This window comes from Neomonachus schauinslandi, chromosome 13, assembly GCF_002201575.2.
Source record: "Neomonachus schauinslandi chromosome 13, ASM220157v2, whole genome shotgun sequence".
Classification (NCBI taxonomy): Eukaryota; Metazoa; Chordata; class Mammalia; order Carnivora; family Phocidae; genus Neomonachus; species Neomonachus schauinslandi.
Window position 1 is genome coordinate 63,575,631 of NC_058415.1, and position 119,140 is coordinate 63,694,770.

General features: G+C 40.7%; 1 protein-coding gene across 1 annotated transcript; it reads left to right on the forward strand.

Moving 5' to 3' along the window:
• The first annotated feature begins 1,300 nt into the window (after window positions 1-1,300).
• On the forward strand, window positions 1,301-115,573 carry PLPPR1 (phospholipid phosphatase related 1). Its single transcript, XM_021691543.1, has 7 exons — window positions 1,301-1,363; window positions 72,785-72,973; window positions 85,721-85,853; window positions 102,470-102,720; window positions 106,021-106,197; window positions 110,124-110,255; window positions 115,359-115,573. The coding sequence occupies exons 1-7, from the start codon at window positions 1,301-1,303 to the stop codon at window positions 115,389-115,391; spliced, it is 978 nt and encodes a 325-aa protein (XP_021547218.1). The 3' UTR covers window positions 115,392-115,573.
• Window positions 115,574-119,140: the final 3,567 nt, after the last annotated feature.

A 119,140-nucleotide genomic window follows, 5' to 3' on the forward strand; every position in this document is an offset into this window, starting at 1 on the left:
ATGTATTGTATGGTGACTAACATAGCACAATAAAATTAAATTAAAAAGAAAAAATTAAGTTGCCTAAAACTTAAATAATTCAAATACTGTGATTGGTGTGGACTTAATACCATGCATAAATGTTAGGTTTCATCAGAAAATGTTTTAATCAAGTGAGAAATTGATATCTGAAAAAGAGAAGGAAATGTATTGTAAAGTTTCATTCTAGAAAAGGTAAAGAGGACTTAAAGCTAGAATTAAGTTAAAAACATTAATTCATGACCTTTAAGAAAGTGCAGTTGGCCATTTACATGGACTGGCAGTCTCTGTGTTTCTCTTAATACCACAGCCCGTAACAACTACGAGGAAGGATGACACGGAAACAGAACAGACAAAAAACAGTAACTATCAAGAGCAGATACTGGACACACATTAAGTATTGCTTTGGATAGAGAATAAAAGGTGTATTGGAAATTCTTTTCCTCTGGCCTTGGAAGTTTTATAAAAGTCTAAAACCTCTACTTGGTTGTTTGGTTGATTTTGATTCTTCTTAAAATCTAATGCAGGAATATTTTTGGTTCAAAGTCAGACAGCTCTTCTAACAAATACTTAAAATAATCTGCTGTTGCCTAGCTACTCCATTATTGTAAAATAAGAGATTTTATTATGGTGTCAATGTTTTGTGTTTGGGACACACACACACAGACACACACACACACACCTGAGGGAACTCAGTGAGAGGGATCAGTGATGTATTAATCCAAAATAGTTAATAGCCATGTAGTCAAGGGAGCAAGGGCGAAGAGTAGGCAGGGAAAGAAGTCAGGGATTAGTGCCTCAATACTAAATGTCAGCTCCAAAGGCAGAGGCAAGGGCAGAAACAAACAAAACAAACAAAAGAATCAGGCGCAGACCTAGGAGATCCATGCAGGATGGACAACAAATGTGTTGTAGCAGAAACTGCCTTTTGTGGCATGAGGGCAGTCTCCTGGGATAAAGCACCATGCAGTTCCATGCGATTAGAATTCTGTCGCCTGTAGCTTTGTGCACGGGGGCTCCCTACCTGTCCTTTAGACTCTAAGACTGTTCATGCTAGTATTTATATTTCTTTTCCCTAGAATGATGACTACTCTGACTTGACTGTACTCCAGATCACTATTTACATTGTTTGTCCTCAGCTTGTTTATCTGGAGGGCAGCTGATATTTTTACATAAAGACCCAAGGGACTGCTTAACATGTGGTTCTTACACCATGTTACCTATCTCTATTTCAGCCTGGAGACAGTTGGAGACGGTGCAGCCTCACTACATGGTGTAAGAAATGGCTGTAGGAAACAACACTCAACGAAGTTATTCCATCATCCCATGTTTTATATTTGTTGAGGTATGTGTATTTTTTGCCTTTATGGACAAATTGGAATAATAGTAGTTTTGATGCTGAGAACTTGGATTATGTTGTAAAGTTATTTGACAAATTTTGATAGCACAGATACTGGTAAAGAATAAATTATGCAAAGTGTTCCTTGAATGGGAAGCCATAGAATGAGAAGGTTCATCTATGGGGTACAAAATAATTGTGTTTTATTATATTCTTTTTATCTTCAGTGGTGACTTGAATGTATAAACTATGAATGCAGCATTTTAATTAGATCTTTTTTTAAATAAATATCATTTTTCAGGAATCAACAAATTAGTTGGTTTACAGATGATGTTAGTTGATGGACTTTTGCCTTGCAGCCCAAATAAAGAAAAAGAAATCTTAAAATTGACTATTTCCACTGGGCATTTTTCTTTAGTGGGGTATTGAGAGCTTGTGTAACATGCAATTTCTTTTGGTCATGAATGATTTTGTTGAGTTGCTCCAAGTTTGTACCAACAAACACTTCTCCAGCATCTTCTTGGTTAAACTCCTTACACCCCTTCCCCACTGTACCTCACTCTCTATAATGTTTGCTATAGCGGAGACAAGAGCATGGAGATTTTAGGAAGTCTAGAATGATCTGATGCAAAAAAAGAAAAAGCTAGCTACTCCAGGTTGTCTCAAAATAAGATGTCCAAGGACCAGCTGTAGCATATTCTTATGGGATCTTTTTGGCTGAGTGTGGAAGGAACGTGCATGTTGATCCACTTAATTACCTATGTGAAAACAGTCAACACTTGAGATAAACCACTAATTATATTAGTAAAAATGTGCTTTCAGTACCGGTGTGTTTAAACACCTCCTATGAATCAGTACAATATTTTATCTTCTACCTCTTGAAGTAAGCTTAGCTATTGATATAGTCTGTTGGGTAATTTTGACTGTTCTGATTTTTGGCCAAATATGTTTGGCTGATCCTTGAGTTTCACTTTACAGAAATCCCTTGGTACTTTAGATGTACAAATATTACTTGATTTATTTTCTGGTGATATTTGTGAACCTGTTTGTATTGCAGAATTAGGTAGAAATAGGACATTAACTTGGGACAGAGATGTTAATATAAGTCAAGATACTTACAGACCCAAACTATATTGAATCTCTGAAAGGGTAAACAAAGAACTCATCTCTCAACAGAAACACATATTTCTTAATACTCTTCCTTAACTTGTTGTACCTAATACTCTTCCTTTAACTTCCTTTATTCTTGCTTCCAAGGCCAAGAATAACTCCATTCAGACAATGACTATACCTTATGTATATCATGGGTTCTAGTTACAATTGTTCATATTGAAAGTATAATGAGGGGGAAAGAGTCCTTTCTCATGTTGCTCTTGGGGAAGAGGGGAGAAGGCTGTGGCACCATGTCTGTCTTTCAATGTTAAAATCCTTTTTCTTTTGTTGTAAGAAAAATAATTTGTAAAGTAAGCTGGGCGAAATTAGAGAATAAGTCATCTGTCATTATCTTTATCTTCCTGGTAGCAATTTTATTTTAAATTTTCCTAAAAATCAAACAGGAACCAAACCTCAAAGTAAGAGGTTTAATTTATTGCTGGAAGGTATATCTCTGATGATTTTCAATCCTCTAATGTATGAACGATGAGCTGACTGGTAGAGCAAGCAGAAAGAGACATAAATCAGTCTTTCTCTGCCTTAACCTGGCACAAACATAAATATAAATCTAAAAATCTGGGAGAGGAAAGATAGTTTATTCTTTTTCTTGTTGTATTGTCATTCTTATTTTGCATGGAAGCTTAAGGTACATCAGGTGTACAATTTAATGATTCAACACTTACAACACCTGGTGCTCATCACAAGTGCACTCCCTAATATTGCACTGGTCTGTTAACTAACTGGAATTTAAATTAAAACATTAAAGAAAAAAAGGTACATCAGTGACTTCTCTCAGAAACAGGCAAGAGAAGGAAAAAGAGGAAGTACAGTAAAATAAACTAGAAATTGAGAGGGGAGGAGGTATATTTCAAGGTGGCTTTCATGATTCTGCTGTATTTCATCTGTCAAACACTGTCAAACACTGCAGTATTCATTGCAGCATTGTTTACAACAGCCAGGATATGGTAACAACTCAAGTGTCCATTCATGGATGAATGGATAGAGAAATTGTGGAGTGGACACACAATGGAATATTATTCAGTCATAAGGAATGAAATCTTGCAATATATGACCATATGGACGGAATTTAAGGGCATTATGCTAAGTGAAATAAGTCAGAGAAGACAAATACTGTACAATCTCTCTTATATGTGGAATTAAAGAAAAAAAAAAAACACCTAAGTTCATAGATACAGAGAACAGATTATTGGTTGGTGGGGGTGGGAATAATAGGTGAAGGGGGTCAAACGGTAAAAAAAAAAAAGAGAGAGAAAAAAATGGGGGGGGAAGGGCAGAGGGAAAGGGAGAAAGAGAATCCAAAGCAGGCTCCACACCCAGTGGGGAGCCTGAGGCTGGGCTTGATCTCACCATGCTGAGATAATGACCTGAGCCGAAATCAAGAGTCGGACACCTAACTGACTGAGCCACCCAGGCACCCCCAAACTTTTTTAATTAAGAAAGAAATTTTTAAATATTTCTTCTAAGATTGGGCAACAAAACTTTGAGTAAGATCCAGTTGGGGATGGAGGAACAAAACAAAACAAAAACACTTACTGTTTACCTATATTATGCCAGGTATTATAACAGGGATATCCAAAAACTTGGTCAAAAATAACTTGGTTAAAATATCAATTTGATCAATGAATATCTTTTTACTATTGCTTCTTAATTATGAAATAATTCAAACAGAGAAAATATAACAGACACCTCTGCACCCACCATCAAAACCAAATCTTAAATTTTGCCATAGGTGCTTCAAATATTTTTTCAAGGAAAATAAAATATTACAAATATGGTGGAAGCCCTCCTGTCCTGGACCTGGAAGGATCTGTGTCTGTGAAGTTGGAGGCTTTATTCCCCTGCATGATTCTCATTCATATTTTCATATTTTTCCTACATGTCCACATATTCATAATTAATATCTTAGATTTTACATAAATGATACCATATTGAACTTTCCTTTTGCAATTTGCCTTTTCATTCAGCATTATGTTTCTGAAATTTACCCAGATTGGCAATCCATTCCTTTTAAATTGTTGCATTTTATCTCATTGTGTGAATACACCAGTGAGGGACAGTTTGCCTGATTTTTTGTTTTCTTAACACTTATTTTACTCTTGCAACTTTCTTTTGCAGAAAATGTCCTTTTTTCAGTCTCCATGTCCACGTGTGCAAGAGCTTCCCTTGGATTGACACCTAGCAGTGGAATTGCTGGGGCATGATTACATTTTCCAGTTGTTGGCTTCAGTATAAGAACAATTTTGGCACTTTCATATCTGTTTCCTTGATGAAACTTTGTTAAACTCTTTGTTTTAGGAGTGTATCTGTATATTTCTTAGATTTTTTTTCAGATAGTTCTATCATCTGTAATTAATAGATTTGTTTCTTCTTTTCTGATTATTATGACTTATAAGTAAAATCATATGGTATTTGTCTTTCTCTGACTCCTATTCTTTTAAAGCTTACTCTTCTTTTAAATATATAAACATAACAAACAATAAGATTAACCAATAGCTCTTTGCTTCTCTTAAACTATGATGTTCTTAAGTCACTTTGAGATCTTGGGTGTCATTCTTGATTTTTATATCTTCCTTAATTTTTTTTCACTAATGTTTCAGTCCTGGCTCCTTTGAATTTACCCACATATTCATTTTCTTTGCTCACCACTCCTCCTTTTATTCCTCTCCTTCCTTCTGGGTTTAATTTCCTCATGGAACTTTCAGCATGGGTCTAGTGAATTGTAAACATCTGTAATATTTATCTGAAATTGTCTTTATATTATAATTAATCTGGAAAGGTGAATTCTGGATTGAATAGTTTGTTCTCCACCCTCAGAACTTCCGTAGTGTTAATCCATTTCCCTCTGTGAAGACTCTTCTCTTATTACTGTTCTTGATACGTCATCCACATTTCTCTCCAGTGACTTTGACATTTTTCTCTTTCCTTTGGTGGTCTGTAATTTTGGATATGTCTAGGTGTGAACTTTATACTGCCTAGGACTTATTTTATGTCTTGTGTATGAAAAGTCGTGTTTGTACCAATTCTGTAAAAATCTCAGGCATCACATCTGCAAATATCCTCGCTCCTCCATCCTCTCTGTTCTCTTTCTCTATTCAATATGTTGGATCTTCTTTCTGTATTCCATGTCTCTCAACCCATCTTGTTTTGTAACTTCTAGAAGTTCTGTGTGCAGAAATCTGCCTATTTTTATAGTGTCCCCCTGCTTACCATTTTTATATTCTTTCAGATTTTTCTGTTTTCTGAAATTACTGGTATTCTAATCCTCCTGTATGTTGTATCTGCCATCTCTAGTTTGTGGTGGATTGTTTCCCTATTTATTTTTGTGATTTTTTTTTTTAGCTCATTGTTTAGCAGAACCTGCTTCTTCTGTAGGATTCATGTGGGCCTTAGATTTTAAGAGTATCTCTTGGGAGGGATTTTGCATGTCTGTTTCTCTTGGGTTTAGGTTTCTCTATTCAGAACCCAAACCTAACAATACCAAAGTATAATTAGCCAAAGTTCACCTTCCTTGTAGTCTTCCTATGCCAGTAGGTGGATTTATAAAGAACATTCTTTCCCTGAGTGGAAAGCAAGGTTCAGGAACGCCAGCTTTTACACTCCAGTCCTCACACCCAGTCCCCATGGACATGAAAGCCCAGACCTTGTTACTGAGCCGGACATGTACCCCTTTCTCTATTCCCATCCAGGTCCACTGTATCATCAGTTTTTTGGGTTAGTTGTTTTCAGGACCCTTTTTTATTCAGCTCATTTATGAATGAAAATGAGAAAAATACAGGCAAGCTATTGCTTGTAGATGTTCTCAGTGGAATGTTTTCTTGTTCTTTGTTCCATGAATGTGTACATTCATTAAACACCTATTTTTTTCAGTACCTATTCCCCCTCAAAGGCATTGTGTGTTTTGCCCTTTTTGCCTACTCTGCATGCTAACCTGTCTTCTGTAACTTGAATCTCATCAAGTATTTCCTAAAGCCAGGATTGCTGGGCCAACACTTAACATGTGTGTGAGGGATGGAGGGTGGAAATGAGAGCCACTTAGTATCCTCAGTGGAGCACCAATGTACATTTTCTTGGCGATATTTTAAGTATGTGAACATACATTTTAACTGGGGGATGTTTTACTTGTGGCAGTTGGTGAGGTGAGTAGATACCAGGCAGCCCCTAAAAATTTGAAAGTGATGACCAAGGAGGAGGCTGCCTGGGACCCACCCAGAAGGCTGAACCGAAGTAGAGAAGTGCTCTGACCAAGCAGCATATGGCACAAAAGGTCTCATGGTGGTAACAAGACAGGAGAGCATTGCTCTGAGTAATCCCTGGATGTTACCAAAAGAGGAACTAAGATGTCACTGGAGAGAGAACAGAGCTTGTAGATGAAGAGAGTATATGTAGAAGGTAATGGGCTGAAAGGGAGGGGATCAGCAGTGGGACGGTGACAGAGTGCATTGAGAAGCATGATCTATAATGGGCAACACAGGTGCTTCCAGAAACCAAGCGCTCGAGTGTTAGATATTCAGAAAAACATCTCTTTTGGACATCTCCCCGTGTCTGCTCACCCCTAAAGTGTACTTGCCATGCTGACCAGAGCCTCTTAAATGGAGAGCCTCTGACAAGTGAATAGTGATTTTTAAGGGCAAGAATATTAACTTTTCTATCACTAATGAGAGTGAAATCCAGAATCCCTAAAATTCCAAGATGGTCCACGACAATATTTCTAACCCACAGCTTTCAGCTCTTGTCAGATCTGGTTCTACTGGAGCAAGTGAGAAACAGCAAATGCTGAACTAGACTAAAGCTGAAGAAAGAGGCAGCAGGAAATTAATAACTTTTAAGTGAACATGGGGACATCTACTTTCACATTGTCATTTTTACCCCTTGAAACCAATAATATGAATTTGTGGTGAGGATAAAGGTACTTACCACAAACTTGCTCAGCGGGAGGCCTGCTTCTCCCTCTCCCACTGACCCTGCTTGTGTTCCCTCTCTTGCTGTCTCTCTCTGTCAAATAAATAAATAAAAATATTAGCTAAGAAAGTAAAAATAGTGATCAAAATAATCAAATATTCTCTCTGTGCATTTTTCATCCTTAGTCCTTTTTTTTTCTTTCCCACCTTCCTCATTCCTTCCCTCCTCCTCTCCCTTGGTCTCTCAATATATTTCAGATCCCCTCTCCTGTCTTCCTGCTTTCCTTCGCTTCCCTTTTCTCTCTCTCATTTCAGCAACACCTCTCCCGCTTGAGGATCAACAAAAGAGAATTTCCCTGAAGGGAAAACACACTCAAATTGGTGACAGAAGTATGATTTTTTTCCCTAAAAATAAAGACCTGCGCTAATATCTCTCATGCCCCGCCCCCAATCAATACTAGCGTATTTTTTCAAAATATGGAGATATTTTGGGACTGAGATATCCCTCTTGACAAATCTTTCCAGATACCAGTGGATCTTCTCAAGACAGTTTCATTGCATTCTCTGTAAAATCATGAATAACTCAAACAGTCAAGTGTCTTTCAAATATATTCATGCTAACAGCAAAACTCTAAATGGAGCTTAGCTTCCTTGGCAGATAATATTAAGTACCAGGAGTTTGGACATAATAAATGCAATTGTTGCTTGATATGTATAGATGTGACAGTTTTATCATTTTGACGGTTGCTTGTACTTGCTGTTTTTATTGCCTGTTTTTGACAACTCATTTTTCTCAGCTGGAACCTACCAGGTGATTGTTACAAATGCCAGCCTGAAGATAAATAATCTCAAGAAGTTCTGCAAGAACTTGATGGTTCTGAGTGTCTTTCTTCTCTGGGGCCAGAAGTGAAGGCATTGCTTATTATCATTTCGGGACAATGAGTGCTGTTTCTAGGCCTCTTTTATTTTGTGTGCCTCGAACGTAACAGTGCGTCTTGGCCTTGCCTTCTGCTCTTTACTTGCAGGTGCTAAGGTTTAGCAGATCTGACCCCCTTGCTCCCAAGACTCAGATTGCAACAAAGATTTTTGTATTTAAGTCACATCTAGAACTTGCCAAAGAGAAAGTATCAAAATCTTATCCTTAGGCACAGGTAGGGTACAAAGAGAAAGTAAGTTGATATGAAAGGCAGTGAGTTTGTATCTCAGCTTTGCCATTTACTGCTGCTATAGCCTTGGATAGCTTCTTTGGACCTCAGTTGCTTCATCTGTGAAATGAAAACAAAAAACAAAACAAAACAAAAAACGAAAAAGCTTCCTCTTGGGAATTTATTTGAGAAATAAATGAGGTAATGCACCTGAAAGTACTTGCCGAGTAGTAAGTGGTTAAGAAAGAGTAGCATAAAAATAATTAAAAGTAAAAGCTCCTATCTAATATAAAGCACATACAAAACCAACAGAGATGAAAAATAGAACTAACCATACACACACACACACAGACACCAAAACCCTGACCCTTAGAGAGTTTAATGTGGCAGTTTAATCTCCAGATACGCAGCATTGCTGGCCTTAAGGGGGTAATGTTTTTAGAACAAATATTAAGATATTATTGGATATGGTTTCAAACAAAGCAATGAAAAATCTGTTGGTCTTTTAAATTACAATGACAGTAAGTTATAAAGTACTTTCCTGTGCCTTTTCTTATGTAATCCCCACTTTGACTAGTGTTCGCCATATGGAGCAAAAGGACAATGACAACATTTAGGTATCTATTATTTTTCACAGTATCAAAATACCAGTGTTGATTTTAAAAAGAAGATATGGTTGCCATCACCCTTCATATTTGTCCTCAGGTGCTCTTCCAACTGAGTGTGAGGGTTCCTTGGTTCTTCAGCATTGAGTCTCTTCAAGTTGGGTGTTTGGGGATCAAGGGCCCCATTAAAATAAATTACCATCGGGGAAGAGAAGTTAGGACTAAGAAACTAGATCTGGTCCTGGAGGACAAAAGATCAAGACAGGAGGAAATATGGTTCTGGGGGAATCAGATGGTTGGACTCCAAGGGAAGGATTAAGAACTGAGCCTGGGACCTTTCCAGTCCCCTCTTTCTTAAATCACTCCCACCATACTCTCCACCTGTTTTCCTTCTCCTTCACTCACCTGCTCTTTCAAGATAATAAAATACCCAACCCGACCCTGGGGGAAAATACAAATCTCTAATAAGTGTAAGAAAAGATGTGCAGTCTCGTTGGTAATCTAAAAATGGTAATGCTAGTAACTGTAAAATACCATGAAAGAATTTTGAATAGGGCAGGGATACAGTCAGAATGAGAGCCACTTTGCTCTTGTCAGCATTCTAACTCTCTGCATATATCTCAGGATCTAAGTTATACAGATTTCAGGTTTTTTTAAGTCTGAAAATACTGGTATGACACCATTAAATATACCATATTTGACATTTGCATGGTATTTTATTATAGAACTGGAGTACTGAAAAATATCAATAGGATAATATTGACCCTATGCAATAGGAATATGTCTTCACATTTTAAATTTCAAATGAAGAAACTGAGGTACAGAGAACTTAATTGGCTTGCTCAAGGCCACACTGCCAATAGGTGTTAAAGTTGGGATTTTAATTTAACATAAATTTACCTTATGTTCCTTCCACTGCATCTGTGTAGACATAATGATTGGTCTCATAGTCACACAGAAGAAGTGAACTTTCTACAGTGCAGAACTAACATAGTACTATCTGATAAGTTCAAAGGCCAGGACTCAAAAATGCAATAATGTTGGAATGTGAATGTCCATTCCTACAATCTGCCATTCTTTCAGAGCTTGAAGAGTATTACAGACGGTCCCTGACTTACAGTGGTTTGACTTAGATCAGAATGTGAGGTGATCCTATCTCACAGCATATAAAAATATAATTTATAGGAATGTTCACTTACAGGAGCAGGAAGTATAAATTAGCAGTCTGTAGGGAGAGCAGCGTGGCACCATGCACCAAATCGTTAAGACTTTGTATTCCCCTTATGACCCCCAAAAGCACACTATTAATCTATGCTACAGAAATAATCATGGATGTGACAGATTTTGCTGCAAGATGATTTACCATTAAAATTGTGAATGGTGAAAAAGGAAAGCTTCTACTCTTGCACTTACAGGGGGATTTAAAAATTCTTGTCCATTCAAAAAGTAGAACACTGCATCCATAAAAATGATATTATAGAAAAATATTTAATGCTATGAAGAACTATTGATTAGCTAAGGAGATGGGGCTAGAGGGGGATGGATTCAAAACAGTATATAATCAGAGTCTACCTGGGCTTCACCAGACTGTGAGTGTAGACAACAGTGACATTATCAGTAAGAACCAAAATCTCTCTGTCTGGTGCTCACAGCTGGTCACAACGGATTCCAGCAGCCCCAGTCTTCCCTGGGTAAGCCTGGGATTACCAGCCGTGCTCATGAAGCAGCCTTTTGGCTCTTGTTACCCAGAGAACTAGAGCATTTACATCCACTCCAGCCAGTGCGTATCCATTTCCTCAGGCAAAGGAGCCTCATAAAGGTGCCTCACCCTGCCCTTGTTAACACTGTTCACACTGGGGATGCTGGTATGTGAGCCACTGTTATGTTCTCTACAAAGAGGCTAGGAAGGAGCCCTGCTCTCAAGCTCACCATCTCACTTCATCACTGAGCATTAGTGGGGTGCTGCTGCATCTTATGTTTCGGGCTACAGCCCTTCTGTTCACAGGACTCAGACATGAATCCGTGTACTTGTGGAAGGACCAATACCTATGGCAGGCACACGTGTCTCCTCGACCCTAATTTGCCTTCCATTTTCTCCATGCAGATTAATTCATGGAGAATGTTTTTTGGGGACCATCAGCCTCAGCAACTTCTCAGACATGCCAGGTGTGGTAGGGTCATGGCACTAAACAGAGCAGCTTCCAGCCACATAATCTCTCCATTCAAATTCTGCGGTCCATGTAAAATACAGTGCCTTTTTGGGAAACATGCGTGGGTGCCTATATAACTGTATGCCCAGAAGAAAAGAGGTATGCATAAAAACCAGTGTTCATTTCTGGGCATTGGGATTAAAGGTATATTTTTTGCATGGAACCTCCTTACTTTTTCCATCAGAAAAAAATTAAATAACTGCTTTTGGAGATTGCACTAAGTTATTGATGTGTGCAGTATAAAGTACAGAATTCTCTATACAAAGACAGAAACTGGTTACTACTTCTGTAATTTGAGAACTCCAAAAGTCCAAAGTCTCACATCATTTCTCAGAGTGGAATTAATTGAAACAATAGTGAGAGTTGCTCTTTCTAACAGATTATTTTTTACGACATACACTATGCGGGTAACACCAAGCCTTAGGGGGCATTACTATAAATAATTATAATCATGCTTTAATTATTGGTCTTGTTTAGGAAAATATATTTGAGTGCTCTGAATTTCTTCTCTCTGGTTATAGGTTGGTATACGAAATTATTCATTATATAAAATAATTATCTTATTTTCAGTTTTAAAACTGTCTTTTCTACACATATTTATGGAACTGTCTTTTTCTACTCACTGTCAGCTCTGGCCAGAGTGTTTTTTTTTTTTTTAAAGATTTTTTATTTATTTATTTGAGAGAGAGAGAATGAGAGAGAGAGCACATGAGAGGGGGGAGGGTCAGAGGGAGAAGCAGACTCCCTGCCGAGCAGGGAGCCTAATGCGGGACTCGATCCTGGGACTCCAGGATCATGACCTGAGCCGAAGGCAGTCGCTTAACCAACTGAGCCACCCAGGCGCCCTGGCCAGAGTGTTTATCCACGGTTCTCAGGTTCTTTTGGTGCATGTTTTATCAGTGGAGTAAATATATGCCCATTCCCACCCCCATGCACCACCACCTAAAACATCTCTCCCCACAGTTAATGATAAAGCTATAAACTCTTAGTGCTAAACAGGGATTTAGATCATTTATGCAAATGTCTCTTGCTTCAGATAAGATAACGGAGATTCAGAGAGGTTAAGTGACTTGTTTGAGATCACACAGCTGGCTATTGACTGAGTAACCAAACCTGTAACTCTTGACTCTGTCATAATCAATAGCAAATTAAATTAGTTATTCACAGCCAAATGATTTCAAAAGCAGAAGCTATAAACATTTGGAAATAATTTTTTACAAGAACAATCTATAATGTATGGCATAATGTAGGGTCTATCTTAATATACTGGGAGGAGGAGCCTTCAAGAGTAGTAAAACCCAGAGCCTACAAAGATTCTGTAACTGCCCTGACTCACCTTTGGAAGGGGTAGAGAAAACATCCCAAAGGAAGATCCATTTAGACAATACCTAAAGCCTAGTGAGACACTACTCAAGTGAAGGAATAGGCTCATGGGAGGAGTGCTCTGGGACGGAGGGGCAGCTTGGCATGGGCCAAGACCTAAGAAGGTACCAAAAATGTGAAGAGCAGTAAGAGGTTTTGTTTTGTTTTGTTTTTAAGATTTTATTTATTTATTTGACAGAGAGCGAGAGAGGGAGAGCGGGAACACAAACGGGGTGTGGGAGAGGGAGAAGCGGGCTTCCCGCGGAGTAGGGAGACTGACGCGGGGCTCGATCCCAGGACGCTGGGATCATGACCCAAGCCGAAGGCAGACGTCCAACGACTGAGCCACCCAGGCACCCCAAGCAGCAAGAGTTTTATTAAGGCTAGAGCTTAGAAGATAAGACAGGAAGTAGTGACAGGAGACTGGTGAGGCAGGCAGAGGCCAGATCGAGATGTACCTTGCAGGCCACAGGAATCAGTTTATCCTCAGGGTTTTGGGAAACCAGAGCACTCCTGGATATTTTAAGTTTTTGCCTCCCCTGGTGGTATGAAATGGCAGGGAAGTTGACGAGATCCTGCTGCCACAAAGAGGAGCCCTGAGCTCAGGGTTTCACTCTTTACAATAGATACCCTCTCTCCCCAGCCTCGCCTTCTTAGTGATGAACAGATGTCATGGCCCTAGGGCCCTCAGTGCCCACTCTCCCTAGATTAGATTAGAAAAATGTGACAGGGACTGCGGTGGTGCGAAACTTCTGAGCATAGAAACTGTCCTTTAGAATTACTGTGTCACCCTTTATTGTAACCCAGGAAACTTTGAAAAGGACAGTCTCAACCATTGGTCTATCTTTGAAGCTTCCCCAAGCTGTACTGGTTTAGATGCTGGTTTCCTGTAGCAGAGGTTTGAAGATCGTTTTTCCCTAAGATTCCTGACTGGCATATGTAAATACAGTGACTTCATTTTCCGTCCCTATGTCAACTCTTCCATCCTGTTTTCCTCATAAGTTCACTCCTGCTCATCACGCCATGTGTTGGGAAAGTATGGTCACTCTAGGGTAAGGGTATCTGATCGTTTTGCTCCTGACCCAAGGTCACTTGGATGTATCCATCTTTAAAACGACTTTTCCAGGGGCACCTGGGTGGCTCAGTCAGTTAAGCATCTGCCTTCGGCTCAGGTCATGATCCCAGGGTCCTGGGATCGAGCCCTGCATCAGGCTCCCTGCTCCGCGGGAGGCCTGCTTCTCCCTCTCCCACTCCCCCTGCTTGTGTTCCCTCTCTCGCTGTGTCTCTGTCAAATAAATAAATAAAATCTTTAAAAATAAATAAATAAAATAAAAAGAATTTTCCAGAATTAGACCTGCAAAGCGCTAACCCATCCATACACACTTATTATATTCTCTTTATGAACAACAGCTTATATTTGAAAAAAATGGGACATAGGAAAGTAAAGTCCATATGAAGCCAAGTTAGAGATTTTTCTCTCTGAGACACCTGTTGGCTGACATGGGGATGACTTTGCTAGCACAGTATTTTCACAGTGTGGTCTGAGGAACCCCTGCTTTGAAACGATTAGAGTATTAGTTAAAATTCAGATTCCTGAACCCCAACCACTGATCTTAATTAGAATGGGGGAGGGAGGTGAAAGATACGCATTTTTTCTGTTTTTCAGGTCATTCTTTTTTTTTTTAATTTTTTTATTCTTATATTATCCCCATACATTACATCATTAGTTTTAGATGTAGTGTTCCATGATTCATTGTTTGTGCATAACACCCAGTGCTCCATGCAGAATGTGCCCTCCTCAATACCCATCACCAGGCTAACCCATCCTCCCACCCCCCTCCCCTCTAGAACCCTCAGTCTGTTTTTCAGAGTTTTCAGGTCATTCTTATATAAAGTGTGAGAACTAAAGAAAGCAGCTTGTACCCACACAGCAATAGACCCAGTTTAGCCCGATGCTGGCAGTGCCCGGCCCATTTGCCCTTGATCCATCCCAAGGGCGCTAGCATACAGTCCTTACCAAACATACAGTTTCTCCATTGTTTGTCCTCTAGACGGGGCCATTCTCTACCTGTAGAAGAATGCTAGACCTAACAAGTTGAGTAGGCCACTATTGCCGAGTTACTCCCAGTTACCCTTGACCAATGAAGAAGGAGTGATGTGGATAAACTGTCTTTGGTGGGACCATTTTGAAAGGAGTTTAATACAGTCTCTGAGAGGTCCTCAACCAGGTGAAATGCTAGTTGCCTGTAGCAATAACCTATTCATTAATGTACCTTTACTAGCTTTCCCCCTTCCCCAGCTCCCTCCCCTGCCTCCTTCCTTATTCCCTTCTGCACTCCCTCACCTGCTCCCTTCTGCACTCCCTTACCTGCTTCCTGGGATCATTTCACAAATACTCTGCTTGCACCCACATCATTGTCTCAAGATCCACTTTGGGGTGGGGGAGGGATACAAACTAAGACAGAGAATATGTATGAAGTAGAAAAACTTTATTCCAAATTAGAGGATAAGACTTGAAGAAGGGAGGGCTAAAAAATTTTGAGAATAGATTTGATGAAGGAAATTTTATTAAAGCTGCCCAATTAAAATTGAGTCAATTTAGGCAATTTTTTCCTACATTGTCTGCTGTCATTTCTGTGTGGGTGTTCATCCTTCTATGAAATCTAATGTGTTCAACATCCTTCCCAAAGGATGCCAATCACTTGATTTTAAATCCTGCAGCTTTTCCTTGAGGAAAAAAATCTTCAGATTTTCTGGAAATGAATATTAATTTTGTATATATACATGGAATTTTGATAACTTAGGAATTAATTTTCTTTTGATAATAGACAAAAGACTGGTTAAAAAAGGGTGGGGGCATTTTAAACACTCATTTTCCCAGGAACTACATGTTATTTCACTAAGAACTTCAACAGTATGTTACTAAAATATAAGTTCCTCTTGACTGACACTTGTTCAAATGCATCTTTAGCATCTCCTAAAACAAACACTTTAAAGCTGAAATTTGGTGTCTTTTCAGCTCTAAAGGAAGACAGCATGGTATTTTGGGGAAAGGTTTGGATTTGAGGGTTTGACAAAACAGCTGTGTCACCTTCAGCAAATTACTGAACATCCCCAAGGTTCAGTTTTCTCATCTATTAAAGGATAATAATAATAATAATAATAATAATAATGCCTGCTTCACTAGGTTGTTTTGAGGATTAAGTAGAGTTTTTTTTTTTTTAAGATTTTATTTATTTATTTGAGCCAGAGAGAATGAGAGAGAGAGAGCACATGAGAGGGGGGAGGGTCAGAGGGAGAAGCAGGCTCCCTGCCGAGCAGGGAGCCCGATGCGGGACTCGATCCAGGGACTCCAGGATCATGACCTGAGCCGAAGGCAGTCGCTTAACCAACCGAGCCACCCAGGCACCCTTAAGTAGAGTTTTTAAGGTGCCTAGCACAAGGCAGGTAGATACTCACCACTCATTAGCTCACATGACAACCCAGCTAGAAGCATGCACCATGACAAAGCCAGCATTTTATCAGCTCCGGAATGCCCTCAAGGTTTTTTTCCACATATTTTTATTTAACTTGCTCTGTTCTGTCATTTTTGTTCAGTAACTGTCTTGGGCTGAAGGAACGTTATTTATAGAATTCTGCATAGCTGTTGTCCGTGACCCGTGAACATTCGGCTGGCTTTGGCACGGCCACTAGCTCAAGTGAAAACTCAAATGACTGACTTGTCAACCTAATGACATACACAAAATTCAACTGTTTAGTTTATTTGCTTTCTACAGAAATTAGTCTGTTTTGACAGAACTGAATAAAAAGAAAAATCGTTTTGACATTCTTTAAACCCAAGATGTAAAATAGCCAATGGAATCTTGTCCAACCAGTTTGGGGGTTTCTGTGCCTCCCCTGGCCACTAAAACACAGGCTGGGTTATATGAACGTTTTCCTTTTGGACTAATCCTTCAAGCTTGCACTGTGAGCAATGGCAAGTTCTCTGACACATATTTCCAGGTGAACTCAGGACTTCGGTTGTTTATTCGATGTGTGTAATGTCACCACTTAGGCTGTTGCCTCCTTCCTGCTACAGAGAATTTCATGCCGAGTTCTCAATGGCAAATTCCACTTTTCATTGTGCGGATATTTTATTAGTGAATGTATTTTTATTGTATATATGTCTAGTTTCCTCCCAATGTAATGTCTTCTCTTGTCTTTCTTGTGGGATTATGTATGCAGAAGTCTTCCCGCTTACTGGCCTCAACCTTTTGAGGGCGAGGATATCTTTTTTACCTTCATATTCCTTGGTATCTACTATAGAAAAATGATTTGTACAGAATGTACGCTTGTCTTAGGTTGGATTCCCCCAGAAACAGACTCAAAAACAAAGATTTGAGTGCAAGTAATTTGAAAGTACTTGTAGAGAGCAGGGAAATGGCAAAGGAGTGAAGCTAACAGAGGGTGCACTGAAGAGCAGGAGCCATTGTGGAGAGCCGGGGCTCAGTGCAGTTGGAAACTTCTGAAAGGTTGCCTGGAATATGCCTCAGGGTTCCCCATGAGGAGTGAGGCAGTTGCAGTATTCATCGTATGGTAGCTGCATTGTTGTTTGAGGTTTACTGCAAGGAGTATTGATTCCTGGGCACTTTGGCCAGTTCTCTCTTGTGCCTCAGAAAATCCTCAGGCAGGGAGTGACTTTGTGAGAAAACAGTGAGGGCTAAAGGAGTGTGGGCAGGGCTCTGGCCACCTCTGCTATAATGCTTAATAAACTCTTATTGTACAGGATTGAATGGAATTTGCCAAGAGCTCTCGGAAATGTCAAATGACCCTAAAACCTGAAATCATTGATTTTTGTTCATCTCCTGCAGATACAGATTTTCAACAGCATCAGCTTTGTCAGGACTGAATGATACGGGAGCAGTGCCATTTCCAAAAGCAGCAGCAGGGCAGTTTTTCTTCTAACTTTGTCACACTGTTGGTATGTCTTCTATACCCAGGCTGTGTTACAGATGGAACAATAAAAGTACTCTTTGTACTTCTTAAACTGAGCTATATGGGATCTCAGTGGAGACTTGGAGCATAAAGACTTCATGGTCCTTTGGAAACAGTGCTGGGCCAGAAGTCAGGGAGTTGGGGTTTTCTTCTTCCTTCTAGTGTGACTTCGTAGCCATGTGGCCTTGCAGAAATCCCTTTGAAACTTCTAGGCCCCATTTTGCTGATCTGTAAAATGTACAGATTGAACACTAAGGTTTCTTCCAGCTTCGAGCAAGATTATCCTATGAAATAAGGCAATGGAACTTGTATTTGCTATGTGGATCAAGTAGGGGTTAAGAGAAAAAATACAGACTTACACATAAATGCAAATACACATATTTATTTCAGTAACATTCGTAGGTATCTATTTATTCTGTAGTTATTTTTACTCCAGAAATGCCAACACAAATTTTTACGGCATTCAGAATATATCTTTTCCAAATGATTGTATCCCCCTGAAAGCGCATGTTTCCTTCTTCCACTTACAAAGGAGAATATGTTTTCCATGTAGAATCAGAACAGGGAAAGGAATTTGATAAAGAGAATTATATCTTGTTTTTCTTGTGGCTGACATGACTAAGTGGTCTCTAGAGATGAAGGTCCGTTGAAACTGTGTGAAAATAACCCAAGGTTGCTTCCCCATGTGATGCAAGTTTCTCTTAATTTCCCATTTGTCTTCATAAACTCAGCAGGATTATGCTAGTATAAAAAGACTCCCTGTCTCTTAATATTAAAAAAAAATCAACCTTCCAGGAGTTTCTTTTTTGCTGATTCAGCCTGAGTATTGGTTTCATATCCTAATAAACATAAGGTTTTATCATTTGTTCCCAAGAGGTAAGAGTATTGTGTGAGGGGTAGTAGCAACTAGCTCAAACCCATTGGGGATTTGTGGGCTCACCTTCCCCAGCCCCTATCTCTTTAAGGACTTTACATCACACTACAAATAAGGAAAATCAGGTATTTCAAGATAAGGATAAAAATCATGTTGTGATAGATATGTCAAAGAGAAGAAAGATTCACATTCTAGACTAGACTACCCCTAATTCTCCCTGGCTCTGATCTTCCCACTTGGGTGGGAAATGCCTAGGCTTGGCTGATGCTCAGCTGAGGATACAGAGTGTTATTAGCTCTGGTTTTGAGTTCCAGCCAAGTTTATGGGCACTGGGCAGCAGCTGCTCCCAGGTACTGAGAAAGCAAAGCCAAGGCCAGGCCCTTCTGTTAGTGCTTTGCCATTGTGTGGACCTGTTCATCTCCCTGGAGACCAGTCCCACTCCAGACTGGGTCTGTAGGACCGTGCAAGTATTGAACAGCTTTCTGAGGCTCTCTACCTTCTCTAAAGGGCTCTACATTTTCTTCTCATGCTAATAGGAATGTCTGAGATCCCAATAGACCTTTGAGCCAAATTCAACTTTGGAACTTTTTAATGACCGGGGACATCTAGGTGTAGGAGTCTGTGCTCACCCCGGTTCACTCTAGTGTAGCAAAAATCGTAAAGTGGGTAATGTTCAGTTTTATCAGGGTCTCTGAAAGAAGTTTAGGTTCTACCTTTTGGAGAGAAGGTCTGTGTGTGTATGTGCTGGGGGTGGGAAAAAGTATGGTAACCAGCTCAAGCATTCTATGGTTTCTTGTGAATTTTATTTTAATAATTACAGTGCCAGTTTTATAATCTTTAAGGTACTTAATGTTTCCCAAACTTTTATTACTCCATTGTCTGTCTGTTTGTTTCTCTCTATAGATAGACAGATTCACATATATATCCATAGTTTTATTATTGTTTCTTTTTAGAAATTATCTTTCCTTACCCTCAAGGTCTTTGTGCTGTGGTTCTAAAACTTCTCACTAGAAGGGTTAGAAATGTAGATTCCTAGCTCCTCGAAGATTAGATTTGGAGAAGATAGTTAATTAGGAGTCTGCACTCTAAACAGTTACCCCCTGTGATTCTAAATGCAGTTGGCAGGTGGATCTTCTTTTGAGAAAAACTATTTTAGAGAAGCTCATCTGATAAATGTTTTTGAGAAATCTCTTCCAAAAGGAGGTCTTGTCAATGCCAGAAATTGTTTCTAAATAGAAGTATATCATGGATAATTCTCTGTCATCTACAGGAAAATAGCCAATAGATATGAGATGCACACCCAAAGGTCATTGTTATTTGGAGGAGGTATTCATTTAAGCATTTTGCTTTATATTTTCACCTATTTTTTGATGTTTAAGTTCACACTGACAATTCCCTTTGGACGTGACAAAGACAGCCACTTAAAAGGTCTATAATACCATGGACTAGACATTGACCTTAAAAGTGTTCAATCAGATGTTTTACTTAACTAGCATCTGTTAAGTACATATTTATTGAAATTTCCGGGCGCCTGGGTGGCTCAGTTGGTTAAGCGACTGCCTTCGGCTCAGGTCATGATCCTGGAGTCCTGGGATCAAGTCCCATATCGGGCTCCTTGCTCAGCAGGGGGTCTGCTTCTCCCTCTGACCCTCCCCCCTCTCATGTGCTCTCTCTCTCTCTCATTCTCTCTCTCAAATAAATAAATAAAATCTTTAAAAAAAAAAAAAAGAAATTTCCCTGTGTGCTGGGCCCTATGCCCACATGGAAGTGATGTCACATGTGAGCTTTCCCATAAATGTCCCAGGAGGGTCCTGTACTGCAGGGCTGGTGTGAGATACATAGGCTCAGACAAAAAGAAGTTTTACTTAAACAAAGAGGTGATGTTTACTTAGCTTTACTCAGTTCAGGAATCATAAACTTTCCTATAATTGTGAGAAAGCCCTAGAGAAATGCTCTGTCACCTTGTAGAGAATGTCAACTGATGGTTGGAAGTAGGTAAGATAGTCATCGGGGTAAGGGGAGTGTGCCCACAAATTGCACCAACATTTCCCCAGGGGTTCTGGAAAATGTGAGAATTAAGGTCACAGTGACTAAAGATGTGTAGGAGCCAGACTATTTCTTAAAAGTGACGAGATGGAAGAAGATTTAAAAACTACTGATCTTTCATTCTTTCTTTCTTTCTTTCTTTCTTTTTTTTTTTTTTTTGTGCTGAAACCTGGGAATGAATAAAAACTACTGATTTATAATGATTATCTGGAGGCCTTTTTAACTTAGTCTTCTGTCAATACAACAAAAGACTACCTGTGAATATCTGAATCCATACTCTGGGAAGGAAGAGAGTGGACCAGACTTGGCTACACTTCACACACACACACACACACACACACTAAACATGTGATTTTAAGGCCCACACCCCTTAGCCTTCTGATTAATTTCTAGAAGTTCACTTTGAGTACAGTCCTTATCCAGTGATTTTTGAGGAAGTAAATCTGAGGATGTTTAGTAAAGCACCTGCTCCTTTGATATATTAAACTGAGACTCCATTTGCTCCCTTCTGCAGCCTGAGCTTTTTCCTTGAGTCTGTGTTCTCTGCTCTCGTTTAAGGTACCTTTTTTGTTCAGTACTTTTGTGATGCAAGCAGATTGTCCAAGGTTCTCTTGCTCTACAGCAAAGGATCAAAAGTGGGGACAGGAAAATGATAGGTATAAACTTGAATTCTTTGCCAGCAGATTATCTTCTTGAAAGGGCTTGAATATGAACATTGATTCAGCTCCCAGCTATGACACCCAGGTTTTCCTACTAAACTGTCCCATGTCTGACTGTACATGGGCTAATTATATTCTCCCTGTAACTACCACTAATACCTGCAGTTATTCTTTCCTCTTAGAACTCAGAGCTGCTCCAGGAACTCACCAGGGAAGAAGAGGGCCCTAGCATCACTAGGTCAAGACCGTGGAGTTTGACATCCCCAGTAAAGGCATAAAGTGAACCACCAGAGCAGCCCCTCCATCACCTACCCAGGACTTAGAGTAAACACAGCCCCTCCCAATTGGAATATCTCCAAAAGGGACATCACCTATCACCTTGTACTTAGGTTGAGAGTATGGACACGTAACAAATGGATGTGTGCTACAAGAGTTTTTCTCTGTGATTATTTGCATTATCTCGGTTATTTTTGAGATTATACATTTTATAATCTATAATTATCTTAATTTTTGTTTGCCTTTTTTATTATGTCTCGCTCAATAGACTCTAAGCTCCATGTATAACAAATATAATAAGTATTGGTTCAGTGAATGATTAAACCCTCAAGAAAAATCTAAATATCTAACCCCCTTCCCTTCCTCTCACTTATTCCTTTTATAAGAAAAGAAGAAGAATGGAACAGAGAAGATACTAGAAGCATTGGACCACACTGACCTGCAGTATTATTACAATGGCTGCCTTTTATCCTTTATTGATACCTGGATTGGGAGAATTGTTGTCTTCATACCCTCTAATTCTTTGATTCAGGTTTTTTTTTTTTTTTTTTCCCAGTGGTGTGGTTTCTGTCCACTGTGGTGGGACAATCTTCATACTCTGAACAGTTGGGCAGCGTGCTTTCTTTCTTGGAACGTGTATACATTTTCAGAACGTTGTTCCAGGGTCCTGAGATGGAATGATGGGTGGTGAGGAGAAAGTGGGGCTAAGCATGGGTGGGTAGAACCAAGTTTCTACCCCCGATGCCAGCTTCAGCCTGTGTGACATCAGGCCACTCCCACTTACCACCAATGGCAAATTCATCACTAATGGACTGTATCTCAGTATATGAAGTAACCAAAGAATTCCTGAAGGAACTTTCCTTCAGGCTTATCCTACAGGAATTAGAAGAAGAAGAATTCTGAGCCTATGAGTTTGAAAACAGAAGGAGTGTTCTTCAAAGGGGGAGGACAGAATACATGTCCAGAAGTAAGTAATGAGAGAACTAGGAAAACAGGACCAGGAAAGGACTTCCTAGAGTCTAAGGAGAGGTCCCAAATAGAAGGCTAATGGCCCCGTTCTACCTACAAACATATTTTCTTTGGGTCACACACTATTTTAACAGTCCAGAAACTTTACATGAAAATCCCAGTTCTGATAGCTCTTGAAAAATCAAAGATCTGCTAACACTGGGATCATATCCTATAATGCAACAATGTCCTGGAGCTGGGAAACAGCTTCTCCTTTAAAACAGAGCATGGAGTTTTCGGTTAACAAGTCCTATTACTACCTATTACCTTATGTTCTCCCAATTTCACTCACTTATATTGGTCCGGGTAAGCTGCAAGATTCCAACTCTGGCCTGTGGGATAGATTTAGGATTTTTAAAGGGACAGTATGCACTGGGTATGTCATTGGCAGGATGGAAGCAAATGGGCAGCCATTGCCTAACTCCACTGGAGAGAACCAGGGGCTCAGAGAAGGGGTGGTTGGTGCTCGGGCATCCTTAGGAGACACGTGTGATCTGTGGAGAGTGCCCCTTGTGCCTGAGCATCTGCCAGTGGTTGAGCATTACTTGGCAGTGAGAGGAGTGGGCTTTCTAACCCCTTGTGATGGTTTCCTTTGTCAGCACACGTCTTAGCTTTGCATTTCGGTCGGTTTGTGCTGCTCTCTCTATCAACACTAGGACCTCTTTTGGACATTATAGCTATTCTTTAATCTTTATACGTCAACCTTCATTTGTTCCAAGTGGCTAAGTATCTCTCTACTGGAAAATTTGCTTAGTCTCAGTAAATGCTTGTCTGTTATTAGTTCAGATTAGTTTTGCCAAATCACTGAATATAACATCCTCAGGGTAGAATAAATTAATACATTTGTAAAGGTAATTCCATTAAGTATTTTTCCACAGCAGTCAGAAAACGGATATAGAAAATTTCTAATGAATCCTTTGGAGTGGTTTTCTAAAAGGCCCCCACAAAGTCTAATTAGTTGTAAACTGTAATTTGGTACCTTTCGCATTTACAATGATAGATCTTTCTGACCACCATACCTCCTATAGTAGCTCCCCCCTTTGACCAAGCTAAAAAAAAAAGGGGGGGAAGAACATCCAAGTTGGGCTTGCCATTTAGTCTCTCTGTGCCTTGGTTTCTTCATTATCAAGCACACCTGTCAGAGGCTTGGGCAAGGGAGGAGACTGCCCTCAGAGAGCTCAGAAACTAATAAGAAGTAGGTCTATGGTTCTCAAAGGTCAGTCTCCAGCCAGTAGCGACAGCATCATGTTGGAACTTGTTAGAAATGCAAATTCACAACTCCCACTCCAGATCTAATGAATCAGAAAATCGAGGGGGTGGGCCCTGTAATCTGCTTAGCAAGCCCTCAGGTGATTCTGGCACATAAACGTTTGTGAGCCCATATTCCGCATTCCATTTATAACAATTATACTGCAAGTTTCTTCACAAGGCTTCCAAGTAAGCTAAGGCTTGAAGTTCAAAGAGTCAGACTCTTTTCCTCCATGAGTTTTTCCTATCTAATAGACATGTGTGCTTTGGGTGTTGCAGCATGGGTATGTGATAGACAGGACCAACCTTTAAGGTAATTGTGGAGAGGAAGAAACATCTGCTCTTTGTCTATCTCTCTGTTTAGGATTCTTTCTCAGATTTCTTGTGCATATTCAGTCCACAGGCAAGCTCTTCCACAGCCCGATAACCTGTGCTTTTCCCTATCCACAATCGCCTTTCCATCGTCTATTGACCAGAAAAATAAGATCAACCAATTCACAATGAAGAACTTGGGTTTGTCCAAACCACAAAGACACATAAGGCAAAATCAGCAACACATTGGGAGCAGTTGGCAGTGCAGTTTTCTTGGGGCCAAAGTATTTGATTTCCACTTAATGAATGTAAAGGAATCTGACCATTTCAGGGTTGTCCATTTTCCAGCTACCAAGATAGTCCCTCTAAGGAATTTCTACAAATGTGATTATTTTACCAGTGAGAAGTTTTTAAAATAGCACATCAACTCTCTTCTGGATCATGGCCTTGCTGATCTCATCATTGTGTCTGTCTTCAAGATGAACACTGATCCCTGCAGACCGTTTGGTTGTGCAATGATTGCTAACCCAGCTATGAGCCCAGGAATAGCGGAGCCTTAGGTATGAAGAATGAGCAGTACTTCCTGGGAGAATATGGGTTCATTTCAGAACGAGTGGAGTTTCCTTCAGTTGTAGGATTATTTTTAGAATTAAAAAAGCCAAATATTACATACATTTGCTATGTCCTGATAATTGCTCTGAGTTGTGATCATTCGCCATGCTTTGCTAACACCATAAACAATGGTTAGTGCTGCAGTGAAGTATACAACGACATTCTGCAATAGGCAAAAGTACCACTGGTTTGGGGGTAGAAGATAAGAATGGTATGCCCCTCACAGAAATTCATGTCGCCCGCCCATGCTACTTCAGAGGGCTAAGGGGATTGTCTGGGGAAAGATCAAGACGTGTAGATGATGACACCAGCTTCTCAGAGGCCTCTAGATCCTTAATCCAGGGGGCACAGGAGCTCCGTGGGCTCTGTGGGGTTGGTGTGGAAAATGACCATGGTTAAGAACAGACAGGGAGGACCGGTTTCCATCCCCACCCCACTCTCTGGAGCCGCTTGCAGGGGATCACTTGACTTTGCTTCTTTCCTCCTCTTGTTCTAAATAATGGGTTTTGAGTATAAGAGGATTTATAGTCTCCCATCAATTTTTCCCCAAATTTAACCTTGTATCATAAGACTGTTATGAAATTGACACATTTCTGTTGGTCAGTGCTGTTTATAAAAAAAATAGAGAGGCATTTAAAACCTAGAATTTGGAAGAAGAATGCAATTTTCTTCTTTATCTTTACAATGGAAGTTGGGCATCCTTCCATTTTTAATCTTAATTAAATTTAATTTTATAGTCATGCTGTAATTACAATTATGACTTTATGAGCCCCTCGTTAATTTCAGAATTCCGATGTTGCTGCTGAAAGTAATAATCGAAAAGATAGGACTGGAGATTTCACAAGAGGTCACCCAGCCAGCCAGAAATGAGCTTCATTAAGAAGGAAGGAAAAAGCAGCCCTGATGCCCAGGAGCTAGCTCAGTACTGTCAGCTGGGCCTCGGTGTTCTCTTGAACGCAGACAATTTCACAGGACATCAACATCAGACAAGGCCCTTCTGTGGCCATTATGGATCAAGACCAAAACAAGATTACTCTGAAATCACATCTGAACACAGGTAAAACATGAACTTTGTCCAAACCACAGAATCCCAAATATCCCCTCTCGGCTAATAGGAGGGACTGCTGTTTCTTCACCAATTACAGCTTTAGTCTCCCTCTACTCTGCCCTTCCCTTAGATGAGATTTGTTGAGATAATCATACAACTACCTCTGCTTTCTGAAAGTACCCACTCCTGAGGGAAGCCTGCTTCCTTGGACACTCCTCAAATCACTCACTGAAAGCCCCAGTTCTACAAGTCCTTGCTCATACCCTTTTCCTGAGACACCCCACAATTACCCATGGTATGCGTTCTCCCTCTCTGCAACAGGCAACAGACCCAACTTACTCAAGGACTGGTGTGTTCCTGGTGGTCTTTGGCTAGAGAATATGCTATGAGTGGGTTGCTTATTTGGTTTATCCTTCTGGATAACAAATCTGAATTGTGCTAGTTATGCCCCCCTCCTTCACCCTGGGTGTGACTTGCTGATGCGGCAGCTCTGTCCCTCTCTGACCTCAGTTCTTCTGAGAGATGTGTTCTTAATGGATTCATATGCTGAAAGATTTTAGTCTTTTGGACAGAGTCACCTTAGAATCTAAACATGAAAAATGTGTATTAGGGTTCCCTAGAGAAACAAAACCAATAGGGAGGGAGGGTAGGTGGGTGGATGGTGGATGAATAGGTGGATAGATAGATGAGGTAGATATCATTATAAAATGTCTAATATTTATTGCATGCCAGGAACTGTGCTTAAGTGCTTTACGTAATTAACTTGTTTTAATCCTTGTGACAAGCCTATGAGGTAGATATTGTTACCCCACTTTACAGATGATAAAACCAAAACAGAGACAGAGGTGAATTAACTTAAGATTACACAGCTAGGGTCCAAATTCAAGTTGTCTAACACTACATTCTTTGCTCTTAACTCTTACATTTTACTGCCTTTCCTAGGATCTAAACAGTAGTAATTCAGAGTGCCAACTATATCCAGAGTAATATAAGTCATTCTAGGAGAGCATAATAATAGTTCTTAAAATGTTTGTATATTTTATTTTAGAATTAATGTAGTTACCAACCTCATTCTTCTCAGTTCCAGCAGTTAGTACAATGATCAAAACTCTTGAGAGAGCTGTATACTACTATCAGTATATAACGACAGGTTTCAGATTGCATACACAAATATTGTCAAAAGTATATTCCTCTGCATTATCACGGATCGTTGTAAAACACAGACATACAGGAAACTGTCTTCTCTGTAGCAGGAGGAATGAGAGATGTGTGTAACATGAGGATTGAGTGCATTATGGTCTTGTCCATTGTGATGCACGTTTCCCTAGTAGCTTTCTTCTTCATTGATAACAGCTTGTTGGGTATTTATACCTGGGAGCACTATTAGATTTCCTAGGGTGTTTCTCTTTTCTCCAATCATTATTCTCAACCCTCTGTGTTCTCTGTCCTTCTTAGTCACAGTGGGTATTTCCTTTCCTGGTCTACTTGATTACTCCTTAATGCTAACTTGCCATTTTTTCTACAGTCTGTCAGAATTTCTATAATGGTTTAGCCATGTTTACACCTCTTCCAACCTGTAAGTATATTAATAATGTTAGTTAATAAATCAGGAGCTTATTGGAATACCCAAAAATGCATAAAATATTTTGAGTAAGCACTCAGAGAAAGATACAATTCTTACAAATGCTTTTAATAAGCACTATATGAAATTTGAAATAAGGCATGTGTTTAACATTATATATACATTGTAGAACATTTTTTCATGTTATTTTAATTCCAGCATAATTAACATACAGTGTTATATTTTCAGGTATACAATATAGTGATTCAACAGTTCTATACATTACTCCATGCTCATCACAGTAAGTGTGCACTTAAGCCCCTTCACCTATTTCACCCCTCCCACCTCCCACCTCCCCTGTAGTATATGCCTTGTAGAAATGTTAAGGTTAATATTAAAAGAGTAAATGTGCAGGAACATAAAATTTATAAATAAATACTACCTTCCTGGCACTTCTCAATGTCAACTTTATACGTTAAAAGTCATGGTTTAGACATGATTACAGTATGGTTTCCTGTTCATTATCTGAAGCAACCATGGGAAAACCTATCCTCCTGAAGCTTGGGGAAATACTGCTTAGCATTTTGTATATAGAATGTTGTTTATCCATTTTATCTTATATTGTTTGGGTTGCAATTCATTTTCACAACCCTCCCATTGCTCCTTGTTCCAATCAGATTCTAGGTCTAATGCCTGGTCCTTGAGAAGGGAAACACATTGAAAAAGCAAAGGGAGTTGGTGTAGTCGTGACGTCCTCAAATGCAAATGTACCACTGTTTTAATGGCATTCACAGGAGGCTAACTACTGACAGAAAAAAATGTGTGATAATTGGACTAAATATGTATTTCATCAGTATCGTATCTCTTTTTCCAAACTTCTGTGAGTCTAAATATTCATGGAGAGAACCAGAACTGCAGGTCAGTTTGGAGAGAAGTATTTGTCTGCAGTTTTGATCTGAGAAGAGAATGTGCAACTCATTCACTCTTGATGGCCCTGTAAGGCCTCCAGAAAAATCTGTAAAGAGATGGATGAGGTGACAAAACAGATCCTGGTAAAGAGGGGTTTAGGGATTGCTATCACTGAAGGAATAAAGATTAGGTGAGAAATATTTTTGTTCAACTCCATTCAAGAATCAATCATGTTATTCTGCAGGGATGCTGGAGGAAATTACTATTTGACCTGCTGCAGAGGTACCTTTTTACCCTTGATGGCTTCTGAATAGCTCCTTGTACTTCAAGGAGCTCAAGCACATCATTGCACTGCCAACACATCCTAACCTCGCTAGCACATCGGTGCTTGGCCGTGTCACATTAATTTTTTAGAGGCCTATTATATGTATTATGTGTGCCTATGTATGTGGGTATATATGTACACATGCGTGTGCATGGATAACATATAGTTTGTAGTGAAAATAACAGATCTTCAAACAGATCTGGAACTTAAATTTTTCATATAGAGGATCATTTCAAGTTATTTTTAACTTAAAATGATAAATGATAAATACTCAAAGTCAAGGCTTTATTTGCTGTTCTTTCTCCAGCTCCTTTAGGTGTAGGGTTAGGTTGTGTATTTGAGACCAAGATTTCTTGTTTCTTGAGAAAGGCTTGCATTGCTATATACTTTCCTCTTAGGACCGCCTTTGCTGCATCCCAAAGATTTTGAACAGTTGTGTTTTCATTTTCATTGGTTTCCATGAATTTTTTAAATTCTTCTTTAATTTCCTGGTTGACCCATTCATTCTTTAACAGGATGCTCTTTAGCCTCCATGTATTTGAGTTCTTTCCGACTCTCCTCTTGTGATTGAGTTCTAGTTTCAAAGCATTGTGGTCTGAAAATAGGCAGGGAATGATCCCAATCTTTTGGTACCAGTTGAGACCTGATTTATGACCTAGAATGTGATCGATTCTGGAGAATGTTCCATGGGCACTAGAGAAGAATGTGTATTCTGTTGCTTTGGGATGGAGTGTTCTGAATATGTCTGTGAAGTCCATCTGGTCCAGTGTGTCATTTAAAGCCTTTATTATCTTGTTGATCTTTTGCTTATATGATCTGTCCATTGCAGTGAGGGGGGTGTTAAAGTCCCCTACTATTATTGTATTATTGTTGATGTGTTTCTTTGATTTTGTTATTAATTGGCTTATATAATTGGCTGCTCCCATGTTAGGGTCATAGATATTTAGAATTGTTAGATCTTCTTGCTGGATAGACCCTTTAAGTAGGATATAGTGTCCTTCTGCATCTCTTATTATGGTCTTTGGTTTAAAATCTAATTTGTCTGATATAAGGATTGAAGAACATTTTACTTAATTGAGAAATATTTTACATTTTAATTCTATCAACATTATTTATTAAAATTAGTGTGGAAGTCCAAGCCTATGTGGTAAGACCTAAGCAAGATAAACATTGGGTGAAATGGATGGAGGGGATTGGGAGTATGGGTATTGTGATGAGCACAGAGTGATGTGTGAAGTTGTTGGGTCACTATATTGCACATTGGAGAGTAAAAAAACACCATATGTTGATTACACTCGAATTAAAAAATAAGTGAAAACATTTTTTAAAAAGATAACCATTGGAAAAAATCTACATATTATATTACTTTATGGCTTGATGAGCTAAAGAAACCAGCCAGTCGCCACTCAAATAATAGGTTTAGTAAAGTTGTTTGAAATAAAAAGTAGTATCCAGAAATAGCCATTTAATAATAAAGAGATCCTGGGCGCCTGGGTGGCTCAGTTGGTTAAGCGACTGCCTTCGGCTCAGGTCATGATCCTGGAGTCCCAGGATCGAGTCCCGCATCGGGCTCCCTGCTCGGCAGGGAGTCTGCTTCTCCCTCTGACCCTCCCCCCTCTCATGCTCTCTCTCTCTCTCTCATTCTCTCTCTCAAATAAATAAATAAAATCTTAAAAAAATAATAATAAAGAGATCCCATTCTAGAGCAAGAAACTTGTAAAATACTTAGGGGAATAAACCGGCAAGATGTTTATGACAAAGTAAAGCGAACTAGGAAATTTGGCAATTGTACTTGGTAGAGACTAACTCACAAACTGGAGCTCAAAAAATGTTTGCCTAAGTAAGGAGTTGGAGCAGAAGGCTGACTGGGAAGAGGAGTTAAGTTGTAGCATTAGTTCAGTTCTGGTCAAAATCTGAAAAGAATTTTTTTTTGACAGAAGTTATTCCAAATTCATTTGTAGGGGTGCCTGGGTGGCTCAGTCGGTTAAGCGTCTGCCTTCAGCTCAGGTCATGATCCCAGGGTCCTGGGATTGAGCCCCACATTAGGGCTCCCTGCTCAGCCGGGAGTCTGCTTCTCCCTCTTGCTCTGTGCCTCCTCCCCTGCTCATGCTCTCTCTCTCTCCCTCTCTCAAATAAATAAATAAAATGCTAAAAAAAAATAAAATTCATTTGTAAAATAAACATTCAGAAAGACGAATGTTTTGAAAAGAAGCAGGAATGGGAGAAGTGGGTGGCTTTAAATGACATTTCATCTATTAAACCTGTTATAAAGCATCAGTAAATAAAATATGAAGCTAGAGTAGGGTTTTTCAACCTCTACCCCACTGATGTTTTGGACCAGATAATTCGGGGGCTGTTCTGTATTTGTAAGAGTGTTAGTGGCCTCCCTGGCATCTCCTCCTTAAATGCCAGTAGCACATTCTTGTTTAGCTATCATAACCAAAACTGTGTCTGGACACTGGCAAATGGCCCCTGGGGGCAAACTCATCCCCAGTTGAGAACCACTGAGCTAAAGAACAAAAAAAATAGAATCATAAATTAATGAAACAGATTCAAAAGCTCAGACATTGTCCAATTATATATAAGAAGTTCACTTATGATAAGGTAGGCATCACTAGGCAATGAATAAAGAAAATCTTTACAAGTGGAATTGTGACAATCAGTTTTTAAATTAGATTAGCATATTATCAGATTTCATACTACACATTAAAATTAACATGATGAGTAGAATTAAATATAAGAAATCCTATCATTAAAAGGAACTCGTGAAAAATAGGTTTAACTATGTATCTGATCTTTGGAACCATGGTTGTTAAAGGAAACTAAAGATTCTATCATATACAAAACCAGAGTTCAGCGTTTTGACACAAATGGCACTTTTTTAGAAAAGGAAAATTAACCAGCAAGGAAAAATATTTAAACCTATTATGGCAGATTTGGGATTAATATATATACCAAGGATAACACAAAGGTGTAGATAATAGATGTTTTAGACTTTGTGGGCAGGGCCAGCTTCGTGAGCATGTAACTTTCACTTGATTTGATGTTTGGTGTTGCCATCTTGAAATTCTTATTAATTATTGAACTCTATATTTGAAACTATTGATGTACTATATGTTGGCTAATCGAATTTAAATTAAATTTTAAAAAAAAGAAATTCTTAGTAATTGTTTAACAAACGCTCCACATTTTCATTTTTTTAACGGCCTCTGCAAATTATGTAGCCAGTTCTATCTGTGGGCCGCACAATCTCTGTTGCATCTACTCCATTCTGCAGCTGTAGCATAAAAGCAACATAAACAATACATAAATGAATGAATGAATGTGGCTGTGTTTGAATAAAACTTTATACAAACAGGCAGTGGGCGACATTTGGCCCATGAGCCTTAGTTTGCCCTTGTCTTACTATATAGAAGGTTTATAGAAATTGATTTAAAAAACCACAGATAAATAAATGTCCTACCTCAACAATTTTCAGAGAAATGCCTATTAACAGAAAACAACTGTTGAATTAATGCAAACTTAAAATAATAATGAACTTCCATACTGATGAAATCATGGTAAATATGGCCTCAAAAAGCACTCACAGGGGCATAACTCAGAAAATTGTTTGAAGAATATACTTGAAGAATTATCAAACAGCATGTCACCTTTGACCCAGTATCTTCTCTCCTAGAAATTTATCCCAAGAAATAGCTCAAAATTAGAAAACACTACATGCACAAACATGTTCACTAGAGATTTATTGCTAGATGAGAAACTGAAAACTACATAAATGTGCTACACTAGAAGTATGCTCAAGTCAACTATGATCTATCGACTTTATGAAAGAATATGCCATCAGTAAAAGTAATCCCTTTCATGGATATGATTTAATAACTAGAAAAGTGTTCTTAGTATTCTGCTAAGTGAAAAGAGCAGATAAAGTCCGTCAATGCTGTTTGCAGAAATGTAAAAACTATGCATGCAGAAAGGCAAATACTGGGAGGAACCAACGAGGAAGCAACTAGATCACAATCTTTGGAGTCCAGTTCTGGTGTCGGTCTACGCCTGAACAAGAGTCCTGGCCCTGACCTGTTGGCCTGACCATGGGCAAGTTGCTTAACACTCTCTAAGACTCAGTTTCCTTGAGGCTCCTGGGTGGCTCAGTCGTCAAGCGTCTGCCTTCGGCTCAGGTCATGATCTCAGGGTCCTGGGATCGAGCCCCGCATCGGGCTCCCTGCTCCTCGGGAAGCCTGCTTCTCCCTCTCCCACTCCCCCTGCTTGTGTTCCCTCTCTCACTGTGTCTCTGTCAAATAAATAAATAAAATCTTTAAAAAAAAAAAGACTCCATTTCCTTTTCTACAAAATTGATATAAATAACATTATACTGCTTATCTCGTAAGTACTTTTAAATGTTACCTATTATTATTATTATTGTTATTATTATTATTATGAGCAAAGAATGGGAAGTTAAAAGAGTTTAGTTCATTTTTAGTTCAGTTGTTATTTGTGCAGTTCAAGAAACTTCTAACAGCCGTCTTTTAAAACGTAATGATTAAGACTGCAGCAATCTCAGCAGGTAGCAAATGAAAACTATTAAAGCAGGGATAATAAAAAGACACTTTTAAAGATTTCACCAATAGAAAAGAGACAAGAATTGCTGAAATGCCTTAATGTAAGTTGCTAAGTAAAACCACAAAGACAATTAGAAGGAGCACAGGGAAGGGTAATGAGTAGCGATAATTGAAGCCGCCACCAGATACACTTACACACACCCATTCACACACATCTATGTGTCCTTCAGGGAAGTTGATGAAGTCAGCAGCAGAACAAAGACAAGGGTGGTTATGAAACCAGTCATGTAGTGAACACTCGCCTTCACCCAGCTTCTCCCCGGTGGGAAAAGGGGAAGAGAAGCCACATCATCAGCATTACTGCCAGGAAGCTTTGCTGTTCGAGCCTGGTCCTTGTCCTTGTCCTTGTCCTCGTCCTCGTCCTCACCTCTCACTGTGGGTCAGTGGGGCTCCTGGACATCACATAGCTGGATGGTGGAGGTTCCCAGGTCTGGGAGGTTGGGTTCACAACACTGAATTTATTTTAGCCATTTGGTGCCAAGAAGCTTTGCGAGAAAAGCAGCAGTGAATGCAGAAAGCTGGGCGTATTCTACAGCCTCATGGTGATGATCACCGCCACAGAGAGCCAGATCATGATTTGTAGGATCATCCCACCTTGTTTCTCTGTGTTACACCTGGGATTATCTGACAGACTGAACGAGGCAGCGTTCTGTTGCCTAACCATACCAGATCTTGCAAACACCCTCAGCATCTGCACACAGAATGGAGTAGAATGGAATGGAATAAAATAGGGTAGGATAAAATAAATAGACGTAAGAAAAACAAAACACTAGAAATCTTAGAGGAGGTCAGTAGCTGGTAAATGACATTAAGACATCCCACTCCTCCTGACTCTAAAGTCCTCACATTTTAACTGTGCTTCACCTCCCAGTACTTACAGCTGCAGGGAGCACTCCAAGCCAGAGCTGGGCCAGGCCCCAGACCCCACCAAGACACATTTGTGCCCTTCCTGCAGCTGGGCCCCTTGCTGGGCACTCGGGTTTGCACTCTGCAGGGCTCCAGAATCTCTACAATTCCTCAGCTGGGCTCTTGCCTCTCTCTTACTCGGAAACGCACGTGTCTCAGGTTGAACACCCCCAGCCTTGGCCAAGGACAAGGAAGCCCTCTGATTTTCCTCTTGGTGCCATCTTGAATGCTCGTTCATCTGTAATTTTGCTTCCTTCGTTTCCCCAGGTGTTTTGCAGAAATCATGTAGTTCCGGGCCCAATTTGAGCACTCCACTGACATCAATAGATGGGTCCTCTTGTCTGAGTTTCTTAGCCCCGGCACCAGTGACATTTTGGGCTAGATGATTTTTTGTTGTGAGGGTTATGCTGTGAATTGTAAGATACTTAGGAGCATCCCTGGCCTCTACCCACTAAAAGCCAGTAGCAGGTTCCCTCCAGTCGTGACAACCAAAGATGTTTCCAGACATGGCCAAATGTCCACTGGGGGGCAAATTCACTCCCAGTGTAGAATTTCTCTTCTAGATGGCACTTCTGAAGGACCTCCTACGCTTTTATGTTAAAAATGCCATTTAAATGGGTACAGTGATTTAAATGTATTGTTCATCACCTCAAATTTAAAAGGGAGTTATTATTAAACTCACTTTTCAGGTGAGAAAATTGAGGTTCTGTTGGCCAAATGTTACACAGCTAATAAGCGGTAATATCTGGATTTGAATCTAGATTTCTCTGACTACAACTCATCTTTTTTCTACCACTTGACAAACTAGAGTATTATTTAACTACTATGTTTTCAGGCTGCTAGGACAATAACACCATAGATTTGGTGACTTAAGCAACAAACTTATTTCTCACAATTCTGGGGTCTGGAAAGTTCAAGATGAAGGCACTGTCCACTTCGGTGTCTTGTTGGGGGACCACTTCTTGTTCGTCAATGGCCGGTGTGGGAGAAGGAGCAAGAGAGCTCCCTGGGACTCTTTTCTTCAGGCACTAATCCTATGCATCAGGCCTCCACCCTCACGACCTATTCACCTCCCAAAGCCCTCCCTTTCTAACACCATTATACTGGGAATTAGGATTTCAACATATGAATTTGAGGAAGACAAAAAACTCTAGTTCATCACAATATCCATATTGCACATGGAACAATAAAGTAATGGTAAAGTAGCAAAGAAAAACATCAAAGAGTTACATCAGTTCAGCTGTCATTACATTATTAAAGTGCCAGTATCTTTTAGAACACAAATTTTATTACAATTCTATTTTCTAATTAAATGGAAAGTAATTTATCTTTGAGAGTAATTAGATTCACAGGATTTCTTTTCCCCAAGTATATTAGGTCTCTCCAATGAAACTCTGCAAAACAGACTTCAAACTGATTGGTTCACATAACTAAATATACTGGCTTCAGGTACAGCTTGATCCAGAAGTTAAAAGGCTTTCACCAAGGACTTTCTCTCCTCCATCTTTCAACTGCCTCTCTTAGCTAACTTCATCCCCAGATTAACACTATGAGCCAGCATTCACATTACACCATCAAAAAGAAAAGAGATTGTTTTTGTGTGGTAGCTCCACAGAAGAAAGAGTCAACTCCTTTCTCTCTTAAGCCCCAGAAAATATTTCATTTGGCTCTCCCTGCATCATATGCCCATCCCCAGATGGGTTGGATGTGTGATTCACTTTAGCTGATCAAGGCACAACTCTGGACTATGAATGGGGCCAAAATTGAGGAGAAGGGGTTTCTCGAGGGAAGTTAGGAATATGATCTCAAAAGATGGGAGAATGGGTGCTAATGGGCTGGGGAGGGGTGTGGCAAATAACACGCTCCTTGACCAATTCTGAGAAACTACTTCCTACAGTTGGTAGTTTCCATTATTTAACACTCCCACCGTGACCACCTTGTTCTATCACAGAGCTTTTACCATACACCTGTTTGCTTTACCTGGCATCGTTGGAAACTCCTTGACAAGTGCCCAGGTACAGTCAGTAGACAAGTATGGTGAGCCAAGACCCACAGAGCAAGCCCTAACCTAGAATAGGGCCAGGTGAGGGGACAGCCCACTGCTTCTTGGCCAGGCCTCCCAGCTAGCCCCTGTCATTCCATGAGAACCTCTCTCGATCATGGAGACTCTAATGCCAGACTGTCCTCACTGCAAATAGCATAGCACTTTATTCTTCAAGTGAAAAGGAAAGGGACTTCCTGTTTCTGAACACCTACTGTATACCACAGAAGTCTCATACACTCTATCATGTCTTCCTACACCCACCCTGTGAGGTAAGTATTGTTATTGAACTTTAAAGATGAGGTAATGGAAGCTCAGAGAGGTGAAGTAGCTTGCCCAAAGTCCTGTCACCTATAAGAAGCAAAACATGGATTCAAACTAGCATGTGTTTCATTCCCAAACCTGTGCTTTTTGTCTCCAAAAGTGAACCCCCTAGGAGAAGATCAGTCCAGAAGATTTTTTATTGAAAAATCTATTTATCAAGAAATACCCTCAATACTATTTATAGAAAGTGAATATAAAACCTCTCTTTTTTTTCCCCCCACGAATGAATACATGGAAGAGGGAAATAGAGAAAATGGGAAAGATGAACCCCTTGCACAATGTGAAGATCCTTAGCCATCACCGCAGTACAGATAGCGCCTGGGAAATCACCAACACGTAAAGCCGGAGAATCCATAGCCAGGGTGAAGCAGGTTCTTCAGCTGAGGTGCAGTGAGTGTACTTCAGGCAGTGACACCAGGTCCCCGGAGAAATCAGCAGCAGCCGGGGCAGCTCTGCAGTGATGTGGGGATCCAAGCAGCCCTTGAGAAAGAGGGCAAGCCAGCAGTATGTGTGACAGTCCCATTATAAAGCACTTCCACTCTGGCCCCAGGTTGCTCTGCCCTAAGGGAATTCCTGTTAGAGAAAGATGGTACACGAATACACATGAGCATCAGTTTTGCTAAAATTCAAACTCTGTGGTCCGGAATAGAACAAACAGGAAGAGTGTTTATCTTAAAAAGCCAACTTAGGCAAAAATTTGTGTTTGCTCTTCACCCGATAGGGTAGTGTGTGGATTTCTTTCAGCTCTGGCAAGAATATGGCTTTGAGCTATACCAAAATGCATCAAAACAGCCCCCCAACTCAGTCTCTATGTACCTCATACCTGCCATCCTAAAGCCATGGAAACCTTTGAAGGGTGTGAGTTAAACATAGTCCTTTGCCTGTGATTCGTAATATACAGGTAGAATGGCACAAACGTTAAGTAGCCATTTCCCCAGTATATGTCTCCGATAGCTTGGGCTATCGTATATGATGTGGCTTGTTCTGCTGATAGCCCAGAGCAGGAGCCCTTGAATTGGGTTCTGCAGAGAGCTAGGCTTCTGACAGAGAGTCATTCGCCGGCAGCCAACAAGGACCTATAACGCTAAGTTCTAAGTAAAGCACCAGGGCCTTAGGGCTTTGGATGTCCATACCAACTAATGGGGCAGTGAAAGGAGGCTGTAGACTATTTTCCACCCGACCTGCAACCTGAGAGTATTAAGAAATGCACTGTAGACTCTGGTTAGGAAAATTATGCTGTAGTTTGGGGTAACTTAAGGTCCTCTGGGAAATAATGACATGACAATTTCAGTATAAAATGAAATGCCTAGTTAGCTAAAGCCCATCGACTTAAAGAAAATGACATATGAATATGTATGTGAAACCTATACATACAATATCTAGTTATATATAACCAAACCTGTACTTCATCGTTGTAGAAAACAAATTATCAGTTTTTAGATTGTATTTTTTAAAATTTTCAGTAAGTTATGTTCAAGGCGAAACCCCTGTCCAAATTCCTCTCCTGTTTCCTATTAATGTGCTGGAATCCATGGTTGAGTCTGAGTGTCTGGGCCTGCATCTCCCCCACCTTATAAAGATGGAATAACAAAGCCTCTCACCTCCCTAGAAGAGCTGGCGTGAGGAATGCCACTGTGCTTTAGCCTCTGACAGTTGACAGCGTAAGAAGCTGAATAAAATGCAAACAGTCTGCAAAAAGAAAGTCAGGTGGTGAATGTCTTTGCTGTTGTTGATGGTTACACCCTAACGATGGTGTAAAATGTTCTGCTAGGAAAACAATGAGGATTCCAGGACCATATCCAGAAAGATACAATCCACTGTTGAATTCTGAGCATTCCTTTTAGTCCATGATGGGGAATATAATTAAAAGCTCTCGTTTGGATGCCTGAATTGTTTTTTCCCTGCTCCCTGAACCCAAAGTTACTGGTGTTCAGGCCTCTGTCATTGAGTCTTTGAGGGAGGGCATCCTGGTGGCGGCTTTGCTTGGGGTGAGAGAACGCACTGTGGGCTCTTTCCAACGGTCTGTAGATGCTCCAGGGTGGGCTTTTGTAGACACTGTGGAGAAGACTGTTGGGTATGAAAGGCCGTGTTAGCATGTTGGGCCTGAATTTGTGCATGTTCAGGAATCTGTCATTTGAGGAATGAGTTTTACCAGCGATTCCTTCTTAAGTGAAAAGAATCATTAAGTCAGTACCTTTAGAGCACATGACATCGTTAATGTGTCTTACAGGCCGTTTGTGGATATATTGTCACTGCTCACACTGCAGCCTCTGGAAACTAGAAAGCAGGCCGTTTGTGGATATATTGTCACTGCTCACACTGCAGCCTCTGGAAACTAGAAAGCACCACAGACAGAGCTAAGGAGGGCCCTGCCTCACCTTGCTGTGGAGGGCCCTTTCGTGCATTCTGGTCCCACACAGCTACACAAAAGCAGGAGCCAAAGCACTAACACACAAGGACTCACCCACACACTCCCAAGTTTCTAGAACTTCTCATCTAAATTGCAAAATGTGCCTGTGCCGCTGAACACGAAGAAGGAGCATGCGGTGCAGATAGCTGGGATCGAGCAATCAGAGAAGGGCCCACGGCAGTCAGTGGGAGCGGGAGGCTCTGACCCAACCATCTGTCACACCCTGTCTTACGTGCTGCACTCGGCGGTGGAGGGTTCAGATCCCCTCACTTAGCATTATTCTCCCGTGGTCCCCTGTACCTGCCTCGCTAAACACTATGACTTAAAAGTGTTAAATATTAGAGTCGGTGGTTTGGTGATTATTAAGATGCTTTTGTAAAAATGATAGATCCACTCCTATTATACCAAACCAGAAACAAATATTGGTGCTTGAAGGACCCTTAGAATCGACCCACTGATACACCATTTATTTTGCAGCTGGAGAAACTGAGGCCCAGAGAGATCAAGTCACTTGTCCAGGGTCACTCGGTAAGTTTAGTGAGAGAAAGAGGACCTGCCCCCTTGTCTCCTGACCCCTAGTTCAGTGCTCTTTCTCCAAGACCGAAGAGCCCATGGCTGCTTTTCATTTTTTATGACCTCTTTTCCTGAATTTACTCTCGGACCTGATGGCTCAACTGCTTGTACTCCGGGCCGGTATCATAGTAGATTTCTCTAAAGGTGAACTTCTGGCAAAATGTCGCCTCTCTGGCAGAACGATATATTGAGATATTCATTTGTTCCTGTGTGTGGCTGTTTATTCACCCCTTCCCACACATCCCCTATTCCATTTCAATGCCAAGCAAGTGACCAGGGGCTCAGTGTGCTTTTTTAATCCCAGAGATACAGGTCAGGAACAACAGCAGAAGTTATTTAAATTTACTGACTTTTCTTGTCCTTGATGAGAGTTTATACTCCTTAAAGTGATTATCATAGGAGACCTGGGGACAAGGGGAAAATGCAGGTGTCCCCGAAGACCAGGAAGGAGAGAGAAGGAGCCTTATTCCTCCAGACTAGAGAAGAGGAACAGAATGGGTGGGTCTTTCAATTAATGAGACCTCCGTCCCTGGGTGGCAGAACTTCTGTATGGTGGCAAGACCTCAAAGGGGACAACCACATGGGACACCAAAGAAGGCTGGTACTTGAGCCCTGGGGCTCTGAGCCCCAGCAAAGCTGCCTGTGCCCTGACTGTGGCTCAGGGCAGCCGAGCCACTGGAACAAGAGGGAGTACGTGAGCTGCATACCTAGGGCGTTAGGACTGCCTGATATAGACCAACCCCCAGGGGCCTCTTTGATGTGCTGTTCAGATCCTATAGGGGAGTCCCAATAATTATAGCAAAATAAACTTCTTGTGGCCCAGTGTGATGGTGGCTCAAACTCAGCTAGAAACTGACTTTTAAAAAAGGCTTTTTAAAAATACATTAGTTCATAGCAAGACTTTTACCCGCTAGGTTTGTCTGAAAATTTTTATCAAAATGTGGATATTACATTTGCCTCAACAACTGGAATCCTACCCACATTTTTTTCAGTGTATCAAAAGGCCCAACTTCAAAACTAATGATTTGTCCCTGAAAAGTTTTATAGTATGGTGGAGGTTTTGTCTGCTCTGTGAAGACTTTCCTGACCACATACCCTCCCCTGGGCTACTACTGTACCTTGTAAATGCATCTATATTGCACTTGACCCTCTGCATTGTAATTATTTGTGTACAGGACTGTCTCCCCTGCTAGACTGCGAGCTCATTAAATGTAAGGTCTGTGCCTTACTCTTCAGTGCATCCCCCCAGGAACCAGCACAAATGCAAGCATGTGGGAGACCGTCAGTAAATCTATATATTATGCTGTAGTCTGAGCTGTGGCTTTCCTGTAGCAGTTTCCCTCAAAAGAGTTTCAGAACAATATGTGGTCCAGCAGCTCAGGTTGCACATAATTTTATTTTGAGGTTAAAAAAAAAAAAAAGACACACACACAAACCCTGTGCCTTCTTCATTTGACCTTATGAAAACAGGAGAGCCCAGAGTTCTTTAAACAGGGGAGGTTTCTAGATTTTCAGTATCGTCACTGCTTTTGCTTTCAACTCCGGTCAATTCAGCAAACTCAAGGAGAACGCCTTGTGTTTTCCGGGCACTGTGCTTTATGCTGTGTCAAAGCATGCACACATACGTGCTCAGCCAAGAGTCCCCAGCCTATTGGGGAGTGTAGGCAAAACCATTACTGGAGAGAGTTAGTTGACTGGGGAGAAACAATAGGAAGTTAATAAGTTTGCAGGAGAGAAATAGAAAATACATGAGCTAGAAGAAGCAAATGAAAAATGCTTCCTCCCCCTGAATCACTGTATTATTTACCTAGGGATCGATAGAAAGTGTTTTGAGCTGCCCCCAAGGAGAGTCAGATGACCAAATTGACCACTTCCATGACCTGCCTTGTTAGAATCAGCCAGTTCTTAATTCAGAATGAAAAATGATTAGGTCTGTTTCCAGAGTTTTGTCTTTGTTATTGGATCAGAAGTTTGATATTGGATCAAAGCCACAATCATACACTAGTTCTTAAGCATAATTTTATATTGAAATGAAAATAAAGTGTACTTGCAATTATTCCGTCAAAAAAGTGCAGTGTAAGATTTAAATGTTACCTCTATTTATTATTTTCTAGGTACTATAAATGCCTTGCCATCCACTTGGGGGGCACGGATTAGTTCTTCCCTGAGAATAAGCAGAACTTTAGAAGTTAAAACTCCTTTTTTTTTTCATTCTTAAAAGCAATGCATATAAAATGCAGAAAAGAAGAAAAAAATCATCCATTGTTCATTCAAAGAAATCCACTGCTAATAATTTGATGTATGTCTTTCCAATATTTTCTATGCATGTTTTATTTGATAGTTTGGGATCATACTCTATTTCATATATGGCTTCTCCTACTTATCCTTATAATAAAAAAAGAGTATTTAAAAATACTTTTTAAAAATAGATGCCTAACTCTAAAATGCTATGCATTTGGAAGTTTTTATCTCTCAGTCTCTGCAATTAGATCTTAACAAAATCTTTAACAGGAAGTAAAATTCATCAAAACTGGCCATAAATTTAGAGAACCCATTGGAGGGTCACAGCCAGCAAAGTCAGCAGATTCTAAAACCTCTCCAAGTTCTGTGCCTTGCCAAGTGACTGAATTGGCAAGGCAATTTGACTATTGCCTTCTGACTTTAATTAATGTTTAATACTCGGTGGCAAAAGCACACTTCCTCTTGTAAGTTCTCATTAAGTTCCTTTTGAATCAGTTAACACCCTGTTTATAAAGATGTGGATATTTTCTCTAATTACTGTAATTTTGGCTACTGTTGTAAAAATCAGTGCTCCGTGTCACACTGTCAGAGATCATTACAGATGCGTACATGCTTCTCCCCTCCCTCCCCTGGAAACGATCCAGCCATCTCTGGAAATTGAATGCATTAAAAGGTTTAATAAAGGAAAGGGAAATACAGACATATCATGTCTCATTTCAAGCCATTCCAGAACAAAACTGGGATGTATTCATCAGGGTGATGAAATATGGTCTGTTCAAGCATTCAGGATATGGATGCAGAGTCCTGTTACTTATATTTCATTATTGTAAAATTCAATTCATTCTGCAGAACAAGAATGAACTGAGGTGATTTATGTGTTCAGAAGCACATTTCGCACTCCTGGTATTTCCTTTCATGTGAGAGGTATCAGGGAGGGTATTAAACCCTGGCCTTTCTCTATCCCTTCAGTTGCCCCTCCCCTGGGGTGGAATGACTGTCCTCACTGGCAAGTTTGGGAGAACTGGGCATGCGTGCCTCAGCTTCTTCCTCCTCTCTTCCCTGTGGGAGTCAGACACCCACACAGGAAGCGTGTGTTCTAGTCCGTTCCTTCTATGTGGGGAAGGACTGTGGTTTTCTAGCACTGTTTATGACTGAGTAGGTAAGTCCACTTAATTCTGTGGTTCAGTATTAGGAGATCTGTCTAAGCCACATCCTCTAACCCAGTCTTTAGAAGTAATGAGGCCCCATCTTGATTTCCCTTCTCACTCTCTTGATTCAAAACACTTGGTAGGTGAAACGGGTGCTATTTACCAGCTCTGTTAAAAGGCCAGTAATTCAAAAACAAGGCAAAAACACTCCTTTTTAAGCGTGTTTTTCAAGGAGTTTTTTGTTGTTGTTGTTTTAATTAGCCACTCTCTATTCTCAATTTTCCCTGTAAATTCCGCTGTAGTCTCAGCCTTTTAGCATTTACCTAATTCTGGATCTATTTAATAAAAAGGAGGGATGGGGAAGAGACCTAGCAGTCGATGGCCAGAATTTTCCTTGGCAGGAGGCTGTTATTCTTCATGCATTGATATTTTCTTCTGTTGTATTAGGAATTATTTCCCCCCATTTTACTGAGACTGGGTGAAGCGAGGCGACTTGCTGACGTTCGCAGGCGCAGGCGGGTAGCCGCAGAGCAGGGAATTGAACTTTCTAGATCCCAGGCCAGAGCTTTTTCTTCAGGAAAGCTTTCACTACGTCCCTCCCCACAATCGCTACCCTGACATTCTATCCTTTCACTGTCAAGGCCATTAGGAGAACAGGAGGAGGGAATAGGGGAACAGAAAATGGCTCTCTATGAAGAACATTTGTTGGAAGAGGCAGTGGTTTGCTTGGGAGCCATCTATAACCTAAGTCTCCTGCTATCAACTGAGACTTTTTTTTTAGTTTTGTTTTTTTCCTGCCCCCAAACAGGATTCCACATTGTTGTTTGTTTGCGTTTTTTTTAAGATTGTATTTATTTATTTGAGAGAGTGAGAGCAAGACAGCACAAGTGGGGAGGGGGGCATAGGGAGAGGGAGAAGCAGATTCCCCACTGAGCAGGGAGCCCGATGCGGGGCTTGATCCCAAGACCCTGGGATCATGACCCCAGCTGGAGGCAGACGCTCAACTGACTGAGCCCCCCCGGGGCCCCTGTTTGTTTGTCTTCTTGTTTTTTGTTTTAAGCCACTAAGTTTGTGGTAATTTATTTCAACAGCAGTAAGAAACTAATGCACTTGCCTAAGAAGCTTTTTTTTAGTATAGTTGAATTAGTTTCAGGCATACAACACAGTGATTCGACAAGTTTATACATTATGTGGCTCACATGAGTATAGCTGCCGTCTGTCCTGATACATCATTATTACCGTATCATTGACTGTCTTCCCTGTGCTGTGCCTTTTATTCCTGTGACTTATTCGTTCCATAACTGGAAGCCTATACCTCCCACTCCCCTTCACCCATTTTGCCCATGCCTCCACCCACCCTCCCCTCTTCCACCTTGTTTTTTAAGATGTCTCATTTGATTATGTTTTTGACTGTTTGGGTTTCACCAAAATTCTATGCTACTGCAAAACAATTTTGTTGACTTTTCTTCCAAATCCATTCAATTGGTTTGAAAATGTCAGTACAAAAGTGAAATTTTTTTGAGTTATTACTCAGAATTCTCACCTCTGAGGTTAAGATTTATTTATGTCACCACAGTAATTAAGCTCATGTTGTACAGAAACATCTAAGTGTATACTATTTTTATAAGTGAACTCTGCTTGCTGTTGATTCAAATGTTGTGTATAGAGTAGTGCTGTTTTCCCTCCTATTATTGTAGGCAGCATCAGGGAGAAGAACCATCAGGGTTTACTAAGTTGAGAAAAATATCACCCAACTAGAAACTCATGTTTCAGGAGTTGAGTAATGGCTCCAGGGGTCAAGGCAAGTTTTATAGAGGGGTACCTAACCCGTGTTTGCCACTTACCTGAGAGGGACTTCATCAATGTGTGTTAAGTGAATGAAGTTAATCATCTGGATGAGCCTTAAGGGTGGGTGGGAATCAGGCAGGCTTCTCATGCATCAAATAGACTTGAATCAAATCAGAGAAACCTCTGAGTATGTGTGTGTTTGTGTGTTTTGATATATCCTTCCTGTATTCCTTAAGGTCTCAAATTGTAAGTTCCAGAATTCTAACTTGTAACATAGATAGATCTCTAACAGTATGTTTGAGGATAAAAGGTAAAAAAGCTGGGATATCAATTTTCTATAAAATGTAATCATTTGGGGCACCTGGGTGGCTCAGTTGGTTAAGCGTCTGCCTTCAGCTCAGGTCATGATGCTGGGGTCCTGGGATCGAGCCCCATGTTGGTGCTTCTCCATCTGCCCCTCGCCCTGGTCGTGCTCTCTCTCTTAAATAGATAAAACCTTAAAAAAAAAATCATTCATAAGTAATTATATCCACCACCTAGCATTTCTGTCATAGTCGATGTGGAAATTTTGCATTATTTTTATTGGTATCTAATCGTCTTTCTCTCCATGATGAATTGCGGGGCTTGTGTGTGTTCCAGAGTGAGGATGTGCAGCTCTTTATCTCACAGATGTGCCTTCCAAATCCACATCTTCTCCCTTTCTTCCCCAGTTCCTTTCATGATTGTGTGCCTTTGCCCATACCAGTAGAAGGGAAGAGAGAAAAACAGACCAGTGTTTGTTGCATTAGAGAAGTTTCTAACACAGAGAGAACTGTTTGATTTCACTCTCATTACAGCGACCTGGGAGCTGAAGCATTAGGGAGGCTGGGGCAGCATGATGCAAATTCAGCTCTCTTCTGATTTGCCACGATGGGGAAATGCTGACTCTGCAGCTGCTGAGATATTTTTTTCTCTCTCAAATTTTTATTTCAGGCCTCCAGCATTTTTCATTTAGCTTGGAAAAACCAAATACGTACATGCTGTACTTTTATTTTCTTAAGTTTCATTTAGAACGGATGACATTTCTCTGTGGATTTTTCTAAGAAAAGTAGTTTCCTATCTGCTTTGATTTGTTGATCGTTTTAAAGTGCTCCGAATTACCAAGTGCACTTAGTCCGAGTCAAGTTCTCCTGCTCATAATACACTAATGCCCCCTACTGATACATTTCCCAAAACCTTTCTTTAGAAAAATGAGAGCCTAACCGCCTCTTTTACAACAGGCACAGTATTCCCCAGCCTTGTCTGAAAAGGGCATGTGTTTCTAGGGTCATCCCAGTCTGCTTTATTAGCCTCTCATTAGGGTAATTTCTTCTATTAGTCTTAACTAAAGCAGCTAGAAGTTATTTCATGCTTGGCTGGCTTTACTAGAAAAACAATTTTAAAGGTATCAGCGGAGCTTTATACCTGACAAAATGAGAACCAGAACTAACGTTTGATTATGGTAATGTAATTCCTGTTACATTATATTTGTATTTAATGGGAAGAGTCCCTCAGAATGCCTTTATATTTGTCTTTCTGTTTCTTCGGTATTTATAGAATTTCTGACATAAAGAGACTTTAAAAGCTTAATGCTCCAGATTACTTGAATCCCATCTGATGTCATCTCCATCAAGTAATTGCTTGGCTTCTCCCAGCAATAGAGAGCACATCACCTATTAGAGCAACCCACTGCAACTTTGACCAGCTCTGACAAAAAGTTCATGCAAAATTTTTTCTGTTCTGCTTCCGAATATTAGGCCAAGTTCTATCCTTTGGCTGCTGTAACAACTTTTGCTCTAACAAATCTAATTCCTATTCTTCAAATATTTGGACAGAAAGATCATGCTCTTCTCCTGGCATTCTTCTCTTCCCCAGGAAGAGTAACATTAGCTTTCAGAGAAGAGGCAAAATTCTGTAAATGTGAGACCAAGGGTACAAGGGCTTAGGACCGAATGCCAATAGGATATAAAATTCCTATTTTCAAATGATGTACTAATTGTTAGTTTCTCTGTCTCTCTCTCTCACACACACACACACACACACACATACACACTTTTCATGGTTACCATACATACACTTTTAAAATGGCCATCTTTGAACTTAGTAAAAGAACAGGAACCAAGTTCAGTTTCTGTAATAGTATGATTTGAATGTTGCCAAGAAGATCCAACCTCAGGGCTCCTTCATAAATGCCTGTTAGACCTTCCTGTTCAGCTCACATAGTCTTAAGCAAACAGTGTCAGATGAGGATTTCTGACGTGGTTGAGAAATGAATGAACCTGGACTGAGGTTTTTTAATCAGCAAATGTCTCACAAGGCCGACTGCTTATCATTCCATTGAGTTCTGCCACTTCTCTTCAGGCAGATGCAAAAATCCAGACTCCCGCTGCTCTCTGTGTAACCTACTCCTCCCCTCCTTTTATTTGCAGTCTTAATTTTGCTGTCTAGGTAGCCAGTCACCAAGGCCATTGCCATTTTTACTTAAACAATAGTAAGGCAAACAATGACCTAAATCCAAGAACCAGCAGCCACGTTAGTATTTTGGGGCTTGTTCCCACTAAGTCTTAAGAGTTGCTCTTTGCTATTGTAATTTTCTTAAGATAGTGAAGGATGGTTTTACATGCTGTATTCTCTAGGAAGCAGACCTAGATCAGGAGAGCAAAAGGTTCATTGGGGAGTCACATCTGTGAAAAGAGCCCAGGGCAGTATTGGGCAGATGAAGATCAGTCAGTAATACAGACCAGAGATCTCTGCCAGCCACTGAGGAGCTCTAGCGCAAAGTTTGTTCATTTAAGGAGTCCCCAGCTGGACAAAAGTGGCTAGGTGTTTGTACCACACCTTGTTTAGCCGTTGACTGGGGACACTCCAAGAAGAACTTGGCATGGCCCTGGCTAGCACTGCCTTGCTTAGTCATTGGCTGGGGCCTGCCTGAAAAGAGCAAGACCACACACAGCTCAGAATGTGACGCAGACCTGAAGGAGCTAACAGCTGGAGGCTGCCAGCCCCCTACATTCCTTGCAGCTGGGCAGCAAGTCCTTTCTTGAAGGGAGAGATCTGGGTTAACACATCTCTGGTTGTGCCACAATGGTTTATTGTTACCGAATCCCTCGTCAGTCAATCCACATTTGTAGTTGCTGTTTTGGGTGTCCATTGCGTGTAACCAGCCGTGCCATTTTAATCATTTGAAACTCCAAATTTACTGGCTAAGAGCAATTTTACTTTGTACTCCAATTGGTGGATCAGGAATTAGAAAAGGGTCTGGCTGTCTGGTCTTGCCTTAGGTTTCTTTGTGGCTCTGGTTTGATGTTGGCGGATGCTGCATTTATCTGAGGGCTGTGTTGGGTGTTCAGAGTGGCTCACTAATTGATGGCAGTTGAAGCGGGCTGTCCACCAGGAGTTCCCACTGGTGCTAACAGAGCACCTACGTGCTTTGGGCTTCTCACAGCACGGTGACTGAATTTACAGCGGGAGCACCCCAAGATTAAACCTTCTCAGAGACCAAAGTGGAGCTTCGAGGTTTCCTCTGACCTAGTTTTAGAAGTTTTGCAGTGTCCCTTTCATCCCATGCCATTTGGTCACACAAACCACCTTCAAAGGAGAATTAGACTCCACCTCTCAATGAGAGAAGCAGCAAATAATGTCATCGTGTTTAATCTGCCGTAGCTGTGCTTTATTAGAAAAAGTGGAGGCTTGCGCTTGGGCCCTTACTGTTAAACTACATAGTGCTAATTTTCTTTTCAATCCATGATCCCTTACACAAATAGTTCCCATTTGTTCAATCATTGTTCCTTCGACATGATGTCAGATTTCTTATGGCTCTTCTTTAATGTGTTTTAGTTTATATCTGCCTCCAATTAAGAGCAGCATCAGAGCAGAATATTCTAAATGTCGACCGATCAGCCCAGAGAAAAGCAGAACTCTCCCTGTCTGTAAGTTCTAGAACTCTTAATAGAGCCAGGGGGAAAACAAACTTTTATGGAAGTGACACTGCAGTATTCATGCACATTGAGCTAATTTATTAAATAAACATGAGTTAAGTGTTCACTGAGTACCAGGAACTATGCTAAGTGCTGGGGCTATAGAAATTTAGTCACTTCCTTGTGGAGCTCACGGTTTAGTGGTGAAGATTTTCATGCAAAACAAGTAATTACTGCTCTGTGTTATGCACTGTAATAGGAAAATGAGGCTTTATGTGAGTACAGAAGAGGAAGTTTCAAATGCTGCTAGGAGAGAAAACAATGCCTTAAGGAAATTCATCAGGCAAAGAAATGGAAGAAAGAACAATTGAAGCAAAAGGTAAAACATATGAATAGACACAAAGATATAAAAAAAATCAAGACAAATGTAGGTAACCTTACTTTTAGTAGAAATGTATGATTTGTCCATTAGATACTTCTAGGGAAGAGCTCTGAGATGAGATTAGAAAGCTACGGAAGACTCAGACTCCACTAATCAGGATCTTGGATGGCATGCTAAAGAGTTAGGATTTTGATCCCCTTGAGAAAGGAAATCAACAGACTTGTGTTTTTAAAAAAAGTGCTTCTGTGGAGGTATGACTTGGAGTCTGCCTTAATGTGAAATAGAAAGTAGCAGGAAGAGGGGCACCTGGGTGGCTCAGGCAGTTAAGCATCCGACTCTTGATTTCAGCTCAGGTCATGATCTCGGGGTCGTGGGATCCAGCCCTTCTCTGGGCTCTGCACACAGAGCCTGCTTGGGATTCTCTCTCTCCCTCTCCCCCTGCCCCTCCCCCTCTGCAACACTCACTCTCTCAAACAAACATAAATAAATAAAATCTTTTAAAAAGAAAGGAAGAATCAGGGACAAGTCTTCATTTCATGGCTTAAATAACTATATGGCAGGAGGGGCACAATTTTCAGAGAAGAAAATACCATAAGAGGAGGTTTCCAGAGAGGAGGGTGGGTGATGATTAAGATTGAAAATCTTGAGTAGGAGATGCCTAAGAAGCATCTAGAGGGAGCTGTTGAGTATGGATTTAGAAATAAGGGTCTGTAGTTCGATAGAGAGGTCTCGGCTAGAAATACATAGCTGTGAATAATCAAAGTATAGGTGGTGATTGAAGCCATTGGAGAAGTTTAGTAGAAAGTAAAGTCTAGAGCTCAAGAAAGAGGTTCATATAAGAAATAAAGATTTCAACGTAAAAGAGGTGGTTGAGGGCGCCTGGGTGGCTCAGTTGGTTAAGCGACTGCCTTCGGCTCAGGTCATGATCCCGGGGTCCTGGGATCGAGTCCCACGTCGGGCTCCCTGCTCTGCGGGGAGCCTGCTTCTCCCTCTCCCACTCCCCCTGCTTGTGTTCCCTCTCTCGCTCTGTCTCTCTCTGTCAAATAAATAAAATAAAAAATTAAAAAAAAAAAGTGGTTGAAACCCTGGGAGGACGTGAGGTCCCCACCCAGCACAGATGGTGAAAAGAAAGCACGGAGCTAATAGTAGAATGGGATGTGTGCGTGAGGAGAGTTGAGACACAATGGAATTCCGAGACAGAAGAGAAAAATTCAAGAATAAAAATGTGACCAGGAGTATCAAATGCTGCTGAGGCATCACGTAAGCTGAGGATTGAAAAATATTTAATACATTTTTCAATTAGGAGGTCACTGATGACTTAATGAGAGTGGAGGGAACAAATGAATTTAACCCATGAGTAGCTTTGCAGTGCAGGAAAGTGAAAGAGTGGGCTCAAGGCAGTAATAAAATCCAGGGAGAGTTTTAATTTGTGTTTTGTGCTTTATTTTATTCTAAATGTTTAAGATGTGCTCAGAAACAGTGAAGATGGAGAGGTTCAAGATTCAGAAAGAGGAAAAATAATGGAGAGTACCATTTCCAAGAAAGACAAATTAGTTAACATCTGAGAGAGATCAGGCTTCTCCCCCAAGTCTTGTTCCTTTACATTTATGCCCCTCTCATCACCACCAGCCAATATTTGAGCAATAGCATATTTAGACCCAGGTGTTAGGGCTTCTATTATCTCTATGAAGTGTCTTTAAGTTGCGTTCAGTCTTTCTTTCCAGACTGTTGAGAACTTTCTGGATTCTGATTATGCTATCCTTTCACAGTTCACATCAGTCAGAGATTTGATAAAGCTGACTTCTAACTCATTGACATGAGACTGAGAAATGCACACTTGGATTTCTCTATTACTACTGATTCATTAATAAAATCACATTAAGTTCATCCAATATTCAGTATACCTGTCACCTAGTCTACATGTCTATCTTATCCACCAGGTTCTCTAAGTCACCTTTTGCCAGATTCCTGGATGCAATCTAAATAGACCACAAATAACCCATTTCCCTGCTCTGCCATTTAAAAAATGAAACATAAGATGACCTGATTCATGCTGAACCCATCCTGGCTCAGAGATCGATGCTTCCTTTTCTAAGAGCAAGGAAAATTGCCCTGCCCGTGACATCCATTCTGCAATCATGCCTAGAATAAATGTAAAATTCAGTTGTCATCATCAGTAATGCTTTTAATTCTGTATACTTCCCTTTTTGAAACTGGGAAATATGTTTGCCCATCTCCAACCTTCCTCCTTCTCTTCTGAGTAGTTTCTTAAAACTCTCATTTGCAAGTTTTCGGTTTCCTAGATATGATTTCTCTTATAAAGCATATTTAAACTCATTTAAAGCAACTCTTCTTTCTTCAATTACTCTTTACATTTGGGACAAATGCTATTCTAACTTTGTAAGATCTTTTCTCTACACAGGGAAGATAGACATCCAATAAATACTGAAGAATTCTGCTTTCTCCATATCTTCTATCAACATCATATTAGCATTCTAACTTGTTGCATCAAATATAATTGTAGCATTTTTGTTAGCCATCGTTTACTTTGGATTTTAGACGTGTGAACATACTATAAAAGAGATGCACTGTCTTATGTTGATCTCCACTCTCTTCCCTTTCATCCTTTATATATCCAGTTGCCAAATTTGGTCTCAACAAAGAGCTCCCCATAACAACCCAAAGAGTTTCTTTCAAGTTGTTTCTCCTCCTCTTCCGAATAATTAGAACTTCATTTTTGAGAATTTTAGCCATTCAGACTGATTTCTTTTTTAGGTTCTCATGCATTAGACCCATGTCTGCTCAATCTCAGGATCTTTTAAATTCTGCTTTCATTAAATGAGTTCTGGAGTTAAAGCCCAACCAAACTCAATCTTTCCTTTCTTAGATATACTCCAACAAGAGAGAGAAAAACACAGGGAAGAAGTGACACAAAGGCAATCCCAACACTCTTCTTACAGGCTTCTAGATAACCTAACTAGGTACTTAACATCAACTCATCCTTCACCTATAATGTCTGAGAAGAGGATTTTTATAGCCACCATCAGGAAAGAAAGAGAAACTAAAGAGATATTTATGAGGAAAAGTGTTTTCAGTTTCTAATGGGGTTTAGATTTACTACATGGCAATTTACAGAGTATTGCTTGTTATATGGTTGTCTGGAGGCACTTGAGAGAACATGGGCTGTAGGTGCAGTGGTCTGTGTATTGGCACCCCTCTGGCTGGTGTCTGGATCTTGCGGTTCTACTCTTTCATCCATTTACTGAACAAACACACATGAAGCACCAACCACGCACCAGGCTTTTAGTCTGGTGCACTGATTTTTCATGATCTCCCAGGTGGAACAATGTTTTCAGACCCAGAGTACTCATTGGAACATTTTTAGGAATTACAGTGGCATGATTATTGCTATTCTATCTCTCATACCTCTCAGCCTTTTAACATGTTGGGTGAATATAACCTCCTCTTAAACATATCTAGCTACTGGGTGTTATGCACAAACAATGAATCATGGAACACTTCATCTAAAACTAATGATGTAATGTATGGGGATTAACATAAGAATAAAAAAAAAAAAACATATCTAGCTAAAAATATTTTTCCTGATTCCCAGGGAATAGAGTTCTTACCCTCCTTCATATAAAACAAAGGAGACTGTGCCTAGGAAGGAGGTGAACTCAGCCTGGATTAGCTCATAGAGCAATACTAACAGTTTTCAGTATCTGTTGTAGAGACAGTAAGAGAGTACTGATGTGAGGTAAGGTGTCAGTTGATGGGGCTTGGACCAGCACCCTGACTGCATACTCTAGTTATGACACTTGTAACATTAAAGATGACATGTAAATGTGAAGACACCATTGGAATGATCTTTCCCATACTGGATTCCCTGCCCTCTGGTGGCCTTTGCCGGAGGTCAAAAGGCAGAAGCAACAGTCAAGAATGAAAAGGTACCCTGGGATGAACGATTATTAACTACGTAGAATATAACTTACTCCCTGAACCTTTTCAGCTCAGTATGCCTGGCTTAAATCAAATGCTCTAAATGTGTCTTCTAAAGTAATTTCACATTTCATTGAATAAATTTCCATTGAGAAGGCATGCTCAGTCATAAGAATCCTAGTATAATGGCAGAGTATTTAGAGTGCTAAATGATACAGATTATGCATTGTGCCATGTTCAGAAAGTTTCAAAATGGAACAATTGTTTTCAAAGAAACAAAAATCAATCCAAAAGGATAAAAGTGAGAAAAGAAGGCTTAGATTACTTTGCAGAACCTCCAGTCAAGCATGGATATCCAGAGAGTGACAGTTTTTCATAAGAATCAGGAGATTATGGGCTCTGAGAGCCTTTTTGCTATCATGTGATTAGAATAATTGTTCCTCTAATTCAACTCTCTAAGCAGCTTAATGCCTGTTCTTTGTTCAATTTAGATGGAACATAAGAACAAAAATGCTGTATCTGTTCAGTGTCTGCTTCTCTAAATGAAACCGTTCAAATAACTCCAACCCTGATCTCATGTGGTTGACCACATAGTTGGACATTTCTTCCAAAGACAAGGTGAAGAAAGCCTCTCCCACCCCAAGACTCAAAATGAGAGGTGGTCTTAGGATGGTAGGGAAGTGGGGGTATAATAAGATCTTCCTAATGAAATGCACTTGGGGACAACTTAACCTAAGATTGGGAGAAGGAATGTTTGCTCCACTCAATGCTCTGAATTTAGTAGAATCACCATGATTGTGTCATTCCATGCCAAATTCCATGATAGAGTAACACTGTCAGCTGACAATATCAGAGCCTTACCTGAAGCAATAGGTAGCCATCTTTACTGAAGCTACTGCCTTCCTCCAAGATCAAAATAAACCATTGATGAGCAAATGTCTGCCAATTCCCCTTGCTAGATTGCTTCTCATGTTCCCCTCCTCTAAAGAGCATACTTTGGAACCAGAGTTCTCTTGTCTTAGGAACGTGGAATATTTTGCGAGAACACAGGATTCGTTCAAGCGTGTCCTGAAAACCTGCTGGTATCTATCTGATTTCAGGACCCACTTCATATACCTGAAAAGGTGGTATTCCTTATGTCATCAGGGGTAGCCTAACTCTAATCAATTGATAGTACCTGTCTGGAGTACCATGTGGAAAACTATTGGAGACCCAACTGGGTTCAACAGTAGAATCCCAAGAATTACTGGTGCTGTCTGTTATAATTGTGGAACATGGCACATTTGGCATGTGTTTGTCATTTCTAGTTCTGTTCTACTATTTTTCCTTATTTCTTTAAAAACACAATGGAAAAAGAAGCCTGGTTGGGTGTGAGGGATGGGTTTAGGTTTTTCCACACGTTGAACAATGAAGGTGTTGGTCCTATATTTGTCTCATTCTCTGATAATTTGTTTATATGTTAAAAAATAGTATAGGAGTTTCTGAGCCACAAATATCCAACATAGGAGTACTTGGAGAAGTGGACAGCTAGCCCTTTCTGCTCTGGAGAGAATAGGAGATACACCTTCCAGAATTACAAAAAACAAGAAAAGGTTTTGAAACTGCCAGGTCTCTCTTATCACCTGCTACATAACAGGCACAGATGCATTTGAGGACTTAATGTTTCCTAGAGATGATTGCTTTTCTTTCTCTCCGTCCTTTTCTATGCATAGAATAATAGTAGATGTTCAACACATATTTATTGTAATAAAGGTGGAATCCATGCTGCCTAGGAATACCTAGTGCTGAACTGTCACAACTTAGGAAACATATTTCACCATAAAAAACAATTTTTTAAAAGGTCACATTCCTACAGTAGCACCAAAGGATTGCTATTTTGTTAATTCACAACACAATGTCTCCTCCTCCCTCCTCAATACAGGCCCACTAATCTGTCCAGAACCTTGGAGCTAATTCTGTCACGCCCTTTGTCCTTGTCTGTATTAACACAATTCAGAAACAAGGATTCCCGGTCATCTCTCTCATGCCCCACACAGCTCCACACAACGCTAATTGATCCAGTCTCCCACCCTCCTCAACCCCTAAGCTGCAGCCCTATGAACTGTGTAACTCGTAAGTGTCACCAGTAAAGTCCCTTATCTTCTTAGCTTCATCTGAACAGTGCCTTCCTCTTCTTACTATGAACGTGACTTTTTTAATTATACCGCTTCCCTAGAGCCCTCCTGGTGGCCTTGCTTTATCTCCCACACCCCTTGTGCCATTGGACTTGACGACAGGCTAGGTGTTGTCTTTGCTCCTTGTTGCCTCTTCTAGACTGGTGCCCTAGCCCCTCAGAAACCACTGGTTTCTCTGTCAAGGGTCTGTGTGCCCATCTAAGACAGATTACTACCAAGGTCACTCTCTTTAATGACAGGCTTGATGGTGCCACTTCCCTGCTCAAAACCCTTGGTATTTCCTTTTGAGTCTATGATAAAAATGCTAACTTCCTCTGCTTGCCATGCAGCGCTTTCCTTTTTGAGTTCCTACCTGCTTCTTTTAATCTCAGATACGGCCCTTGATACACCCAACCTGCTAACCCAGAAGGTGAATCTGGTCCCTGGACACACCTGTGTTAATCAGAACTCCTTGATTACAAATGACAAAAATGAGACTGGCTGAGCAAAGAAGGGAACCTACTGGCTTGAGTAACTGTAAAGATCTCTGTGTACCAACATAGAAAGGTGGTCAAAACATGTTAAGAGAAATACAGGTTGTAGAACAGCATGTATAGTGTGATTCTACTTCATTTATTTTTTAATCTATTTATGAGTGTGTATGTTTATATCCCTGGAGAGAAAGAAAACATCTAGAAGAATAAATATACCTCATATGTTAATAATGATTAATCTCTAGTGAGTAAAACTAGATGATATACTTTTCAATTTATACCCTTATGTATTAGAGTGCTTTATAATTTTTTTAAAGGTTCAATTTTATGCTTGGTTAATGGTACCACCCTGCTAATGCATAGCCATCATGCACCATCCAATATGTAGCCACTGGCCATGGGTGGGTATTTAAATTTAAATAAATTAAAATGATATAAAATTTTTAAATTCCATTCTTCAGTTGCAGTAGCCATATCTCAAGGGTTTGATAGCCACATATCACTAAGTGGCTAACATATTGAGAGTACAGATATAGAACATTTCTATCAATGCAAAACATTTCTCCACGATGGGAAGCATCTGGTAAGCTAGATGAACCTAGATTGCTTTCACTAGGATAAGTGGCTTCATTGAGGTGCAGCCAGAGTGAAGCAGGTGCAGGCCTGAACACCTGTGTGTGATCTGACAGCTGCCAGGAGTTTGAGTGAAGGTTCAAGTCTGTGTTCATTTATGCAAGATCTTGTAATGTCTTCGGGAGAGTCACTCTCTTAGAGGCAATTTATTCAGTAATTTTAAGGGAGACAAGGAAAATCCCTACCCAGTAGTTTTCAAAGGAAAATGAGAACCTCTAAATCTTTTGCCATGTTGAGATTTACCTGTTTTAATTAGAAAGAAAAACTAGTTGATTTAAAAGAGTGTTTTTCCTTTTCTTCTCATTTGCCTAATTCCCAAGTAATTTAGCAATGCATACGGAGAAAGAAGAATCATGTTCCTTTCTGGTAGGGAAATTAAAATGGTATCTTAAGTACTTTGGTTTAAAATTATTTGAAAGCTAACATAGGAAGCTCTACTTTCCTTAGTGTTTTTTTTTCCAGGTGGAATCTTTAATATTTGTTCTACATGCTATGCAGAAAATTCAGTGTTAGTTTTTTGTTTCCATTCTGATTTAGAGTCGTAAAATCATTTTCCAGTGCCTTTTTTCCCAAGTAGATCCAGAATTTAAATAACAAACAGGAATTCTCAATAATATTTTTTATTTAAAAAGATACAGTGTGATTTTATTTAAGAGATTACAGATTACAGTAGGATTTCAATATTTGGAAACAAAAGGTCCATGAAAATATCCCTTATTTTTTAGAGCAAAATAAATACAACTTTATTTGACCACAGATCTCCCACTCTCCCTCTGTCTTTCCAAAGTATATCTTCCATACCAGAGATCACTGTTCAGAGCATGCTGATTTACATCAAAAACTTAGTTTTAACCACTATACTAATAAGCCATCCCAAACAGTTTCAGGTGATAAGTTCCTTGAACAAGTGGCAGAGTTGCTATGAGTAAAACCAGCTATAGAATTTTATCCACTCAGTCAACTGATGTCGTTTAAATACCTATTATGTCCCTGTGTTAAGCTGTGGCTACCAGTTTGAAAGACCCCTTCCCTTGGGGCCTCACAGCTTGGTGGTGGGAGAAACAGGAAATCGAGGATGGCCATGCAGTGTCCTAAGTGTTGGGATCATGTGAGATCTGCATGGGAGCAATCACATCACACTGCAGAGGTGATCAAGGAGGACTTCCAGAGCAATTTCAGGAGCTTTGGTGTGTATTGTCCATCCACTCCTGGGTTCTTCATAAGGACATCTACACTTAGCAACCTATACCAAAGTACTCCTAATGATGGAAAACGTATTCCATGCCTCCAGCCCCAAATACAGAAAAGTACAGAATCAAAATCTACCATGAAGCCCCATAGAACTTAATCCTACTACAGAAGGATCCATAATGACTGGGCAAATTTCTTTTGTTGGGCTTAAATCATACTCTATTTTCCTGAGATTAAATGGATTCAATTGTTGAAGTCCCTAGGTAAGTTACTTTTACTTGGAACATCATACCTTAGGATTTTAATGTGGGTGTTATTATGGTATGAATAGGCCAAAGGAAGTAAGAACAAAGTCCTCTTTTTTTTTCTTGAGACAAGGCCCAAGACTCATGATGATTTGTTAAGACAAATCAGAAAGCCATTCTCTAGGCAGAATGTCAACCCAGTCTCCCCAAGGCCAGGTCAGCGCTCAGTGAGAAAGCAAAGGCTGCAGGGATGGCGATTCAGATACTGGGCACATGGGTACCTGTGACACCAGGTTTTGCTCCTACAGTGGCTACGCCTGCTGATTAAGTCCATATCTCTTTTACCAGAAACTTCTGTTGATTATTAATGAGAGAAATTTTAAAGATGGCAAGAAAATTACATTTTCTTTTGAAATTATAGTATGAGTGTAGTTTCTTCAATTGGCTCTTTAAAAATTGAGAAGGCCTCATCTTCACAGATTAATAAGATTTTCTTGCCCTACTTCCACTCACACTCCCTTAGACCTACTTATTCAGTTAACAAGTCTGCCGCATATGTCTCGACTGTCAGAAATGACCTAAGTCTTCATTCCTTTGAGTAGGGCTAACTCTTACGGAAGCTTGAACAATCCTATTTCCAAAGATTTTCTTCAGTGTTTTTGACTGGAGTAAATGGCTCATCAAAGGCTCTTCTCTCTTCTGTACCTTCTTCCCTTCCTCCACAAGAGGAAAACAATGCCTTTGGTTTTAGTATCTAAAGACTGGCATTCTAATAGCCCACTTCTTATTCGTGTAGCTTACCCAATGGTGCTCATTCCTATAAAGAAGTCAGGAACTGAGACCGTTGAATCCAAAAATATTTGTGGCCTTAGAGCAGAAGCTCCATTCCTTTCAGGACAGAGTAGGTTGTTTTGGCCATGACTCTTTGGAGTCATATGACAGAAAACCAATTGCTCTATGTGAAGCCAAAACCAAAATTTTTAATAAGGATAAAAGTGAATCCTATGAACCTCAGGAGGCATTGACTGGCCTCAGCATAAACTAACACAAGAAATTAAAAAACCATCAGAACCAAAATTATCCATTGTCTCCAGGCCTTATGGTCTCTTGACTCTGCACATCCTTCTCTATGTAGATCTTTTCATTAGCTTTCACAAGTTTCCCAGGTGCAGATGGCCACACAAGGCAGCCCTGTAGCTCCAGGACTTTTATGTCCTGAGCTCAAGTGGTCAACAAAGACCCATAAAGTCTGTGACTGTCACTTGGAATTCTTAAGAGAGAAGTTAATGGGCCTACCCTGGACCAGGTGTCTACCCTTAGTCAAGTCCTCTCCAGCCAGGGAATGAGTAGAAGCATGAGTATGGGCCTAAGTGTATAATTCTCAAAGAAGGGCAATTAGGGTCTGGGTGCACATCTCAAATGATGTCATCTCCTAGGAGCAGTGAGCTATTTTCTGTCTTTCAAAAAGCTTGAGTAGAAGTAAAATATACATTTATCCATGTTAAGCCTTAAAGGAATAACCAAAGTATCTGTTTTTTCTGGTTTGGGATAAAAATCACAAATTGATTTGGTTACTCTGTTCATTTCATGCCAGTCAGAATCTCTGCAGTTATATTTAATTCAAGAGCAATTACTTAATTAAAATTAGAAATCAATTTAATTATTCCAAAGTAAATACATGCAATCTGTTAAATAAACAACATGTTTTAATTCTAGGGACCATAGGAGGAAAATAATTAGAGGACCTTGGTGTTGAGAAGCTCAGGAACTTCTGCCTTAGCAGAAGAAAGCCAACTCCAGGTTCTGGGATTTATGAAGGAGATTCAGTGAAAGCATAAAAGCTGCAATTCTGCTCATCTGCTAGAGCAGCCCGTATGGGGCTGGCCTGTTCATAGTGGTTACTAGAGAGTTTCCGCCCTTATTTTAGTTTTCTGTGCTGTGTAATAAATTGCCACACACATAGCCACTTAAAACCACACAAACTTATCTCATGCTTTCTGTGGGTCAGGAGTCTGTGTGTGAGTTAGTGGGGTCCTCTGCTCAGTATTTTATTAGGTGGAAATCAAGGTGTCAGCTGGGACTGTGATCTCATCTGAGGCCAAGGGTCTTCTTCCAAGCTCACTAGTTGTTGGCAGAATTCAGTTTCTGTAGGACCTCAGTCCCTAGAGTCAGCCTGCCGTTCCTGGCCATGTGGTCCTCTCCACAATATGGCAGTTTGCCAACAGAGTGTGTTTCTACTGCTTCAAATCTTATAACTTCATTTAAAGGTCTCAAGTGATTAGTAGGTCAGGCCTGCCCAGGATAATCTCTCTCTTTTTATTAACCTAAAGTTAACTGATTAGGGACCTTAATCACATCATTATAGTTCCTACATCTTTGCTATATAACATACCATAATGAAGGAAATGGCATTCCATTATATTCATAGGTCTTGCCCTCACCAAAGAGAAGGATCATACCGAGCATGAACACTAGGGGGCAGAAGTCTTGGGGACCAACTTAGAATTCTGCCTGCTGCAATAAAATGAAGAGAAAGAAGAGTGAGGATTGATCTTGGTTCAACCTCTCCCAGGCTTAAAGTCACCATCCTTTGGCATAAAGCAGAATTAGGCTGTGGGCATAAATATGTTCATAAACTAAAGGAAATCTCAGTAATATAAGCATATGTATCTCTTAAGCCTAGTTTTGGCTGTTTCTCTCTTAATATTGGCCTGATTTATTTTTGTTAATTTAATCACTTATATATATATATATCATATATATAATATATACATATGCATAATATGTATAATGTTATAAGGTGCTTTATATATTGGATGGTCCTTTGCCATCTGCAAAGAGTTTCTCCAGATCTTCTCATTTAATCACATTCCTAATGTTATCTCATTCCTATTAGGGTATTTCCCCTCATGCAGGTCAGAGGATCAGAGAAGCTAGAGTCACGCATCTAGGATTACAAAGTCCGTGACAGAACAAAGACCAAAGTTACGTCTTCATCTCCAAATTATGGTCCCCCTCCCTTTTTGATCCTCCTTTGTATCATGAGAATATGATGGCTAAATGTGGGACATCCTGACCAAGGACATTTAACTGCCCTTAAAAAGGGCTTCCAGTGTCACCTCCTTTTGGTACTCAACTGAGAAGAAGTTGAACACAATTTCTGTCTCCTTTCTCCAATCCTCCATGTCATCTTTGATAACTAAGCAGACCAGGACTTTGTTTGCCTACCCTTCTCCTACAGGATAGTAGGCCCCCTGCATATTGATATGCTAGGTAACAGTTTAAATTTTGTTGAGTTTCTGATTGGTCAGTTCTTTTTATGTAACTCTTTATGTATTAGGTTTTCCAGAAAACAGGTTCTGCTGTTTATTCTGTTATGGGAAGGCTGAGGAGGGCCAAGAACTCCCCTTTATCAGCAAGTACCATAAGCCATGAGCTAAAAACAGTACTTTTTTACATATATTACTTTTCACACTTAAGTGTTTTGTATATATTATTATATCCATTTTACATATGAGGAAACTGAGATTCAGAGAGATTTTGTACATTACCTGAAGCCATATAGGTAGCAAATGGTGCATTTAGTACTACATCTGGGTCTTTAAGTTCCAAAGGCCATAAACTTCTATGGTACCATATAACCAGCTCAGATGTCACTGCTGACACAATCCTTCCCTGTCTCATCCTGTGTCTGTCACAGTTAATATTCTCTGCTTATTTCATCATCATATCCATCCATCCACCCTTCCATCCTTCCACCCATCCATCCGTCCTCCAATTATAACAACTAACCAGTGTTAAATACCTATCATTTGGCCACTTGCTCATATCCTGGTAAAACAAAGAACTCCTTCATCCTTACATTCCTACCACTAGCTGAGGGGTTTAGCACATAGTTGGTATTCAGTAGTTGTCTGCTGACTTACAATGCTTCTGCTAAGAAACTTGAGATTAGCACTCAAATCGACTTAGTTTACTTTAACAAAGGAGGTAGTAGGACTGTAGAGTTTTAGACCATAGCGATCATTTATGCATTGCTTCCATCCACCTCTCTTACCTACTTCTGATAAGTAGCTAATAAATAAAATGCAGATCAAAGTCTTCCAGGACTTTCTTCTCAAAGGCTTCTCTTGACTCCTCAGGTCATCACTCTCACTTTCTCACACATTTAACATATACTGAACTTTGACCTCCTCCCCATCCCCACCCACCCAGAGGCCTGAGGCAGCCCTGGGGAAGTGCAGGGCCAATAAAGGGCAAGGTTGGTGAGCTTCTCACACCAGAGTTCTGGACCTTGCACTCTACTAGACCCTGAAGTCACTGAACAGCAAAATTACTGTAGAATTTTACATTTATCACTAATGAATGTTCTCAAATGACAAAAGCATTTTGAATTTTTATTCTGCTTTCTCTGATAGTAGGTGTGCTTGCCAGTTTTGTGTTGCTATATTCATCCATGTCATTGAATTTTAAAAAATCCCTAATGGCAGAAGATCAAAGAGAAAATCCTGTGGCCCAATTTAGCTTAACTTAGACTCAATAATTATCCTTTCCTTAGCGTAATTGTAAATCTACCTAGAATATTATACACTTTACATTTCTCCATATTGTTCACCAATAAATAACAAACATGATGCTGGAAGATAGAAATGGGGGGTTAAAAGGACAAGAATGTTGTATTTACATTTGTTCTTTAAAGAGTGGCCAGGCAGGAAGGCATAGGCAGCCCAGAATGAGAGGTAGACCTGTGTATTTTCTCCTGAGGAGTAATGCCTGATGAGGTTTACTGGCTTGTTCTCTGTTCAAATGATAGGCTTCTTCTCTCCATTACCAAAACATGGGTAGGACAAAGCCCAGTGTGTTCAATAGAGAGAAAATTGCTTAGTTTACCTAAAATAGCTATCACTGAAGATTTGGGAGAAGTAGAAAGATATCATCATACCTGTGTCTTAGGATCGTAACTCTTTAGGAGCAATTTTGGTGATGGCACCAAAGGGTTGAGATCCCAAAGGCAACAAGAGCAGGTGGGACAAGATTTCAGTGTACATGGTGGGATATGGAGGCCTGAATAAGAACATGGCAGCTGGCAGAACAAAAATATGATAAATAGGAGGGGCACTGTGGTCAGAAAGACCTGACAACTGACCAGGTATGGCATGAGGAGCAGTGAAAAAGGTGAAGCATTAAGGAAGTGTCTGAGATGACATTAAGAATTCTAACGTGGGTGACTGAAAAGATATTGATTGGATTTACCAAGTTGGGGAAACTCAAGAGAAGTGGCAGGTTGAGGGAAGGAGAAATGTCAAACTCCGGGGTGCCTGGGTGGCTCAGTCATTAAGCATCCGCCTTCGCCTCAGGTCATGATCCCAGGGTCCTGGTATCGAGCCCCACATCAGGCTCCCTGCTTCTCCCTCTCCCATTCCGCTTGCTTGTGTTCCCTCTCTCGCTGTGTCTCTCTCTGTCAAATAAATAAATAAAATCTTTTTTAAAAAAAAGTAGAAATGCCAAACTCCATTTCAGACTTATGGCATTTGGGGTATCTGTGGACCACAAGGTTGGTGGTCAGGGGAGCATGCAGGGCCAAGAGTGGTGATAGGAAGTGTCAGTGGAGTAGTATAAGAGTAGAATCCGTAGAAAGAGATGAGATCTCCCAAGAAAAGAGCATGGAAAGGAAATGAAAAGAGGGGTAAGGATAGATCTTATGAGGGTACTACTATTGTACAAACCAGGCACCGGAGAAGGGAAATTAAACAGAGTCAGGGAAAGAATGGTCAGAGGCAGGAGAAAGTAGTGATTTTAAATAGTAAGAAAGGAGAGTGGTGGTTGGGGCGGGGGTAGGCTCAGGTAACCCCCACTCTTACGTCAAAGCCATGTAAAAAAGCATTGAAAAGAATAAGCATGATTTATGAAAGTGTTGAGTTACTATATTGTATACCTGAAACTAATATTATTCTGTATGTTAACTAACTGGAGTTTAAATAAAACTTTTTTTTTTAAAGATTTTATTTATTTATTCATTAGAGACAGAGAGAGAGAGAGAGAATGGCAGAGGGAGAAGCAGGCTCCCAAGGAGCAGGGAGCCCAACGCGGGACTCGATCCCAGGACCCTGAGATCATGACCTGAGCTGAAGGCAGACGCTTAACGACTGAGCCACCCAGGCGCCCAAAACTTTTTTTTTTTTTAAAAAGGAAAGAACAAGTAAATAGCCCTCAAAGAACAAGAGAAAGCACTGAGCACTTACCATGTGCTAGGCATTACCCTAAGCATTTTACAGACATTATCTCATTATGCTAACTGCAGGTTTGAAGTATAAAAGAGTGGTTGAATGGCACCAGAGGTTCAAATCCTGCATCCACCCTTTACTAGGTCTATGAGCTTGAATAAATTTTCTCTTCTTTGTTTTTTTTTAATTTTCTCTTCTTGAAATGAGAGTAACTCATTATCTCACAGTGAGGCATGAGTATCATGTAAGATAATGCATTTCAAGTTATATAGTTTGTTATGTAGTTAGTCAATGAGTCCTTACTAACCTTTATTTGGGATTGCTTTTATAATATCTGTCTCCCCCACAGAAAGCCGCACATGTTCAGTGATCATGTCTGTTTTGTTAACAGTCTTATCATTGGTTATTCAATTTTGTTGCAGGTAAATACCCCCAATGTCTTCATGTAGTAGGCACTCAGAATTAGTTGAATGACTGAACAATCTCATTTCATCCACATATTCTTGCCTATGGTATATCTTTGTTCTCTTTAAAGAAGGGGGGCGAGGGGCACCTGGGTGGCTCAGTTGTTAAGCGTCTGCCTTCGGCTCAGGTCATGATCCCAGGGTCCTGGGATCGAGCCCCGCATCGGGCTCCCTGCTCAGCGGGAAGCCTGCTTCTCCCTCTCCCACTCCTCCTGCTTGTGTTCCCTCTCTCGCTGTGTCTCTCTCTGTCAAATAAATAAATAAAATCTTTAAAAAAAGTAGAAATGCCAAACTCCATTTCAGACTTACGGCATTTGGAGTATCTGTGGACCGCAAGGTTGGTGGTCAGGGACGCATGCAGGGCCAAGAGTGGTGATAGGAAGTGTCAGTGGAGTAGCATAAGAGTAGAATCCATAGAAAGAGATGAGATCTCCGTCAAATAAATAAAATCTTTAAAAAAAAAATAGAGGGGGCGAATTCTCATACACAAACTGGTCCATTGTAAGTGTTCCAGATTCTTAACTCCAGCTTAATTGCCTATTAATTAAAAGACACAGGTCTGAAGGGGAAATAGAGAATCACTAATCAAAAGCCATAAAGTTTCAGTTAAGAAAGATGAATAGGCTCAAAAAATCTGTTGTACCTTGCACCTGTGACCAATAATACCATATAGCATGCTTAAATATTTGTCAAAGGGGTAGATCTCATCTTGTGCTCTTACCACAATAAAATAAATTTTTCAAAAATTCTTTCAGAAAATATAAAACTATAAAGGTCAAATAAGGGTCAAATATACTGACAAAGGAGAATTAACTGATGGTTTAATATTTTATTTTTATTCCTTCATATCTTGAGAGATAATACTGTTTGCAAATAGCAAAACTAAGAATAGTTACATGGCTCTTAAAAACTCTTATTTGTGGAGATACAATATTTATCAAGAAGCATCATTTTGTAGATGGAAAAACTAGCTGATTATTCAGTCCTGGCTAATGTGGTGACTTTATATTCTCTTACATACTTTGGTGCATGTGGTATTGTTTGCTTATTCAGAAAAAAATTTATATTCTACCCAAGTTTTTTTTTTTTTTTTAAGATTTTATTTATTTATTTGACAGAGAGAGAGACAGCGAGAGAGGGAACACAAGCAGGGGGAGTGGGAAAGGGAGAAGCAGGCTTCCTGCCGAGCCGGAAGCCTGATGTGGGACTCGATCCCAGGACTCCAGGATCATGACCTGAGCCGAAGGCAGTCGCTTAACCAACTGAGCCACCCAGGTGCCCCTCTACCCAAGTTTTAATGAAATAACAGCTAATAGTTGTTGAGTACCTGCTAAGTGGTTTCGATATCCTAAATCATATAGTTCTCATACCATTCCAATGAGAACTCATTTCTCATGTAAGGAGTGAGTTACTCATTTCACAGGTGAGTAAACTAAGGAATAGACAGGTTATGTAATTGGTTCAAAGTCATACAGTGGTAATTAGTGGATTTGGGATTTGAACCTATGTATCTTAGTCACTATAGTATAAGGAACTTGCACACTATCAGACAAGTATCAAATAAAATCATGCTTTATTGTAAGATTTTGTTTTACTCTCATAGTAAGAAATACATTTCACACTGTATTATACACACTTCCTCTGCCTGTATGTTATATACTAAACAAGTTTCATATAAAAATACTCGCTCTTACTATGTGTGAAACTCTCTGATACATGCAATTCTATTCTGTTCTCTTTCACTAAAAGAATTCTAGTTGAACTCTAAAATTGTATACATTTGTTTCACAATCCACTAATGGTTTCAGACCTGCAGTTTGGAAAATCAACATAATAAGGGACATATTAATATTCAATAATACTAAATGAGTATAATTATAACTAAGGATACCATTTATTAAGCATTTACTATGTACCAAAATACTGTTGTTGCTATTTATGTATAATACCCTCAGTTCTCATTAAACCTTGAAAAGTAGCTCAATTTTTCTCACGTAAGAACTGGGATGTGGAGAAGTTAAGAGATTTGTCCTACAGAGATTAAAGGTTTCTTCCACTAGTCTAATAATAACATTTAAGTATATTAAACAATTAAATCAGTAAAAAAAAAAAAAACCACAGGTCTGTATTTCACTAGCAGGTTACTTACTAGAAAATAGTCTCCAATTCACTGCTACCCAATAGTTTCTAAAAATCTAAGCTGAGAGAAACAATACCTAGGAAGGAGTGCTTGAAGTATATATAATCTGGTCCATTCTTCCTAGTCAGACACTGCTCTATTTTACAAATAGAAAAACTGAAGCACAAGATTTTAAGTCCCATGCTTAGTTAGCAGCAGAGTGAGTTTCCAACCCAGGAAATGTGTCCCACATTCTTAGCCTTTCATTGTGCTGTCTCTCTCAAGTTCAACCTAGACTGTACCGTAATACCCCCCTCCTCCATTCTATCCCACAATATTGCTTTTGTGCATTTTGCTTTGATGCGATGTCATCAGTCTATGTTAAGAATTGGCATGGCGGGGGGTGGGGGTGGGGGAGAAGTGGCTCAGTCAGTTAAGCCTCTGACTCTTGATTTCATCTCAGGTCATGATCTCGGGGTCATGGGGTTGGGGGCCACATCAGGCTCCAAGCTCAGGGGGGTGTCTGCTTGAGATTCTTTCTCTCCCTCTGCCCCTCCCTCTGCTTGCCCCCCCTTTTTCTCTCAAACAAATAAATCTTTAAAAAATACATTTAAAAAAAAGAATTGACATGGGGTCCCATATAAAAAACAGCACCATCCTATTCCACATTCTTCACATTGAGCCCTTGTTTATCATGCCATACCCTTTATGAGAACCCAGGAAGAATTCTGCTCTAGTCACTATATCAGGATTCTACTTCTCTTTAACCATTGGTCCGTTTTTATCTTACAGAGACTGTGAAATGTGCAACTGACCAGCATTTCCTTGTTTGTGTTGACTGTTAGAAAACTTATACTCCAGGATGTAATTCTGTCTCCATACTTATTTCCTTTCTTCTTCTGTTCCAACTTCTCACCAATGCTTGCTTAGTTTATTTGATGGAGGTTGATAAAACTCCTTTTTGGAACAAAATGAGAATGTATAAACATGCCTCATTGCATATTTATGAGTTAGTTATTAACTTTCCCACAGATAAGGAAACTGACACTAGGAAACATTTGAATAAACTACTCAAGTCTGTAGCACCTAGTCTACCCCTTAATGTCATGCTGACATATTTGTGACCTGATTTTCCACAGGCCACCTAAGTTTGTGTGGAGAAATGCATCATTTTTAGTCATCATCCTGGGTTCCCTCCTGTGAGTTGTGTGACATTATGCAATTCATGTAGTCTCTCTGTGCCTCTGTTTCCTCACCTGTAAAATGGAAATAATAATACACCTACCATGCAGGGTCATTGGGCAGAAGCAGAGTTAATGTATGTAAAGTTCTTAGACAGTACCTGGGACATATGTATCGTGTATATCCTCACCCTTACCGTCACCATCTCCATCTCCTCCTCTTTCTTGGCTCTTGCCTCTGTTGTTTATGTGGAGAACTTCCACCCCCTCTCAAAGGGTGTCACACTTACTTCTAGAGGTGCCCATGGAGGTCTCACAAGGGTTATGATCAGTTTTCTCACGTTTCCCCTCCAGCTTACGACCTTGGTTCCCACTTCCATCAGCACCCTACTTGCGGGTTTCCCACTCCAGCCCTTGTGTGCAGCTACAGACACTTGTGCTTGGCTTGCTCTTTTTTAATATGAAAAACATGCAAGTCCTTCAAATGTACTGTTCCCTGGAGTCCTCACTAAGACATAACCCTCTGCATCACAACCACGCCGAATCTTATCATCTAAGCTCTGATGCAGTGCTCCTTCTGCTGAGTTTCTTTTATCCCTGCTCTCTTTGGAATTGAACATATGCCCATGGGGCTTAGTCAAAACCAGTCTCCTAAACAGACCCCATGCTGCCCTGTCCATCCGCTTGTACTCCCTTCTCTTCCATGCATCAGCCCTTTACCTATTCTGTCAACCCCCTCCCTATAAGCTCACCAAGGCACAGGCAGCCACGTATAAACCCCAACTGGGGATCGGCAGACACCCTCCTACAGATCTACAGATCATTGTCTGGTTCCTGTGTTGAGCACTCACCAGTTGGATCACAAATTGCTTGAGGTTAGAGAGCATGTCCAAGGATTCTGCATCTTCACAGCCCTTAGTTCGGGACTGAACACAGAGGCAGCTCCCACAAACAGTTGTTGGTTGACTGATTAATTTGCAATGGTCTTGATAGCTCCTGGCAAAACCAGAATTAGAAACCTCTTTGGGGAGGGAAACATTCATTGCCTCAGGTAGAGTGACCTAGCACCCCAGTTAGTTTGGGACGATCTCGGTTTGAGCACTGAAAGGTCCCATGTCCCAGGAGCCCCTCAAGCCTCGGAAAACTGAGATGGTTAGTCACCTAGACTGGGCTTCCCCAGTTTCAAATATGCCCCTTACACTCCAGACCCGTGCTCTCATTCCAACCTCACATGTCTGCTCCCATGCTCCTGGAGGAGTGCACGCATGTGTCCACACACACTCACACATACGCATATTCACTCGCTGTCATGAGTCATACCATCATTACCTCTTCCCCCATTCTTCAAGCTTATATTAGGTCATATAAATTAGTGTCCACAATTGCTCCAGACTTTACAGACCGAAGGAAAATGTACTGTCATCTCAGCCTTTTCCCTCAGCTTTGTGACCTTCCCCATTATCACTCTTTGTGACCTTCACTTTTCTCTAATCGTTGGAGGGTAGAACCACAATGCTCTCAACCCTGAGAGGCAGGATTTCAGATATTGCTGGCATCTGCCTTCTGAATCCTTGTAGAATGGTCAGGATTTAATGCATTTTTATATATCGGATTGTCATTCTTGAGAAGTGAAGCTGAGGAAAAACCCTGGTACGTGAGCTCCTCCCCACCCACAGCCATAATTACTCCTTTCACACGGATATCATCAACCCTCCACCAGCACTTGGGTCCAGCACAGCCTCACCATCTGCTCGTGTGACACCAACATTATGGCCTCCCTCCATGCATCCCTAAATGGGGCTGGAGAAGGCAACAGAGTTGCCAAGTGTGTCAGCTGGAACCAGCAACACAAACCTAGACAGTGATGGATCATGGCCCAGGATAGAGAGGAAGGAGGGAGGACGCTGATGGCCAATTGTGCGCTGTCATGAGAGTTGCAAAGCAGACCTCTCTGCTCATGGAAGCAGAACCAACGTAGTGTTTCTGTTCCCACAGTAAATGCAAAGCTTCTTTTTATTTATTTTATTTTATTTTTTAAAGATTTTATTTATTTGAGAGAGAGAGAATGAGAGAGAGAGCACATGAGAGGGCGGAGGGTCAGAGGGAGCAGCAGACTCCCTGCCGAGCAGGGAGCCCGATGCAGGACTCGATCCCGGGACTCTAGGATCATGACCTGAGCCGAAGGCAGTCGCTTAACCAACTGAGCCACCCAGGCGCCCCGCAAAGCTTCTTTTTAATATGTGGTCACAAGAGAATGTTCAATAGAAAAGAAACCTAGAAATCAAATCTGAATTATTCTGGGTTTGCTTCTGTGCATCTCTAACTGGTATTGCGGGGGCCTCTCCAGGGAGTTTGAGGATTACTTAAAGATGACAGGCAGGGGTTTCTGGCTGATCAGGGAGGCTGATCAGGGTCAGTAGACTTATGCCGCCAGGTCAGTTCTGTCCACTAGGCTGCTGAAGTTCCCACCTTCCCGTACCACCCTGAGTCTCTGAGGTTCTCTGTTCTTTACTTTATGCCCTGAAATTGACTGATTCACATATTCATTCAGTTCTCTCTTAATGCTGCTTACAGGATTAAATTGGCCAGGCAGCTAGTTAAGATTTGTTCTATAGACTTCAAATTTAGGCATACTGTCCTAGGCTTTTTTGTTGGCATTATTGTTGATTTTGATGTATTTGAAGTTAAGACAGTTCTATGTTCTAAAAGCTTCTAGTCTACGTTTTTCTGGCGAGTCTTTTTACCTGTGTATATTTTTGCTTTTATGGACTTCATTTTCATCCTGCCCATTTTTAAATGGAAGTGGTAACACAGAGGTGCCCAGTAAAATCTGACACTTGTCCTCAGTGGAGGAAGCTAGATGCCATTTTTGGTTTTGTTTCATCCAAAAGCTCTTGTAGATCCTGCCTGTTCTCCAAGTAGTTGTTTCCCAAGGGCTGATGAATTATGTTTCCAGCCACATGGAGGAGACACCTAGAAATCCCAGATCAGGCCTGTGCAGGAGGCACAGAGAGCCCTAGAGGGAAAGCTCCCCCCATACTATGGGAATCATAGCATTTCCTCAGCTCCAAAACATTCAGGTCAGCTGACTAGGTTCCTTCCCATCAGGTCAGCTCAGTTGACCAGTGAAGCACAAAAGAAATAGAAACTTCATGGCCTCAACTTTATAAACGAGCTGCCAGCAGGAGCACCCATTATGGAGCACCTCTGTCTCATACTTATCCAAATCTCTTCTCTGGGGCTAAAAAGAAAAGAAAGAAAGTGCTTGAAACAACACAGATAGCTGGCCCGAGCACTGGTGATTTACATGTGGTAAATCACCAAGAAATACTCTCAGGCTCAGGAGACACACAGGAATATCCAGAGATGACTAGACGGCCAGAAGTTGTGACAGAAGATCCACTGGGGAAGAGGGGGAGGAAATACAAGAGAGTAGAATATAGTCCTTGTCGAACCAGAGACAAGTCGTGTATGAAGGACAGCACGTGGAAAGTGTGATTTGTGACCGGCCTGGAGGTAAAGAAAGGTGGCAATGGTTGAGGCCAAAGACAAAGACCCTTATAGCAGAATGGTTAGGAGTTCACACTTAAGACCCACTACGACTCAAGGCCTGGAATGCTTTCAGCTGTAACAAGGCCGAACTGCAGGAATAAGATCCCGCAAGTAGAGGCTATGCAGGGTTTCGGAGAGTGGGCAGAGTGTAGGGCTTCTCTGCAATGCTGTGGCTAAAGAACTGGATATGAAACAGATAAAAACACCCAACAGTACCTCTCTGCATGAGAGTAACTGTCTAGGCTTTTGCAGAGGGTGAAATTTTGATGCCATGATACAGGTGGTTTTTTTTTTTTTTCTCCTGGGGATCAGAAAATGTGTGTTTCTAGTCCCAGACTTACACTAACTAGCTATGTCATGACTTTGAGTTAGTCATTCCAGGGCTGGAAGAAGAACTTTAGCCTTTCTAAACCCTTCCTTCCCCCTCATTGCCCCATATGTACTTCCAAGCAAAAACAATTTTAAGCCATAAACAATGTACCAAGACATCCTCCCAAGGTCGGATATTTTTTCCCATAATGATTACTTTGATACTTTTTTTAAAAATCAACACTTAAAAAAATTTTTTTCCCTCCATTTTCATTTCCCTGCTTTGCTGATTTTCAACCTAAGTATCTGTTTAGTTTACTTGTTGGATAATTCAGCAGTGTTCAGTTCCCCTTGCTGGGCCTCAGCCTTCTCATCTATGAAATAAAGGTTTTAGAGGAGAAGATCTCCAGGACCTCTTCCAGCTTAATTTTCTGTAATTTCATAACCTCAAAAACCTGTTTTCTATCTACCTTTATCACCGTCTTGGCATTTTAGTGTTTCCAAATATGAATGAGAAAACTAATGTTGGCTTTTCTATAGTCCCTCAACTTCTCATACCTACTAAAGGCTACATCTAAACCTCGGTGAGTATCGAGGACATTTGTGAGTCGAAATGAAAGGTTACTTATGTCCCTTTTAATATCTAAACCTTATGAAGGATCTGTGTCTATGATAAGATGTTATCAGGAAAGTCCTGGATTTACTGGTGGAAAGAATTTTGGAATAAAGGCACCTTTTTGGAGAAGGTGGCTGCTGTGACTGATCTAGGATTCCTGGACCATGTGTTCGTCCCTACCAGTAATTTAGGGTGTGGTTCTAGGCTTTAACCTTTCTAGGCTTTAGCTTTCCTGTTTATTTGTTCATTCATTCATGATTTACCTGCCTCTAATATTTTATAAGAAGGTAAGTCTATCTCTAATATTTTATGAAATTTCTCACATCTACATCTTACCAATTCTTATGCCACTGCCCTTTGACTTTTCACCTCTGTCCCCAATGGAAATATTGCTGTGGTGCCTGTGCATCCTCCAAGAGGATGACAGCAGAAGCTAGGTCTCTCTCTAAGCCTTGCTGTGGTCTGCCTTTCCGATGGGAGCTGTTCATTATTTTCTGGAAGGTTTATATAACAGATGGTACAAGGCAGACAAGCAAGCACACACTCCCCAGCCCAGAGCATGCTGAGCCAGGCACGCACACACTTGCCAATACCAAAAGGAGGAGAGCTGCTGGGGTGATGGAGGGAGAGTGCTCTGCGGGGCGAGCGCTGCTCGGAAGACCTGCTAATGTCTCTGTGTGGCCATGCTGTATTTTCAGCTTGTCATCATGGCTGGGACAGTGCTGCTTGCCTACTACTTCGAATGCACTGACACTTTTCAGGTGCATATCCAAGGATTCTTCTGTCAGGATGGAGACTTAATGAAGCCTTACCCGGGGACAGAGGAAGAAAGCTTCATCACCCCTCTGGTGCTCTATTGTGTGCTGGCTGCCACCCCAACTGCTATTGTAAGTACAGAATAAACTTCCTTTGTTATTGTCAGATCCTAAATAACGTTTCCTGTCTTCCTTTTCTCCTCTTTCCTCCCTTCCTGGGCATTCACCAGCAGCCTTATTGGGGGGGGGGGGGGGGGGTCCTGTTTCAGCCAAAACAGTGAATGGAGCTCTGCATAAAAAAAAATCTCATTAAAATAGGTCTTGTCTTTTATAGGTGGTTTTTGCTTTTTGGTGTCTGAATTTAAGTAAAAAAAAAAAAATATATATATATATATATATACACACACACACACACATACATTTTGTAAGTTAGTGTGACTGTTCTAAATCAACAGGCTTGATTGGCTAATATGTTAGTTAAGAACAGCTACTGTGCTCTTGAAAAAAATGTGCTGGGGGTTGTGTGTATTCAGACGAGGTCTTGAATGTAAATGCTGGGGCTGATATAAAGACTCAGATCAGAGTGGAATAGACTCCCTTGGGCCTGAGTCTCCTGCTGTTCTGATTGAACTTCCAGAGGGGCCGATGAGAGAAATCGCTTGACCTGAAGTTTGCTGCGATTCATTCTTGGTGGCTCCGGCTGTGTTCATATTACATCACATCCAATTCAGTTGTAACTTTGCCTTCATTTATTTCATTCTTCTCTCTCATGAGGCAAAAAAAAAATTGGCTAGACTGTTCTTGAGGGAAACTGTTTCAAAAGCATAGAGCTCACAGATCTGTATTATCTGGTAAAGTGATTTAACCCTCAGATATTTTAATTTCAGTTTTAAAAATGACATTGTGAGTGTTTTAAAATAAACCTTTCTGTGTCTGAACAGGCTACAAGGTCAGAGTAGTTGGGATGTAATATCAGTTATCATTTCCCCATATCTCTTTTAAGAGCTGCCTCCCCCAACTCTGCCCCCTCTCTCCCCCACCCTCTTCCTCTCCCCTCTCTTTTAAAAAAAATATTGACTGGCATGCTGAGAAATATACCGATGGCTCAGACATTCAGTTCAAGTATTGTTTTCCATGCAAATGTTTTGCTTGCTTTAAGATGGGAAATGGAATAGAATTTTTGAGGAGAAAAAATATGGGCATAATGAGTCATAGTACTTTAAATTCATTCTGATCATTGATCCTTGGCTCTACCCACTGCCCCCCCCCCGCCCTTAAATGATAATACTATGCTGTAGCAATTAAAATTAAGGTCAGCAGTGATAAAACTGTGGTATGTTGGGGTGGTTAAAAGCACAAGTTCTGCAGTCTGACACACCTGGATTCACATCCTGTCTATGAGACTTTGGGCGAGTCACTCTATTGCCCCTCCCCTCAAAAAAACAGAGGGATAACAGGACTCCCTATTTCATGGAGTAGTCATGAGACTTGAATAAGACAGTTCATACGAATGGCTCAGCACAGTGTCTGGCATGTACGAAGTGTTTAGAAGTAGGGCAACACAGAGCCTGGCTGGAAACTTCTTCACCCTCTTCAGGATCACAGACCAACTTCCTGTACCTGAAGAGAACGAGATTCCACTTGGAATCCCAGGAACCGCAGGCAGTAGACTTAGTCTGGAATCCCGTCCTGGTTTCTTTCTGTCTCAGAAGCATATCATTTTCTTGTGTATTCAGACACTCTCTGAGTGATCTGTTGACTTACTAATGTATTTTCCTCGCTTCTTCCTAGTCCCAGGATATATATCATTGCCTAGGTTCTTCTGTAATTACTTCTTGGAATTAGATTTTTTTCCATTAAAAAAAATAAATAAATAAAGCAAGGGAAACAGATTAGGAAAAATTATGGACAAAAAAATAGTGAATCAAAAAACAATAGAATTAACAAATAAAATCAGGATGAGATTCTTTGAAAGGTAAAATGTACAACCCCCTAGATAGTCTAATATAAGAAAGGCAGAAGTAAAAAAAGTTAAAATATAAGCAAAAATACATAAGTCTTTAAAAGTCTATACTCTAGGGGTGCCTGGGTGGCTCAGTCATTAAGCGTCTGCCTTCGGCTCAGGTCATGATCCCAGGGTCCTGGAATCGAGCCCCGCATCGGGCTCCCTGCTCAGTGGGGAGCCTGTTTCTCCCTCTCCCACTCCCCTGCTTGTGTTCCCTCTCCCGCTGTCTCTCTGTCAAATAAATAAAATTTTTTTTTAAAAAGTCTATACTCTATTTAAATTGTATTTACAGGGTGCCTGAATGGCTCAGTCAGTTAAGTGTCTGTCTTTGGTTCAGGTCATGATCCCAGAGACTTGGGATCAAGTCCACGTCAGGCTCCCTGTTCATTGGGGTGTCTGCTTCTCTGCCCCTTCCCTGGCTCATGTGCATTCTCTCTTTCTCTCTTGCTCACTCTCTCTCAAATAAGTAAATAAAATCTTTTTTAAAAAATAAATTGTATTTACAATTCTGTGCCAATAAATGCTTTCCTCTCAATAAAATTGGTAATATTTTATGAAAAGATAATTTACTAATAATGCCCTAAAAAGATGTAGAAAAGCTGAATAGTGAATAAAAACAGAATAAATTTTTAAACATGTCTAAAATTTATCTCGCAAAATACTACTGAGGACATGTAGCTATAGTATAAATTCCTTCAAACTTTAAAGGAATATAAAATCCATAATTCTATAAAATGTCCCAGAGCCTAAAAATAAGTGGAAAGCTTCTGAGTGCACATTACAAAGCAGAAAAATATGGATTTTAAACACTTAGAAAGTCTGCATGCACACCCACAAAAGCACCCTCAGTAGCAAAAACAATCTCCCTTATGAAAGTTGATGCAACAGTATAGAAAAGGTTTGATAGACTTGTCTACCTAAAAATAAGCATTTCTAACAAAAGAAAAAGACCGCAAAAAGTTTACAGGATATAAGACTCAAATGTAAGTATCCTTAATACTTAAAAAAAAAATGAGCTTCCCCAAGTAAAAACAGGAGAACACAGGAATAGACAATTAACAGAACAGCAAATTGTGTGCCTGAACATTTCTAAACTCATCAATTATCAAAGAAAAGTAATTTTGACAAGTACAGGATTTCCTCCTTTATATAAAATTGGCAAAGTTTTAAAGAAAGATAGACCATGTTGTTGAAGGTACAGACACCTTCATACAGTTCTAGTCAAAGTAAGATGTATTAAAAGTTCATAAACTTCAGACTCGGTCATTAATTCCAGTACCTGAATTTATGTTAAGGAAATAATCAGTTTTATATAAATACAAGTGTTTGTGTATAGGGATGTTCATGTCAGCAATAGTTTCAATGGAAACTTGGAACTAGCTAAATACACAGTACTTGGGAATTATGTAAATACATTATGAGGCAATTGTATTTTTGGAACACTTTTAATAGCAAGAAACAGGCTTTTGATTTAATCTTAAGATTTTTTTTAAGGGCTAAAAAAATGTCTATAGTTATTGCATGTAAAATCTTTCTCCCTTTTACAAGGGAATCTGACCTTCTTTTAATTTTCTGGGTCTGTTTCCCTAGAAAAAGAAAAAGGTGGTATGTATCAACAGTGTTGCTAGGCAAGATTAACCCCTGGTGGGTGAATTGCACCTGGACTCCGAGAACTGTAATTACCCGAGGAGGTGCCATGCGAGGACTTCTAAGTGCAATGACTTGGAAATTTGGCACATCCATTGTAGGACCTTGAAGGCTATGCCTTTGAAATTGCTGCACCGTATGTCGGCTCCTGTAGGGCATGAGGCTTTTAAGCTACGGTGGCTCCTGCATCCTTTGATGTGTCTATGGTCTCTTGCACCTGAGCTCTAGAGCTCTGCTGGACCACTGTGAAGGCACGTGCTGTAGGGGAGCACGTGATGCTCCCCTGTTGGCAAGCTCTGGTCCCTCCCAGGTAGACCAGTGCCAAATGTAGCCTGTGGTTGTCTGTGGGTCTGAATATTTAATGACCCTAAGAAGATACCTTGTGTGTGTTGCAAGATAATCCCAAATTCATAATTATATATGAAAAGACTAGTACAAAATAAACTAAAAATTTACAGCTATTATCTATGAGTGCTAATGGCACAGTTAATTGTTTTCTTCTCTTTTATTTTTTTATATATTCCTTTCCAAATTCTACATGAATGTGTATTATTTTCAAATCAAAAGATACATTTTTAAAACATTGTATGTCCAGTTCTTCTGGCAATAATTATGAAATGACCAATCTCTAATAAGACTTGAAAATGGCAATTCTAATAAAGAAAAACACACATAGCCAAAAAACAAAAATAGGAAAACAGAACTTTGTGGAGAATGTTCTCTTCCTTCTGGACAAAAATGATAGTTCTTTGATTCTAAGATTTTCAGCAGAAACTGTTCCTCAGACTGCAAAGTTTGATCCTGTCTCTTCCATCGATTCATTTTCCCCAAATGACACAAATTCACAATGGGAGTCAGTTGTTCTGATGGGAAGTCAAGGCGTATGGTCAATAAACAGTGAACTGAGGTCTAAGAACCTACAGTTCTACTCTAGCTCTCAGGTATGGAACCCTCTCCATTTCTTTGCTTCTCTGGGTGAACAGTGTGACCAATAATGCTAGCAGGTCCCTAAGATATAAGCTGAGGAATATTCCATAAATGAGGATTATAAGCATGGCATCTTAATTTACCTATATTCTGTAGTTTTGCCTAATTTATCCTCCCAACATCCCAGTGAAAAAAACAGAGACATCCCAAAAAACATAGAGGAAGGGTGTGGTCCAGTTCCCTTCCTTTTTGAGTTGAGAACCTCGAGACTTAACTAGGTTAAATGACTCACTGAAGGTCCAGCTAGTTCTGTAGGTGACTGAACAGGTAGCCACCCATTTGGTTCCACTTTTCTTTTTCTCCCAAATGAGGGGCATTGCTAGAAGCCAAGGCTGATTACAGCTGACAGGTTAATGGCAGAGAGCCGCGTGGCTTTGGAACCCTGCCGACAGTGCTTGATCTTCCCCCAGGACCCGAAAATAAGTGAGCAGCGTCCAGATACAGAGCAGAACCCTTCTGATACTCAGGGACACTTCCTGGGAGGAAGGAACTGTGTTCATTTCTTGTGTCCCATCCTAGGGAGGTATGGCTGGTCCCAGAGCAGCCTTTATTGGGCCACGGGGATCAAGACAGCAAGTGTCTAACTCAGCACAGCCCCAGCTTCTGAGTGTGCATGCTGCGTTCCCTTCACCCTGCAGTCAGCGGATCTCAGGATGGATATGTCAGGAGAGGCAAGGATCCCAGTCGTGGCCCTGCCTCCAATAATTGTGTGACCTCTGGTGAGTCATGTTCCCTCTGTAGGTTCAATTCCTCACCTGTATATAAAAGGAGGGTTTGGGCTAACGATCTCCAAGATCTTTACAGTTCTAACATTCCATGAAAGCTATTAAAAAAAAAAAAAAGGCATTCTGATCGGAAAACTCCGCATGTCATGTTTCCAAACCCCAAGTCTCAGCTTTCTGGAGTTTGATTTTACACTCTGTGCCTGGTCAGGTTTTCATAGAACTGCTTAGAATTTTTGTTGTCATGGCTTATTCCTTCCTTAAACCCATTTCCTGTTTTCACTGGACTAGAACAAAGGCAGGAACCCTCGGGGGTGACTTGTATGATATTAACTAATGGCAATTTTCAAAAAAGTAGCTCAACCGGGACTTGTCCTTGGTTTTCTGTGCATTCTCAAGCACATTAGCCATAGGAAAACCTAGCACCTTCCACTGCTGTGTGTCCCTGTGGGTGGGCATTAACAACCCCACTCACGGCTGCAGGGATGCACAAGAAAGGCACGAGGGAAAAGACCCTGCCGAGGGTTTGACCTGTCATTTTGACAGGTTTCCTATTTCTCCTTCCGGGTGCTACTGTCAGAAGAGATCAGCATCATGTTGGGGCAAAGCCTCATGGGATAAGCTGCACAGGGACAGGCCACTGCTGCCTCAGATGGGATTTATAGTGTCCAGAACTGTTTGGCCAAAAGTGGTAGCCCACACTTCCAAGAAATCTGCAGGGTGCATTCTAACCAGGGTGGAAACCCTGGATGACCACTGCCTCTGGCCTCCTGAAGAAACTTGTACACTCAGAACGTAGGGCGGAGAGTCTGTCTGGATAAGAGGATTTAACTCCGCGGAGAATCTGGTTTACCTTTATTTTACCTCAGCCCCAGCCCCACAAGGCATGAGAAAACGGCTATTAAACCTTTTTCTTGGCCTCACAACAAAGTGACTGGGGAGTAATTAGTATTGAAGCAACAGCACGTTTGATGTCTAGCCCGCGAGAACTGAAGCAGCTCGAGGTTTGCATGCAACTGCGCACGCACGCATATATAAGACTGATCTCGAATTTCCTAGGAAAAGAAGAGACAAACACAATTTGATAGAAAGGCACAAATTGGAGGAAATTGGAATCTTCATTCGGGGGGGTTTCCGGGCTGTAAGCTCTTGGAGTGACTGTAAAAGCCCAGAGCACAGTGTGGAACAGAGTGGGCTCTCACCAAATGCAGGTCTGTTGGCTGGCGGGCGTGGGCCGCAGCTGCTGGAGCAAAGGAGGCCTTGTGGGGCCTTGCACTGCCTCCGAATCGGCCTCTTCCAGGCTCTGAACAATCTCATCCGTTGAAGCCCCTTTTAACACTTGATAATTCACGTCTTTTTGCCTTTTGTACATGATCACATGACTTCCTTTTTGGTCGGTTGGTTTGTTTTTTACCATGAGTACATCATTTTGTTACTGTTGATGCTAATGTACTGAGTCTTCACGATCCCTTTTTTTTTTTTTTCTGGGAAAGATTTATAAGTATACCCATTAATGGTTGTGGATTTAAAAAAAAAAAAAAACTGAAAAAATGTGTTTCCCCATCTTCTGTCTACGCTGCACATGAGTGCTCTAAATTCTTTCGCAGATTGTCTCTTCCCCTCACATCATCCCACAGGGAGACTTGCTTGCCATCTTTGAGATGCCCCTTCTAATGATTGCTGATGATTGTGTTAAGGAGCTTTGATAATTTGCTTCTTGAAAAGACTCTTTGCCTAAAAATACATGCTGGTCAATTTAGTTACGCATTTTACTTTTTACTGAGAGCAGTATCCTACCTAACCCATCTTAAATTCCAACTTCTCTGATACCCACTGTCCAGGAAAAAAGGCATAAGAGACTACTATGCTTTGGAAATACAGCATACCACCTGGGTGCTGCATTTTATAACAGGCATCAACAACACAAGCAGGGGGCAGTGGGAGAGGGAGAAGCAGGCTTCCCGCCGAGCAGGGAGCCCGATGCGGGGCTCGATTCCAGGACCCTGGGATCATGACCTGAGCCGAAGGCAGACGCTTAAAGACTGAGCCACCCAGGCGCCCCCCCAATTTAGACACTAATATTGGGAACCCTCTCCTCCTCCTCAGAGCATAATACACAGAAATCCCAGAGAGGGGGCCTCTAGCCTCAGCTGTCCTTTAGGAACCCAAGTGACAGAGATATCAGGCAACAGGATGACTCTGGAGTAGGTTGCATCCACTTTGCTGAAGGGAAGATTACTTGGTGAGGGCAAAGTCCCATGGGATTTTGAAAGTGAACTAAGGCCCTGGAGAGTTTAACCAATGGAACTGAGATTGAAGCCCAATTATGTGATTTCAGTTTCCCTTAATCAGCCCTCTCTTGTCAGTTCCTATCATAAAGGCAAAGATGTTGGGGCTAGAAAAGTACAGTAGAGGTCTTCTTGTCTAACAGATGAGAAACTGAGGCCCAGAGAGGTCCAGCGACTGGTCCAAGATCAAATACCTGGTTAAGGGCAGAGCAGAGCTAGAGTCATACTGTGTTTCCTTACTCCAGGACTAGAGACAATGATTTTTTTAAATCATTCTCAACAGACATTCCTGCCTAGATAGACCAGGAAGTAAAGACAGCAAACATTCCTTGAGCACCTACAGATGCTTTGACATATATTTTTAATACTCTCAACTATTTTCTGATATAGCTATTACCGTCATGTTCAAAGTCATGAAAAAAAATGAAAAACTGGGGCTCTGAAAGGTTCAATTACTTGCCCAAATTCATACATCAAGAGAGGAGAGAGCTGGGATTTCAACTCTACAGCCCACATTCAAGAAACAGCAATGGCTTTGATCTTGCCAAGAACCAGAGCCACGACCAGTGTATGTGTGAACCCAAAACATGTATTGCAGGGGTTCTAGATACCCTCTTTAGTGACAACCACATATGACATGCAATGAATCCCCCTTACAATATGAGATTGTAATACATCTTCCAGTGACTATTTTTTCCTGCAAACTGTTTTTATTTTTAAATCTAAAAACTGTCCCCTAGATATTTTGCATTTATATCACTCATTTATCACTTACCAGATCTCCTGTGAAGCACTATGAAGAACTGAAGTCTAAAAGATAACACACTGAGGGGCGCCTGGATGGCTCAGTTGGTTAAGCATCTGCCTTCAGCTCAGGTCATGATCCCAGGGTCCTGGGATCGAGCCCCATGTTGGGCTCCCTGCTCAGCAGGAAGCCTGCTTCTCCCCGAGACCGTCCCCCCTGCTCATGCTCTGTCTCATTCTCTAGCTCTCGCTTTCTCGCAAATAAATAAATAAAATGTTAAAAAAAAAATAAAGTAAAACATACCGAACTGATGCACCACATTCCAGGATTATTTACTTCTTTGCCATTTGGGTTTACATATCTGAAATACAACTTTATCAAGATAGAACAGTTATCCTCGTTACTTAAACTATATTTACTATTATCTAAATGTCTTATGTCACATGGGTTGTAGCTAGCATAGCTGGGGGATAAGAAATGCACCAATGGAATTCATTTGTGGTTCATTCATTGCCAGATCTAGAGCTTGGCCTTGGTCATTTCTCACCAGAGGGTATTCTCATTTGCTGTGAGTGATCCGATGTTTGTTAGCCAGCAATCAGAAAGGCCATAATGAGGCAGCCAGGGCCAAACACCTGGAGAGTCCCACATGTCCCAGTTGCTCTCTGAACAGAGGGGTAGATAGAGGCAGAGTGTGTGTGGCAGAGACACAGATGGAGGAACCCAGCCCTTGCCAAAACCAGAGTCATAAACCTGCCACCATGTACAAAATGACATTCAATGTGGGCTGGAGGCCTAGCAGGAAAGAAGAGAGACCCCTTCCCTTATCAGGCAGAATTCTCTCTCTCTCTCTCCAAGCATAATCAGGCCCTAAATGAGACTATAGGACCCAGTAAATGGACAAATAACACCCTAGGTATGGTCAGTAAAATACAGAAAAATGAACATCCATGAAGCCCACTCACTGGAGTCTGAGCACTGGACCAGGAATATTTTCCTACCTTTTAGTTATAAAATGACCCCTTCCTCCCTCTCTTTCTTCCTTCCTTCCTTATGTAAACATTTATTATCCCTTAATGTATTCCCAGCATTATGTCAGTAACCAGATATATAAGTTAGTATATGTCCTTGCTCTGTTTTTTTTTCTTTTATGCTTCATACCTTAATTGGAATTTGAATATTGTTGGCCAATGGTAACAATTCTTGTACTGCTTATTACCTTTGACATGGGGTCTTAGGATTGACTTATAGACATTTTATTTGAGCCCCATACCCTTTTGCATGACAAGCTTGGTTTGGTTTGGTATGACTTGGAGCTATTTTGTTGAGATTTTTATGTGGGTATATGTGTATGCACATGTGTATCTTTAACAAGAATAGGTTGTGTATAGATTCTCTCACACATTTTCTTGCTTTCTTTGCCCTCATGTGTGAGTAGTGGAAAGCTTCACTAAATGGAGAATTTCTAGAATGTGCACATCTCTTTCCTGTGGAGTAAAAATGTTTTGGGCTTCTGAAATGGCTAAGGCAAGCAATGCTTATTTCTTTTCACATTTATCCTTATGTGGTTATCACCCTCCGTCCCATTTTCCTGATTTACTTTGTAATCATATGTCATTTCATGACATTACATGGTGTATTTATTAGTTTTTTTGTGCCCTCCCTACACACACACACGTACTAGACATCTGTTCGTGACTCTGCCTTTGGCAGAGTGGGTGCTCCCTCTCCAGAATTGTTGAATGCAAAATGAGTGTATGAGTGAATTTAGGTTAGAAGAGATCATTCACTTTGTATTACTTAGCCCTTGGTTTTTATTTAATCTTAAGCAATACACCAAGAATTGTGTGCTTTCTGGTCCATATTGTCAATTTTCTGTATTGTTCATCTTCAGAGAAATTAAGGTCAGAGGATTCTATCTATAAGTAGGTCCTCTAAAGATTCAGTCTTTTATTCATTCAACAAATATTGATTGAGCTTACTATATAGCAGTCCCTCTTCTAAGCACCATACAAGGAATGGCAAAAGTCCTTCCCATAAGGACATCATAGTCAACTGGAGAGGGACATACAAACAATAATTGCAGTTAATTGGGTAGATGTCAGGATAGAGATCTGTATACTGTATTGTGGGGCAATGACAAGACAGGGTCCCTCTTTTCCTGAGGGAATCTGGTAAAGGCTTTGGGAAGGATAGTGACATTTTCACTGGCTCTGGGAGGATACATGAGGGAAATCGTTTTGTGTTCTTTATAATCTACCTCATTAAACCTGTATTCCAAAAGACCTTCATTAATCTGATATGCTTAATTCGTTCAGCATTGAATAACTACTTTGTACCTTATACTTGGCTAAGCCCTGGGGGAGTATAACCAAGAATAAGACAGGCAGGACATCCCATGACAAAGAACAACAATAATAACATGTAACAGTTTCTGATAAGAAATAGAAAAGAGAAACACAAGGTAAGAAATCCGTGTATAACAAGAATGTCTGAGCTAGTCTGCGGAATCCGAGAAAGCCTCCTCAAGGAAATACTATTTCACATATCCAAGCATGTATGAATTTATCCCCATCTGTTCATTAAGATAAAGAAGAGCAATGCAGTTCCATCATGTACAGTCAGGACAAACAAAACCCCTTGGCACCTTATTTTAGCAGAGATAGGTGTTACTAGAAAAGAGGGAGGCTGAGTTCTTAAAGCTATTCAAATATTTGTCCATGGCAGAGCATCAACTCATTGTTAATGGGACATTAGGCACAAAATATTGCTAAGTCTGAACAACCACACTTAGCACCTGCCAACATGATACACGCCATTGTGTGCCTGTCGGACCCTGAGTCCTGTCTCCTCCCACCAATGTCCCATCCCATTCTGACTTGCCTCCAGTTCTATTTCCATGACACCATTCTGTCCTGTACTTTAACAGCATCTGAGTTTTTCAGTACTTACAACACATTACACTTAACTTGTTTTGTCTTCTATGTTCTCAATATTAAACACAAATTCAACAATTATTTTTATTGAGTCACTACCAAGTAAAAGTCTAAGTCATTAAAATGAAGGCTCTGGAGGCAGGTCTTCTTGGCTCCAGAGCTGGGGTTTGTGCCTTACTAGCTCTGACCTTGGACAAATTATTTGATCCCTCTGTGCCACAGATGTTGTATTTGTGCAGTCAGGGTAACACGTGCACACAGGGTGATGCATAATGGCCACATTCTAGTGCTGCCTCCGCTGCTGTCCGACTATGTGAGGCCAAGTCCCTGAGACCTTCAGTTTCCTTGCTCGTAAAGTGGAAAATACCTGTAAACGATGCCAGTTTTGCAATTCTACAGTTTAATTTCCACACCCATGTGCCATTCATGATGTTGTCCTCTTTATCCATCTAAAATAGATATTCCGTAATGACAGGAGGAATGTGAGGAAAGGGAACTCTTACACAGTGATAAAGTTTATCTAACACTGTAAGCGTGTACCTGGCAAAGAAGAACATCTATAAGGTCACGTTCTTCTGGGGAAATGCTGAAGTTGGGATGAGGAAAATAAAGATAGCGTACGATGTGGTGGAAAGTGTGAAATTTGGAACTCAGTTGTCCTGAAGACCAGTGCCAGGGCCTCCACATGCCAGCTGTATGCTCTGGCGGGTACCGAACTTTCTTTCTTCACTGAGCATGAAAAATACTATGATGAGGTACCAGACACCTAGGTATCAATAGATGATGGTAATTAGTAACTTTATTCTTCATTGATGATTCTCAATATTCACCTGTGGCAGAATTGGTGACAACTTACCTCCCACCAGTTCCTTATTTTAAATAGAATACACCATGCTGAGTGCTAGAAGCATAATCAAGAAACAGAAGACATGGTCCCTGTCTTCAGGAAGCTTACAGTCTACACAAAGGCATTATGATTTATATGATAATATATACATATTAGTTCAAGATAACGAGAGAGGTGCCAATTATAAAGAAGGGACAGTCAGCCAGTTCACAGTATGAGAAGTATAGCTCGGGCCAATATGTTCAAATAAAGATTTATCGGGTAAATAATGTATTGCCATATAATGGAGTAATAATTCATCATGATGTGAGCTTATAATGCCTTGTTGGGCACATGACTGTCCCAGTCATTTCTCATCATTGCAGCTCACACATTCAGTTAAAAGAATTTAGCCCCAGCATAAGTGAGCTTTATCATAGATCCTATTACAATTTATTATTGCAACTCATGTTTTTATATGAACTTAGAATTTAATAGGATTGCCTAAAACCTCGCTGAAATGATCAATTATTGCCATCTCTAATTCTTTTGAAGAATTAAATACAAACTACTATTTAAACCTCTATCTCTGCAGCATGACATCTTTTAAAAGGATCTGGAGCCTCAAAAGTTTGGGTTTTGCTTTTGGTTTTTTAAAGTCCCTGGTCTCTTTTATCAGACCGTTCTCTCCAACTTGACATTTCTTAAACATTCCTTCCCCAGATTTTTATTGGTGAGATATCCATGTATTTCATAAAGTCAACCAGAGAATCTCTGATTGCCCAGGAGAAAACCATTCTGACCGGAGAATGCTGTTACCTGAACCCCTTACTCCGAAGGATCATAAGATTCATAGGTGAGTACAAGAGCATGCTGAACCGAGCCCTCACTTATAGGTACAATCTACTAAACTTACTACAGGTGAAGAGGCTTGATAGAATAAACTAAGCTATGGAAGCATCAACTTTAAAAAGCAAGGGTTTCTTTTGGGATTTTCCAGGAAGTGCAGACATTGAGCCTGATTGTAGTGCCAAGTCCAGTTTCTCATCCTTGAAGTGAAGCAGGATTTATTCAATTGTCTTACAAATGATTTCAACTTGAATTTTTTTCCCCTATACAATATTTATCTGAGATTCCCTCTGGACATACATTTTAATGTTGACTGAATACTGTCATATACCCTTTAACTGAGTCTGGCAAGGGTGTGGGGGCACAGCAGGGGACACCAATAAAATGAACTTAGAAATAATCAAATTTCCTGACAAAGATTTCCCATCCAGTATAATTTTGTTATGCAGGGAACTCTACACAAAGTATGGGAATGTAATTCATCAGAGTCTGGAAAACAGTGCCTTTCCAAGGTTGGAAAACAAGTAGTTTTATTAGTGTTCATGATAAGAAATAATTAAGGCATGTTCTATATCTCTCCTCCTAGAAGTTTTATAAAAACATCTGAGGTGATGTGGATAATGATTATAGAATGGGAATGAATATGTATATGAGAATAGGTAGGAAATAGATTTTACGGAGTTCCTACACAGTAAATACTCAATAAATAACTGTTACAGTGTTCAAATGAGATCTTACAAATATCTACTGACCAGATGTTCATGGGAGCCAGGATAAAACTCCCGAAGTGTGAACATGGCTGGTATTAAAACAAGCTGAGATACCAGTTAAAACGTACAGAATTGACATCTGAGAAAGTGAAGGCCAGAATACAACATCCTCTTGACTCTTGTGGTTATCCTCAATTCTGTTTCTTCCTGTTGTAGAAAAGGGTCGGATTACATCAAGTCTTAAGCAAATGACCACATTAAAATTGAATATGCAAGAACTTCTGTGATTGGAGTGGGAATGAGGGAAGTGGTAGAGTGGGAAGCCTAAGAGAATCCAATTTAAAAGAAGCAACTCTTAACATTAAAATAGTCTTCAGGGCTGCCTGGGTGGCTCAGTCAGTTGAGCTTCTGCTTAGGTCATGATCTGGGAGTCCTGGGATCCAGGCCCCCCAGGCCCCACCCCGTTGGGCTCCCTACTCAGCACAGAGTCTGCTTCTCCCTCTCCCTCTACTGCTCTCCCCCTGCTTGTGCATGCTTGTGAGCGCACTCTCTCTCTCTCCCTCTCTCTCAAATAAATAAAATCTTAAACAGAAAAATAGTCTTCAGCATCTACTGATGGTATCTGCAGAATGACCTGTGGAAGTCTGCGGTGAGCTCACTAGGTAATCCCTGGTCAATATGATGTCACCACTGTCTGTGAGTTCACTCATTCCAAACAGTGGTGCCTTTCAAAGATGTCCAGAGTTTGGTCACTTCCCACCAGAGTGGCTAGGTAACAAACCATCAAGGAGAAAATAAAGGAGAGAAGAAAATCTTTATTATACAGGACAGTGGACTAGACACTTTATGAACATTATTTCATTTAATCCACCCAACACCCTGTAAGGTAGTTTATAATCCTAATTGTACAAATGAAGACCCTGCTATAAAATGGGGTAAAGTCACTTTTCCCAAGGAGTGTGAGAGTGCATATGTCTATACACACATTTACGTAATTTGACTCAGAGAAGATTTTATGATCACTGTCTGATCGTATAATTAGAGCAAGTAATTTAAGCAGAAGGTTATTAGATTACAGTTAACTGGCGATATCTTTAAAAGTCACTGTTGTTCTTTCTTGGCAAAGATAAGGAAAGAATCTGGGGCAGAGTCCAAAGAAGAGAAATTGTAATTGGCATCTATCATGTATGTAGACCTGTCTCTCTGCATCGTCGGGGCAAGACTTGGTTCACTGAGGAATATCAAAAGACCCCCCCCCCCCAGCTATCCAGGAACAAATCTTGCAGATTGCCTGTGGTAGTACCTGAAATTCCTACTAGAGTCATGCATCGAGCTGAGGTGTGGTTTCAGGAGGATGATTAAAGTAGAAATGTCTCACCCTAGAGGAGCATCAAACTCCCATTTTCATAATCAATGACACATTAGTCCATTGGAGTCTATCATAAGCTAAGAGAGATGGTGCTCACAGGGAAGGGTGGGGAGACTGCCAGCAGGTAACACGCAAATCTTGGAGAATGAGAGGAACAGCATCAAGAAGGAAGGGAGGTTGCTGGGTATGGAAACACTTGCTTCATGCTTTCCCTCTTTTGTTTTGTGGCACCAGGATCTGCCCAGTTGCTTAAATCCAGATCCTAGAAGTCACCTTATGCTATCTGAGAACTTGTTAGAAATGTACATTCTTAGTCCTCGTCCCATACCTACCAAACCTGGGAATGGAGCCTGATGATCTGTGTTTCATGACTGGTCATCCAGGTGATTCTGATGCACTCTGAAGTTTGGGAGCCCCAGGTGTAGGCCAGTGAAATATCTTGCCCTATAAGTGGTCCCCCTACAGCTTATCTTGCAACGTGGTTCCAGCACCCCAGGCGCACAAAAATATCTTCCATTGACCATTTTGCAGATCTTTCCGGAGCCAAACTATGATCAAGTCATTTCCCTGCTTAAATTCTTTCAGAGCATCCCTGGTGTTTTAAACAGTGCGATGCTTCTCCCTGGTTCCTGTTCACGTGCTGCTCCTTCTGCCTAGGGTACCCCATTGCCATCCTCCCACCCCTAAGGCTGACGATCCTACTCATCCTCCAGAACACTGCTTACACATTACCTCTTCACCAACCCAGACAGCTAGCTACCTCCTCTCCCAGCCCGCCACTGAGCCTGCGTCTTTGATAGGAGCTCACCTAGCCCTGTAATTATCTAAGTCCCTTACTCCCATTACTTTGTGATCTTTGGAGAGCAGGGACTGTATCTTTTCACTTTTTATCAAGAGCATATTGCAAAATGCCTGGCACATAGTAGGTTTTCAATAATTTTTTTTTGGTAAGTAAAGACCAAAGATTAACTTTGTTAAATCACAGATTTGCCTAAAATTGTTTCCATAAATGCTGGTTCTTAACTATTCATTTGCCTCTTGTTTAATTAACTTTATTACCACTCTTCAGCTTAGTTCTAGGAAATTAAAGTACATACGTTAGGCAATTTCTAAGAGAAAGCGAAGTCTGTCCTAACTTCATATAGAAGAGTTGGAGGTGGGGGGAGGGGTCTATGTATCTTAAGAAAGGCAACTTACTTTTTCGAGTATCTGGATGAATGTTTTTTATAAGAGGAAAAAACATACTACTTAAAGATCCTTTAAGTGGGGAGGTTTCCTTTGAAAAAATTAAAGTAAGGCAGTAATCAGATGTATTAGAAATGTTATTGTAAAGAGCTTAACAGTCCTTTTGTCTAGCCTAATAGCCACCAAAAATCATCAGAAAATGACAACTGTTTTAGCTAACTATTCTAATTAAGTTGAAATTGTATGACTTTCTCTTGCAGTTTATGTAATTATTCTAGAATCCATTATAAAAAGTATTTCCCAACAAATATGATCAGCTTCTCACTGCAAAATGACCAGTGAATTAGCAAAATATTTTTAAACAAAGTAACGCTTTATGTCGCCAAAGGTAAGAAAAAGCTTGGTGTTGCTGTCAAAGGTAAGGAAAAGCTTGGTATTGGAATACATTTCTGGCAGGACTGTATCCATATACCCTTTCTGGGTAGCAGTTTGATGGTGCATTTCAGTAGCCTTAAAAATAACTATCCTTTTTACCCAACTTCAAATAATTTATCCTAAGGAGATGATCATTGATGTCTATTAATTTTTATGGGCTAAAATTATTTTTATAACATAAATTAGAAATATCTAATGACACACTTTTTTCAAAATAATGCTAACTCCGTAAGTTGCAACCTCAGAAAATGTTATTTTTTTATTTATTTTTTTTTTTAGATTTTATTTATTTATTTGAGAGAGAGAGAATGAGAGAGAGCACATGAGACGGGGGAGGGTCAGAGGGAGAAGCAGACTCCCTGCCGAGCAGGGAGCCTGATGCGGGACTCGATCCAGGGACTCCAGGATCATGACCTGAGCCGAAGGCAGTCGCTTAACCAACTGAGCCACCCAGGCACCCCCAGAAAATGTTATTTTTAAGAATTTTTAATGAAAGGGGAAATATTCATGATATAATATGAAAAAGTCAAGACACTATGAATCTGTAATTATTTCAGAATAAGAAGGATACATCATAGGTGTGTGTGTTTGTGTGTGTGTGTGTGTATCCCAGCTAAAAAAGATTGAAAGGAAATACACTCACAGTTAACCTTTGTCACTTCTGAGTTGTAGGAGGATGGTTGAATAATTTTTATCTTTCTATTCTATAATTTCCAATTTTTATCATGAATAATTTTAAAATCAGAAAAATAGCTAAACATTATTTTTTAAAGGGGCCAAGGGGAGGAAAAATAGCAGAAAGGTAGAGGCTATCCAGGTTGGCCAAGTCCTTTAACGTGATCTTCAGTGTAGGAAGCAGAGCTGAGAGTGGCACCTTGGCTCTCAGTCTTCTGTAGTCTGACTGGCGTGGACCTGAACAGTATCCCCTCATCCCCACCCCACAGATCCAAATTAAATGTTCAGTGAAAAAGTGGCAAGAATAGTGAAGTCAGAGGGAAAACATTCAAATGAAGCCATCTCCTCCCGTAGATAAAAACTAACTGCGTTGACCTTGACAGAGAGGATGGAATTGCTCTGATTCACAGATCCAACAATAAATTGGTTTTCCCAAAGTGGTCATTATAAGAAAGATGCCCGGCCTCCCGGATGTAGGTTCCACCCACTTCTAAACTGTGGTTTAATTTCTCAAGTTGTGTTTCCATGACGTGGGAAGGGAGGAAAAGAATTGACTGAACTAACAAGTTTCACCAACATTTTATAAAAACAAATGCAGTCAAATTAGTAACACGCATTTGGACTTCTCCCTCTCCTCGTTGTTTTCCTCTGCATTCCTTTCCCTTCCTATACCATCTCTTTTGGTGTTGCACTAAACTGAACAACAACAACAACACACAGGTTTAAGTTCTCAAAAGAGATAAACCCTTGCATTCTTTTTTCAGCAGCCAAGACAAAATAAGGAAGTCACATTTTCCAAAAAATTCATGAAGAGAAGTTTAGTTAAATCCTTTACATTAACTAATATACTTGAGGAAATGTAGCCTTGTAAATATCAATTATTAAATAGTAAGTTTTGGGTTTAATATTGAAAAGTAATGAATAAAAAGCATTAGAATTTGATGAGGGTTTTGAGGTTGTTTGCCATATGGAAGACAAACTAAATTAACTTTCCCTTCCTGAATAAATAATTTCTTTTGAGTTAAAGGAAAAAATTCATCCAAATATGTCAAGATTAGACTGTCTATTAGCAACTAAAATAGCCTGTCACCCAGAAGCTATTTATTATGGGCTTTCCATTCGGGATCACTGAGTTGCTCCATTATTACTTATAATAAATATTTAATTAAATATCAAGCAAGTCTTATGCCATTAGGTCAGGTCTGAACATTAGGTAGTACTGGACAGAATAGAAAGTACTATGGTAAACAGTTAATTCATGTAACACTAATTAATTGCCATAAATTAAGTGTGATCTAAATGGAGCATGAATATATTAAATGCAGCTTCAAAGGTCACAGTGTTTTATGGTCATAAGAATTGATACCCTGAGACAAGCTTAATGTCAGCCTTTTTGAGAACTAGAAAATCCTTCTCAATTTTGAAAGTCACTTAAATATACTTTATCTAAAAAGAGACTTAATTGGATTCAGTAAGTCCATTTCTATGTACATTCAGTATTTATAATTAAATTATAAACTGGAGGACTGATCATATTCATTCAACCTTCAACAAATAATTTGTTGGGCATCTACCATATAGTAAGCACTGATTAAGTTTTTGAGGACAAATTAGTGAACCAAAGAGAGATTTATTTGCCCTCACTGAGTTTATATTCCAGTAGGGGAAGCCAAGCATTAAACAAAATAAATAAGTAAATTATGGTGTTCATTAGAAGGTAAGTGCTATGAGGAAAAATAATGTAGAAAAAGGAAATGCGGAGTTTGTAGGGGCAGATATGCAATTTTAAGTGGGGAGGGAGAGGCTGTCCTACAAGGAGAATTGTCTAGAGTTGGCAGTGACTTCCTAGCAGGACAGTGACCATCCCAGGAAACTAGGTGTCCACTGTACCAAGTGAAGAAGTTGAGGTTCTATTTTTTCTAAAAAATAACTTGCAGTGCCCAGGCACCCACCTTTAGTCCTGAGACAAGAGGCTAGACCCTGATAGAAAAATGTCAAAGCAAGGCAGGGCATGAGCCTATAAGCATATGGAGGTATTTCCAGAACTCAGCGATAGAAACCAGAGTTGAAGCTTTAGGATATGCATCAGGAGAAGAAAGCCAGGATGGATCTTAGGGGAAAAATGGAACCTCCGTTTCTGGAAACTCTGTTTCTGGGCTTCATGAGCAGCCAAGCCAACAGACTTTGAGACTGACATGTTTGGTACTTCCTTCTAGGGAGCAAAGATGCCAGGGGCTGTGGGGGCCAGGGGTGGGGTGCGTGGCGTGGGGCGTTGCTGGAGCTGGGAGCCTTGAATGACTAAAAGGCACAACCAGACCTCTATTAGGGTCTCCAGAAGTTATGATGAGCCTACCTGTGGTTGCTTTGCTCAGTGCACAGAACAAATCTGCTCTCCTTTGAGTGTCATCCTCCATGAATGAGAACATTCCAGACCGGAACAAGACTCCTGATCCAGAACTCTATAGGTTACTCTCATTATCAAGAAGAAAGTTATTTAGCATGGTGGCTCAGTCATTAAGTGTCTGCCTTCAGCTCAGGTCATGATCCCAGGGTCCTGGGATCGAGTGCCACATCCGGCTCCTTGCTCAGCAGGGAGCCTGCTTCTCCTTCTCCCACTTCCCCCAGCTTGTGTTCCTGTTCTCACTGTGTCTCTCTGTGTCAAATAAATAAATAAATAAAACCTTAAAAAAAAAGAAGAAAGTTATTTAGTCATATGAGACTCTAGTGATCCTTCCCTGAGGGCTCTCCCAGCACCAGTGTCTAAAGGCTGGACTCTAATAAAAGGAAGAAATAGACGGCCACTTTCTCAACACTTTGCAGAAGAGCTAATGCAAATTCATGGCACTTCAGTGAACTTCTTTCCTGTAAAGCAGTTTCCCAGCCTCAGCATTACTGAAATGTTGGGCCAAATCGTTCTTTTCCACGTAGGGGTAGGGGACTGTCCTGAGTATTGTAGGACGCTCAGTAGCATCTCTCACCTCTATACACCAGATGTCAGTAACACCCCTGTCCAACTAGTGACAATCAAAAATGTCTCCAAACACTGCAAAATGTCCCCTGGGAGTAGGATCTCCCTCAGTTTTAAAGATTTAAGAAAACAAGTATACTTCAGACTTTTGCTTAAAATATTATATCAATATTTTTGCTATGAAGATGTTACACACATCACAAAATTAGGCATAGTGAGATGCAGAAATACTGTCTGAATATTAGAAATAACTCCCAACAATTGATAAAGGGTCACTTATGTGAAAAATAAAATTTACAATATATAAAAATATCTAATTGTTACACTGCACACCTGAAACTAAGATGTCAGTGATACCTCAATAAAAAAAAAAAGTAGTGTTTTGGAAACAATTTAAGTTATCACATTAGAACATCATAACCGTGATTAGGAAATGCATCAAGCAGAGACACCAGGTCAGTATCTGTCAGTCACTAACAGGGCTTGATGCTGGTTGGTGGTGGGAATGGAGAGGATTCAGATCACCAGGTTTGCTTTAGAAACTTTTGAACATGATCAGAAAGGGTGGAACTCCAAGGCTGTTGTTTGGAAGCCCTCCAGAATTTGATATGCCCAGTGTTACATTCTTTGGTAGGTAAGGAATCTAAAATCTTCCCGCTCCACATTTAGTTTGTATCTAGGGCATACTTCCTAGAATTATTTGCATCCACTTTCTCTATTTTATTGTAATATTTCACTGCCTCGGGGTGCCTGGGTGGCTCAGTCAGTTAAGCACGGGACTCTTGATTTCGCCTGGGGCTCTGCACTCAGCACGGAATCTGCTTAAGATTCTCCTCCTCCCTCTGCCCCTCCCCCCACAAAGGCACGCTAGATAGATAGATAGATATAGATAGATAGATAGATAGATAGATAAAAATCTTTAAAAAGAAAATAATTCCACTGCCTCTGGCAAACTTTTAGGATCTTTGTCTCTATGAACCAGATTTGGATCCACACTGTCTAGGGGAACTGAGAAGCAAATATTTAAAGACCAGGAGTAAGAGAGAAGTCAGACATTTGAGAGAGAAAAACACTGAGGAACTGTCCTCAGAAAGGAGGGCTAAAGAAGACACTCCTGTTGAGATGAAACCATATCATCAAGAAATCATGTCATTGGGGCGCCTGGGTGGCTCAGTTGGTTAAGCGACTGCCTTCGGCTCAGGTCATGATCCTGGAGTCCCAGGATCGAGTCCCGCATCGGGCTCCCTGCTCGGCAGGGAGTCTGCTTCTCCCTCTGACCCTCCTCCCTCTCATGCTCTCTGTCTCTCATTCTCTCTCTCTCAAATAAATAAATAAAATCTTTAAAAAAAAGAAAAAGAAAAAAAGAAATCATGTCATTTTATGCTTTGGGGAAGTAGAAGTATGTTTGTTCTTTCATATATAAAAATATTTGGGGGGTTTTCTAGTTGATTACCCATCATCTTTATTAAGTAATTATCCTTTATCTTCACTTATCAGTGAGTGGTTATAATAACAAATATAGGGTATTTTTTAAAACCACCAGCTCATCATATTGTAAAAGCTGCTTTATTAATACAAAGGATGAATAACACATCATAGAGTCGAATATTTGAAGTTGTTAGAATTATAGGGTTCTTGTCTCTTTCCTATGCTTTAAAAATAATTTTATAATCAATTTATTTAAAACACCTTTACTGGGGACATTTATTTCCCTCAGTTATAAAAATAATAGTAACTAATATCTATATCAAGCTCACAATTCATAAAATGTTCTTACAACTATTTCTATGATTTGCATAATAACCCTGTGATACAAAGAAACTGAGGTTCAGATTAGTTGATTTAAATAAAATTGTTCTTAGGATTAAAACCATGCCATCAAGACAAGTAGACTGCTGTCAGCCTTTGGTGTTTTCCTGACCTCTGTAGGAAAGAGACCACAAGATCTTGTTTTGTGAACACCTGAAATTAACTGTCCAAGGAACTGATGTATTCAGTTGTGTCAGAAACTTGTTTTTGAAGCATAAAATAATATTTGATGATATGTAGATCAGTTTGCACTGATGGTGTTGTATTATACTAGAAAAAAAGTCAGATTTATTGCCAAGGTGATGAAAAAAGTACCTCATTCAATGATGACATATCTCAGGTATTCTATCAGACTCTTGTCAGAAAACTGTTGTCTAAAATACTGAGAAACTCTTGCTCTGTTGTGACAAGTGCAGTACATTTCATCAGGGCATGTTCTAAATCCTTGCCTCTTCTGTGTGTGTGTGTGTGTGTGTGTGACCAAGCAAATAGAACTAAAGTGCTTTTTTTCATGGCCTAATACCTACCCATATTTTTTTAAGTACGTGAAAATATAAGCTTAGAAGATTATGATTAAGAGTATGGATTTAGAGGTACCTGGGTGGCTTGGCCGGTTAAACATCCGACTCCTGGTTTTGGCTCAGGTCGAGATCTCAGGGTCGTGAGATTGAGCCCACCTCTGACTCCACGGTCAGCATGGAGTCTTCTTGAGACTTTCTCTCTCCCTCTGCCCCCTCCCCCGCACACACTCTCGCTCTAAAATAAATAAATTAATCTTAAAAAACATATGGATTTAGAGCTATACTATTTAGTTTCTAATCCCAGATCTTCTTGGTCGAGTTAATTGCCTCTCTATGCCTCAATTTCCTCTGTGAAAAGTGGACATACTAACAATGTCTACCCCATAGAGTTGTGGTGGGGACTGAGTGAACTATATTCTAAAGCATGTAGACCAATATCTAGTACACACTAAACACAGCATATTAGCTATTCTTGCTATTATTTTAATTATTTTTACCTAGTATCCATGGCACTCATATTCAAACATCTCATCCATGCAGTACATCCTTGCAAGGAAATGGGACGACCACGGTAACCACAGATAAGTCTCTTCGTTAGGAAACCTTCAGTTTGAATAAAGCATGTTAAAAAGAAGACATTGCACCATCTTTACTTTTCCTAAAGAAATGGTTGTTTCCTGAAAGAATGGTCTTCACAACTGAACTGAGATCAACAGCTGAGTGACTTTCTCAACTGAGATTTTCTGCTAAGGATCTTGATGTGGCAAAAGTAAAAGCAAAAAGGAACTCTGTGCATTTCTTTCTATCTTGGTATTCCATTTACAATGGGGATTTGATGAAAGATGAGATTTCAAATTAAAAGTTGGTGATTGAATCAGAAAGTACGTTGAGGAAACTGAACCTACGAGTTCCTTAGGTGTTCCTCTCCCACTGTAGAAAATGCCACTGGTGAACCCATGTACTTGTACTGGCCCATGTGGGATAAGATTTTCATCCATTTTCCCACTAAAACAAAGGCTAGGAACTGATGTGTTCCTTGTTTTTTGAACGTAGTAGGAAAGCGATGACAAAAGATTCACAAAGCTGGTTAAATTTTGAACACGAGAAAATGTTCAAGCATTCTCAATGTCACACAGCACAATAGTTCTTCAATCCTCTCTTTCATTGCATCGTTTTGCTCAACATAGACAGAAGAGCAGCCCTCTTTTAGAAATGTTGGATAAGAGGCTGAGAACATGTGTTGAGGGAGGAATAGGATTCCCTCCCCCTCTTCAGAGAGTACTGTTACCAACCTGACCCAGATAACTCATCTTTATGTCTTTTTCAATATCCTTTTCTTTTTGAAAGTTCTAGATGATAGTTTTTCCACATGAAAATAGGTTAGAGTCATGATTCCATGTACCCCTGTGTTAATATTTAAACTGACAACCACTGCAAGTTCTCAGGATTCAGAAATGAGGACGTTTATCTCAAAGATACCTCTAGGTATAAAACTGTACCCAAGCTGATCGTGATTTCCAGATTCCTTACGCTTTGCAGATCTCCCCGGTAGGAAATCTATCATGTTGTGTATAGCAGGGATCTCCATATTCCAATTTAAGGGTCTTTTTTCATTCTTGCTGCATTGAAAATGGAGACTCCTTTAACTTCCAAATGATGACTTACAAGTTTCCTGACTCATGAGACACTTATTAAGTTCCAGTTTTCAATTATCCTCTTTATTCACTAAGTGCCTAGCACTATGCTGGATTTTGTGTGGATGTCAACCCTGTGTTCAATAGAATCAGGGATGTGAGACACCAACATGAGCTAGAAAATCTGGACAAGTTCCTATGCTTTTTTATCCTCTTCTCCTATTCTTACTCTGAAGTTTCTTTAGCAGTCCATTAATTAACTCACAAATAAGTATTAAATGTTTACTATGTGCCACATTTGATACTAGGTACTTAGGATGCAACATTAATATAGGCGTGTTCAGTGCTCCTAGAGAGCTTATATATTCTACAATTCCAATGGGAGAGATGGACATCACTAGACAATCACACAAATGTAAAATTCTCATTGGGACAAAGGGTACGAAAAAGTAAAATAGTATCATACTAGTCTAAAATAGGAATATTTTTTCCAAGACTCCATGTGATATGTGATTGTTTCTTTCACCCTCTTCACTCTTAAGTGAGGCAAGACCATCCACAGTATTCATGAGCAGATAGAAGTGTGGCTTGCTCTTGGCCACACTTGAAAGCAGGTTGGTGCACACAGCACGAGTCCGGTCCCCAGTTAGCAGGCTTTCTGCCGGAGCTCCTCAGCTCCAGTGAACTGGCATCTCCTTGAACCCCCACCGCTGTGTGGATGAAGAGCACACACAACTACAGGGCCCCTCAGGCACTCATCTCTAGAGCGTGTGGGTCTGTTCCCAGAAGGGGCCCCTATCTGTTGCCCAGAAGTGTGTCTCTGAATACATTTAGAAGAATGAAGAAGGAGAGGAGACAGTTCCAGGCAAATTCAAACAGAACTCATCCAGTAGAGTGACCACAGCCCTATTTTCTGAGCAATCTCAATCCCGAATCTCTGAGCCAGGGGCCAGATTGTAGGAGAGAAAGGAAATCTCTTCCTAGGTTTTCTCCCCTGATCTGTCTTTTAAGGAGAAGTTTGAGTTTTTCCTGAAGTAAAAGTCCGTGTGTGTGTGTGTGTGTGTGTGTGTGTGTGTGTGTGTATGAGAGAGAGAGAAAACCCACTCCATGGCACTTACTGATAATGGAACCCCTTCCTGATTCTCCTTTTGGGTTGGCATTAGGAGTTTCCATCTTTTTTCACAGTTATCGTGTATACTTTAGTAGATGATTGAGAGATGTTCTACCAGGGGCGATTAAGCAAGGTGCCATTTTAAACTGGAAATTACACATTTATAATTTAATATAGAATAGCTGGCCTTCAATTTAGAGGTTCCCCCTAAGATCACAGGATCTTTGTAGCTAAAAGGAATTTAGTCCTTCCCTCACCCCACCAATGCCTCTTCACCCCATTACCACCCTACTGTCTGGGGCTAGGCTTCCTAATGAAGGTCACCTGTGTGAAAATCAGTAGCATCCTCTTTGGCACCAGGCAGTCTGGTTATGTACTTTGACCAGTTTTTTGTCTGGAAGACCTAAAGGTATCCTGCTATGAGTCCTAGTATCTTTTTCTTGCATGCCAATTATCTGTGGCTTTGCTACTTCTCCTTATGCATATTTCCTGGTCATGTCACTGCTCCTGCTACATTCACAGTTGAGTAAAAGGGTAGAATCCTGCACTGATTCCATAGCAGGGACCAGATCCCAGAGTTTTACCTCCTAAATTGCTAGCAATCAAAGACCCTAACTTGTCCCGAGAGAGACTGAGATCAGATGGATCCACATGGAATCCTGAGGGAAAAAAATAAGGACTTTTTAATACCTTTGTCTTCCTCTTTCTTCATCCTTTATCTTTCTTCATGCCTGACAGGTGTCCTGTTTAGGCCACAAAGGAGATGCATGCTCAGGTTTCCTTAGCTGATCTGTGTCATCCTGACAAGGACCACAGACATCATCATTAATCTCTTTGTCCTAATTCCAGGCCCTTCTAGCCTTCTGTCCTCTCAGCATTCTAATACCTATCATCCCTTAGAGATGGGGCAGTTTACAACCACTTACCCCATACCACACCAGAATGTCTGAGCCTTGTAAGGTGGACTTTAGGCTCAACCAATTTGCCCCACCTCTGCTGTTGCTAATAGAGGCACCTATTCTGATACCATGCTCGATGTGAAGCTTCTCCAAAAGGTTTACAGGACTGAGCTATACCCTGAGATGGGATGGGATGTACTTCAACTAGATTTCCAAAAATCATTCAATCATCATATTGCCCTGTCCCTGGGTTTGACAGCCAATGTGAGGCAGAGAGTATGGGAATGCCTTTTCACTCCCTCAGCCAGAGTTCTGGCTTCTCCTTGTGTGTCCTCCCCAGCCACATCCTCCCCTGCGTTAGGATTGATTTTAGAAACTCAGTGGTCACATCCTCCAGACCATGGCTCTTAGTCTTCCCATCCAAGCCTTTTTAGAATTCCAAACAAATGAACAATATCGACAGGTGTCTCAAGCACATCGCTCTGGCAAAGCAGAAGCATTTTACTTTTAGACTGTTGTGTTGGCTGTAAATCCATTCATAAATAATCAGCTCCCCCGAAGCAAGGAGGACTGTTGGGAGCAGATTCAAAAGATAAATAGAACCCACTGCGGGGGGGTGGGGGGCGGAGAGAGGGTTATAGGAATGAAAAATGTATCTGTTAAAATTTCAAAATTTTGACCTCACTGAAAGAATTTTTGACACCAAGGTAGATTCTATAGACATTTTAAAAACCTCTCCTGCAAATCATATGTTGCAAGAGACCATAAATGGTGTTTCACCTGACCCTAAGGACAAAAGTAGCTATTGTGAGCTTCTGAGGCTGGGAAAAGACACACAAGGAGCTCAGGGTTCAGAGCAATGGCTGGAGTGTCTTACAAAAGCCCTGCAGGATCTGACTTTCTCTGTGAATCACTGCTGTGGGGTCCACCGCCCTTTGTTGGCACGGCCTGTGTCAGGCAGGTGGATTCCCTGTGCTGCCACAGTGCCCTTCTGAAGCTAGATCAAATGCACCAGAATGAAAGGTTTGGAAAGCAGACGCTTGTTAGGGCATCAGGAAAAGCAGAGATGATCCTAAGGAGGCAGAGAAGAAGAGGGGAAAGCCACTTTCTGCACAAATATCCTGAAACAATAAAGAGCAGGGCTGCCCACAGCAGCATCACCACAACCGTACCACGACCGTGGGGCTGGCACCTCAGACCCGGATCCGAGGAGCCTGGAAATCCCGTCTCAGAAAGTTCAAACCCACCCTAATTGGAAGCACTTCTGACAAATAAAATGCCAGAGGAGAGTGCTGCCACTTTTCTTTTTTCAAATCATAAATTACCCTAGTTTCCTGGAAAAGTATGCCCAGACAGACTTATTGCCCCCTTGAAAAAGCCAGAGAGACCTGGTCTTTAAGACTCTTGCTTGAAGGTGTAAAAAAATGTCTAACCATTCAGACTTCCAGAATCTGGGGGTGAAAATTGCCACGAATGATCAATGATTGCCTACTCTCAGAGGTGAGACCCTCTGGGAGTGAGGCGGCTGAATCTATTAAAAGAGCCAGTTCTCATTGTGATAAAGCACATCCTGGCAAAGCCACAAAAAAAGAAAATTACAGCAATCAATACAGATCAAAATGAAAACCGGATGAAGGTTTCAGCCAAACTTGTCTTCACTTCTATAATGCTATAATGGGTTAACTTTTGGGTGCTGGTATCAGCACAATTTGCAGATCAAGGACATTGAATATGGGAGTCCAAGTGGGGTAGAAATTTAACTGAAACTACAGCAAATCCTTGACTAGGGTTAATACTGCCTCTCGCGCTTGCCAACTTCTCCCATAATTGAGCTGCGTTTCCGAAGTGTCTGTCCCTTCCAACAACTTGTACGTACCTCGGCTCTGCAGCCCCGCTTGATATATTTAACAGACGATATTCCACGGATAATCTATAGCTGTACTGTATAGACTTTGAAAGAGTTCACAGTGAGGCTTCCTATAAGGAATTCTGCTTTACCATGTTCAATCTTACCGGGACTAATCCCATGGAATTTGCCAGAGAACAGATAAAATCCAGGAAAGATAGCCTACCCACAGGATTCTCAGCCAGACAGCAAAGTCGGCGTGGCAGGAAGAATAACGCTTCCTCTCCCAAAATCTCTGTATCCTGATCCCGGAAACTGTGGATTTGATACCTTATATGACAAGAGGGAATTTACAGGTGTGATTAAATTCAGGATCTTGAGATGAGGAGAGTATCCTGAGTTAGTCAGGTGGACCCAATGTAATCAAAAAGTCCTTATAAGAGGGAGGCAGGAGAATCTGAGTCAAGGAAGGAAATGTGACAATAGAAGCAGATGTCGAAATGATATGATTGCTAGAAGGGGGTCACAAGACAAGGAATGAAGGCAGCTTAGACGCTAGCTAGAAAAGGCCAAGTACGAACGCTACCCTCGAGCTTCCAGAAGGAACACAGCCCTGCCAGCATTTTGATTTTACCCCCGTGAAACCTAGTTTGGACTTCAGATCTCTAGAACTAGAAGAGGGTACACTTGTGTTGTTTTAAGCCGCTCAGTGTGTGGAACCTTGTTATAGCCACAGTCAGCAACGCGTGTCTTTAACACTTGTCCCTTCTCCTCATTTTCTCTGCCCAACATCAAATGAAACATCCAATTCAATCAAGGTTTCTGGAATGACCTTTTTTCTCTCTTTTAGGGATAACTCCCTCACAACCCCATTCACTCTCAGCTGCCATGATGTCATAGATATCCCCTCGGAGTACTTGCATTTCCAAACAGGACTGGGGAGAATATATTTTCTATCAGGGAAAAAAAGTAACTGCTGTTGAATAGCTACTGAAGCCAGGCACCACAGTGGGTATTTTGGACCTATTCTATGTCATCTTTCCAACCTTGTGAGGTATCACTCCCCGCCAACCATGTTGTGACTGGGGGTCCCAAGGTTCAGAGAAGGCAAATCGCTTATACAAGGTGAATGAGTCAGCAACGCTGGGGCTCAATGGAGCCCAAAACCGTAGGACTCCAAAATTCTAGTTCTGTCCATTAGAACATACTGTTTCTGCCTTACTTATACAAAACAGTAAAATGCAAACAGCAGAACATCTGCATCAGTTTGGAGGGAATAATGGTTGGGGAAGTGGTTGGGGAAGCAGGCACCAGTCCCTGCAAAGATGAAAGTGAGGGCACCGTCTGACTCTGGTGAAGACCTCTTTGGCAGGTTGTTGTGGACTCTCACCACTACGTCTTCTCTTGGGGACAAAACTGTACCGACGTCACCATTCCTGATCGTTTCCACTCTCCTTGTAGGGGTATTTGCCTTCGGACTTTTTGCTACGGACATTTTTGTAAACGCCGGGCAGGTGGTCACGGGGCACCTAACGCCATACTTCCTGACGGTGTGCAAGCCCAACTACACCAGTACAGACTGCCGGGCACACCACCAGTTCATCAACAATGGGAACATTTGTACTGGGGACATGGAAGTGATAGAAAAGGCTCGGAGATCCTTTCCCTCCAAACACGCTGCTCTGAGCATTTACTCCGCCTTATATGCCACGGTGAGTATTCCAGTCCCGCTGTCACTCCCAAGACGAGCGTTTGGCTGGGATGTGAGTGTCTCTGCCCTCCTCACCTTCATTCTCTCATCGCTGTCACATGTGACAGCATGTTTCTCCTGTACAGCATCACGCTGTTGCCCCCACACCCCCCTACCCAACATCCCAGGGTAATATGCTGACCTGTCAGAGGCTATTAATTTGGCAGTGTCGATAATCTCTTAGTCAAATCTTCCCATTTTACAGAGGCAGAAACTGAGGCCCAGAGAATAGCTGAGAGCCCCCAGTTGGAGCTGGGACCCAGGCTCCTGGCACCAAGTCTGGGATTCTCCCACTGCCCACAATGACACTCCTTGCCAAAGTTTTCATTGGCCCCGGAACAGCACATATTTCTCACACCTGCCTACAAATTTGCAGGTGTGGGCCTTCATGCACATGGTTGCCTGGGTAGTGCAGCAGGACCGGGACAAAAACACAGCTTTCCTCTGCTTCCCCCGACACTCCTCCTCTTCATTTAACCAGAATGGATGGATGATCCTACGTGACCCCCAACACCCAAAAGTTCACTTCTCCCTGCTCCCCAAATCATACGGGCTTTGACTGCCCCCACTAGGGTGTAATGTTCTCTTTATACTTTTTGCTTTCATTACAGAAAAAAACCTGAAGTGTGTCCCACATCTTTAAAATACAAGAAGAAACAATGGTGTCCCTTTTATTTTCCTACTCTTTAATTGCATCCATTCTGGAAATGACTTCATCTCCCCTTTCTCTGGCCTATGCTTCCTTGGAACCAGGAGTATAGAAGTATAGAAAGGATCAGCTCAAAGGCTGGATATCCTATGCCTTAACCTGTGGAAGAGCAACTATTGGTCAAAAACACACCTTTTCCTTACTTATGTTCCAGGTATGACTAGTCTAGTGATTCTCAATGAAAGGGAGGGGAAGGAGAAGGCAGAGGAAAGACCCCTTTAAAATAATGCATTCTTCCCAGAGGTTCTGAGCAAGACTCACCCCACTCCCCAGGGGAGCGGGTTCCCACTGTCTCCAGTGAGAGTAACTGTGCTCTCTGCTGAGAGTCTGCCTGTGATCGGAGCGTGTCCCTGATGTCGCCCGGATGCACACATTCGGGATGGAAAGAAGGTGACTGACTACAGGTCTGTTCTATTCAGTTCAGTTTAAAATAAATTGCTGAATATTCTCTTTAAAACAATGGTTCCTATGTGCCAAGTTCACAGGATCACATCTGTAGGATGAATTTGTCAGCCACCAATTACCCAAAATTAGCTTTCCTAGTTATTCCTTTTAGGTCTACTTTTTAATGAATATGTGTAAAAATGATTTCAGCTGGCCCCCACTAAGGAAACATGCATGTAGATAATAGAGAAGCTCAACTTACAAAACAGATCCATTGTAGCTTGGTAAGCCTTCTTTGCTTTATGATAGATAGATAGATAGATAGATAGATAGATAGATAGATAGATAGATAGATAGATGATAGATCGATCGATCAGCAGGCCACATATTTTTTAAACAAAGAAAGTCCTCTCAGGCATTCGGCATATTCTTCAACTTTTCAAAATATCCATTTGTTCTAAATTATCTAGAACCAAATTTTATATGAAGCAATGTACTCTTGAACCCTTTTCTGTATATCGATCAAACTCAAGTCATTGCCGCGTGACATTGTATAACACAATTATGAAAATAAATCTGTTACTCATAATAATCGATTGTCTCATCAAATGAGATATAAATTTCTTTTGAGTAAAAAGAAGTCTGCTCACTCAGAATAGATGCTGCTGTAGCACTTATTTTCAAGGATTCAGATATAATCCAGTTCAAATCATGCCCCACAGACGGACTATAATCAGATAAACCCTGATACAAGATTCCAATTGTGTGAACACTTTCTGAGCCCCTATTATGTGTGAAGTGCTTTCAGAAACTACTCAACAAGGATCTCCTAAGTGCTAGTTAATACTGTGAAGAATACTAAGCATTAGCTCATGCTCTTAATAGATTGTAATCTTATAGGAAGGATTTATGAAGAGTATACCTAAAAAACACAAAAACATAAAATACTCAAGTTACACATATCTAGTATAGATGTTAAGTGACATTTCCTATACGGCGTCGGAATGGTGTCATGATGTGCTCTCATTTGTGTAACCGATCTAACCAGTTCTCCTCAGGGCATCTATCACACATAATAGAGAATCCCGTCTGCCTGTATTCACACCACCGTTGTGAATTGTGAACTTAGGAAATTAAGTTTCCGTGGTCATATCGTAAAATGCATCTATTTCAACTGGTCGGTGCTCAGGCAATACAAACACACTATACACTATGAGTATTAGCATCCTATTTCAGAGTTGCAGACTCACTTGTCAAATTTTTAAAGAAATTATGGAATGGATCAGCAATGCCCTCTAGTGGTTTCTCGTAACCATTACCAAAGGTGATTAACGACTTCTTTGAAAGAGGCGCTAGGCCCTGAGACACACATTTAATAACAGAGCCTCTGAAACTTTAAGAGTCTTGCCCAACTCCCCACAATGGACAAGAACAGCCTACATCTCAGGTGTCATGAATTGCATCATCCTTTCCTCAGGTCAGGTCTTCCCAACCTTTCAGATGTCATGGGACCCATAGAAAGGCTCAATATTTTAAAACACGCTAGAGTAAATGCATGGAGAGAGCCCACCACAGCTGTTCCAAGGAATGTGAGAATCCGTTTCCCAGCGCAGCTAAAACCTGCTTGTGTGACACACTCACTTGGAAGTTCTACTTCAGTCAATCAACTAACCAGTCAATGCTTTTGTATTTGTGGCCTGCAACTGCGAAGAATCAGCTAGAACTCCGGGGGACACCAAAAGTGAAATGGATAGCCACTCACCTACCTGGTCTTCTCTTCCATAAAATTCATTCTCACAGAAGGTTTATTTGGTCTCTGAGATTCGATATGGGTTTCCTAATACCCCCAAATGATTCTTGAATTTGTTGCATGAAAACTGCATGCTCTAAAGCTGATCTTTATGCTGCAGCCGTTCTCTGCACCGCTGTTTCTGTTTACGGGTCCCCTGGAATACAGAACAACATGCCTCGTCTGTGGCTATTGGGGTTCTTGCTGCACTACTTTCCTACCCAAATTCTTCCCTAAGTGACTTGGTGGAATTGCTCAAGCAGTCAGTGTGTCCCCTCTGGCACGGCCCCGTTTGCCCGTGCGTGGTACACGTGTGTGCACCTGTGGGTGCCACCTACAGGCAGGCGGCCTCTCGCTCACTGGTGTCCGTCCTGTTCCAGATGTACATCACAAGCACAATCAAGACAAAGAGCAGTCGGCTGGCTAAACCCGTGCTGTGCCTGGGAACCCTCTGCACCGCCTTCCTGACAGGCCTCAATCGGGTCTCTGAGTACCGGAACCACTGCTCCGACGTGATTGCGGGCTTCATCCTGGGTACTGCTGTAGCCCTGTTTCTGGTGGGTCGGCTTCGCTCTTTCTGGTGTCTTCCCCTCTCGTGCCCTCTGAAAGGCTGGCCGGGGTCACGGCAAGTCAGGTCAGCCAGACCACAGTGTAAGTCCATGCTCCTCCTGCCCCAGCCTTGTAGGTGGCCATTTTTTCTCCAAGGATTATGCATCCTTTTGCCACAAAAAGGACTTCTTTTTTTTTTGTAGCTTTGAAATGCTCTTTAATTTGCGAAGGTATATTTAATTTTTATTATTATTATTTTATTAGCATATAATGTGTTATTTGTTTCAGGGGTACAGGTCTGTGATTCATCAGTCTTACACAATTCACAGTGCTCACCATAGCACATACCTTCCCCAATGTCCATCACCCAGCCACCCATCCCTCCCACCCTCCCAAACCATAAAAGACTCTTAATCTCAGGAAACAAACTGAGGGTTGCTGGAGGGGAGGGCAAAAAGGACTTCTAAAGTACCTTTTCTTTCGGGAATCTGATTGCATATTCCCAATGGGGGTCAGGAAGAGGAAGGCCTGGGGCAGATGGCTTGCCCCACTTCCTTCAACACTGGGCTAAGGAGTGAGGCCTGGCTGACGTAATTTGGCGTACCCTCAGAGCAGTGTTCTTTAAATATTTGTGCAGAAGGTATTGAGAGAAGCTAAGTGTTGCTTGAGGGAAGAACAGAAAACAAAGACTGTGGATGGAAGCAAGACAGCCCCTTCTCAGACATCCCCAGAGATTCAGGTCTTGTCCACACCTGTATATCCCACTCAGCAGTATGAAAACCCTCCTCCAGCCACACCCAGACTTTCTAGAAGGCTTCTGTTACCATCTAAATATGGCTCTTGGGCATCTTATTTCCACTCCAGATAGCTTCTCAACCACATATAATAATCTTTCTGGAGAAAAGTTTTAGTTAATATAGTTTTCTCCGTATCTTGACATTTCTGATGATTTTAGTTCTTCAAAAAGCTGGTGGCCTTGCCACCTGCTCAACTAGGAAATCTTTTCATTTGAGTTGGATTGGAAGTGAAGAGGCTAATTTTTATTTTTTGTCTTTTTATAGTTTTACTGAAGTATGCTAGGCCGATCATAAATGGCACATGAAGTGTACAATTGCATCAATTTTGACATACAGATACATCCTTCTCTCTCTTCCTTCCCCTCATTCCCAAGCAACCACTGATCTTTCCATCACTCCATCACTCTGTATGAGTTTGTCTTTTGTAGGATTTGGTATGAATGGAATCATAGAGTCTATATTCCCTTTTTTTTTTTTTTTTTTAAGATTTAGCCTACTCTGGTCCAAAGCCCCCATTAAGATTGGCATCACACTTAGATGGATTTCATGGTCCCATGACCTAATTCTCCCTTGTGCAATCCCTCCTCCTTGCCCTTCCCAACGTACAAAATACACATATGCCTCTCCCAACCTCTAACTCTGAGTTTTCCAACTTTTTTACCTGCTGAGATACAGAAAATGCTCACATTTACTCAGAACACTGATCTCTCAATGGAGATTAGGAAGCTCCATTTTAATTCAAAATTATTTTTAATGGATCCAGGCTTTCTTTCTAAAGCAAAAGATGTAGGACTTCAATGCAAATTGTCTGTATGAAGCTGCAGGAAAAACGGTGCTGAGACGATCCTGAGATGTTGATATCCCCTAAGGGATATTTCCCACTGACTGCTTTCTAAAAGAGGGAAGGAGTACTGGAGGCTTCAGGAGAAGAGAGGGTTTTCAAAGACAGATCAGCAGTTCAAAAATGAAGGCTTGGGCTCAAAAGCCAAACAGTTGTGCTGTCCCTCAGTCCTGGAGCGAGCTTCCCCAGCTAGAAAGAGCAGTGCTCACTGTCCCAAGCTACTGATGAGGTTTTTATGGGATGAAATCTGTGAAAACCTTTGCATTTTCTAAGGACCCACATACAAATTCTGCTTTTGTATTAAACTTGTTTTTTCTCAATAACTTGCAGCCCTGTTTCCTACTGCTCAATTACTGTTTGCTTTGTTACTAGCTTCCCAGTTGATGGGCAATGTCAAAATTTGTTTTCTACAAATGGTCTTTATGTAAGAGCCAGAACCACTACCGAATGGCTCTGGCAGGAGACAGACCCTACAGTCTCCCGCTGTTATCTGCGTGTGCCCATGTACACACCTCACATGCACTCACACTGAGCTTGGAAATGGGTCTTAGAAGAGACTGGAAGCCCTCCAAAGTGGAGACTTGGAGAGGAGACTGGGAGAGAGGAGTCTGAGAGCAGGAGCATACTTGCAGCATATGTGCATTCTTGTTTTGTGTTTCCAATGAAAATGAAATGGAGGGGAGTGGACCGTTAACTGAGCAATCACTACGTGCCCTACCCTTTATATCCACCAAGTCACATGCTCCTGGTACAAGCCCTGCCATATTCTTATCCTCACTTTCTAGTTGAAGAAAGTTAGGCTCAAGAATAAGTAACTTGAGGGCGCCTGGGTGGCTCAGTTGGTTAAGCGACTGCCTTCGGCTCAGGTCATGATCCTGGAGTCCTGGGATCGAGTCCCGCATCGGGCTCCCTGCTTGGCGGGGAGTCTGCTTCTCCCTCTGACCCTCCTCCCTCTCATGCTCTCTGTCTCTCATTCTGTCTCAAATAAATAAATAAAATCTTTAAGAATAAGTAACTTGACCGATGGCCATCCAACCAATAAGCCATAAATCTGACCTGGGTCTTCCCATCTCCAGAGCTCCTACACCTCCCACTTTAATGGAGGTGGTTTAAGCAGAGCTGGAGAGTGAGATGGAAGAAAGCCAAGTAGAGAACATTTATATAAATGTTCCACAGGGTTTGAAGAGTGACAGGAAAGATTCAAAGATCAAGGATGCCAGTGGCTCAGTTAATTAAGGATCTGCCTTCGGCTCAGGTCATGGTCTCAGGGTCCTGGCATAGCTCCCTGCTCAGTAGGGAGCCTGCTTCTCCCTCTCCCACTCCCCCTGCTTGTGTTCCTGCTCTCACTATCTCTCTCTCTCTCTCTCTGTCAAATAAATAAACAAAATCTTAAAAAAACAAAATTAAAATTCCTTTAGAAAAAAGATACTGAATATAGAAACAAAGATGCTGAACAAGCAAAGAGAGAGCATGGAAAGAGACAGATAAACTCTATGAGGGCAAAAGAAGCAGAGAAGATGGTAAAGACAGACTCAGTTATGAAGGGGGCCTCAGTAGGAAATAAAGAAAAGTGAGTAGTAATTTAGAGGGAGAGTATTTTAATGGAAGCAATAGAAGAAAAATGCCACTGAATTATTTAATCTCAAGCAAACAGTAGTCATATAAATTAAGGATGGTCATCTTGGGCAGGAGGTAAAGACTAACTCACACTGATTATTTGCTCTGAGTTTGGCACTTAAGAAGAGGCAGAAGAGTATAGTGGTATGATCAAGGGGCTACGGAGTTAAAAATCTCTGTGTGACCGTAGGCAAGTTATCTAACTTCGCCGTGCCTCTTTATCTAAGTTGGAGATGATAATAGTACCTCCCTTGTAAGATTGTTGAGTGGGTTCGATGCAGGAAAGTAAAATTCTCAGGACAATGCCAGCCACAGAGTGGCCTCAGTAAATGTTACCTGTTATTATGAGGTGGTTTACATTCATTGTGTCTTTTAATCACTACAGATCTGTGAGAGAGGTGTTGTTATTTCCATTTTACAGGTGGGAAAACAGGCTCAGTGGGGTGGGTTGATTATCACTGGCCACGTGGTGATCAGTCAGATGCTTCGTCAGCCTTTAGAGGTGCTCAGCAAACACCTAGACAGTGCCCAAGGTCTTTGCATGGTCCCTACCCACTGGCTCAAAGGGAAAAAGTCATGATGGCAATGACATTCTAGGGGAAAGGCCTGCCACCCTCCCAGATGGCCAGGCATTGATGGCTGCAGTCTGACCCCAGTCTTTTTTCCCCTCATCCTGCAGGGAATGTGTGTGGTCCATAACTTTAAAGGAACACAAGGATCTCCTTCCAAACCCAAACCCGAGGATGCCTGTGGAGTACCCCTCATGGCTTTCCCAAGGATAGAAAGTCCTCTGGAAACCTTAAGTGCACAGGTATAGTAAAATGGTTTTAGCAAAACAAACCCACAGGCTCAAGGCCTGTTAGCTTGGGAAGTAAACTCATCAATTTCTCTACTGGAAGCAGGATACCACTGAATCCACTCAGCACTAATAAAAATCTGATGTAAAGGCTTTAAGAACTTCAAGCTTCTCTCAGTTAGTCCTGTATTTATTCTGGGGCTTGGCAATCATGAATCCTCAGGAAGTCCTTAGTAGTGTCTAACTGAAACCCCAGCTTGCTTTAAGACAACTTGACCTACTACATAATACCACACTTCTGAAATTTGGACCAATTATGTGAGAGGCCAATTTGATTTATTAACTAGGACAATATTTGGAAAGAGAAAAGTTTTATTACATTCAGTGATAGATGTAGACTAGAAGCACTTTTGAAACGTGATGACTAAGTATCCTTTGGGATCTATTTTGATGACTACAATAAAAAATTCAATGCAACCCTACTCACTGGTCTCTTATTTACATCAGGGCCTCGTTTCATGTCAGATAACAGAAAATAATTAGCCACCTAGTCCTTGTCCTCAAAGAACTCACAGATAATCAGGCAGGTGGATATAAATGAGTAATCATAATAGGGCATGCTGAATCAGAGGTCCACAAAGTGCTTTGTGAATACAAATGAAGGGAAAAAAATGTGTTGTCTGAGAAAACAGGAAAAGCCATGGAGACTTGCCACCTGAAGGTAGCCTTAAAGATGGTTTCCAGCACTTATTTTTGCCTGGGGTAGTTGCTAGGTGCTTCACAAATACATCCTTATCTCAACAAACACCTTTTAAATTGGTAGGAGAATTCCCAATTTCACAGATAAAAAATAGGAATCTGAAAATAGCAATATTCAATTAACATGCCCGAGGCCACATAGCTTGCCAGTGGGAGAGCTGAGCTGAGTTGTTCTTGAGGCAGACAGAGAATGGGGATAACCAATACCAAAACAGGGTTTTCACTGGCAAGCCACTTTGCTAAAATGTCTGTAATAATTTATCTTGAAATCTCCTTTATATTTATATTCTCACAAAACCATTTTTGTAGATAGTATGATGGAAAAGCAAATCACTTTCCACTGGAATTATCATGTACTTCATATCATGAGAATACAAAACAATATTTTTCCCTATTTAAAGATTATTGGCTATCAGACATCTCTCTGAGATGAACTGTCCTAGTCCTATTTCTTTTCACATTTAATGAAGTCTTCCTAATTTTATTAACAAGAAAAACAAAACAATAAAGCTATTTCTATCTTGGGAAAACTAGGGCTCTACATTAAACCCAGTGCCAAGTATTTTGTTTGTTTTCCTTTAACCTGTATTAAGGTGAAATTTTTGACTTGGTTTAATGAGAAAGAACATACTGAAAAATGTATTACTGGTTTATTCATATACGGCCTGTTGATACAGGTTGAATGATGAAGTGGCTCAATCGTGATCCCTTGTAATGAAACCGTGAGACAGTCTCTCTGGTCTTCCCTATCTATTTATGTTACTGTACTTGATAAGATCAGAGTGGTTCCCTCTACTTTTGAGGTGAAACAACTGAAGACAAAGGTGAGTTTTAAAAGCAAACAAATATTTACTGAGTTCCACAAACATGGCAGTGTCTGTGTTCTTTTAAATGCTGACTACTTTGCCTTGAACGTCCTGGTTTAAGGACACCCCCTTTCAAACCCAGGCTTCTGCCCAACACTGCTCAAGCACTACGCTCTGTTGGAAACCTTCTCCAGACTTCTGTCTTCTCCCTCAGAACAATTAATAGTTGACCATCCAGGTCAGAGACATCTAGGCCATATTTTGGGGGATTCCACTTACATTGAAAAATGAAGTGCCAAATGGAGTTTCAAAAACTGATCTTCCATAAGATAGATAAAAGATTCCTTCAAAATATATATTATTATTCACTACAGGCAGTAGTTGAACTTCTTTCAAATCTGTCCATGTATCTTTATTTCCATGTCTCTCACCCCATCTGGTTATAGTGAGGTCTTTTCTGAATACACAACCCTTTCTGTGATTGTCCTGCCCAATGGATGCCAACAGTGTCCCTTCAAATCTGCCCCTCCCCGCCAAGAACTTGGAGATCTTTGAGGATCTGAACACTATGAACCATGTCTTATTTACTCTCCATATTTCCTGGCATTCACTAGATGTGAAACAAATGTTTGATGGATAGAGGCAAGCCAGAACCAAAACCTGAACTAAACACTTTAGACAAAACCAAGAACCTAAAATCAGACCACCATTGCTATCTGAATCTCCAAAGAAAATAGAAATTAATAAGAAACAACAGGACTTCAGCAGGCTAGTCAAAGTAAAGCTACAGGAAGCTGGATAGAGAGTTTACTTCTCAAGTGATGCCTTCCACGCCAACTGTAGAAGACTCAAGTAACAAAGCACCTACTTTTAGTATCAAATGTTTCCACGTGTAGTTAGGATGATTATACTCTTTATTTGTTGGCCCAGAAAAGAAAATTAGCATTTATTGCAAGCGATCACATTCATTCCTCACAACAATTCTGCAGTTGGTATTGTTCATTCTGTTTTGTAGATGAAGTAAGTAAAGCACAAAGAATTTAAGAAACATGCCCAGGGTCACCAAGTCAAAATTAAAACAGGCCCATCTAAGTCTAAAGGCCCTATTGAATGTACTATACCACACAGCCTGGTATGACATTCAAGGAAAATTCCATTTGGAAATCTGCATCTCTTAGCATTCAAAGGAAAAATGCAGTAGGGGATAGCGTGTTTGAACTGAGCTACCGATCTTCCAAAATAAACATGCCCTATGTTTTCACCTGGAGGCAGGAACTCTCTCTGCAACCCCAACACCTGTGTTTTCTATTAGAAGATGGCTCCTTTGTAATTTCTGGGATCGAACCATCTTCCCAGGAAGAAGAATTTTGAGGAACTGAGAAAGTATGAACCTTTCTTCAGGGCATGCATTCATACATGTGAAATCCACCCCACTGTTCAAGATACCTCAAGGAGAAGACTGGATGGGGAGGGGATCTGGTCACCCTCCTTTCCTTCTCTCCCAAGAACCTTCTTTCTTTCCCTTTGTCCACATGGAGCCCCCAGAGCTCCAGCACTTTTTCTTCCTCTCTAAAACATCAACTCGGATTTGAATATTTGTCTTCTGTATTCCCCTTAGCATAGTTGATTGAGACAAGGTACATTTTCTAAAATCTTTCCCAACTACTCAAGAAAAACCAAAAAGTACATAATTATAGAATCCAACAAACCAAAAATGGTCAGGTTTCCAAAGCATGATTTTATGGTCCTATTGAGTGAGTGTGATCTCACAGAGACCCCATTCCAGGAACCCACAGAGTGACTGTGATCCTAAAAAGACGAGTGTGGAATTATCCGTGTTCTGCACCTGAGCAGTCACCCCTAGTGTTGAGCAATTGTGTGCCTGTCAAACATAGTTTATATTAACAAAGAAATGAAGTTAGAGAGGAAACAGTTATATTAACCTATCTGGGTTGGTATAAAGTTTCTCAGTGTCTCCAGATTTGGGGAGGGGGAAACATTTTATTTCTTTAGCAGAAAAAGAATCCAATTTATGTTGACACCCAGATGCCTGGAACCTTATTCCAAAGGGTTCTAATTCACCAATTCTGAGGTAAAAGAGTATTTATATTTAAGAAAATATTCCCAGAGGAATTCTAATGCCCTCCCCCCCCCGCCGCCTTGATTTCAAACTAGTGATACTACAGACTTTGTATTAAATAGAAAAAAAGACCTGGAAAGTTAAAGAGATCTGCCCAAAGTCACCCATTTAGTTACCTTCAGCTGTTGAATTACTTTATCTTTACCACTTAGTCTCGAATGGAATCTTATAAACATGTAAATGACCAAAGTATTGACCACAGAAGTTTTTTCAAAAAGGAAGCATATTATAAAAGTAAAAACACAAAAGGAAAAGTTATTTTTCACACTATGTCAAGAAATGCATCAAGCTCTAGTTCTCACAAATATGGCACATAAAAGTACTTTGAAAAATAAAATACTCCATTTCTAAAATGTATAGTTGAGCTCTCAGGAAAATACTATAAGTCTCTAGTGTGCTGAAAACACACAGGAATCAAGAAACCCATAATCAATCAGATCTAATGCCACAGTTTCTTCTATTTCTCATCCCCATAGACTGGGGGTTTTAAGTTCAAACAAAAGAGGAAATGTTCGGTCTGCAAAAGGGGGGTCCTGTATATATAAGTTATATAAACAAGAGGTAGGGGTTGTATAAACAAGCTCTATCTGCAAAAATTTATAGAATTACAAGGAAAAGGGACAAAGCTACAATCATAGTACAGATTGTAACACATTTCTAATTAATAAGCAAACAAAATACAGTGAAGATATAGATGATTAGCAAGGTTGATCTAATGTGCATTATATATAACCCTCAAAACACATGAAACATTATGAAAATAAACCACAGAGAAGTCTCAAGAAAGTGTACAGTATTTCTATCACACAGATGCCATTCTCTAGAAAAAAAATTCAGATACCTACACCTAAAAACAAACAAAAAAACCTATACATTTGAAATGAGTAAACTCATTTCTATATAGCTCATGACTCAAAGAATAAATCATACAGAAATATTTCAAAAATTAGGACTGTTTGATATTAAAACACTACATTAAAACTGTGGGATGCAGCTAAAGTTACTTTGAGATCCTTAAATGTTTCTATTAGAATATGGTTGAGTAAGTATAATATAAGACAATTTTATAGAGACCAAGTTTAGTTGAAGGAATTTTTTTTGGTTGAAAAATCAGGGAAGTTTTAGGGTCACCCAGCTGGCTCAGTCGGTAGAGCGTGTGACTCTTGATTTCGGGGTTGTGAGTTCCAGTCCCACACAGGGTGTAGAGATTACTTAAATAAATAAATAAAACTTTAAAAATATATATATCAGGGAATATATAGAGGAGGTGACAATTTGAGGGGCCTTGGAAGGCATTCCAGGAAGAGGGAACAGCATGTGCAAAGCCAGGAGCCAAGAGCACAAGGGCACGGCCTGAGTACGCGCGTGAGTCAGTCAGCCCAGCTCTGAGACTGCATCTGCTTGTCTTTGCAGAATCACTCTGCCTCCATGACCGAAGTCACCTGAGACAACTGAGGTGTCACAAGCGGTTTTTTTTATCACCCTCCAATTCGATACTTCAAGACACACAGTTACTTGATGTCAAACTGTGAAGACAAGTATTATGTTTATCTAGTTAGAGGCTAATGTTTTGTACATTTTTTGTATGAGGAAGTGATGTAGCTTGCCCTGATTTTTTTTTTTTTTTTTTTGGTCAGCTTTAATATATTTATGCCAGAATTTTAAACCAATAAAATTTTCTTCTTGTTCCAGTGTGCATTGAAAAACCACATTGATTCAATGATTGATGTTGTTTTGTGATATTTGTACACAAACCTTCTTTTCTCAGTTTTATAGGCACAGAAATAAAATGAATATAACAATTCACTTTAACCCTTTATTACCATACTTGCTGCCTCCTCCAGAACTTTTGAATTTTAATGAAAGTTAACTTTTGAGTTGCAGGGAGGGCAATGTTGGTTAATGGTAAATCTCAAAATCAATTGTGCAGGAAGAAATATTCCTTTCAAAAAGAACTTTGTGTCCTTGTCTCTTAACCTGTTTTGTATTCTAAGTTAATCTATTAATGAAGTCACTTACTTACATAAACAAGTGGCAGAGACTCTTGGATTTGAAGGGTGTTGGGGCTATATGGTTCTCTCTTCGATAATGGCTTCTCCCATCTCAGAAACTCAAGGTCTTTCTGGAATCATGTCCTTGGGCTGGCAGATGACACTGCAGACTTCTTTCCAAAAAGCAATCTGTACCAGTCTCCCCTGTCAACTCAACAGTTTTATATATTATATTGTATGGACTTTATATGAAAATGAATATTTTACACTTTGCACAGTATTATTTTACGGAAAGGGTATCTCCAAACTAGAGCATCTCCAACCTAGAGCCCCAGAGCAACAGCTTGACTTTGTGGCTTTTAATTATTCTAGAATTTTAACTGCATCTCATGTTTCTAGCATGGTAATAACTAACGTGTAACTCCTTTGAGAGAAGGAGCTCCCTTGTCTGTACCTATCAGAATGTTTTCTTGACACCTTCCATGTTGGTTCTTCTTAGCTTTTTTTTTGTACATATTTTTTTTTCTAAAGAGAAGAAAAAAAAATTATCACAAAATGTATTCTGGCTCATGTCGTTTATTTTACACTTCATCCACTGGGCAAAGGTATTTGAAGAGTCACAATGAAGTGAACTCAATAAATGTTTATACTTTTTAGTTCCATGCCTCCTGAGATAAGTCCTTCTAGAGGCATGACTGGTAGGTCTTTTCAAGGGGGAGTATGTGAGTGAGTGAGTGAGTGTGAGGAGGGGGTGTGTGGGTGTGTGTAGGCAAAATTTAAAAATTCTTGAAATTGTTAGGACACTTGGAAACACTAAGGTTGCCATAGCATAATGGAAGGAATCAGACTAGCTCAGTGGACCCAGGGATGCTTAGTCTAGATGCCTAACAAGCTACCTTGGTTTTCAGCCTGCCCATATTGAGTTGTCAATAAAAAGTTAGTCATTTTTAGGAATAAAACTTACCTCTGCTAAATAAAACTTTGCCTGATCTCTCATCTCATTCTGACCTAAAGTTATTTACGTTTCTATGCACACACCTTCGCATACATCTTCTCAGTGCTGTCTGGCTGACGAAGTTGGGTAGGCAGGCAAGGAAGGAAAGAGTACTGAAAGCTCTGTTCATCCCAGAGGCCATGCCACATGTCTTCACGGACATAATGTGGTTGTTCTTGAGGCAGCCCAGGGAAGCTGGGACGACCCCAAGGCGGCACTCTGTCAGCACTGGTATTAGAATCCCGGTCTTCCTGATGCCATCATAGAAGATGCCTTTGAACCAAGGCTGCGTCTTTTCAAAGGTTTTTCAACCTGATCTACTTGCTTGGATGGCTCAGGGGATTGTGTCTGTAAGAAAAGCACATAATGAGAAAGATGCATTCTGCTCATTAGAAGGAATAATTTGCAGGCTTGGAGCTCTCCACTTTGTATAAGCTACCTAAGCATAATGTTCCCCAATTTCTGAGTGATTCATTTTCTAAACAGATTTTAGGATTTTTTTTTTTAATAACAGCAGTGAGGACTTCGTTTTATTTTCTTGTTCATGGTAAGACATTCTGAAAAATGCTGGCAGGCTTTATTGATTTTACATTACCCGTTTCTCATCACAGTGAGAGGCCATTTAAACGTGTGACTACCAGATGGTATTTCCAAGAACATAAGTCAAGTTGACTTCTGAGTGAGTGTTATTCTTCTACTTTCCTTTCTGGTTTCCATCTGGAAGGACCTCTCAGGTGTTACAAGAGCTCTAGCCACAGACTCTAGTTTCCTAGTCTTGAGCTTGGGGGGTATGTGTACATGACTGAGTCAAGCTCAGAGGACACCACACTGTGACGCTTGGAAATAAGAGGCATCTTTGGGCTAGCATCCCTGGGTCCACTGAGCTAGTCTGATTCCTTCCATTATGCTATGGCAACCTTAGTATTGCCCCTAGTTAGCCCCAAGTCACTTCACAGACCTCAAGTTGATCTTTCAAGTCTGCCCCTTGAGATTTATTTCTTAGGGCTAGGGACCTCTCCACGTGGGCCTTCTTCCAAAGACAAAGCCCTCTGTCTAAATAGGATGGGTGGTCACTCTAGCCTCAGAATGAATCCTGTAATGAGCTTTTCCTCTTTTTAAGGCAAGCCCAGAGGAGCCTGTGAAGTCTGACCCCCTGTGAGAGGGAAGAGGGAAAGAACAAAAGAAAGGCTAAGGAAGCCTGTTGACCTGAACAACTTCACAGAGCAAATAAGTAGTTTGCCAAACAGATGGATTCCAAACATCCTCCTAATTTGGCTAAAAGAGACAATGACTGATTTGGAAATAAAGAGAATTTGAATGGAGCCTGCAGATAGTTGAATGATAAGTATATTTAGATAAAGGAATGATAAGGATGAGGAAAGGCACTCATGAATGTGCGGCTGCCTCTTCTGGCAAATTCTAAAGATCTCCCTGTCAAGCTGTGATAGAAGGGCTGTATGCTGCTCTTCTGAATCAGAGAATGCAAACAGGCATGATACCACACTCCAAAAGAGAGGGAGTGCATAAAATGGGATGATTTAAAGAGCAGAAGAGCCAGGAGGAGCCTTTTTGTTTCAGTATATTGGCTTGATTTCCTTATTTTATGCAGCTACACTCTCAAGGGTACTAAGTATCTTGGAGGCGAACATGTGAAATACCAGATTGCCCTAGTTTGTTTTAAGGAGTAGGGTTGCAGTAAGGCTGTTATGCTACGCCTGCCCTGCCCAATTCAAGATGTGTACCAGATCTAGTGTGTCATTTACTGTCATCCTCTGTACTGACTACCATGAGAACTGTGTAGTGAGCACCAAGCCCCTGGCTTGCATTCTAGTTCTTGATCCAGATGTCCCAGGATCAGTTAACACATTCATGGATATCCCGGGATCAATTGACATATTGATACTCTACTCTCCAGCCCATTGACCCCTGTGGAGCCCAGTTAACTGCACACACAATTCTAAAATTGGAAATGACCTCTGCCTGGGAAAGCAACGTTTATACCACTCGAGGCTGGTGCCTCTGTCCTCAGCCGGGCTTGTGCATTTTGGTATCCTGTGTGTGTCAGCATCCATAAAAGGTTACAATCTAGAGCCTTCCCATGAAACCAAGTAAACCTTCACGCAGGGTGAAGAATGAGGTGAATGTGAAGCTCTTTTCCTTAAAGACAGTCTCTTTAAAAAAGAGATGTGCTTACTTTGCACATAGCCCTA

Bases quoted from the DNA above. Each gene is read 5' to 3' on its own strand.
- PLPPR1 (XM_021691543.1), top strand. From the start codon at position 1,301: ATGGCTGTAGGAAACAACACTCAACGAAGTTATTCCATCATCCCATGT. The intron at 106,198-110,123 runs GTGGGTCGGCTT...CTCATCCTGCAG, and splicing joins CTGCTGTAGCCCTGTTTCTG to GGAATGTGTGTGGTCCATAA. The intron at 110,256-115,358 runs GTATAGTAAAAT...TTGTCTTTGCAG, and splicing joins TGGAAACCTTAAGTGCACAG to AATCACTCTGCCTCCATGAC.